General features: G+C 45.3%; 3 protein-coding genes and 1 pseudogene across 16 annotated transcripts in view; 1 reads left to right on the top strand and 3 right to left on the bottom strand.

Moving 5' to 3' along the window:
* Positions 1 to 10627, bottom strand: part of Tmbim6 (transmembrane BAX inhibitor motif containing 6) — an 18305-nt gene extending 7678 nt beyond the window's left edge. The window contains exons 1-3 of one of the 3 annotated variants that reach the window (XM_057791944.1): positions 10505 to 10627; positions 1152 to 1234; positions 671 to 779 (exon numbers count right to left, since the gene is read on the bottom strand). In XM_057791944.1, coding sequence (XP_057647927.1) covers positions 671 to 779; positions 1152 to 1207 — 165 coding nt within the window. In that variant the 5' untranslated portion in view covers positions 1208 to 1234; positions 10505 to 10627. Of the gene's footprint in view, positions 1 to 670; positions 780 to 1151; positions 1235 to 9832; positions 9854 to 10504 lie in introns of those variants that run through there. The other 2 variants (XM_057791945.1, XM_057791946.1) reach the window with 2 other exon arrangements.
* A 10316-nt stretch (positions 10628 to 20943) lies between these two features.
* Positions 20944 to 21044, bottom strand: LOC130889259 (U6 spliceosomal RNA; annotated as a pseudogene).
* A 34558-nt stretch (positions 21045 to 55602) lies between these two features.
* Positions 55603 to 114134, top strand: Fmnl3 (formin like 3). 4 transcript variants are annotated; one of them, XM_057791925.1, is made up of 27 exons: positions 55603 to 55870; positions 93141 to 93224; positions 95202 to 95282; positions 95921 to 95997; positions 98744 to 98827; positions 101660 to 101812; positions 102906 to 103014; positions 103179 to 103255; positions 103434 to 103527; positions 104909 to 104983; positions 105091 to 105201; positions 105461 to 105610; positions 106029 to 106130; positions 107021 to 107303; positions 107725 to 107793; positions 107877 to 108001; positions 108212 to 108414; positions 109187 to 109421; positions 109550 to 109618; positions 109746 to 109826; positions 109919 to 110048; positions 110578 to 110738; positions 111260 to 111361; positions 111673 to 111765; positions 112042 to 112165; positions 112276 to 112392; positions 112931 to 114132. In XM_057791925.1, exons 1-26 carry the CDS (start codon positions 55745 to 55747, stop codon positions 112365 to 112367), a joined length of 3090 nt encoding a protein of 1029 aa, XP_057647908.1. In that variant the 5' UTR covers positions 55603 to 55744; the 3' UTR covers positions 112368 to 112392; positions 112931 to 114132. The 4 variants fall into 4 exon arrangements, with proteins under 4 accessions (XP_057647908.1, XP_057647910.1, XP_057647911.1 ...); XM_057791927.1 differs by lacking the exon at positions 112276 to 112392 and having other exon boundaries at positions 112931 to 114134; XM_057791928.1 differs by lacking the exon at positions 101660 to 101812.
* A 190-nt stretch (positions 114135 to 114324) lies between these two features.
* On the bottom strand, positions 114325 to 137170 carry Prpf40b (pre-mRNA processing factor 40 homolog B). 9 transcript variants are annotated; one of them, XM_057791260.1, is made up of 26 exons: positions 136988 to 137170; positions 129678 to 129758; positions 128835 to 128978; positions 128480 to 128545; positions 127796 to 127823; positions 127540 to 127565; positions 127136 to 127246; positions 126711 to 126831; positions 126596 to 126620; positions 126172 to 126381; positions 125869 to 125995; positions 125724 to 125788; positions 125115 to 125279; positions 124905 to 125013; positions 124440 to 124590; positions 123064 to 123197; positions 122459 to 122573; positions 122224 to 122315; positions 116699 to 116815; positions 116386 to 116523; positions 116081 to 116176; positions 115858 to 115959; positions 115562 to 115736; positions 115194 to 115255; positions 114961 to 115104; positions 114325 to 114878 (listed from the first exon to the last, which is right to left on the bottom strand). In XM_057791260.1, exons 1-26 carry the CDS (start codon positions 136988 to 136990, stop codon positions 114786 to 114788), a joined length of 2700 nt encoding a protein of 899 aa, XP_057647243.1. In that variant the 5' UTR covers positions 136991 to 137170; the 3' UTR covers positions 114325 to 114785. The 9 variants fall into 9 exon arrangements, with proteins under 9 accessions (XP_057647243.1, XP_057647248.1, XP_057647246.1 ...); XM_057791265.1 differs by having other exon boundaries at positions 114325 to 114874; XM_057791263.1 differs by having other exon boundaries at positions 115870 to 115959.
* Positions 137171 to 142088: the final 4918 nt, after the last annotated feature.

Here is a 142088-nt window from a genome sequence, read left to right as displayed (position 1 = left end):
GCAATTTTTCATACAACTCTTGGGAAGAGAGGCCTGAACAAAAGGACAGTTCATCACAGTGGCAAATGTCGACACAAATACACCTGTGTCTATGCTAAAAACAGCCGCTCTGGAGTTTGGCGACTAGGGAAACTTCAAACTTTTTGGTTATTCTTTAAATAAAAATAAAAAATGAACCTTCTACTTCTGTCAGTCAAACCCAAACTTTCCTCCCTAGACCATTAAGTTGCTGAAGGCTTCTCCCAGGCATGAACATAATGAAATGGGTCAAATCTGTACACGTCCCAACCCTGCCTAATCTGACAATTAATTATATAACTGGTATTTTGCTCTAAGCATTCCACAGTCAATGAGGCAACAAAGAAGAAAAGGTGGGCACCATGCCATGAGTGCCAGCACCTGGCTCACGTCTGAGGACGGGGTCTTGTACGTCAGACAGCATCAGCTGAATACCTTTAGGGCCAAGTACCCAGCAAAAGAGATTCCTGTGTTCAGTTTCCAAGAGAGGAACAGCTGCCAGAAAACGCTAATGGTTTAATGATGTCTGGCTGAGTTCTGATATCAAACTACTGATAGAATATTAGAAAGCGCATAGAAATAGGCTACCCTGTTAAGCTGTTTTCTTCCTAATGGAGTCTGTGCCACTGACCCCAGAGAAACGTGTTCTTACCTGAATGAAATGTGTGACCACATGGACATAGGCCCCTGCCGCCGCCACAAACATACAGAGTGCAAAGCTGGCATAGACCTTCTTTAGGTGCTGCTGTGTCGAGGGAGTTCTAGAAAAGAGTGTTCACAGCATATCATGTCTGCACGTATCTCTAAGCTACAAATCATTTCTCTGTAAAAAGTTATGAACAGTCTGAGATACTTTGGGAAGAACATACTATAATAAAAAAGAATGTTTGGAAAATGGGTTAAGAGAACCTGCTAGAGAAGAACCCAAATCCCAAACATATGCGCAATCAGTGCCCAACTGGAACAGATGACTCGCGGTGACTACACAGTAGCCCTGATTTGGCTGCTTCTGCTAAGCTTCACAATCTAGCCAATCTGTTTACTGTCACCTATAAAAGTTATCCAACTAAGAAAAGAAACTAGGTGTGATAAGAAATGCAGCAAAGGACAATGGTCAAGGCTGGATCACTTACATATGGGAAAATTTTAAGAGGGCATCAAAGTTGATCTTCCGATCAAATATGTTCATGGTTCCGAAGTCTGCTCAGCACACCTGCTAAGAAGGAAGAAAAGATTATTTTATAGACACCAGGACACTTAAGAGCACAGGTATATTTTTTTAAAAAAAAAAGGGCAGTATACAAGCTTTGGAAAATTAAAAGTCCCTATCAACTCCTTTAAAAAAGACAAAAGACATAAAACCATCTCCTCTTCTCTCCAAAACTACTATCATTTGATTTCAATTATTTTAAAGAATACTTACAATTTTTTATTTTATTTATTTATTTTGGGTTTTTCGAGACAGGGTTTCTCTGTAGCTTTGGAGCCTGTCCTGGAACTATCTCTTGTAGACCAGGCTAGTCTTGAACTCACAGAAATCCACCTACCTCTGCCTGAGTGCTGGGATTAAAGGCGTGTGCTACCACTGCCTGGCAGTACTTACAATTTTTAAAGGGCAGATTTGTCTTTGAAAAGATAGTTTACACTGGGCAATGGCGGTGCACGCCTTTATAATTCCAGCACTTGGGAGGCAGAGGCAGGCCTATTAGTTTGAGGCCAGCCTGGTTTACAGAGCAAGTTCCAAAGCTACAGAGAAACCCTACTTTGAATACCCCTCCCCTACCAAAAGATAGTTTACAGAAGAATTCAAAGAACTCATTGAGTTTTGCTTGCCTGTATTGAACGTGTGGATAATACAACTGTTCTGTGGAGAAGTTAGTTCTCACCTTCCACAGATGGTACTCGGTACTGGGACTGAACTCAAGGTTTGCATAGCAAGGGCTTCATCTACCTTGGAGCAATTATGTCACTGCTTCAAGACACTAATCAATTGTCTCAGAAAAAGTACCTCAGCCGGGTGGTGGTGGCATGTCTTTATTCCCAGCGTTCAAGTGGCAGAGGCAGGCGGATCTCGGTGAGTTTGAGGCCAGCCTGATCTACAAGAGCTAGTTCCAGGACAGGCTCCAAAGCTAAGAGAAGCCCTGTCTCGAAAAATCAAAAGAAAGAAAAAACTACCTCAAAGATTTTTTTTCTTTTTTTAAAAAAGGTCATTTATTTACTCCTTTCCACAGCAATCTGCTGGGGCGAAAGTGTGGCACCACCCCGGAATGGAGTCAGTCCTTGTTCTAGGGCAATTTACAGTAACACAGTTGAAAAACTCAACGGAAAGTCACAATTATAAAAATTTATCTCCATTAACATAAAGTACACAAGAATTTTGTTGTTTTTTTATACTATTACAACTTAAAAAATGTTACTGTTTTACTTTATGGGTGTGTGTGTGCATGTACATCTGAGCATCACATGCATGTAGCCCAAGGAGGCCACAAGAGGAGATCTGATTACCTGGAACTGTAGTTGTAGGAAATTGTGAGTCACCTGATATGGGTGCTGGGAACCAAACAGGTCCTCTTTAAGATCTGCTCTTAAGTGCTTTTAATTGCTGAGTCACCTCTCCAGCTCCCTCCGAATCATTTTTCTAAGACTTGGACTTACTAGAGGCTCTGACTAGACTGGATCTCATTACATAAACCAGACTGGCTGGCCTTGAATTTAAGAGATCTGTCTGTCTCTGCCTCCCAAGTGCTGGGATTAAAGGCGTGTGCCACCATGCTTAGGCTGCCACGGAAGCCTTCCTATATAAAGATTGCAATGGTATAAATATTCCCTCTGTATTCTTTTTTTTTTTTGTCCCAAGACAGGGTTTCTCAGTAGCTTTGGAGTCTGTCCTGGAACTCATTCTGTAGACCAGGCTGGCCTCAAACTTTCAGAGATCCACCTGCCTCTGCCTCCCAAGTGCTGGGATTAAAGGTGTGCGCAACCACCACCTGGCCTTCTATATTCTTTTCAAAATCTGAATGTATACGTGTATGTGTGCTCTCTCAATTGTGAATATGTGCTCGCCACAGCATGCATGCTGAGGTCAGAGGATGTGCTTGGGTCTTGGTCCTCACCTTCCACTTGAAACAGTCAATAGTCACTACCATATGTGTCGGGCTAGCTGGCTTGTGAGCTGCTAGGGATTCTATTGTTTCTGCCTCCTATCTCCCTGTAGAGCACTGGGATCAAATATGGGAGCCACCGTGCCTGGCTTTTACGTGGTTCTGAGGTTCGGGGCCTTAACGTTTTCATGGGAAGCATATTACCCACTGAGCCGTCTCACCAACCCACTTGATAGTCTCCTCTTAGATTTCTTAAATATTAGTATCTGCCTTTTCCCTCCTCCACATATAACAATATTTAATATAAAGATTTAAAATCTTTTTCTTAAACTGTGTAGACAACGCTCTAATACTTAAGTGTGTATATCTGGAAAACACTCACCAAAAAGAGAAGATTATGACACAGACCTTATTCAGATTTTCCCAACAGTTCCAAAATGTCAGACAGCATTTTGGAACCAAAGGAGGACATGTACCACCCCCTTTCCACTGTGACCCTCACGAGCCTAATATGCGGGCAGTGCAACTCCTCCCGCCACAGAAATTTAAAGCAAAGACAAAACCCAAGGAAACCATATCCAGTTTCCTCTATCTCACGTGCAATCCCAAATAAACACATCTAGTCTAAGAACTAAGAACTGATCAAGAGCGGTCAGCTTTCCTAAATACACACACACACACACACACACCAGTCTTACTAAACACACAATGCCCACTCTATTCCCAATCTACTAAAGGGGGTGGGCAAACAACCATTAGCCTGCAATCAAAGTTACAATCCTAAAGTCACAAAGATGCAGTTTGGGTACAGGCTGGCCTTCTCAGGCCGCCTCCTTCCTCACCCCTACTTACCCTGACTCTTGTCAGTTCAGTTCGAGAACAGATCTGATGAGAAGTGCAGACCCTACCAGAGCTGCTGCTCTCCTCTCGAGTCACTGGTTTCTGTGCCTGCTTGGTCTAGATGGTGCAACTATTGCAGGCTGTTGCAAGGCCAAACAGTCTTCCACAACCATGATGATGCATTCTCCAGAGAGCACACTTACAGGATGGTACCATCCAGCAACTGGAAAGTGTCTTTAAGGCATCCATTAACACTCCTAATGATGTCCCCAGAGAGCACTTGCAACCTCCACAGCCAGGTTTCTCAGCACTCACAGTAGAAGTGCTATACTACCTCTTGCTTCCAATTTCAATCAGCAATAGGGGGAGGGGGCCTTAAATACCCAGGGGGTTGTTAGTCAGAAAGGGGCAATACTCATGTAACCAGACCCTCTGGGGAAAAACTGTGAGAGCACAATGACAGAACTCTTTCCCAGTTTGCTCCTTGACATGTTCCAGAAGGTACTAACTGCCTCCTTCTGGAGCTTTCAGTTGATACACAAAGATAGGGGGTGGAGAGGGCTCAGCAGCTAAGACCACTGGCTGCTCTTTCACAGGACCAGGTTCAATCCTAGCACCCACAGGGCAGCTTACAGCTGTAACTCCAGCTCCAGGGGATGTAGCGCCCTCCTTTGAACTGAGGGCACCAGGCACAAATGTGGTGCATAGACATATTTGCATGTAAAACACTTAGTCTAATGAAGAAAAGTTAAGACAGTTTGTGTAAGAATGAGGATATCAAATACTTAGTTTTTCCTTGACTTATAAGTAACTTGCAGTTTAAAATACTAAAATATACACTGTTGTGAAATACAGTCTCACTATGCAAGTGAAACCTTCAATCCTTGTGTCCCAAGTACTGGGATCGCATGTGTTACACCAGGTTAAAACTTCCATATATATGTTTGTTTATTTCACTACCTATTTCAATTAAAAAGGGGGGTGGGGGTGAGGGTTTCCCTGTGCAGCCCTGGAACTCACTCTGTAGATCAGGCTGGCCTTGAACTCAGAGATCTGCCTGCCTCTGTCTATGGAGTGCTGGGATTAAAAGCCTGTGCCACCACGCCCGGTCTATTTCAAACTTTAAGTGAAATATGCTAATTAAAGCAATTGTTGTACTGTAAGAGGGGTCCACGAGATGGCCGATATTAAAGCAGACCCATTCCCAGTGAAAACGGCGCTGACTCGCGTTCTCAGCGCTGCCCTCTGGCTCCACACAATGCTGTGTCATGCTGTGACACACCCATGGTCACACACAGACACACGTAATAAAAATGTCCAACTTTTCTTTTTAAAAAGTAGTAATGTATATACTTAAAGTATATGCCATATTTCATTTTGAAAAAGGTAAAATATAAGGGGAAGCAGATCTCAGATGGAAGGAAATGTAGCTCTGCTCTAGAGTTGTCCAAACTGGGGAGAATGGGGGTAGAAATAGAGATAAAATGCTCCCCCAAGGTTCTTTTTTCTCCCATGCAGCCCTGGCTGGCCTGAAATTCACCAAAGAAATCCACCTGCTTTTGACTCCCAAGTGCTAGCATTAAAGGTGTATGCCGCTGTGCCTGGCCCTGACATATACATTAAAAAAAAAAAAAATTAGGATGTTTTATACAGCAGCAGACCTCTGCATTGAGCAATGTGTTAGAATTTTTTTTAATTAAAACAAAAAATCTTTTCTCATTTTACATACCAATCCCAGTTCCCATTCCCTCCCCTCCTCCAGCTCCCATCACAACCCACCCACCATCCACTTCTGAGAGAGAGTGAGAGAGGGTAAGGGTTCCCATGGGAAGTCAACAAAGTCTAGCACATTGCTTTGAGGCAGGACCAACCCCCCCCCCCCCCCCCCCCCGCATATTCGGCTGAGCAAGGTATCCCTATAAAGAGAATGGGCTCCAAAAAGCCAGTACAAGCAGTAGGGATAAATCCTAGTCTCACTGCCAGTGGCCCACAGTCTGCCCCAGCCAAGCAACTGTCACCCACATTCAGAGGGCCTAGTCTGGTCCTATGCCAGTTCCCCCGTTGTCAAGCCGGAGTCGCTGAGCTCCCATTAGTTTAAGGTAAGCTGTTTCAGTGGGTATTCCCATCATGGTCTTGGATTTTTGTTTTTAAAGATGCAGTGCTTTATGTTTTTCTGCCATGGGGAAAAAAGAAATATTGGACTGGAGATACAGTTCAGTAGTAGAACACTTGCCTAGCACAAGTGAAGCCTAGGTTCAATCTCAGACACTACAAAAATAAGCATCATTCCAGTGTATATGGGGGGTCCAAATTGCTCCAAAATTCACTGTGATATATCTGACACATAACTAAGACTATTACAAAAGTCAACAAATCAGGCATGGTGGCACACCTCTGTAATCTCAAGACTTCTCAGGATAAATTTAACTTTGAGGTTAGCCTGGGCTGTATAATGAAGCATAATCTTAAAAAGAAAATCATTGGGGAATCTGCTCAGACTGCATGTATAAAAGAAAAAAATGCTCATATTTTAGTTACAACCAAAATCCTTTGACTCTGCACCTCACTTTATGGCCTACCTTTAAGGCAGCAGGAACTCCAAATATTAACAGAACCTATCAAAATTTGTTATGCACATATTGCTAGTTTGGTTGAGGTGACAGGGGTAGCTTCCTCTGCTAGAGCCACCCCAAGTTGATGGAGGAAGGTCATTGGTTAATTAAAAAAGAAATTGCTTGGCCCTCATAGGTTAGAACATAGGTGGGTGGAGTAAACAGAACAGAATGCTGGTAGGAAGAGGAAGTGAGCGCAGATGCAGGGCAGCTCCTCTCAGAGACAGACAAAATGCAGCTCATCGCCAGGGCAGACGCGATGAAGCTCGGACCCAGGATGGACGTAGGCTAGAATCTTCCTGGTAAGCGCACCTCAAGGTGCTACACACATGAATAGAAATGGGCCAGGTAGTGTTTAAAAGAATACAGTTTGTGTGTCGTTATTTTGGGGCATAAGCTAGCCAGGCGACCAGGAGCTGGGGCGGCAGGAACACAGCCTGCAGCTCCCACTACACCAAGTTACAAAACAAAAAGCAGGAGCTGAGAGAACACAACTCATCCAGCACAGAAGGAAGGTGAAACGGGGTAGGAGTTCGGCAGCACCCTGCCTTTCACAGTTCAGTGACAAAGCACTTGCTGAGTTGATCAAGGCCCTTTGTTCAATCCTCAGGACTCATACAAACACATACAAGCACACACATGCACAACAAAAACTCCCAAATTTACTGCATAGTTTCACCATGACCACCTTTAGCTTGGCAGGATAAAGTCTAGCCTGTCTTATTAAATCCCGTTTCCATTCCAGGGACCCTTCTTACTCTTGTCCTAAAACAAAAGGTTATTATCTAATAGTGGTCATGCCTTCAAAGCGTGCATGCACACACACAAAACCAACAAGCACTGGGAACAGCTCAGTGATAGAATGTTTTCATAACATGTAAAAGGTCCTACCCATCACTGAAAAAAAAAACTGTAATTTTTATTTCAATACATATAGTAAATACAGTACAAATGAAATATGCAGAAGCCTCTAAATCTACTCCAGACAGAAAGTATCACAGCTGAAAACTACAGGAGCTGCCTCAAGGTACACAACCTAACATGAATGACAAACGCTATTTAGATACACATTAGACACTAGATAGTGAACTACTCTGTTTTACCCTCCTATAAACTAGCTTATCCTGTAAACCTTCAACTATCTTGATTGCTCTCCCTGTACCTGTATAGAGGACCAAATCGGTAAGTAAAGGAAAAACAAGAACCCAGGGCTGATGACTGATTAAATGTGCTTACTGCCACACCAGACAAACTGAGTTTGGCCCCCTGGATCCACATGTAAGAGAGAATCAACGCTTGAATGCTGTACTCTGACCTCTATACACTCTCCCCACATCCCCACAGTAAATGTAATTTTTTAAAAATTTATTTATGTAAATTGGTGTGAGGGTATCAGATGCCCTAGAACTGGAGTTACAGACAGTTGTGAGGGGCCAAGTAGGTGCTGAGAATTGAACCCAGATCTTCTGAAGAACAGCCAGTGTTTTTAATGCATGAACCATCTCTCCAGCTCCCAGTAGATGGAATTTAAAGGGTGGGGCAAGACTGTCTCTTCTGATGAGTTTTCAGCCTCCGTATCTGCAGGTGTAGCTCTAAGCAAGCCGTAGCACCCCACAAAACCACAGCAAGCTTCTGGAACTAGACTTCGCTCTGCTTCAGTCTCACCATTTCCCAAACAGGAACTACAACACTCTTTACTTCACGGGGTTGACTGTAAGGAGATTAATACCCATGGGTAGTTTATGAAATAAAATGAAACTCTTCAAGTCAGTACATTATCTCCGATGATAATAAGTATCAATTTGATTCCTTCTAATGTGCAGGAACAGACTCCAAAATGGTTGAATTAACAAGGGGGGGGGCGGACTGACATGTAGTTACAATCTAATATTTAATTAAATATGTGAAAGTGTTTGACGTGTTACTTTAGTTGTTAAATTGTATACACTTAAGAACAACCCCTATTATCCTCACAATTAGTCCATGAAAAAAGGAAACAGCCCCACATTAAAGTTGTTTAGAGAGAACCAGATCTAGAGTTACAGATCCTACCCTTTCTACCACATAACCTCTAGAAGATAATCTTACTTAATTCAACCTCCTCTTCAACTGTAACACACATATGATTAACACCACTTCTACCGACTCTCAATTAGAAAAATATGTATGCTAGGTGGTGGTGGCTCACGCCTTTAATCCCAGCAGCACTCAGGAGGCAGAGGCAGGAAGGTCTCTGGGTTTGAGGCCAGTATGGTCCACACAGTAAGTTCTAGGACATCCTAGGCTACAACCCTGTCTCAAAAATAAACAAATAAATAGTAAGTGTGTATTTTTTTTTGTAAGGCACCAAACCGACATTAGTACTAACTTGACCAACATCAGAAAGCCTCAGGTCTCCTGACGCCCACAAGAGAAAAGTAAGCTTTCAAAAAGGCAATTCCATAACTCTCCAAAACATATGTTGATTCCTACCACACTCGTGTATTTTTTAGCACTTTTTACCCAGTACATGAAACTGTATCTGTAACGAGGAGGAAAACTGGAAATGCTAAATATTCAATTTTTCCTTTTCCTAGTCATTGGGAAAGCAAGGCTTCATTCAGATCAACGGAGAGAACAAGGTTGTGAAACCGTATTTCCACATTAATAATGAACTGCATTTCTCAAGGGCTCAAGCCTCTCTCTACTGAAGAAAAACCGAAGGGACTCTAAATGTCAACTTATTCTCCAGGTTAGAACAGAAACAATTCTAGACAAAGAAACACCGAAGAAAATAAATGCTATCATTACAGACTTTAAGTGTTTGCAGAAGACCTGAAAACGGGATTATGCAAGCCAGGGAAATCTTTCTTGAATCATATCTCTTAAACTACCCACACAGCCCCAAGATAAATTATTCGCAAATATCAATAAGTAACTAGAAATTCTGTCATTAACCTTTAACCTTGAGTTCCTTGTCTGTGTTTCTGGCAGTCAGCTCTTCTAAAGTGTTACACATTCACAAGTGTTTGTGTAACTCGAGTCTCAAGTTCAAAGTGGTTTTGTTGTGATTTGGTCAGGAAATGCGACCTGGTCTGGCAACGAGATAGCCTGTTCTTGTTGTTTAAAAAAGAAAGAAAAAGGAAAACAAGGAAGAAAAAGAAACGTCAAAGCCTACTTATCACAGGTTCAGCAGTGGGTCCAAGGGAAAACCCGCCCATGGACGCCCTTCCGGAGCAGACTTTGGTTCGGGACCTGTGGGAGCAATCAACGCCACCTCACCTGTCCAGAGGTAATCAAGCAGATCAGAGGGGGGCCGCTCCGTCGAGCCGGGAAGCCAGGCCAAGCCCGGGTCCTCTCACCTCCAGCCTCTACCGTTGGCTTCCAAGTAACTAAGGAATCTCGCGTGTCACAGAGAAGTGTGACATCACCCGGCCCGCCGTGACAGGGCGGTCTGCCCACCCAGGCCTAACCCGAGTCCCCGACCCCGGCGGCCTGGCTGAGCGAACCCGAGAAGGCGCTGCCCAGCAGCGATCGCCGAGTCGGGCGGGAGAGACACAAACAACACAGCTTTCCCTTTCGTTTTCCTCAAAGTCAGGAGTGGGGGGGCCTGTCTCGAATTCAAGCCCTGAACTCGGCTGAGGGGAAGATGGTGGGAACTGAAAGGGACGCAAGCGAGGTCCCTACGAGGCCTTCGCCACAAAACCAGGCCCCCAAACGCCCGGGAGACCCCGCAGACTCGCCCCCTCCCCACCGCCCCGCCCCCGCCGGCGCTGCTGCGCATGCGCGGCACTAGTTCCTCCGCGTCCCTCCCGGCCCGGCGGCGATCTCGACGCAGAGCCGGCCTTGCTTCCGAGGGACTGGGCGGTCGGAAAACGGAAGCTCCTACGCAGCCCGGTCTTGCTCCCTCGCACCCCTCACCCCGGGTCTGCCTACTCCTAGCTTCGCGCCTACCTTCTCGGCCCGCGTCTCAGGAGCTCCGCAGCTCGGCTAAAACCGGATGTGCTCTGAGTCTCCCGGCGGTGGCTCTGGAGCTCTACCCACGCCCGCCCCCCCGGGAAGCCCCGCCTCTATCCCGGCCAGGCAAGTTCTTATTGGTCCTTGGTTGCACTACCGCCTTTCCGTTGGCTGTACGTTCATAAACAGCAGCTGTTACGTCAGCGTCATCGGCTAATGCCCTGTCAATCAAGGCTGTGGCCACCCACCGTTTCGGTGGCCAGAGGCCTCCGCCCTCTTTCCCCTAGCAAGGAAGGCTGTCTGTCTGTCTGACGCCCGATCGGTGGAGGCTGTGAAGTGGGGTGTGTCAGTCCTGAGGCCGCTGCCTAGTGAGACCCCGTGACACTAACGACCACAGCGCTAAAACGTCCAGAGATGCTGCTTTTAGGCTTCTCGTGGGATAGTAGAGAGAGAAAACGGAGGCTGCCCAGAAAAACAGCCTCCCTGGGACCTTTAACAGTGAATACAGTGGAGCTCAAGCTTCAGAGCGCCGTTGAAGGTCCAGCCTACATAGGAACCCTAGGACCCCAGCTTGGAGGTCACTCTCTAAGGCCACTTGGTGGTCCTGGAGCCCCAAGCAAACAGTCTACGATGACAGCTTTCCTATTAACCTCCATGACAATGGGTGGTTCTTTATAATTACCAAGGGCTCTGCAAGTCAGGTGTGAACAGGGCAGCAAAGACTGGTCGTGCAGTCCTAACCAGCTCTTTGGAGACCTGGCCAAGGGAGGTCAAAGAGCAGGCCTGTTCTTTAAGGCGTGTCTCTAGCCGGGACACAACCAGTTCTTAGCCAGCATTGATTACACAGCAGAATGTTCTCTGTTGGATTAAACTGTTAGGGCTAAAGAAACTCCATTTTATGCTAGGCCTCCATCTTGGTAATCACCAGTAGTTTGTCTCCCAAAAATGTACAGCCGTGACTATCTACTTGTTACGAAAAGGCAACTGCTTTTTTTTTTTCTTCTGTAACTTGCTTAAGCAGACACTCAAAGATTGTTTTGAGTTGCCTTAATCACTTAGATTGGCAGAACGGAACAGTTTTTATTTAGTTGCATAGATAGTGAAGGTCTCCATATGGTTTTCCCCTTTGAAAGTCCTTCCCTGATGTGGGAAGTCCTCCTGTATATGTGTTGCTTTTATTGGTTAATGAATAAAGAAGCTACTTTTGCTTTAATCCCAGCACTTGGGAGGCAGAGGCAGGTGGATCTCTGTGAGTTCGAGACCATCCTGGTCTACAAGAGCTAGTTCCAGGACAGGCTCCAAAACCACAGAGAAACCCTGTCTCGAAAAACTTAAAAAAAAAAAAAAGAAGCTACTTTTGGCCAATGGCTTAACAGAATACAGACAGACTGGAAAAGATATATAGAGAGAGTAGGTGGAGTCAGTGAGGAGCCATGTAGCTGCTGCAGGAGACAGGCATGCCGGAACCTTGCCTGTAAGCCACAGCCATGTTGTGATACACAGATTAATAGAAATGGGTTAATTTAAGATATGAGTTAGGCAGAAGCTGGGTGGTGGTGGCTCATGCCTTTAATCTCAGCACTCGGGAGACAGAGGCAGGTGGATCTCTGTGAGTTCGAGGCCAGCCCTGTCTACAAGACCTAGTTCCAGGACAGGCTCCAAAGCTACAGAGAAACCCTGTCTTGAAAAACCCAAAAAAAAAAAAAAAAAAAAGGCAAAAATACACTTAAGCTATTGGCCAAACAATATTGCAATTAATACAGATTTCTGTGTGATTATTTCAAGTCAGGGCAGCTGGAAAATGAAGTAGCAGCCTCCTCCAGCACTTCCCCATGCCCCTCTCCTTCACAGCAATCTCAAGTTCAGATCAGTAGTTAATGATTTAACTATAATCGGATTGAGTCTACGGGCTTTTCCTAGGCATCACAAATTCCATAACAAAACAAGAAAGAAAAACTAACAAAATTTTGATTTTTTTCTTTCTAAGGATATGGAGTCTCACTATGTAGCTCATTCTAGTCACAAATTCAGTGAGTAGCTCAGGTTAGCCTTGAATCAGCCTTTCTCACCTTCCTAGTACTGGGATTACAGGCATGCACCACCAAACCCTACATCTGGGTGCTTTTGAGACCTGCTACAATCTGCATGTTGCAAACACTGAGCTAGAGCAAGTACATCTTTCAAAACTACGTATTTCAGACCAGGCATGTAGCACATGCCTTTAATCCCAGCACTCAGGAGGCAGAGCCAGGTGAATCTCTGTGAGTTCAAGGCGAGCCTGGTCTACAGAGTGAGTTCCAGGACAGCCAGGGATATACAGAGAAATTCTGTCTTAAAAAACAAATAAACAAACACCAGGTGAACATACAAACAAAATATGGTATAGTTCATACTATAAAATATTATATAGCCATAAAAAAGCTTGAAGGCCAAGTGTGGTAGTAAGCCCAAACCTTGGCTCCATAATGAGTTCAAGGTTAGTTTTAGTGTCCTAGATACTGTTTGATTGCTGTGAAGAGACACTATGTCCAAGGCAATTCTTAGAAAAGAAAGCATTTAATTGAGGGATTGTTTACAGTTTCAGAGGGTTAGTCATGATCATCATAGCAGGAAGCAGACAGGCATGATGCTGGAGCAGTAGTTAAGAGCTTCACATTCTGATCATAGGCTGTAGGCAGAATTTTCCTGGGCTGGCAGTGGCTCTCAAATAATCAGAGTCTTAATATTTATTATAAATGCTCAGGCAATAGCTTAGGCTTATTACTAGCTAACTCTTAAATTTTCAATTAACCCATATTTTTTATCTATGTTTTGCCATGTGGTGTGCTACCTTTTCTTAGTATAGCATACCCATCTTGCTTCTTTCTGCATCTGCTGGTGACTCCTCAGACTCCACCCTTCTTTCCATCATTCTTATTTTGGCTTTCCCACCTAAATTTTTCCTGTTCAGCTATGGCCAGTCAATTTGCTTATTAAACCAGACATAACGGCACATATTCATACAGTGTAAAGGAATATTCCACAACAGGCAGCAGGCGGAGAGGCAGGGGTAGGGGTTGGCTGGGCCCTCCTATGTCAATCATCAATCAAGAAAATGCATCACAGGCTTGCCTACAGGCCAATGTAGTAGAAGCATTTTCTCAGTTCCTGCTTCCCAATGACTCTAGCTTGTGTCAAGCTGACTTAAAAGTGGCCAACACTATACTAAAAAACCACTAATGTGTGTTTTGTTTGTTTGTTTGTTTGTTTTGCTGGAATTAAAGGTGGGTGCCACTATGCTCCAAATATACTCACCTGTTGATCAACCTTTGGGTACTTTCTATTCCCTGGCAATTTATTATGAACAATGCCACTACAATGCGCTATAGAAAACTATCACCAGATGTGAGCCCTTGAACAGTTCTGTACTAAATAAACATCTTTTCCTCATAAAGTTATCCAGATTTCATTATTTTGCTATAATATCACAGAAAGAACTAAACCAATTGAAAGTTCGATTGCTTGGTTATAACGTCATTATTTACATGTATTTGAGAGAGAGTCACTTTACTTCCTTACCAGAAGTACATGAAGGTTCCAATTTCTCTATATCATTGCCAACATTTATTGCCAAGCATTTTGATTTATAGCTGTTTTAACAGATATGTGGTAGTTTGAATGCAATTGGTCCCATAATCTTATAGGAAGTGGCATTAAGAGGTATGGCTTTGTTAGGACGGGTGTGGCCTTCTTTGAGGAAGTGTGTCACTGGAGGGTGGGTTTTGAGGTTTCCTATGAATGAGATACCATCCAGTGTCTCATTCGACTTCTTGTTGCCTGGGAGATATAGGACTCTCAGCTACTACTCCAGCACCATGCCTGTCTGCAAGCCACCATGCTCCCATCATGATAATTGGGCTGAATCTCTGAAACTGTAAGCCAGCCACCCCAATTAAATGTTTTCTTTATAAGAGTTGCCATGGTCATGGTGTCTCTTCATAGCAATATAAACCCTAACTAGACAGAAGTTGGTACCAAGGACTGAGGTATTTCTGTGCCAGGCTGCCCATGTTTATGTTAGAAGGAATTTGGACTTTGGTACTGTGGGTTGTAAAAGCAGCAGCATGCTTTACACACTGTGTAGTGGTCACACTAGTAGAGACTGGAAGACAATGGTGCTAAGTGTGACCTGATAAACTGTGAGGGCCCGGCTCAAGAGGTCTCAGAGGAGAAGAATTTCAGTATGTTGCCTAGAGATCATTCTTGTGATATTTTGGTGAAGAAAGTGGCTGCCTTTTATCCTTGTCCGAAGAGTCTACTTGAGGCTAAAAGTGGAGAATTTTGGATTAATTCCCTTGGCAGAAGAAATCTCAAAACAGTATAGATTCCGTCATGCAGTTACTAGTGTTCATACTTGTAGATGTTCGTTCCTGGCTGTTCAGACCTCAAATAATCACATAGAAACTATATTATTTGCAATTATTGGCCAATAGCTTAAGTATATTTTTAGCTAGCTCTTTTTTTGTTTTTGTTTTTCAAGACAGGATTTCTCTGTAGATTTTGGAGCCTGTCTTGGAACTTTAGGTAGCTCTTATATCTTAAATTAACCCATCTTTATTAATCTGTGCATCACCACAAGGTCATGGCCCTACTGGAAAAGTTTCAGTGAGCTTGGGGCATCTGTCTCCTGCAGTGGCTACATGGCTTCTCTTTTACTCTGCCTCCTCTCCTCTCTCTACATCTCTGTTTTTCACCTGGCTTTACTCTGTTAAACCATTGGCCAAAAGCAGCTTTATTCATTAACCAATAAAAGCAACACATATACAGAAGGACTTTCCACACCATTTCCCCTTTTCTGTTTAAATAAAAAGGAAGGTTTTAACTTTAACATAGTAAAATTACATATAACAAAACAGGTATCGAGCAAGAATTAGTTACAATATTTATATCTACTTCATCTTTTATCATAACTAAGGAAAACTATAACTATCTATTCTTTAACTCCATCAAAGACCCCAGAAAGATACAGTATTTTCTAAGTTAATAGGAAGTGCATTGTAAGCAACTTCTAAAACTCTAGAAATGACAGAGACATCTTGCTGCCTGGACAGTCACACATAGTTTTTCTGTAACATTGGAGCATCCTTCATTAGCCTACAGGCCCATAGTATCCAGCAGACTTTTCCACAAAGCAGGAAATTTGAAGATCTGTTTGCCTTGTAATGGCAAAGTGAGACAGTCCATCGGGGTTCCTGCTTTAGTGTTAAGAATATTGGGCTGGAGAGATGGCTCAGAGGTTAAGAACACTGACTGCTCTTCCAGAGGTTCTGAGTTCAATCCCAGCAACCACATGGTGGCTCACAACCATCTGTAATGAGATCTGGTGCCCTCTTCTGGCCTGCAGGGACACATGTAAGTAGAATGCTGTATACATAATTAATAAAGAAAACTTTAAAAAAGAATAGAAGAAAGGAATTATGGAATTTGCTCTGTGCCTAAAGAAAGCCAGTGACACCAGGCACGTGTCAGGGGTGTCCCTGAACGGAGGTCTAGCAGAGAGGCCATTGCATGAAGCTGTGAAGTTGAAGCCTGGATGCCTTGGAGAACCCAAGCAAGACATTAAAGGTGCCAGAGTTGTGGGATAGCTGCCAAGGAGAGCTGCTAACAGGGAGAGGAACCAGTTTGAGGAAGAAGTGTGTTGCAGTCAACAAAGCTGAATAGAGTTGAAGATCTGACGAGCACTTTGACATCAGACATTGAGATACAGAGTTTGGAGTTTGCCCAGCTGGTTTTCAGTCTTGATTTGGTCCAGTATTTCCACACAATGGCCCCTTCCCTATGTTTTGAAACAGTAATTGTCTTAGCTAGGGCGTCTATTGCTGTAAAGAGACATTATTCAGACTACCACAACAGTGCATATCCTGTGCCATTACATATTGGAAGTATGTGATCTGCTTTTTGCTTTGCTTTTCCAAGGGGATTAGAGATAAGAGACTGCCATGAGTCTCAGAAAAGACTTTGGACTTTGAAACAAGTTTGAGACTGTGATAGACTATGAGAACTTTTGAAATTGGATTAAATTAACTTTGCATTATGTTACTGTTACAAGCTTATAGGGTCCAGGGAGTAGAATGTGGTAGTTTGAATGTCATTGGCCCCCATAATCTCATTGGTCATGATACTTTTTTTTTTTTTTTTTTTTGGTTTTTCAAAACAGGGTTTCTCTGTAGCTTTGGAGCCTGTCCTGGAACTAGCTCTTGTAGCCCAGGCTGGCCTCGAACTCACAGAGATCCACCTGCCTCTGCCTCCCGAGTGCTGGGATTAAAGGTGTGTACCAACACCATCCGGCTGCAGTAGTGATACTATTAGGAGGTGCGGTTTTGTTGGAGTATGGTCTTATTGGAGTAAGTGTGTCACTGTGGGGCAGGTTTTGAGGTTTCCTAAGCTCAGGATACTCCCAGTGTGTCAGTTCACTTCCTGTTGCCTGCAAGATGTGGACTCTCAGCTACTACTCCAGCATCATGTCTGCCTGCATGCCACTATGTTCCCTGCCATGATAATAATTGCTTGAACCTCTGAAACTGTAAACCAGTCTCAATTAAATGTTTTCTTTATAAGAGTTACCACGGTCATTGTGTCTCTTTACAGTAATAGAAACCCTAAGGCATGATATGAACTGGTATTTTATTTTGGCTTTTCAAGACAGGATTCAGAGGTCTGCCTCTCCCTCCCAACTGATGGGTTTAAAGGTATGTGCCACCACCACCTGACTTGTGAATAATATCTTACTATGGCTTATTTGCTAATGACTAATTACGTTGAATATCTCTTTATATTCTTACTGCTCATTGAATATTTTATTGGGATAAATGCCTATTCAAATCCCTTTCTCATTTTAATAGTAACTCATTTACCCTTTTTATGATTGAGTTGAAAATGGTCTTTCTTTGTGGGAAACAGGATTTCATGTATTCCAGGCTGACTTTGAAATTACTATGTTCAAAGATGAACTGGAACTTTTGCTTCTTAAGTACTAGAATTTTGCCGAGCTGGAGATTACACCCAGGGCCTCAAACATGCTAGGCAAGCACTCTTCCCACTGCCCCATATCCCCAGTCATGCAAATGTTCTTTATATAGTCTGGCTACTTGTCAGATATATGGTTTACAGATATTATCTCCAATTTTATGGCTTTTTTCTTGCTGATGGTTCATCAATGTAAGAAGTTTAATTTTGATATAATCTGTTTTTCTTTGATAGCTTTATATGACATGTATAAGAATGAAATACATTTTAATTAAAAATATTTGGGGGCTGGAGAGATGGCTCAGTGGTTAAGAGCATTGCCTGTTCTTCCAAAAGTCCTGAGTTCAATTCCCAGCAACCACATGGTGGCTCACAACCATCTGTAATGGGGTCTGGTGCCCTCTTCTGGCCTGAAGGCATACGCACAGACAGAATATTGTATACATAATAAATAAATAAATTTTTTTTTAAAATTTATATAGATTGGGCCCACAAATCATTTTGAAGCCTCACATACTTTAAATAAAACCCTGTTTGGGAGACTGGAGAGATGACTCTGGTTAAAAGCTCTCTGCTAATCCAGAGGACCTTGACTTTATTCCCAACACCCACTTGGTTGCTACAAAGGGCTATAACTCCAGTTCCAAAGGACTCAATACCCTCTTCTAGTCCTGGTAGGTAGTGGATAAGTGTAATCTGCGAGAGGTCCCATAGAAGACCGCCATTCACATATGCAATGAGCAAGAGTGTTTTATTAAAATTCCAACATGGCGATGATGAGAGAAGCCCTCAGGCTCCTTTCAAGCAAGATTAGGGGAATTCTATGGAGGTGAAGTTAGTCTGGGGACTGATTGGCAGGTTTAAATAAAAAGCTTATGGGTTGCTATAGAATTGGTTGGTGACTTAATTCAGTTGCAGGGTGGGAGAAGCTGTCTTTAGTTATCTTAAGCTTGCACAAGCTGTGGGGCACCCTCTGATTGGCTGCCCCTGGGTTGCAGCTTTCCCAAGAACTGCTTGCTCACCTCCAGTCGGATCCAGTAAACTGAAACTGGTCTCTGGGAGGGCTACTAGCAGGACCTGTCATGGCCCTTGTCTGTCTCCCTGCTCTCTCATAAAATACACACACATAAGTGTAGGCAAAACACCTATACATGCCGGGCGGTGGTGGCGCACGCCTTTAATCCCAGCACTCGGGAGGCAGAGGCAGGCGGATCTCTGTGAGTTCGAGACCAGCCTGGTCTACAAGAGCTAGTTCCAGGACAGGCTCCAAAACCACAGAGAAACCCTGTCTCAAAAAACCAAAAAAAAACAAAACAAAAAAAAACCAAAAAAAAAAACCTATACATGTGCACACAAGTAAAAATAAATAAACCTTTTCAAAACAAAATGTAATCTTGTTTCCACAACCGAGGAGCGAGGAATTACATTGTATCTTCTACAGGCTGGTGTTATGGTTTTACTGGAAAATGTTCCTCAAAGGTTCATCTGTTTGAACACTTGGTTCCAAGCTGGTGATGCTGTTTGGGGAAGCTACAGAACTTTTAGGAGGTGAGGCCTAGATACAGGAAGTGGGTTGTCTTAGGTACTCTAACTAGACCCTACTTCTAGCCCTCTCTCCCTCTCTCCCCCGCTCCTCAGTCCTTATTCTCCTAGGTTGTGAGGAAGTCTTAGCCACATACTCCTGCCCCTGTGGAGCCACCATGCCACTGTGCTTTACCCATTGCCACAGGGACCCAGACCTTAGCACAGCTAACTCCATGATGAAAGTACCATTCAGGCCACAGTCAGCACGTAAACCTGCCAAAATGAAAACAAAGACCTAGTCCATCAAGTCCATAGTTCTGGGGAAGTCTCTAAATGTCTAACCTGCTTCATCTATCCCTACCTGAGTGGACAACAGGAGAAGACATCAAGAATACGCCAATCCACCAAGGGATCAGCTAGCAGTGAACCTAGAAAATGAACCAATTTCATAGTTATTATGACGCCTTTGTCCAGTTTCTTCTACAGCTCTGTAAAACTCCTAGACAGGGACGCTAAACAGCCTTTTCCTCCCTTGGAAACCTGTCCCAGGAGTGTCTCTCACTTTAACATCTCAATTTCCCTTAATTTGCCACTTTTCCTTAAATATCTCTTATATTTATTATTATCACTATTATTTTTTTTGTGTGTATGGGTGTTTTGCCTGCATGTATGTCTGTGAACCACTTGCATGCAGTGCCACCAGAGGCCAAAAAGTTTCAGATTCCCTGGAACTAGAGTTACAGATGGTAGTGAGGTGCCAGGTAGGTGCTGAGAATTGAACCTGGGTCCTCTGGAAGAGCAGTCAGTTATCTTAACCACTGAGTCATCTCTGCAGCCCCTCCTTAATGCTCTTAATAAAGCTTGCATCCCACATTGCTTCCAAAAGAGTCTGCATCTTTAACTTTGTTGGTGTGAGACAATGAATCTGAAGCCACTGTCCCAGATAGATCTTTGCCTGCTGTGAGTATTTGCCACCCTAGGTCCTTGGCTTAAAAAACTGGACCAGGGGGCTGGCAAGATGGCTCAGAGGTTAAGAGCATTGCCTGCCCTTCCAAAGGTCCTGAGTTCAATTCCCAGCAACCACATGGTGGCTCACAACCAGCTGTAATGAGATTCGGTGCCCTTTTCTGGCCTGAAGGCATACACACAGACAGAATATTGTATACATAATAAATAAATAAATATTTTTTAAAAAACACTGGACTGCCGGGCGGTGGTGGCGCACACCTTTAATCCTAGCACTTGGAAGGCAGAGGCAGACGGATCTCTGTGAGTTCGAGGCCACCCTGGTCTACAAGAGCTAGTTCCAGGACAGGCTCCAAAGCCACAAGGAAACCCTGTCTCGAAAAACAAAAAACAAAACAACAACAACAACAACAAAAAACTGGACCAAGAAAGGTCCAGGTGCACTCAAAACTCAGCTTGTTATAGGCCCTTGTCTTTTTGTTTGTTTGTTTGTTGTTTTGTTTTTCGAGGCAGGGTTTCTCTGTGTAGCTCTGACTGTCCTAGAACTCACTCTGTAGACAGGCTGGCCTCAGACTCCCAAGAGATCCACCTGCCTCTGCCTCCCCAGTGTTGGCACTAAAGGTGTTACTACCACCGCCCAGCCAGCATTGTGGCCTTCTTATCAGAGAAATGGGAGCTTTGTTGCAGGAAGCAGTTTATTGTGACCCAGCACCATCTTTTTATGGCAGTTCTCAACTTGTAGGTTGCAACCCCTTGGGGTAGAACGACCTTTTCACGGGGTTACATATCAGATATCCTGCATGTCAGATATTTCCATTATAATTCACAACAGTAGCAAAATTGCAGTAATGCAGTAGCAGCAAAACAATTTTATGGTTGGTGGTCCTTGCAGCATGAAACTGTGTTAGGACCCACAGCTCTGTGGGAATTTTCTACTTTTTTTTTTTATGCAACGCTTCATGAGTTTGTGTGTCATCCTGTGTAGGGGCCGTGCTAATCTCTGTATTGTTCTGATTTTAGTATATGTGCTGTCTGTTATCATTCTTCTTGCCTTCCGTCACCTGGGTACCCGTACCTCTAAGAGACAAACTCCACCCCCCCCAATTACTCCCCCTTCCAATCACCACAGCAAGCTGATTTTGTGCCTTCCCTCCATCTCAGCACTCTCTCTGTCCGTCCTTCTTCTGAAGAGACAACCATTGCCTCTCCCTTCCCCCTTTCCTTTCACTTCCCCTTTTGCCCCCTTCTCTTCTCCTCTCTCTCTCTCTCTCTCTCTCTCATCTCTTCCCTCCACAATACCCTTGCCTTTATACCCTTTCCAATACCCACTAAATAAACTTTACCCAAGCTCTCTCTGCATGGAGTATCTGTCTGTCTCCCACCTGCCAGGGGATCTGCCAGGACTGCGCTGCCAGAATCTTTCACTGTCAAAGTGAGCACAGGAATTTTCGTCAAAGGCAGAGATTAATTTTCCAGAACAATTTTTTCTGGGTTTTTGGTTTCTTTGTCTCCTATATAGGGTGATTTACATTCTGAATTGATGCTGTAAACTACTGGGTGATGTAGGCGGGTCTTCTGTCTTTCTGTTGCTTTCATTGGTTAATTAATAAAGAAAACTGCTCGGCCTGATAGGTCAGAACATAGGTAGGCGGGGAAGACAGAACAGGATGCTGGGTAGAAGGCAGTGAGGCAGACGGCATGCCTCTCCTCTCCAAGGCAGTCGCCAAAGCTCTCCTCTCCGAGATGGACTCAGGTTAGAATCTTCCCAGTAAGCCACCACCTCATGGTGCTACACACATTAATAGAAATGGGTTAATCAAGATGTGAGAATTAGCCAATAAGAGGCTGGAACTAATGGGCCAGGCAGTGTTTAAATGAATACAATTTGTGGGTTGTTATTTCGGGTGTAAAGCTAGCCGTGTGGGAGCCGGGCGGGACAAAAAGCAGGCCTGCCCGCAGCTCCTCACTACAACTGGGCAGTGAGGGTAAAGACCCGTAATGGGAGAGAGAGAAGGGGGCTTGCAGGAAAGAAATGGTAAAATTGCAGGTGTACTCAAGGACAGTGTAACTCTTTCCTGTGTGGCCTGTCTAGTTAGGGTTTTATTTCTGTTGAAAGACACCATGACCACAGCAACTCTTATAAAGGGAAGCATTTGACTGGGGCTTGCTTACAGTTCTATTATTTATATAGTTTAGTCTATTATTATCATGGTGGGAAACACGGCAGCATGCAGGCAGACACGGTGCTGGAGAGGTAGCTGGGAGTATTAAATTTGTATCGGCCAGCAGCAGGAAGAGAGAGCCACCCAGCCTGGCTTGGGCTTCTGAAACCTCAAAGCCCACCCCCAGTGGGCTTTGCCAGCAACGCCACACCTCCCAACGGTGCCACTTCCTGTGAGTCTATGGGTGCTGTTTTCATTCAAACCAACACAGTTCTTTCCTAATTTCTCCCCCTTGGCTCACAGGGGCAGTATCATAAATGTTTTTTCTTAAATGTTTTCCTAGGTTCAGGCAGCCAAGTACCCCCAAGCTGCTGCAGCGGTAGGCAAAGGGAACCAAGCTCTATCTCAGGGGGAGCAGCAAAACTTGGCATCCGCTATAGGGTTCGTTCTGCAGGCCTGCAAGATGGAAGAGTGTTGGGTAGCAGTTTCCTTCAAACAGTCGTCTGGCCAGGGAGGAAGGGGCTCAGGAAACATGGAAGTAAACCACCTCAAGTCTGGAAAAGCAGAAACAAGACTTACAAGGGCCTCCTCAAGGTCGTACAAACAGTAAACAAACACTGGGCAACAGAGACTTCCTCCAAGGTGAGCTGCTTGTGGGAGAATCTCCAAACTGTCAGCGGCTGCAAGTTGTGCCGGGAGCTCCGGGGATGATGGAGTTTTCTTGCGTTTTCACTCATGCTGGGTGGGCTCTTGGTGGCGTAGCTGTCTCCCCTCACCTGTATTCCTGTATGTATCCCCAATAAACTCACTGGTTTGCCAAGTTGGACTTGGACAGAATAATTTCTTTGGTCTTGCCTCCATGTCCTGTCGGGTATGTAGACATTCATTTATCATGTTTCCCTAGGAAAAGTCACACAACAGAGTGAGAAGGTAATGGAGGTTTACAGCAGGGCTCCAGAAAGCCAGAGAGACCAGCAGAAAACGAGGGCTTTGTTAATACATTCCAAATTGTGTGTGTTTGAAGGAGGGTTGTTGTAATTTGGTTTTTTATCTTTTAGGTCAGGTTTTATCTGTTAGTCATAGGAAGGTGGGTGCAAAAAATGTCTATTTAGAAGGGAAAACATAGTCAAAGATAAATTGTAATTAGGGCCTGAAACATTCCATGCTCCTCATGCCACTGAACTTCTGGTCGGTCATTCTTTGCAGGCCTAGCTTCTTTCTAGGGTGGGGGAGGGGAATGGTGCACCTGACTGTGTGTGCATGTGTGAATGGAGGCCTGAGGAGCTCCTCTGATGTCATCTTCTCAAAGGTTGCCTATCTGCATCAAGCCAGTGTCTCACATTAGCCTGGAGTTCACCAACAGACTAGACAGAGTGGCCAGCTAGCCTCCTGGATGGTCATATCTCCACCTCCTTACCCTGTGATTACAAGTGCAGGCCACTATGCTCCCCACTGCATATGGGCAATGGGAACCAAAGTCAAGTCTTTATGAGGCAAGCACTCTATCGACTGGGTTATCTCCTGCCCCTAGACCCCTTTGCTTAGAAAGTATTCAACTTTAGCTACTTCATTATAGTAACAAAAGTAAGTAAGCTAATAGACTGAGTCTGTGGCCTCACTCCCTGAATCTTGGCAACTTTGTAACGGATTCAATCCGCAGGTTATAGCCACTGCATGACTCCTAAGGCTCACAAAAAGCTACGCATCCTCTTCCTAGATCTCTCTGCTTTCAGTGTATGCTTCTGGGTTGTAAACTTGAGTCTTTGAGAGGACACATGGTGCTTTGGTCTGTAGACCACCTTGGCGGGTCAGCTAGTCTAGGGATTGTAACCCGCCTGGCTGGTCAGTTATTCCAGGGTCCCAGAGAGGCGCTACCTGAAAGACCTGGGCGGGAGACAGGAAGGAGGCCAAGCAGAGTTCTTGTCAAAGCCTCCGTTTATTAGCGTCATGGTTGTGGCTTATATAGCCCCTGGATGAGGAATTTGGGTTAGGATGGGGGCAGAGGCAGGAAGGGATCTTGCCGCGATGGTTCAAGCCAGTCACGAGGTTGGCCAGGAGGTTACAATCAGTCAGGTCATGATTCCTTGGTCAGGAGGTCACAAGTTGACATACCTAGTTCTCTAGATAGTTGGAATGTGGGGCGGGTTCCGCTAACAGGTAGCTCTCTGTTAACAGATAACTGGGTGTGGAATAGGCTCTGCCAATAAAACAGTTCTAAATACCGTTAGGGTGTGGGGCTTTCTGCAAACTCCCCAGGGCAATGGTCCCTGCAATAATTTTGGGGGAAAATGGCTCCTGACATTGGTCAACAGTCCCAAGTGAGCCCCAGAGGATCTTCTGTGCTTGGACCAAGTTTCCATCACACAGAATCCATAGGCCAAGTGAAATGGTGGCTGTTTCATGTGAGCAAATTTGGGGTGATTATAGGTGGTGACATACTGCACATTCTATAAATCAGTAAGAACAAAACCAACACAAAATAAGCAAATTAACAGCCATTGTAATCAGGAATGCCTACAGTGCACAGTCATACATGCAGCCAAAACACCCAGTTATTCAACCAACATTTGCTAATTGTGAGAAACAGGTACAAAATTATTGATTAACATTCTTTGCATTTTCTCTATTCCTCACTTTTCATATATGTATAAGTCAACATGGTAGCACTCTAGCTAAATGGGCAATTCACTTTTATTTTTTTTTATTTTATTTATTTATTTATTTATTTTGGTTTTTCGAGACAGGGTTTCTCTGTGGTTTTGGAGCCTGTCCTGGAACTAGCTCTTGTAGACCAGGCTGGTCTCGAACTCACAGAGATCCGCCTGCCTCTGCCTCCCAAGTGGGCAATTCACTTTTAAAGAGGATTTATTCTGGCTGACATTGGTAGATGTCCCAGTCTGAGAACTGGTGGCCTCATTTTTTCAGGCCTCTGGTGTGGGTAGCATACCATGTCGGGAATAAATATTGGGGCCAATCACTTTTATCATGAGCCAGGAAGAAAAAACATTTTAAGGAACAAACAGGTTCTTGTAATCCCCTTCATGGACATGCATCCAATGATGTAATGATCACATATGGCCTTACCTCCTAAAAGTCCAGCCAACATTTAAGATCCCAGGGATCAGGCCTTTAATGCATGAACTTTGGGGAAGACACCATAATTCGGAACCCAGCAACATGGGAATGATTTTTTTGAGACAGTATCTGTTATGATTGTGGAGCGAATAGGGACCTTGGCAGGTGAGGGCCAGAGGTGGGAGACAAATATCCCGTGTAGACAGAACTTGAGTGTGGAGTTTACTGAGGGAAGAGTAAGGGGGAGGGAGGAGAGAGAGAGACAGAGAGAGGAAGAGAGGGAAAGAAAAACACAAAGACCTGCTTGCCTCTTCAGAAGAACAGCAGGGAAGAGAAAGGGAGTGGGTGGAGTTTGTTTCTTTTTTTATACATTTTTTATTGATATTTATTGAGCTCTATATTTTTCTCTGCTCCCCCCCCCACCTCGTCCTTCCCCCAAGGTCCCCATACTCCCAATTTACTCAGGAGATCTTGTCTTTTTCTACTTTCTACTTCCCATGTAGATTAGATCTATGCAAGTCTCTCTTAGTGTCCACATTGTTGTCTAAGTTCTCTGGGATTGTAGTTTGTAGGCTGGCTTTCTTTGCTTTATGTTTAAAAACCACATGAGTACATGTGATAATTGTCTTTCTGTGTCTGGGTTACCTCACTCAAAATAATGTTTTCTAGCTCCATCCATTTTCCTGCAAAATTCAAGATGTCATTTTTTCTGCTGTGTAGTACTCCATCGTGTAAATGTACCACATTTTTCTTATCCATTCTTCGATCGAGGGACATTTAGGTTGTTTCCAGGTTCTGGCTATGACAAACAAAGCTGCTATGAACATAGTTGAGCACATGTCTTTGTGGCACAATTGAGCATCCTTTGGATATATACCCAAAAGTGGTATTATTGGGTCTTGAGGAAGGTTGTTTCCTAATTTTCTGAGAAATCGCCACACTGACATTCAAAGGGACTGTACCAGCTTGCATTCCCACCAGCAATGCAGAAGTGTTCGCTTTTCCCCACAACCTCTCCAGCATAAGTTGTCATCAGTGATTTTGATCTTGACCATTCTTACAGGTGTAAGATGGAATCTCAGAGTTGTTTTGATTTGCATTTCTCTGATGACTAAGGATGTTGAACATTTCCTTCAGTGTCTTTCAGCCATTTTAGATTCCTCCGTTGAGAGTTCTCTGTTTAGGTCTGAACTCCATTTTTTTTTATTGGATTATGTGATCTTTTGGTGTCCAATTTCTTGAGTTCTTTGTGTATTTTGGAGATCAGACCTCTGTTTGATGTGGGGTCAGTGAAGATCGTTTCCCCTTCTGTAGGCTGTCATTTTGACTTGTTGACTGTGTCCTTTGCTTTACAGAAGCTTTTCAGTTTTAGGAGGTCCCACTTATTAATTGTTTCTCTCAGTGTCTGTGCTACTGGGGTTATATTTAGGAAGTGTTTCCCTGTGCCAATGTGTTCAAGTGTACTTCCCATTTTCTCTTCTATAAGGTTCAGTGTGGCTGGCTTTATGTTGAGGTCTTTGATCCATTTGGACTTGAGTTTTCTGCATGGTGATAGATATGGGTCTATTTTCATTCTTCTACATGTTGATATCCAGTTATGCCAGCACCACTTGTTAAATATGCTTTCTTTTTTCCATTTGATATTTTTTTCTTCTTTATCGAAGATCAGGTGTTCGAAGATGTGTGGATTGATATCCGGGTCTTCTATTCAGTTCCATTGGTCCTCCTGTGTGTTCTTATGCCAATACCAGTGAGTTTATTTCTTATCCAAACCTGTAACGAGGTAAAATGTGTCTAGACTTAGTATTGGCTCTGCCTCTAAGAGGTGAGGTCTGTGACCTGAATTTTACACAGAGAACCGAGAAGGCAGCTGACAAAGCTACCAGTCATCAAACTGCATCAGAGATCTTGAAAAGGATTTTCTGAGTTAATGCTTAAAAAATGACAGAGATGCCAGGTGATGGTGCACACCTTTTATCCCAGCACCCGGGAGACAGAGGCAGATGGATCACTGTGAGTTCGAGGCCAGCCTGGTCTACAAGAGCTAGTTCCAGGACAGGCTCCAAAGCTACAGAGAAACCCTGTCTCAAAAAACAAAACAAAACAGAAAGAAAACAACTGCCTTACGTATCCAACTAATCTTGTCGGTTTCTGCGGGACCAGCGGTAGCAGTGGAAGGGTTAGAATAGAAGGAATGGGAGGCAGAGGAAAAGAGCATTTTTAGATAGGTGGGGAAGGGGCTGCCCAGTGAAAGGAAAAGCGAAAAGCGGAGCTTGTGGGACACCATCAGAGTGTTTCAAGGTCTGTAGAGGAATGTCTTCTCTCTATTGGTGGAATGATAATGTAGCCTGCCTGGCTCTGGTCTGGGCAAACTTGGAAGCCAGAGGCTAGAGGCTGCCCCAGGCGGTCTCACACAGTGGGGACCACTTCCGAGCAATCCAAAAGAAAGAAAAAAATCCAAGGGATCCCGGAACCCAAAGCACTCATTGAGCAGTGCATTCATTTTGGGGGCCCGGAGCCCCTCGGATACTGTTGTCTTTTTGGCCTAGTGCCTCTCGCATGCCTGCCCTTTCTCAAGTTCTCCCCTAGCACTGCACTCACTGAACGGTGCATTCAATTTTGGGGCCCGGGGCTCCTCCGATATTTTTCTGCCTCATTGCTTCCCATAGCTAAAAAACGTAAGCGGACCACTTGGAGTGGTCCTCGTGCTGTTTGGAATTGTGTGTGTGTGTGTGTATGTTGTTTTGTTTTTTTGTTTTCAGACCTCTCATAAGTGATCCTCACTGCTGTAAGGACTGCTCCGAGCAGTCCTAGCCCCTGGTTCCTGAGTCAACAGGCCAGGAATCAGCTTGACTTTATTACCAACCCCCATGCTGGCCTGGAGACTTCCAGCTCGTTGCCCTGGGGCTTGCGCCATTTTCACCGTTCTCACATTTTCAGCTATGGAAAACCAACCACATTTCTAACTTCTCCCAGCAGGCAGCTAAATTTAAATAGTCACACCATGTGGACAACCATGGCTGCCGCCATTTTCTTTGAGCTTAAAAGGGAGGAGCCAGAGGTTCTGCCCCTAACCAAAGAACTCCAGCAGTCGGCTCTCCACATGAGGTCCCTCCCCTAGTCAGTTCCTTTAGCTCACTTTTTTCACTTTTTATTTAACTATGTGTATAAAACTTAAATTCAACTGGGTGTAAAGGCACGTATATTTACTGTTAAATGTTATAACTGTCTGTTCATTGTATCTCGTTCCAGACTACAAAAACAATGTCCCATGTTTTAAATTGGTATGTACTTTTAAGTCTCTTACAAAAAATACAGTATACGGGGGCTGGAGAGATGGCTCAGAGGTTAAGAGCATTGCCTGCTCTTCCAAAGGTCCTGAGTTCAATTCCCAGCAACCACATGGTGGCTCACAACCATCTGTAATGAGGTCTGGTGCCCTCTTCTGGCCTGCAGGCATACACACAGACAGAATATTGTATAATAATAAATAAATAAATATTTTAAAAAAATACAGTATACTTCATCCAACCCTGCTTTAAAATATATTAAGCCGTTCTACCATTAGCTTCTATTACAAACAGTTTTTTCTTCTTTCTGTCTTTCACAAGTATAAATTTTACCTGTTAAGTTGAGAGCCAGTACAGTCAAGCTCGGACCCAGCTCTCCAGGCAGATTCTATACTGTAGTTATAACTCATCTATGCCTGGTAAACAGCCCTCAACTGCTCAGAGAGCTAGAAGTATGACATTTAAATGCTTAATTATTAAAAACTTTTCATAACAAAAGAGACAGGTTGGCTCCTAGCAGCAGCACTCTACTTCTTTCTAAGAAGACAGAAGACAGATGCGCACAAAACAAGTCCATCTGCAATTCGCTTCAAATGCCAAGCGCTGACCACTGGGAAAAAGTGCCTTTCATATAAACTGAAGATCTCCAGACATGGACAGAATCACCAGAATCGACAGCCTAGCTGCTCAGATCAAGGTAGGCTTGTCTCTGTACAGATTTCTTAGCCCACAGGATCTCAGAAGATCCTAAACAGCAAAAGGCAAATACAACCCTCAGTGACCATGGAGGACTCTGAGGAGTAGCTCTAGGTGCCAACCAAGTAAGTTCTCTGTCATTCTTAATCAATAACTCAAGTAAAATTTTATCCTTCTCAAAGATTTCTGATGCAGTTTGACAGCTGAGAGGTTTAAAAGGACAGCTTCAACAAACAAATTTCTATAAGATACAAATTAACAAAATTCTCTCTCATGCTGCCTTTCATGGTCTTAAAGATATTTTTCATTATGCAAAATATCTGTCAGACATTCTGGCAAAAATATGCTGCTGTTTAAAACTTATGTTTTCACAAACCCAAAACATTCTTGTGAGTTCCAGGGAGTCAAATTAAAGGATCCTCCTTAAACAGGTCAGGTACACCCCTCTCAATTCCCTGGTCCTAAAACAATTTTTTTTTCCTAAACTTAACTTTGTCCTCTGTTCTGCCAATACATTAATCAGGTCTAAGAGACTCCAGACATTTCCATACCACAAACCCTGGACAAGAATAAAGAGACCGGCTACCCCAGGATGTGACCGGCACCCAGCTTTCTCAGGTCCCCTCCCCCCAAGATGATGCCCACAAATAAGCAAGAAGCAGTCTTGAGAATCTGCTGTCCCAATTCCATTAACCTGTTGTGCCTAACTTCCTGCCTTTTTATTATAAGAAAGAGATTCGGGAATGGTATGTGACCTGTTACTGACTTGCACTATCCCTTTAAGAGACAAGCCCCACCCTCTCCCAACCCCTCCCCTTCCACTGAGGGAAGCGAATATTCCACCTTCTCTAGCCTGAGCTCTCTCTCTTTCCATCTCTCTCCTGAAGAGGTAACTTCTGCTCTCTCTCTCTCTCTCTCTCTCTGTCTTTCTTCCCCTTTCTCTCCCTCTCTCTGTGCCTCTCCCTTTTCTTCCCCCTTCTCCCCTTCCCCCTTTCCCCTCCATAACCTACTAAATAAACTCTATACCCAAACTCCCTCTCTGCACGATCTATCTGGCGATCTCTCACCCTCTGCAGTCTTCCACACAAGGCCTCGGGATTTGCCGAGGCCTCAGGTCACCAGCTGCCGCCCCTCGTGGGACCAGCCTCCCCCCCCCCATATCTTTAGAAAAGAATAATACTAAGGCACTAAGTAGGAAGGCAACTGATTGATAGGGAAAAGAGAAGAGACAGACAAGGGCAAACACCCTCTCTTAAATTTTCCATTTTGTTACTTTATGTGTTTGAGTGTTTTGCTTGCATGTACATCTGTGTGTTAGATGTATGTTTTGTGCCTGCAGAGTCCAGAAAAGGGTCTCAGATCTCTTGGAGCTGGAGTTAGGGACAGTCGTGAGCCACTGTGTGGGTGCTAAGAATGAAACCCAAGTGTCCTTTGAAAGAGTAGCAGTGCTCTTAACTGATGAGCCATCTTTCAGCCTAAGGCAAGTATTTTAAAATGCCATTTAAAGTATTGAGCTACTGCTAACTTAGGCACTCTATTCTAGATCTTTCTATAGTTTTATCTTATCAGCAAGATAGCTCAGCCACCAAGCAATCTGGTTTAGTCCTTGGAACCCAAGTAGTGGAAGGAGAGAATTGACTCCTGCAGGTTGTCCTCTGACCTCTATTCTCAAACCAAGGGATATAAGAACATGCAAACACACATGCACACACAAAATAAATACATATAATAAAAATAAACACCTCACAATATTCCTAAGTCTCCATTCTTTGTTTTTCCATTCCATTGCCTCCTTTTTGGGCTCCTATTCTAGCTACTAATATCAAGCTAAATTATATATGCCATTTCCCGCCAGAACCTGGAAGGTTGTTTTTTTTTTTTTTTTGTTTTTTGTTTTCAGAAATCATAAAAACATGCTTAGGAAATGGCTCAAGGGCACTGTGATTCTATAGGAGAAATGCCCAGGGAAAGGCTATCACCCTTGGTGAAACGCTTGTCCAGCATGTGTAAATAACACTACACCAAGCAGTGTGCAAACTGGGTGCAATGGTGTATGCCTGCAATCCTGGTGTTTGAGAGGTAAAGGCAGGAGTTTCCCTAAAACAGCTGTCTTGGATGTTTTGTTCTCACGAGCTCTTCCTGTGTCTTGGTGGAACTTCAGCTCAGCCCTCCAGCGTTTCCAAGATCTCTGGCACTTGTACTCTTCTATGTTGTTGTCTGTTTTACTCTTTGGGCTTTTGGGAGGCCCACCACCCAGCTCCCAGATAAATCACACATGGAGGCTTATTCTTAGTTATGAATGCCTGGCCTTAGCTTGGCTTGTTTCTTGCCAGCTTTCCTTATCTTAAATTATCCCGACTACCTTTTGCCTCTGGGCTTTTTCCTTTTCTTCTGTGTATTTTACTTTCACTCTTAACTTCATGGCTGACTGGGTAGGGTGGCTGACCCCTAGTATCTTCTTATCCTTGTTCCTTCATTGCTCCTCCCCTTCCTTGGTTCTCTTTCTATTTATCCTCTCTGCCTGCCAGCCCCACCTATCCTTGCTCCTGCCTTGCTATTGGTCATTCAGCTCCTTATTAGTCCATCAGGTGTTTTAGACAGGCAGAGTAACACAGCTTCACAGAGTTAAACAAATGCAACATAAACAAAAGCAACCCATCTTTACATCATTAAACAAATGTTGCACAGCATAAACAAAAGTCACACGCCTTAAAAGAATATTCCCCAATACATCTAGCACCATTTTTTAATATATGGAAGTTTTATGCACCATGTACATCAAGTCCTCAGAGGCCAGAAGAGGGTGCTTGATCCCCTAGAACATGATGTTTGTGAGCTGCCATGTGGGAGCTGGGAATCAAACCTGGGTCCTCTGGAGGAGCAGGCTGGGCTCTTAACTCTCAGCCATCTCCCAGGCTTTGTCACCATTTTCACATTCCAAACAAACTGCATGTTCGGCAGGTAGACCAGATGGTGCATGTGTGTAACCACTGCTCCCTGTGTTAACCTCTAGCATTAGTCATGATCTAGCTTCTAAATCTTTGCTGCATTCTTAAGGTTAAGGTGTCAATATACTGTTTACTCCTTTTCTCCATGTACTAGTTTTACAACAGTTTCAAAGTTGAAACTCCTCCTCTGAGAGGGAACACTAACTCTCATCATTAACTATTGACTAGATTTAGTGACTTGTTTCTTTCTTTTGATTTTCTTCCATTCCGTTTTTTTTTCTTTTCTTTTCTTTTTTTTTGTGTGTGTGGGGGACAGGTTCTTTCTATATAGCCCTGACTGTCTTGTATTCATTGTGTAGACCATAATGGCCTCAAACTCACAGAGATCCAACTGCCTCTGCCTCCTGAGTGCTGGGATTAAAGGTGTGCGCCGCCATGCCCAGCTAGAGACTTGCATTTAATGAACAGTGGAAGTGATGGAGTATGGCTTCTGAGACTGGACTGTGAAAGGCCTGCTGTATTTTCTCTCCTCCCCTCTCCCTTGGGTCATCCCTGGACATCTGCTGTGTCAGGGAGACTTTCCAGCAGCCTCGTGGAAAGGCCAGGGTGGTAAGCAACCACATTGGTCAACACCTTGCAAGGAACTGGAGCATCTTAATCCTATCGACAGCCGTGTGTGTGTGTGTGTGTGTGTGTGTGTGTGTGTGTGTATGGTGCAGGGGTGGGGTGGGGATTGATTCTACCACTGGTCTATATTGTCAGCCCAAGTGAGACATCTATGGGTGGTCAAGAAAGAGCTGAAGAGATGGCTTGGAAGTTAAGGACACTTGCTGTTTTTACAGAGGACCTGAGCTTGGTTTGTAGTACCATGACAGGCATCTTAAAATAGGCTGTTACCCCAGCTTCAGAGGATCTGATGTTCTATTATGACCTTCACAGACATCTGCCCTCAAGTGCACATACATGCACACATGCATACACATGAACAAATAATCTTTTTAAAAGACTTCAGCTTGCATCAGCCAATGCCTTTATTGCTGCCTTACAGGAAATCCTCAACCAGAAGCTGGTAGCCAAACCTTTTTGCAGATTCTTGACTCAGAAACTGCAACAGAAAGGTTTTGTTTGTGTTTGTTTCACGCCTCTGAGAAACAAAGAATTCATATTATTATTCAGCTTCCTTTGTAACGTAACTAAACTTGTTAGTGTAACAAAACTTGAACACATTACAGGTGCCACCCTTCTGAGGAAAGGGAACTAAGTGAGAGGGGCTAGCATAGAAGAAGTGAACAGGTTACTTTACATATCACTGTGGCAAAATATAGAACAGGAACAACTACAGAACAGGGGAGGGGCAGGGGAGTGTGCTTATTTAGGTTCATGTTTACAGAAAGATTTCAGTCTGTCCTGGCTGGGAATGCACAGCCAAGTTCATGGCAGCAGAAGCTACGCGGGCATGGTAGAGCCTCCTCCATCATGTCCCTCAGGAAGCAGAGAACACAGGCTGGAAGCAAAAGCAGGCATAACTTTCAAAAAGCCCACTCCTAGCGGCCTGCTTCTGCCAGCCAGGCTCCACCCACTAAGCGCTCTACAGCATTCAAAAGCAGTGAACCTTGAGCCAGTGAAGAACATTCCAGACTCTAACTCGAACACTAGGCCTGTGACCCGGAATGGCTTTGAAGCAGCGGTTCAAGTTAATCTGTGGCGGGGCTGGAGAGATGGCTCAGTGGTTAAGAGCATTGCCTGCTCTTCCAAAGGTCCTGAGTTCAATTCCCAGCAACCACATGGTGGCTCACAACCATCTGTAATGAGGTCTGGTGCCCTCTTCTGGCCTGCAGGCATACACGCAGACAGAATATTGTATACATAATAAATAAGTAAATTAAAAAAAAAAAGTTAATCTGTGGCGAATGGGAACAAGAGTGGTACTAGAGACAGGACCACTATGGGAACGAGAAAGAGCTTGGGTGAGACTGGCAAAAGGCAAAGGGAGCCAAGAAAATGGATGCTGTATGTGGGGGAATAAACAGCCTGGTTTCTGTTGGAATTTTATTTTTATTGCTTACAGTCACCAGTGCTTCTAACTGCTGAATACCAAAACAATGCCATTTCTAAGCTTTCTCTACCATGCAACTACTTGTTACTCTGGCTCCTCACATTGAGTCTCTTTCAGTTAACAGCAACACACTCTCCCCTCCCTCCACGGTCAAACTGGAGTTGTTCCCAGCTCTCTTCTCTTCAACAAATATTTGCCACCTCTCTCTTGTGCACCAGATGCCGAATTAAATATTAGATATGGCCTTGTGCAAATAAGCATGGTCAAAACCTTACGAAGTTTTCACTTTACTGGGGAAAACAAATGTATAACAATCACATAAGAAGTCAAAGCTTATGTGTGCCTTTTGTTGTTTTTGTTTTTAGAGACAGGGTTTCTTTGTGTAACAGCCCTGGCTGTTCTGGAGCATGCTTTGTAGATCAGGCTGGCCTCTGTCTGCCTTTTGAGTCCTGGGATTAAAGGTGTGTATTACCACTGCCTGGCTTCTGTATGTCTTCCTTTCAAAAATAGTTTTTTTGTTTGTTTTTTGTTTTAATACTTATTTATTATATATACGATATTCTGTCTGTGTGTATGCCTGCAGGCCAGAAGAGTGCACCAGATCTCATTACAGATGGTTGTGAGCCACCATGTGGTTGCTGGGAATTGAACTCAGGACCTCTGGAAGAACAGGCAGTGCTCTTAACCACTGAGCCATCTCTTTAGCCCTCAAAAATAGTTTTATCTACACATAATGGATATATAGCAAATTGTAAAAATATATGTAAACTTCAATTTTGTGAGTTTTGACAGGAAACCATGATCATAACCCCATTTCCTCAAGCCTCTTTGTAATTACTCTGATGTAGTGAGATTTTTGTTTGTGTTTTAACAAATAAAGCTGCCAGAAGATCAGAGTGCAGAGCTAAACCACTAGAATCCAGGCAGTGGTGGCCACACCTCTAGTCCCAGGATTCGGGAGGCAGAGGTAGAGGGATCTCCTTTAATTCAAGGCCACCTTGGGCTACACGAGATTGCATCTGTCTAAAAGAGAGCCAGAGCTCAGCTGGAGAGATGGCTCAGTGGTTAAGAGCACTGGCTGCTCTTCCAGAGGTCCTGAGTTCAATTCCCAGCAACTATATGGTGGCTCACAACCATCTGTAATGAGATCTGGTGCACTCTTCTGGCGTGCGGGCATACATGGATGCAAAATATTGTATACATAATAAATAAAAAAAAAAGAGAGAGAGAGAAAGGAAACAGAGCTCACACAAAGGTGATTCCAGCACTTGGGATCCCACACCTTTAATCCCAACACTAAGGAGGTGGAGACAGGAGTGAGAGGTGGAGAGAGGAGTATAAGAGCTCAGGAGGAGATAAGAGCTCAATGCAGTCTGAGGTTTATTGGAGATAGATGCAGTTTGAGGAGACAGTCAGAGGACAGGATCTCCCCTTCGGTCTGATCACTGGTAGAGGTAAAAGGTCTCTCTAGTGACTGGCCTTACTACTTCTCTGATCCTTCAACTTTCACCGCCTAATATCTGACTCCGGGTTTTATTATTAATATCAATTAGAATTCGAGTTACACTCCTCCCTTCATCCTCCTCTATCCCCACACAATCACTGGTCTGCTTTGATCATGATAGATTAACCTGGGCTTTTTCAAATTTTACATAAATGGAATGATGCAACATGTACTTTCTTTTTGGTTTGGCCTCTATCACTCGGCAGTACTATTTTAAGGTGTGGCCATATTATAGTATAACTATATATAGTATAGCCCACTACTTCTTCTTCCTGACAGGCATTCTGCTGTATAGATTACCATAAGATATCTATCTGTTTACCTATTGACAGGCTTATGGATAATTATTCCCAGGTGTTTTCTTTGTTTGTTTTGAGACAGAGTCTCATCTCACCATGGCGTTCTGGCTGGCCTGAAACTGATTCTGTAGAGCAGGCTGAGAGATCAGTCTGCTTCTGTGTCCAACTACTGGGATTCAAATTTTTTCCTATTACAAATCTTTGGGTATATGTAAGTTTTGTTTGGGTAAATATCAAACAAAACAAAAACGAATGACTGTTACCACATGAAAGATATATGCTTAGCTTGTAAAAATATTTTTTACTTTTGAGTGTGCGTGTTTCACCTGCATGCGTGTCACATGCGTGTCACATGCGTGTTGCATGCGCTTGAGGTCAGAAGAGGGTTTTGGATCCTTTGGAAATGGAGTTACAGTTGTTTTTGAGCCAATGTGGTGGTTTGAATGAGAATGTTCCCAGAGGCTCAGATTTGTGAATACCTAGTTTCCAGTGTGGGTGCTTTGGGGGGAGGTTTAGGGGGTGTGGCTTTGCAGGAGGAAGTATCACTGGAGGTGGGCTTTGAGATTTTAAATCCAGGTGCCAGTCCACATCACTCTCCGCATAGTGCTGTGGTTTGAGATGTACGTTCTTTGCTTCTTCTGTCTGTAGCCACCATGCCTCCACTATGCTATCATAAACTCTTAATCCCAAATAAACTTGTTCTGCAAGTTCCTTTGGTCATGGTGTTTTATCACAGTAATAGAAAAGTAACTAATACACTATATTGGGTGTTGGGAATATCCTGTGTCTTCTACAAGAGCAGAAAAAGCCCTTAACTGTTGGGCTATATTTTCAGCTCCTATTTTATTTTAAGATTTAAAAAATTATGTGTGTGAGTGTTTTGCTTGACTGTACATATGTGCATGCAGTACCTCTGGAGGCCAGAAGAGGGAACAGGACCCCTGGAACTGGAGTTACAGACTGTTGTGAGCCACTGTGTCCTGAAAACAAAAGCTGTGTATTCTGCAAGAGTGTCGGACAGCCCTAACCTCTGAGACATTTCTCCAGGCCCATAGGTTTAGTGTCTAAATAATTGCCAAATACTTTCCCCAGAGTGGGTGCATCATTATCTATCTATCTTTCATGACAGAGTTTCTCTGTCATGGAACTCACTTTGTAGACCAGGCTGGCCTCAAACTCACAGAGATCTGTCTGCGCCTGCCCCTGCCTCCCGAGTGCTAGGATTAAAGGCGTGTGCCACCACTGCCCGACAGACTTTTAATTTTTGGATATGTAGTGTTAGCTCATTGTAAATTGACTAAATAGGTCTTTGATTTTTATGGTTCTGGGATTCAAACCCAGCACCTTGTGTTTGTTTTAGGCAAGGGGCAAGTCACAGCCCTTGCCTTTCGCTGTAGCTTCAGTTTGTATTTTGGTAAAGCTAGACATCTCACTTACTTGTTTCCCTCCCTGCTTTTGATACTCGGATAAACTAGGGACTGAGGTGTGCTATCACTGAGCTACATTCCCAACCCCTGTCACTTGTTTTTGCAACAGTGTTTTTTCAAGGAGCATTAGTAAGTCACACGTGGTGGCTCCTGTTCTTCCTGAGGCTGAGGCTGGAAGATAACATAAATTCAAGGTCAGCTTCAGCTAGAGAGTTAGGTCCAGGTCAGCCTGGGCTAGAACTTTAAACAAAAAATATCTTTAGCAGGGCGGTGGTGGCGCACACCTTTAATCCCAGCACTCCGGAGGCAGAGGCAGGCGGATCTCTGTGAGTTCGAGACCAGCCTGGTCTACAAGAGCTAGTTCCAGGGCAGGCTCCAAAACCACAGAGAAACCCTGTCTCGAAAAACAAAACAAAACAAAAAATATCTTTAGTTTTGCTGGGTGTGGTGACTCGTGCTGCTTGGCTGCTTGGAAGGCTGAGGCAGGAGGACTGACATGGGTTCAAGGCTGGCCTGAGGGATAGAGTAATACCTTGTCTCAATAATAAAATAATTTTAAGGGGGCTGGAGAGATGGCTCAGAGGTTAAGAGCACTGGCTGCTCTTCCAGAGGTCCTGAGTTCAATTCCCAGCAACCACATGGTGGCTCACAACCATCTGTAATGAGATCTGGCGCCCTCTTCTGGCGTGCGGGCATACATCGAGGCAGAATGTTGTATACATAATAAATAAATCTTTAAAAATAAAATAAAATAAAATAATTTTAAAAAAGAACCATGACCCATAAAAGATTATAACTTAATATGTTTGAGGTCTCTGTGTTGAATTCCTTTTTTTTTAAAAAAAATATTTATTTATTTATTATGTATACAATGTTCTGTCTGTGTGTATGCCTGCAGGCCAGAAGAGGGCACCAGACCTCATTACAGATGGTTGTGAGCCACCATGTGGTTTCTGGGAATTGAACTCGGGACCTTTGGAAGAGCAGGCAATGCTCTTAACTGCTGAGCCATCTCTCCAGCCCTGTGTTGAATTCCTAAAGGAAAAGCTTTTTTTGTTTTGTTGGGTTTTTGTTGCTGTTTTGAGAGACAGAGTGTTGCTTTATGTAGTCATGGCTAAATTCTAGGATTATAGGCAGGAGCCACCACACTAGTGTACCAGAATTTTTTTTTTAGGCCACCAACCAACTAGCTTCCAAATCATGACATGGACACTTAATATTAGTTATGAACTCTCAGCTTATCTTAGGCTCATTTCAGGCAAACTCTTTCTTTTTTTTTTTTTTTTATTTTCGAGACAGGGTTTCTCTGTGGTTTTGGAGCCTGTCCTGGAACTAGCTCTTGTAGACCAGGCTGGTCTCGAACTCACAGAGATCCGCCTGCCTCTGCCTCCTGAGTGCTGGGATTAAAGGCGTGCGCCACCACCGCCCGGCCATTTGACTATTTCACAAGCAGTGCGAACTGGTTCCATCAGAATCAGCAGTGGCAGCGTCCTGATACAGCTGCAGGATCCCTGGAATGTAGCTGCAGTCTGTGTTCTTAAGCCAAGCCATCAATGGAGACCTCCAGGGGCCTTTGCACTCCTGATGGGCAGAAAGAACAATGTCTCTAGTACAGCACTTCTATCACAGTCTAGAAGTCATTTCTGGAGGTCCAGCCCACCTTCTTCCAGGAATTCTGCTACTCTGAACTTTCTAGAGGATTTTAAAAGACTGACAATGTGTATGTGTGTGTGTGTGTGTGTGTGTGTGTGTGTGTTCCCATCCTTAAAACACTTGCAAGGGTTCTGTTTCCTGCACCAATCCTGGAATGATACAAGCTGGGAGTTACATTGTATGTGGGAAGAATGACAAAGAACAAAGGCCGCCCATCATGTTACTCACTTGTTTATGAGCATGTAGCAGACAGTGAGTGACACGCCATCTAGACAAAGAAACACTTTCCTCCTCTGAGGAGCTTACACAACCTGATGATGTCACAGTATGATGAAAGAGGCACGTTAGGATACTGCGTGCTCCCAAGGATGTCCTTAACCATTTTTGGTAGAGAGCTCATGAAAGAGCTGATCTTTAAACTTGGCTTTATGCATGTGGAGGTAGGGGCAGTAGATCTCTGAGTTTGAGGCCAGCCTGGTCTACAGAGTGAGTTCCAGGAAAGCCAGAGCTACACAGAGAAACCCTGTCTCAAAAAAAAAAAAAATCCAAAACACACACACACACACAAAAAAAAAAAACCCAAAAAACTGAAAACAAAAAGATTTTTTTTCTTTCAACCCTTCTTGGTCCAATTATGTAGACCTGGCTAACTTCAAATCTGTGGCAATCTTCTTCCTCTTCTACTTTTTTTTAGACAGGGTTTCTCTGTGTGGTTTTGGTGCCTGTCCTGGAACTCACTCTGTAGATCAGGCTGGTCTCAAACTCACAGAGATCTGCCTGCCTCTGCTCCTGAGTGCTGAGATTAAAAACAGTGCTAACACTGTCCAGCTGTGGTAATCTTCTTGTTTCTGTTGGGATTATGGGTACATACCACCATATTTGGCCGAGAAGAAACTAAAATGTCTGTGTTCACATTTCCTTCCACACTTACCTAAGGAAAACACAAAAAGAGGGAGTGATTCTCCCTCCTCAAGGCAGGGTCTCACTATGTTCTTCTGACTGTCCTGGGACTCACTATGTAGACCAGGCTGGCCTCAAATTCACATAGATCCACCTAGCTCTCCCTCCTGGCTGCTGGGATTAAAGACATGTACCACCACTGACAGCAGAAGTTACAAAATAATCCCACACTAGTTCATAATTATGTATAATAAAGGGTTATTTATTTAGGGGAGACTCACAAATCACTGTCCTAGATCACAGTCCTCTGCATGAATGGCGAACAGAAACTGAATCTAACAGCTGGAAGCAAGACCTGGAAACAAGAGAGTGAGTGCACACTTTACAGCTGCATTTATAGTATGAGAGACCACTTCCAAGTGGGCTGGTATCTTTTTTTTTTTTTTTTTTTGGTTTTTCGAGACAGGGTTTCTCTGTAGCTTTGGTGCCTGTCCCGGAACTAGCTCTTGTAGACCAGGCTGGCCTCGAACTGCCAGAGATCCGCCTGCCTCTGCCTCCCGAGTGCTGGGATTAAAGGCGTGCGCCACCACCGCCCGGCTTGGGCTGGTATCTTAAAGGCTATTGGCCAAAGGAGCTCCCACAGCACCTCCCCCACCTTTTTTATTTTTTATTATTTTTTTTTCGAGACAGAGTTTCTCTGTGATTTTGGAGCCTGTCCTGGAACTAGCTCTTATAGACCAGGCTGGTCTCAAACTCACAGAGATCCGCCTGCCTCTGCCTCCCAAGTGCTGGGATTAAAGGCGTGCGCCACCACCGCCTGGCCCCCTTTTGTTTAAGAGAGTTCCAAACCCAATATAAAATTAGGTACACTAGGAATAGATATCAAGTATAAAGTTAGAATTACAACCAGCATAAACAATATTAAGCAAGGAATATATCCTAATGTTTTAATAAACATTTTATCCCAAGGAGTCTAAGTCTTCTATTGGAAATGGCTTGGCTAGATCAAAAGAGGACAGTAACTATCACTGTTATGGTAAAAATAAAATGACGCAGGTCCCCAAGTAGCTGCAGCAGGCACGAGACCATGGCAGGCCACGAAGGCTGCTGGTCCCAGGCAGGGAGCCATGTGGCAACTGAAAGCCGCTCGGCAGGTGATGGACAGAGACGCACCATGCACAGAAAGTGGATATTTATTTAGTGGGTTAAGGAGGGGAAAGGGAAAGGAGGGAAGGGGAGAAGGGAGAAGAGCAGAGAGAGAGGCAGAGAGAGAGAGAGAAAGAGAACCAGACCGGGGTTGGGGGGAGAAGTAGGGAGAATGGAGAGAGGCAGAATCTGCCTCTTCGGGAGAGAGACAGAAAGGAAAAAAAACTCAGGCTGGAAGTGGAAGGAAGATCTGCTTGCCTCAGCAAACAGGTGAGAGAGTAGGCGGGGCTTGTCTCTTAAAGGTACAGGACAGACCATTACAATGACTATCTAATCTTCAACCCCATCAAAGGTCTGAGAAGGGAGATAATAATACTTGAGAAGACAAAAAGTGCAATCAAGCAGCTTCCAGAATATGCAGTAGATGACAGAGACAACTGGCTGCCTGAGCAATCACCCAAAGCCTCATTTCCAATGTTGAAGCAACCAACTTTGGCTAAGGCCTAGAGTAACTGACAGATCATTTTCAGAGGCAGGAAAAGTTTCAAAACCATCTTACCCTGTCCTGGCAAGGTTTGGCAGTCTTTTTTCTTGTATCCTGCTTGTCCAGTCTGGACATCATGCACTTTGTCAGTGGCCGAGGCGTGGGCAGTTCCTTGCCCAAAGGCCAGTTGTGACAAGAAGAAAACAAACCCCAAGTGGAGTGTCTGTGGTGCGCATCACTGCTGCCAGGAGCAACCGTGTCTCACGTCGACAGAACCCTAGGTCATTTAAATGCCATGTTCTATAGATCTTTGAAGTGGTTGAAGGTTAACTATTTATGCAGAATACAATCTCTCTGTATCTAAAGAACCTGATTAGTCTGACTAAAAGTATAACAAATATGAATGACTATTGACCTATAATTCTTAATACCTATGTACCTTAAGGATTAAGACTTTATATCAGGGAGCTGGAGAGATGGCTTGGAGGTTAAGATCACTGGCTGCTCCTCCAGAGGTCCTGAGTTCAATTCCCAGCAGCCACATGGTGGTTCACAACCTCCTGTAATGAGATCTGGTGCCCTCTTCTGGCCTGTAGGCACACATGGAGGCAGAACACTGTATATATAATAAATAAATAAACCTTTAAAAAGACTTTATATCAGAATATTAAACAATCTTTAAACAACTGTGTAGTAAAGGAGGACAATGACCTCAAAATGTAAACAATGTATAAACATCTCGATCAGAGGTAGAAATACTAATGCACTATGATAAATATATCCTAAAATTTTATCAATATACAAAATGTTTTAAACAGAGGTAGAAACATACATGCATACAATCTGACAAAATGATTTAGTATAGGTGTACAAATATTGTAACAGAAATAGAAGCATATTCAATATAAAAATATATTTTTATATCAATATACAAAAATCTATACCAATGTAAATTTTTCATAAATAATAGCTCACAAGTACTCATTCTATTATTCACTGTTATTATTATTATTATTATTATTAGTGTAAATAAGTTCACACTAAATTACCTATTATCCCATCTTTTTTTTTTTTTTTTTTTTAGATCTCTGGGCCTCCATAATTTCTTTCTTTTTTTTTTTTTTTGGTTTTTCGAGACAGGGTTTCTCTGTGGTTTTGGAGCCTGTCCTGAAACTAGCTCTTGTAAACCAGGCTGGTCTCGAACTCACAGAGATCCACCTGCCTCTGCCTCCCGAGTGCTGGGATTAAAGGCGTGCGCCACCACCGCCCGGCTGGGCCTCCATAATTTCCACCCCAAACTCACAACCCTATGCGAGTAATAATCAACCCTGAAATGGTGTCTCTAACCCTGAGGACAAACTTTGTTGGGACAGGGATGTCATCTTCTAGAATTGCTTCCAGCTTTTGTGGGGGCAATGTTCTTTCTATGGGATCCTGTAAAAGTAAAATGATGGTTAAGTTTCAAGATTGCTGTTTTGTATAATTGCAAATAGTCTCTGAATAGTCACTAGGGTTTTAAATTGTTTTGTTTTTTAAGTTCTTATTTCATTGTTGAATATAGATATATATTCAACAAAAGATACAATATAGACAAAATGGGCATGGAGAAAAGTAAAATATTTCCTTAAAATCTATCTCCTTTCTGTCCCATACCAGATGGCTCCTGATATGAGACAGAATTCTGAATTTTTCTTCTAACAACATGCTTGGATTTGGAGAAGGATAACCATTGTCCAACTTCAAAGCCAGCTCTTATTTTTTTTTTTTTTTTTTTTTTTTGGTTTTTCGAGACAGGGTTTCTCTGTAGCTTTGGTGCCTGTCCTGGAACTAGCTCTTGTAGACCAGGCTGGCCTCGAACTCCCAGAGATCCGCCTGCCTCTGCCTCCCGAGTGCTGGGATTAAAGGCGTGCGCCACCACCGCCCGGCTAAAGCCAGCTCTTATTTTTAATTAGAGATGTCTACATGTGCAGATAATCAAATTTTACTGTGCAGATGATTCAGCATCAAAAGTCAGTTTTCTCTTTGCTTGTTGATTCTTTCTGGATAGCTATCTTTTCATCTTTAGGTATCTAAAGATGTCCAAGGTCTCTCAACTTTTTGAAGATGTGTATTTTCCTGCAAAGACAAGAACATAACCCTGCCCAACCCTTATGAGGTTTTCTCACCACCTGTGTGATTGTCACTTCTATGGATGAGCTGTCATTTCTTTTTCGCAAGAGGTTTTTCTTTTTCAAACTGAATCTTTATTAATTTTGATGGTATCCATAGTTTTTCTTCTCCTGTAGAAACAAGAGCAAAACCCCTTCCCTAATGTAGCACATCTTCTGGTTTCCATTGTGAGGTCAGTACATCCTTGAAATATAACAGCTAATTTAATTCAGAAGTTTTTTCTATTATCCAATGTCTCTCTGTTGCCATTGTTCCTTTCTCACTAGCGTTAAGAAAATTCAAGGTTAATAAGGCATTATGCAATCTATTTCTGGGCATATTTTCCATTCTTTTCTGTTTGTTTAGCATATCCTTTATAGCTCGATTTGATCTTTTTTTTTTAAATATTTATTTATTTATTATGTATACAATATTCTGTCTGCGTGTATGCCTGAAGGCCAGAAGAGGGCACCAGACCTCATTACAGATGGTTGTGAGCCACCATGTGGTTGCTGGGAATTGAACTCAGGACCTTTGGAAGAGCAGGCAATGCTCTTAACCTCTGAGCCATCCCTCCAGCCCCCTCGATTTGATCTTTTTATAACTGCCTGACCTGTAGGATTGTTTGGTATACCTGTAATATGCTTTATATTATAATAAGCAAAACTGTTTCATTTTCTTAGACACATATGCTGAATCATCGTCTTCCTTTATTTATGCAGATATACCCACAATGGCCACAACTTCTAATAAATGTGTGATTACTGAATTGGCCTTTTCTGAGCTCAAGGAAGTTGCCCATTGAAAATCTAAATAAGTGTCAATAGTGTGGTGTACATATTTTAATTTTCCAAATTCTGTAAAGTAGAACACTTCCATCTGCCAGATCTCATTCCTTTGAGTACCCTTTGGGTTACTCCCTGCAGGTAGCAGTGTTTGGTTATAGAAAGAACAAGCAGGACATCTCTTTATAATCTCCTTAGCTTGTTGTCATGTAATAGAAAACTCTTTCTTTAAACCTTTGCTGTTGACATGATGTTTCTTACAAAATTTTGAGACCTTCAGCACACTTCCAAACAATAATTGATCAATTTCTGCATTACTTTGTGCTAGAGAACCTGGCAGATCCATATGGGATTGGGTGTGTGTTGTGTATATGGGACAAAGCCTATTCCTGATTATATCTTGAACCTGAATGAATAATGAAGTCAATTCTGTATCATCTGGTATAAATTCAGCAGTTTCAATATGTAAGACAACTCTTTCTGCATATAGCAAATCAGTAACTATATTGAGAGGTTTTTTTATAATCCCTGAGTACCATGAGAATAGCATATTATTCTGCCTTTTGGAAAGAATTAAAAGAGCTTTGTTCCACCTTACTTAATTCTTCTGATTTGTAACTTGCCTTTCCTGATTTATTTGCATCAGTATAAATGTAATGGCTCCAGTTATTGGTGGATTATGTACAATTCTGGGAAGAATCCAAGTAGTTCTCTTTATAAGGTTAATTCTATCACTTTTGGGATAATTGCTATTAATTTCTCCCAAAAAATTAGCACAAGCTCTTTGCCATGTTTCATTGTCTTCCCATAATTTTTTAATCTCATCAACAGTAAAAAAAACTATAATCTCTGCTGGGTCTATACCTGCTAGTTGATGAAGTCTCAGTTTTCCTTTTTTAATTAATTCAGAGACTTTTTCCACATAAGTTTTTAATTTTTTACTTGCTTTATGTGGTAAAAAGATCCGTTCTAAGATACTATCTTCTCTCTGCATTAAAATTCCTGTAGGGGAAATTTTGGAAGGCAAAATGACTAGAATACAATTAAGATTTGGATTCACTCAATCTACATGTGCCTCCTGTAATTTCTCCTCAATTATCGTCAATTCTTTTTCTGCTTTAACTGAAATTCCCTGGAACTATTTAAGTCTTTCTCACCATCTAAGGTTTTATGATGGAGGTGGGTCATCTTTCTATCTGTTGTTTCATTGGTTAAGTAATAAAGAAACTGCCTTGGCCCCTTTAATAGGACAAAAATTAGGTAGGCGGAGTAAACAGAACAGAATTCTGGGAGAAAGAAGCCGAGTCAGGAGTCGCCATGATTCTCCCTCTCCAGACAGACGCAGGTTAAGATCTCCCCTGGTAAGCCAACTCATGGTGCTACATAGAATATTAGAAATGGGTTAGATCAATATGTAAGAGCTAGCCAATAAGAGGCTGGAACTAATGGGCCAGGCGGTGTTTAAAAGAATACAGTTTCCGTGTAATTATTTTGGGGCATAAGCCATGCGGGCAGCCGGATGCCGGAGACGCAGCCCTGCCGCTCATATTTCAACAGAGTGGCACCCAACGTGCTAATGAACTCCACGTAAAACCTGAGAGGGCTTAAAAAGGACACAGAGAGAATTTAAGACAGCTTTTTGCTGTTTGTGGGTTGTGTGCGGCAAAGAAATTGTCCTGACTCAGCAACAGGAAAAAACTGGCTGTTTTAAAATGCCGGCTTTCTGGGCTGTGCCACCATCACGATCTCTGTCTGGCTCCTGCGGGAGACAGAGTCTTTGAATGGATCTTTTGGAGTAAAGTGCTATGGCTTGCTTGATGGCAATGTGGACTGCTGTGTGCCTGGAACTGTGTGTGACTCAGGGGCACCAAATGGCTCTGAGGCAGGAGCGGCTCAGCTCCGCTATGCTGAACTGTGCTGGTCTCAGGCAGGAACTACCGTAATTACCATAATAACAGTGCAGTTAAGGTTTGGACTGAGCAGGACACAGGCGGTACCGTATTATCTGTACATGGTGCAACTTAAGTTTTTAAGAACTGCTTAACATTTTAAGAAATGCTCCTGGATAGTAAAAAAATTACAGATTCACAATAGAACTGATTCAGACACTGTTGGATAAATGTACGTAGGCTTGAGAGAGAAAAATATATATATATAAAAAATAAAGTTAATGTCTTAAAAAAAGGGTAAAGTCTTTAAAGAGACAGAGTACAGATAATTATAGATTAAAAGAAATAAAGAAAAATAAGCCACGTAAAAATGGAAAATTCACAGAGAGTCTGGATTCTTTGTATTATTGTGTTTTCTTTAAAATTTTTGACTGTGAAGGAGCTAAGTACAGAGAGACATTTCATTATATGGGCTGCCAAGCTAAACCAGAATGGATATAAGGGTATTATAATTTCAGAATATGGGTCTAAGGATATGATGCTTTGGAGAGGGTCTTCTTTTGTTTTCACAGAGGATGCGACCCTGTGGATTTCTTCTATCCCAATATGGTATGATAGACCACGCCCTCCTGAAAGGTTGCTGTGAACACCTTCAGAAAATTACTTCACTCAACTGCCGACTGAGATGACCCTGACACACAGGTTACACCATAAAAGATCTGAATAACAGCGCCCCCATTCAGCAGGAAGCAGTTTGGAGAGAAAAACTGCGCCCATGTTCCCAAATATTGTTTATAAATGTTCTTTTACATTTAAAGGGGGAAATGATATAGGTATGAATAATTTGCATTGGTATGGATTTTAAGGTCAATTCTGTTATGTGTATATGTATTTCTGATCTTGATTAAGGTATTGTGATTGTGTAGTTCATTTAAAAATGTAATGTATAATTAGGAAATATAGGTTGCTAATGGATAATCATCAATAATAGTCAAAGTTGTAGTCATGTTAGTTAGATTTTCTAGATATATAGAGATATATTTCAGTTAGGCATTCTTCATATCTTTCAAAGACTGCAGAATATGGCATTTAAATGTTTTAATAACTTAGGGTTTTTCATGACAATGAGACACTCTGCTCCTGGCAGCACCAATCTACTTCAAGAAGAAGATGGGCATCGAAGAGGAACCTTATGGAGTTTGATAGCCATTTGGGCAAGAAACTGTTCTTGCCTGGACTGTTGCATAAACTGGACACAAAGAACCTACAGAGAGAGGACTACTGAACTTGCCTAAAGGTGAGATGGTCTTTCGGGGTTCCTGACTCATGAAAGAGTCTGCGAGACATTCTGCAGGACACAGCAAAATATGACTGAACTGTCTTTAGAATTTCCTGCTTGATGAAAATGTCTGCTGGATACTATGAGCCTGTAGGCCGAAGATGGATGCCCCAACGGTACAGAGGAACTTTGGGTGACTGTCCAGGCAGCGAGATGTCTCTGTCATTTCTAGAGTTTGACGTTTCTTATTTCTTGTTTACTTAGGTAATATTATATCCTTCTGGAGTCTTTGATGGAGTTGAAGAATGGATAGATAATTATAGTTTTCCTTAGTTATGATAAAAGATAAAATAGATATAAATATTGTAACTGTAATTCTTGCTTGATAACTGTTATATGTAATTTTACTATGTCAAAGTGAACGCCTTTCTTTTTTGTTTAAACAGAAAAAGGGGAAATGATGGAGGTGGGTCATCTTTCTATCTGTTGTTTCATTGGTTAAGTAATAAAGAAACTGCCTTGGCCCCTTTAATAGGACAAAAATTAGGTAGGCGGAGTAAACAGAACAGAATGCTGGGAGAAAGAAGCCGAGTCAGGAGTCGCCATGATTCTCCCTCTCCAGACAGACGCAGGTTAAGATCTTCCCTGGTAAGCCAGCTCATGGTGCTACATAGAATATTAGAAATGGGTTAGATCAATATGTAAGAGCTAGCCAATAAGAGGCTGGAACTAATGGGCCAGGCGGTGTTTAAAAGAATACAGTTTCCGTGTAATTATTTTGGGGCATAAGCCATGCGGGCAGCCGGATGCCGGAGACGCAGCCCTGCCGCTCATATTTAAATGAACTATTAGAGGCCGGGTGGTAGTGGTGCACGCCTTTAATCCCAGCACTTGGGAGGCAGAGGCAGGCGGATCTCTGTGAGTTCGAGACCAGCCTGGTCTACAAGAGCTAGTTCCAGGACAGGCTCCAAAACCACAGAGAAACCTTGTCTCGATAAACCAAAAAAAAAAAAAAAAAAAATGAACTATTAGATTAGGTGTTATCCCAACCGCTGTTCGTAGACTGGAAATACCTCCTAACAATCTTTGAAAGTCATTAAGAGTCTGCAATTGCTCTCTCCTAATTTGTGCTTTTTGTGTTCTAATTTTCTGTAAACCTATTTTGTAACCTAGGTAATTGACAGAATCTCCTCTTTGCCGTTTTTTCAGGAGCAATTTGTAATCTCCATTAAGGTAAAATTTCTTTACTTCTTCAAACATTCTTTCTAAAGTATCTGCATTTGAGTCAGATATATTATCTTCCTGGAGAGATATCTTATCCATTAATCTATCATAACTTTTCAACAGATTTCGATTGTTAAATTCAATAGCACAAATTCTTTCAGATAATTTTGTCAAATTGATGCTATTCCTCTCCATAGTATTGATCTTCTCAACTAGCAGTCCATTATTAGTCTGTAAAGACTGTATTATTTTTAAAAGTGCCTCATTCTTGACCCTATTATTGGACCATTTTTTAGTGATATAATATTAAAAGCAAAACTAATTTCTGGAATCAAATAAAGGGATGTAGAAGGAAATCAGATAAGCTTTGCAGAATACCTTCCCTTCTATAGTATAAACAAAATAATTATTGAACTCCTAGGTAGTTACGTTATCAATGATTTCTGTAGTTTTTCGTATCTTACCTGTCGTAAGGCAATTACAATGAATTGGAGTAGGTACAATAATCGTTATTGGCCAGTAGGTACGTGGCTGAGAGACGCTAGCAGCAGCAAACAGCATGTGTTGCTTACTTAGTTAATGGACAATATGCTTTGTTTAACAAATTAAGAACAGTTATTAAGGTGATCAAATGATTCCAAGAGTTGGGGCCCAAGATAAGGAGAAAATCCAAAGTTTTTCATCAGTGAGAATTGTGGACTGTGTGTGCCGCAGGAATCGCAGGCAGAAGTGTGTGGGCTGGCGCATAATGCTCTAAGTGACAGTATGTGGGTCGTGAGCTAGGAAGTGCTGAGAAGCAGCCTGCTACATCTGAGTGCAGGCTAGAGCTGTAGGCAGGAGAGTCAGTGCCCAATGCGCCATGTGGCTGGCAAACCGATCCCAAAACATGTAGACTGGAACCCATGTTCGGTGGCCCGATGATGGTGGAAGTTACAAAATAATCCCACACTAGTTCATAATTATGTATAATAAAGGGTTATTTATTTAGGGGAGACTCACAGATCACTGTCCTAGATCACAGTCCTCTGCACGAACAGGGAACAGGAACTGAATCTAGCAGCCAGAAGCGAGAACTGGAAGCAGGAGAGCAAGCACATGCTTTACAGCTGCATTTATAGTGTAAGAGACCATGCCCAAGTGGGCTGGTATCTTAAAGGCTATTGGCCAACCACAGCAACCCTCACTTCTTATAAGAGAATTAGAATTATATAAAAATTTGAAACTAAAACATAGGGTTGGTGCCCGACTAACCCATGACTCACCAAATGGCCTTTTAGTCTGTTTACTCACTGACAGAAATTTGGATAACATCTCCCGCTCATGATGTTGTAATGATCACATCAGATGATAGACAACAAAGGCATGCAACAGAGATGACTCAGTGATAAAAGCGCTTGCTACCAAGGCTGATGACTTTAACTCAATCCCCAGACCTCACATTCTAGAAGGAAAGACGTGAGCTGCCCTCTGACTTCCTCGAATATCACATGGCATATGCACACACACTTAAAGGCTCATTTATTTTACAAACTGCCCAGCATCATAGAGGATCATGATAAAGTAGTTCCACACTAGTTCAGAATTGAGTATAAAGGGTTCTTTATTTAGGGGTAGACTCACCGATCAACAGTCCTCTGCACAAGCAGGAAATGGGAACTGAATCCAGCAGCCAAGAGAGAAAGTGCGTACGTTTCTTCTACATCTGTTTTTATAGTACCCAAGACCACGCCCAAAGTGGTCCAGCATCTCAAAGGCCATTGGCTGAAGGAGTTTTCCTAGCACCTCCCCCTTTTGTCTAAATAAGAGAATTCCAAACCCAGTATAAAAACTCTACACAATAAAAACAGATATAAGTGTAAAAATTAGGATTATAACCAGCAATAAACAATATTAAGCAAAGAATATGTGCTGAATGTTTTAATAATTACCCTATCCTAATGAGTCTAAGTCTTGTATTAGTAATGGCTTGGCTAAGTCATGAGAGGAAAGAAACTATGACTATCTAGTCTTCAACCTCATTGAAGACCTGAGAAGGGAAATAATATTACTTGAGTAAACAGGAAGTGCAAAGAAGCAACCTACAAAATGTGCAATAAATGACAGAGACAACTGGCTACCTGGGCAATCACACAAAGTCTCATTTGCAACATTGGAGCAACCAACTTTTGACTATGGCCTATAGTAACTGACAGACTATTTTCAGAGGCTATTCCATCATGGTCAGCATTTACTTAATTTCTTAGTAGTATTGCAGTTATCAGAGCATGTTTTCTATTGGGCATAATTTGTTCACCTAGTTTTCCAGCTGACTATGAACTTGCTGAGGAAAGAGGGCTCAGAACTTCATGGAGTAAAACTCCACATGCTTCCCTAAACTTATGATACCAGAGGCTGGCATTCAAAGATGGGTAAGGTTTTTTTTTTGTTTTTTTTTTTTTCCTCTTTTCAACCTAAGGCAGAATATGAATGATGGAATTCATGCTCCCATGATGGATAAGACTGGAATGTGGTAAGGGACCCTTAAGACAGACACAGTAATCTGAAGGACTCAAAGGAGTCTTAAAAAATAAAAAAGGGGGAATATGTGGGATCTCGCATGACTCAGTTTCCATCTGGAGTCAGTTCTGACTTAAAAGTCATTTGAATTCAAGCTTGCCTGTTCTGCCTGCATCCTTGAGGGCTCTGAGAAAGTTCTGACTAATCCCATGGGAAAGAGCACATCATCTACTAAGACACAGGCTGGTGAATGCCACTGAGGGCAAATCCAGAGAGGAAAGGAAACTGCTTGCTCAAGGACAGGAATAATCTTGTGGTTAGATACTGACTGACTGTCTAGATTGTGCTTTGTTCTGCTTTTGAATATAAGCAGGTTCTGAAATAAACTCTGGACTGGTTGGTATTTTACCAACAGACTTTCAAATCTATCCTGTGTTTTCTCAGTTTCTTTCGTCTGACATTTTCTTAGCCTTTGTGCCCTCCTCATCCACTCCAGGTACCTGACAGGGCTGGGGGGCAGGCAGACCAGAGCCAAGACAGGTTCTCCTAGTAGCCTGGCAAAGACAAGGCTTTAGTTTCAGTTCACAAAGATGGGACAGAGCTAAATAGATATAGTCCTCAGGAAAACCACAACTTTGGAGCAACCAATCAGCAAGTGCCTCACAGCCTTCTGTTGGCTCAGCAGGCACTCCATGGCACCTAGCTCAGCAGATGCCCCTTGGTCTCCTGATAACTAAGATAGTTTTCCCTGTGCTGCTGCTGGAAGGCCCCTCACCATTATGACCTCCCACCAATCAGCCCCAGACTAATCTTTCCTCCACCAATCAGCCCCAGATTAATCCTTCCTCCCTGTAATTCCCCTAACTCTGCTTAAAAGGAGCTTGCGACCATTTTATGGGGGGTCACCATGTGCCACCACAATGTTGGAATTAATAAAGCACTTTTGTTATTACTTATGTGGTTGTTGGCTTTCCTTAGGGGTTTCTCTCGGACTAGCAGTCTAGCTGACTGCTGGAGCAGGCTCCAACATTTATACACTCTACGATTTAGCTTGAGTGATGCTCAGCCTCCCACATTCTTTGTTTCTTTCCTCTACTCCCACAAGGCCTTTCTGGCTCCTGGTCAACATCCCTTCTTTCTCCTGGGCTTTGTTGTCAGTTTTCTCAGTGGTACTTTGTATGCATTCCTACTGCAACATTTATCACACTGTTTTGTAAACATTAGTTTGGGAGTCTGCTAGATTTCTTCCAGACTGAGCACCCGGAAGAAAGACACCCACTTATCACTGGTGTCTTTATTATGATTTGGAATAAGTGGACATTTCTGGCTGATGAAAAGCATTCATTTGAAGGATTGGAGGTAGGTGAGATAGGAAAAGCGGGATAAAGAGGCATTAATGTTTGAAGATTTTTCTATAGATCTTTCAGTGACAGAAGGGAAATAAGACATTTGGCTATGAGAGTGAGCAGGGGTTTACGGTGAAAGTTGTCCTCTAGTGAGTACTGGAATATCCCAGGAGTATTAGCAACCAAAAGCAAAATGCTGGTGACTAAGAGACCACACAGGGATAAAGCAATGCTGTGGGGCATCCTATCAAGTTTGTTTTTTCCCTTTCTGTTGTTTGTTACGTGAGTATCTATGACCATGATGAATTATTAGTGATTTATTTCCCCCCTTTGGAGTCTTGATTTTTGTTTAGTATGAGGCTACAGTTTTATCACGATGTCTCTGCTCTGGAAGTATCTCTTAAAGAAATCAGAAGGGGGGCTGGAGAGATGGTTCAGCAGTTAAGAGCCTTTGCTGCTTTTCCAGAGCACCTGACTCCAGTTCGCAGGACCCACATCAGGTGGCTCACAACCACCTGTAACTCCAGCTCCAGGGAGTCTAACACCTTCCTCAGGTACCCTTGTGCATGTAAATAAAATTTTATATAAAGCTGGGTAAGTGTATGTTTAGGGTAGTGGAGAAGGAAAAGAGAAAAATATGAGTTTGGTTGATTTGTCCAACATTAGATGAAGAACCATACAGGGATGAAGGTATGATGTTGGGCATGCTGCCAAATTTCTGTTCCATGTTACTTGAGTTTTCCTGATAAATGAGTTTGCCTTTTCTGTTCACAGATGCATCTCCAGTGTTCAGAACAGTACGGGATATAAAATAATCTTTCCAATAAATACTTGCTGAACGAATGACCAAAACAGTTGGGTGGTAACTCAGGGGAGGTGAGATCCAGCTTCTCAGTATGCCATTTGAATTCTGCCTTGGCCATTCTCCATACATTGGCTTCATTCTTGGGCAGGTTTGGGGGTGCTGAGTGATGGCAAGGTAGGCGAGAATAGCTGCTGGTTTACATTCTAATAATTCAGAACCCCAGTGACCCCGACTCTTCCTGAAAAGCCTTGACTTGCCCTACAGTCAGCTGGACATAGGTCAATTAACAGTCTCTAAAATTGGGCAGTCCTGGGACAAGTCCTGCTCCTTGAATAGGGCCAAAGGCAGGTTTCACTGCAGCTGAAAACAGGAACTAGTGGTTCCCTCAAGGAAAATGGGGTTCTGTCACCAGGAGAAGGGGGACAAGGGCTGACAAAAATGACTGATGTCCATCACTTGTCAGTGGCGACAAGCCAGAGCACAGCTGTTTTCCTTTCTCTCTATTTTCGCGTCACCCCAGGGAACCTGTGCTTGTTGATAAGGTCTTACTTTAGATGCCCCTCTCCTGTCTCTGCGAGTCTGCAGAGGCCTTCCTCATCCCTGGATGCCTGGTTCAAAGACATCTCCCTCATGAGTCTCCTTTCTGAATGAAATTTCTTTCTTCCTAATGCCAAGTCCAGGTCCAGGGAAGGACATACAGACTCTGCTGCAGGACCGACCCTGAATCTCCTGACCTCTCCAGAAAGCAGGCATTGCCACATTTACAGCATCAATGAGAGCACTGGGGTCCCCGGGAGCCACCTGGCTTCAGTTGAAGCAGCGCTGGGAGACTGTGGGCAGTGGAAGGACCAAACAAATCCATTTCCATAATCTAACCTTCTGTCTTCAGCTACGCTATCTGTGCGTCCTATTGGTGCATTGTATAGGAACTCACGACCAGGGAAAGAAATAGTTTGCTTAAAGTGCATTAAGGAAGGTTTGCATAAAACGGATACCATCGTTGCATGATAGAACCCTTCTGTGAAGCCAGGCCTGAAACAGACATTAAGGCACAGTACTCATGTTTTAAAATGTGCATTGTTGTTTTGCCTACATGTAGGTCTGTGTAGCGGTGTCAGATCCCCTTAAAATAGAGTTATAGACGGTTGTGAGGAGCCATGTGGTTGCTGGGAATTGAACCCGGGTCCTCTGGAAGAGTAGCCAGTCAGTGCACTTAACAGCTGAGCCATCTATCTTTCCAGCCCTCACAGTAATCATTTTAACCATACTTTCAAAGGGATATTTTCCCTCCTTGCGACCAAGGCTTGGAAAGCGGTGTCCTAAGTTCTCTAGGGTTACGCACACTGCACTCAGTATTACTTACAGAGGCCGGGCGGTGGTGGCACACGCGAGGTGGAGGCAGGTGGATCTCTGTGAGTTCGAGGCCAGCCTGGTCTACAAGAGCTCGTTCCAGGACAGGCTCCAAATTTCTTTTCTTTCTTTTTTTTTTTTTTTTTTTTTGGTTTTTCGAGACAGGGTTTCTCTGTGGCCTGTCCTGTCCTGGAACTAGCTCTTGTAGACCAGGCTGGTCTCGAACTCACAGAGATCCACCTGCCTCTGCCTCCCAAGTGCTGGGATTAAAGGCGTGCGCCACCACCGCCCGGCTCAGAGAATGTTTCAAAAAACCAAAAAAAAAAAAAAACCAACCAAAAACAAAACCCAAAAAACCGATTACTTACAGAGCCTTGCTATGTGGTCACAGATGGTGGTCTAGTGTTTACAGTATCTCGCAGTTCACTTTGCAGTCCGCGCCCTATGCAAGCACGGTGATTGGGTGCCCACCAAGGGCCGCCAGGGCGCGCTCGTAGCTAGGCGCGAGGCCGCTGAGGGCGGGAGGCTCTGTGATTGGGCGATGCCGCTGTCAGTTAGCCGCGGGCGGGGCCGGGGGCGGGAGGCGTGGCGTGCATGAATAAGGCGCGCTTCAGCGCGTCCAGCGCTTCGCCGCCGCCCGCCGGACTACGAGGCGCCCCCTGAGGGGCGGAGGAATCGGGCCTGGGGAGCGGGCGCTGAGGGAGGAGCTAGGTCGGAGCGGCAGAGGGCCCTGGCTGGCGAGGAGGTGGAGGGCTGAGGCCCGGAGGAGGCCCCGCCGCGATGGGCAACCTGGAGAGCACCGAGGGCGGCCCCGGCGAGCCGCCCTCCGTCCCGCTGCTGCTACCGCCCGGCAAGACGCCGATGCCCGAGCCGTGCGAGCTGGAAGAGAGATTCGCCCTAGTGCTGGTGAGCCCCGCGCTGCTGCCTTCCCGCCGCCCCCCACCCCCCGCCGGGTCCCGCCCGGGTCCCGCCCACCCCCGCAGCCCGGTCAGCCCCTGACCCCGCCAGCCACGCCGGCCCGGGAGTTCGGAGCAGCCCGTCGGGGGTCGGGGAGGAGGGGTCCCCCAGCCCCTGACCTGCCCGCGGTCCAGACTCCTCCCCACTTCCCTCAGACTTCCCGGTCGCCTGCCGGAATTCCATTCCCGGGACCTCGCTGGTGGGGCGATTTCGGAAGCTGTTGGGTCCCCAGACCAAATCGGGCTTTTCTTCCCGTGTGAGAGTGGGTCACGAGGCCATTCCAGATGTTTCGGGGGTGGGGGGAAGAAGAAGGAACGGAGAAGGGGCTGGCTGCTCTTGGGAGGGGGGTGGAATAAGGAGTGATACCATTCTTAATTTCAGAACCGCATCCTGCTAAGTCGGAGTGCGTTTGCCAGGTCTGAACATGTGGATAAGCCATTTGACTAGGCTTTTTCGTCCCAATTGAAACAATACACAAACCATTCCGCCTGATTCTTTTTTCCCCCCTCGTTTCATATTAAGCCTTGGTGACTGGTTTGGGTTCCTTTGCCTGTGGTTCTTTGTAGTCCTATGGTTTCAAAAGGGATGGTCTATAAAGATGCCCTTTCAGAGCCGACGTTGGGATGCGGGTGGCTTTGTGACTAGAGAGGTAGCAGGTACCACTGAGATGAAGCTGGACCATATGTTGAAGCTAAGAAACTTTAGAGAAACCTGAACATCTGCTAACAGAGAAATCTGAAAACTTGGGGAATAGCTCTCAGTTCCCCCGAGGAACTCTCAGTAAGAATTCTGGTGTATCGTTGGCATGGCCGGAGGGCTGACTCTGCCGGTGAGGAGGGATAAGTTGTAGACTTAGCAGCCTTATTGGATTTCATCTGCCTTGGAAGAGGGTGATTAGATCAGTTGGCAGCAGTGGAACTGTCTAGAGATCCTGGCCTTTGCAGTGTGGAGAGCCTGACATCAGCTCACTGGCACCAACTTGGACTCAGAGAGTCCAGGATGTTCCAAAGAGTTGTTCCAAGGGAAGCAGGCAAGGATCCCAGCTTTGGTACTTGTTTCATATCAGGGCTCACATGGAGGAGACCAGTCAGGAAATGAGTATGCTTGCACACCTATGATGTGTACCGCATAGAGAGGCCGTGGTTTAAGACACTGACTTGGGTTAGGATTCCTGGCATCAGTGTCCTGAGCAAATCACCTCAGGCCTCAAGCTCTCCAAGCTCTGCTGACCGCCTGTGTGGATCAGATCATGTGTCTCCACCAGAAAGCCAGGAGTCTGTGGTCTTGACTCAGCACTGATACAGCTTCCCCAGCCAGAGTGTTTCTCAGGGGTTTCCATAAATACAGAGGGGGTTAGGATGCTCTCATCTGACAGGAGCTGGCGTATCCTGTGACTAGGTACCTAGCATAGCCTAGCTACCTTCCTCAGATAACTCCTTTTGTGGAATACAAGTGATCTCAGATCTGAGTCACTATTGAGATAAACTTCAGAGTGAACATTTACTGAGTACATAGTGCACCGCAGACTTCCACTTTCATTACATCTACTCAACAGCCCCATGGGGCAAGTGCTGTTACTACCCACATTGTAGAGAGAGTGGGACTCCAAGGGATTAGGTAGTAACTTAATGTTGACCACCTGACCAGAGATGGAAGAAAACAATTCTGGCTTGAACGTCGTCCGTATCTTACACCAGGATTCTAGTATGTCACACTACATCCGCCAAATAGCCTTTCCATAAACCCAGTCAGTTGTGTTGAAGCTGGTGAACTGGGAAAGAAGGTAACAAAGGAGCAGTTTGTCTGTTTTATATCATCCAGAAAAAGAAAGTAGCCCACACTGAGCCACTACCCAGTGCTGATACATCACACGCCTGTTTCTCACCGGCCTAGCAGCACTGAAGCATCGGCTACAGCTCCTGTTTGCCATCATGAACAGTGCTGTGTTGAATACCCTTTCAATGTATAGTTTTCCTTAGGATAGAAGCTTTAAATTGAGCTTGCTGAATTATAGGTTATAAATCGTTTTTTATTTTTTTTAAAAAATGCATTTATTACTATCATGTGTGACCACTGGCATACAGGTGTTATGGCTTGAGTGTAGAGGTCAGAGGACAACTTTTGGGAGTCTGTTCTCTCCAACATGACTTCTGGGCCTAGAACTCAGGAGTTTTTACCTGCTGAGCCATCTTGCCACCCCTATAATGCTTTTAAGGTCCTTAGTGTGTATTTCCAGATTATCTTTCAAAAGCCATAATGTGATTTGGTATGGTAGTACATACCTGAAATCCCTTGTGAGGTTAGGGCAGTACAAGAACTTGTCATAGTTTCACAGTGAGATACTGTGTTGAAACCAAATCTTCATCCTCCAGAAAAATTAGTGTCTTCCAAGTGGGATGGCTTTTCCTTTTGATTATAAAGTAATATATTTTAATTCAGCAGATTTGGAAATACTGAAAGAAGAAAATCACCTGTACTATGGACTAGTAATTGTTTTCTAGTAACATTTTGACATACTTAAACATTTTAACAATTAAGATAATACTCGGGATTGTGTTGTAAACTGAGTCTTTACAATTTTAAGCATTTTGTATCTTTTTGTTTTGTTTTTCAAGACAGGGTTTCTCTGTCTGTGTAGCTCTGGCTATCCTGGAACTCACTCTGTAGACCAGGCTGGCTTCAAACTCACAGAGATCCACCTGCCTCTGCCTCCTGAGTGCTGGGATTAAAGGTGTGTGCCACCACCGTCCGGCTCTGCTTTTCTTTGTAAACCACTTCTGGATGATTTAGATTTTTAGGAACTTTTGTTTCTTTGATTAATACAAAATGTTATCTTGTTTTACGATGATTTTTCTGAATATTTTGTCGTCTTTTGTTTACCGTTTGTCTTTTGTTCTTTGTTGGGATTTATTCTATATCCATATGTCTATGTAATAAATGTATATTTTCTACAGTCTCACATCGTATGTCTTTTTCACACATGAAAGAGTATAAATAAATGTTCTGTAAGGTTACTGTGGAGTTCTTGGAATTGCTCCCTGCCCCTTATGCTCTGCGTCGTCTCTGGAATGAGAAGTCTCTAGTGCTGGGCTTGTTGGGTCTGTGTGTCCCACAGCTGGGGGTAGTACAGGTGGCTGTCACACACTCTGCCTCTAAGAGAACTACTGCCACATTCGGCAAGAACAGGAACAGGTCTTGGTGGAAATAACTAATCTTCAGTGAAGTGAAAAAAGAAGCCAAGGTGGAGAGGAAATGAAACCCGCAGATCTTCCCCTGAGGCTTCTTCGGAAGGCTAGTCAAGGTCTACCCTGTGGTCAAGACCAAGGTATTTGCCCCAGGCTGACTGTGTGAACCCAGAAAACAGCAGAGCAGTCTGCCTTCAGTCAGCGTGTTGCCTGGTCTGCTCGGCATCTGGCCTCCATTTTAGGGAGACATTTCTCCTGCGTTTGAGCTGAGCTGCAGCAGTGGCAGGGAAGGCTGGGAGTTCATTTGGTTTAGGAATACTTTTGAAAAATAGACTGTTTCCTTTGAAGATGGAGAAGGTGCTGTCTGTGGTCACTTAACCTCCCTTCCCTTGTCCCCTCTGGGCAAGAAACTTCAGGACTCACTCTGAACAGTTGTAGATGAGCAGGGTTTAAAGGTTCACGATGAGGAAGTGGAGTGGGCAGGAGATGCTAGAATGGAGCTGAAGTGGGTAGCTCGAATCCCTGAGTTTTCTCTGCTTTCCTTCCCTCTGGAAGAGTGAATCCCCTAAGGTGTGGAGGCACCCGGTCCGCTGAATAGCCTCCTTGTGCCTTTGTTTCCCACCCTCCTGACTGCTCTGTCTCCAGTTTGCCGCCTCCTGCCCTCTCTCCTCCTTTCCCTGTTCTCTTATCTCTTCTGTCACCTTACAGCACAGGTGTGGTCTGGGAATGTGTGTTGGTAGGAAAGGACCTGGAGAAGTTTGGCATATGTGGGAGCAGAGTCTTTTCCGTCCTGAAGTTTACTGATCTGCGTAGACTCAGTTTGTCACACTTTGTGACATTGAAAAGTATTGTAAATGACTTTAAGAATCCTAAGAGACTGACTGAGTTCTTTCCATGGCAGGGTTTAGGCTGTCCTATACCTGAGGAGTTTAATTCTTGTCTCCATCTCATTACCTCTGATTTCCTCCAGGGCTGGAGTCACAGCCTGTCGGGTTTGCCACTGGGACCCTAGTACAGAGTAACAAGAGAGATGTGTACTTTTGTTCTTCTCATCTCTGTTTCGGTTCAAGGGAGATTGTCACATCATTCAGTTACCCAACCCTTTTCCAAGTGAGGGCTGGGCTCGTGCCTGGGATTTGGTTATTTTAGGAGATGGTTATTCTGTTTTAAGAACTACTTAGACTTTAGAGTTTAGCTCTTTTTGCCAGTTTCCTTGCAGGGAATTGAAGAACCAGTCACTCTGTGTAGTCCGTATTTCCCCTGAAACCATTTTAAAAAGTCCCCCACCCCCACCCCCACCCCACCCCCCGCCGAGGAAATAGCTGGTTAGAGGTTTACTGGCTCAGATTGGATTTTAAAGAAAGGCTGTGGTGTTATAATCAGGAGACTTAGGCTCTGATCCGGTTTTGTAGTCTTCTTTTTTATCTAAAAGGCTGTGGACAAATCTTATAACTTAAACTTTTTAAATTTAATTATTTCTTTTTTTTTTTTTAATTTTATGAGCATTGGTGTCTTGCCTGCATGTATGTCCTTGTGGGGTGTCAGGTCCCCTGAAACCGAGGTTACAGACAGCTGTGAGCTGTCATGTGGGTTCTGGGAATTGAATCCAGGTCCTCTGGAAGAGTAGCCAGTGCTTTTAACCACTGAACCATCTCTCCAGTCCCTAATTTAATTAATTTCTAGTCATTTATTTTGTTTTGTGTATGTATGTGGACATATGTGTGCCACAGTGTGGGTCTGGAGGACCAAGGACATCTGGTGAGGGTCTGTTCTCTCCTTCTATCAGGTGGGTTCCAGGGAGTGAACTCCGGTTGTCAGCCTTGGTGGTTAGTGTCCTTACTTGCTCACCATTGCACCATCCCAAATCTTGTAACTTTTCTGAGCCACTTCTGTTTTTTATGACATGAGTGAGGAAAACTTCTTAGTCTACAGCGTTTTAAGGGTACTCCTGAATCCTAATGTGATTTTCAGCCGAGGGAAGGGTTGGCCTTTTTTGGAATTTTGGGGAGCAAGCGAGGATATTTAGGTTATCACACTAACTGATGCTGTGTTCGATACACAAGTCCAGGGTTGTTAAACATCCAAAGTGAGTTTGACTCCTGCACTTGCTTGTAGTCCCAACACTTGGGAGGCCAGCCTGAGCTACAAAGGGAGATTTTGTGTATTTTTAAAACTTTTTTTAAAGGAATAAAAGTAAAGATAGAGCCATAGCTTATGAAGTTATACCTTAGAAGTAGATGTATTTATTACCCCTGCCTATGAGGTAGTACAGTACAGTAGGCTCTGCCCTAAACTCCGCCAACGACTGTGGCGTGTGCATGCTGTCTCTTCCCTTGTCAGTCCCTTAGACCAGTGTGTAATGATAAGCTTTTTTAGGTGGGAATATTTTATCGAGAAATATTTTTTACAGCTAGGGTAGAGTTAAGATAGAACTCCTGATCCTCTGGCTTCTACCTCCTCCCTCAGTGCCAGGATTACAAACATGTGGTACCATGCCTAGCTGAATTTGAAGTGAATTGATAGTGCTTCTTTATTTCTGAATACTAGATCCCTTTGAAAATCTGTTCAAATCCATGGTCTCCCTCATTGCATATACAAGGTCTTGTGAGGGGCTTTGGGCCTGTTCTTGGATCTACCAGCAAAGTGGATTTGATTGTCAAAGGATAGAGGGTGAGGAGACTCTTAATGCCAACAGTGATCTGAGTGTGTGGTAGGAGGAAACCCTAGCTAATCAGATAAAATGATGCTTCTGCTAGTGGTAGCAACAAAGGCATCTTGTTGAAATTTGGTTGGCTCCTATTCAGAGTGAGGCGTTCGGACTCCTTGACACTGATCAGACATTTTTGGTTTTTCAAGACAGGGTTTCCCTCTGTGTAGCTTTGGAGCTGCCTTGGAACTTACTTCATAGACCAGGCTGGCCTTGAACTCACAAGAGATCCACCTGCCTCTGTCTCTGTGCTAAGCGCCCAGTGATTAAGGATCTTTTGTCGCGGGGGTCTGGCCTACTCTTTTGGGGTAGAGGTCCAGTTCTCAAATTCTGGGAACATCTAGGTGGGAGTAATTACATGAGTTTTGATAAGTCATGGGGAACAAACAAGAGTTGATGAGTCTTGACCTGTGATTGGAGGCACTACCTGAGGAGCAGCAGCACCTTTCCTCTGGGCAGTGTTCTCCCAGAGTGTCCAGGTAGAAGGTAGAGTTGGCTCCCAGCACGTGTAAGAGGACTGGGAAGGTCTGTCTTCAGCAGTTGCTTTACCTCTCCTTTTTCTTTGTTTCTCTCTCTTTCTTTCCTGAGACAGGGTTTTTCTGTATAACCTAACCCTGGCTGTCCTGGAACTCACTTTGTAGACCAGGCTAGCCTCAAACTCAGAGATCTACCTACCTCTCTCTGCCTCTGGAGTGCTGGGATCAAAGGTGTGCACCACCAACGCCCAGCCAGAAAGGCCTTTTTTTTTTTTTTTTTTTTTAAACTGGGCCATCTCTATTCTTGGAAGTGTTTCTCCAGAACTGACTACATGTATGCATAAAGGTCCCTGCTGGGGACACTCAGTGATGCTGCTTAAGGGTTAAGAAGGGGGCAGGGGGCTGGAGAGATGACCCGGAGCTTTAAGAGCACTGGCTACTCACCCAGAAGACCTGGGTTCAATTTCCAGCACCCACATGGCAGCTCTCAACTGTCAGTGACTCCAGGGGACCTGAGTTTAAAAAACAAACAAACAAAAGGAGGCTATAAAGACATTTAAAAAAAAAAAAACTTGATTTTTTTTTTCATTTAACTTACTGCTCATCCTATGAGTTATTTTAAATTTTTTCTCTTCTTTTTCAATATACAGTCTATGTGTAATTCCCCCTGGTTTCATCTCCAAAAATATACATTATTCTCATCATTTTTCTTTTTCTCTACTGCCACTGTTTCTATCCAAGTCAGTATCAGTTTAGTTGGTGTTACAGCCAGGCAACCATTTTCTTCTTACCTCTCTCCATTCTTCATTTGTTCTCCACAAAGGAGGCAAATTTAAAATCTTAGTCTTTCATTCAGAACATCCTTTCTACATTAGGGTCTTTGCTCAAGCAATATCTGCCATGGGTGCTTTTAGCCTGGATCTTTAAATGACTTGTTTTAGTTTATAACTTAGGGCTTTTGCATCACCACCTCTCAAAAGTCAGCCTTGCTTATAATTTTCTGTCTTAGAATCCTTTGTGTTTTCATTTTGAAATTTTTATTTAATTGCGTACTTATCTTTCTTCCTACATTACTGATTCCCCGAGGGTGGGGACATTACATCTGCTTATCATTGTACAGCCAAATAGCTGGGAGTCATCATTTAATTTTGTGGCAGATGATAGGAGTGTGTGTATGTACAAAAATAATAACCTAACAAGGTAGTTCAGACTATAATACTTTATAATAGTATTTACATGCTTGTGTGTAAATATGTAGAAAAAAGGCCTAGAAGAATCACTACCAAATTATGTTGCCCTCTGAAGGGAAATGAGGAGGTTGGGTTGAAAAAGACTACAAACATTAGGGTAGACTGAATTTCTCAAAAAAAAAAAAAAAAACATACATTTTTATATTATGTATCATTCTTTAAAGATAAAAATGGAACTGGCTGGTGGCGCCTCAACTTTAAATGATAGTATTAAAAGTTTCTCTTATTTACAGCGAGCCAAAAGATGAACAGGAGAAAGCAAGGACACCGTGAGACTGGTAGTCACGTCCTCCCTGTCGCATGCCTGTGGGACCTGAGCACCAGTTCTCACAGCAGAGAGACTAGAGAGATGCCCTTCTGCCCTGAGTCTGCATTTTAGATTGTTGAGTGCAGGCATAGTTTCTCAGACATAGGAAGGTTGTATATTTTTAGTCTCTTTCATTTCAAGTCCAGTTAAACTTGCACCTCTTTCCTTGGCAGAGCTGCAGTGACATCAACCAAGGAAATAAGCTCTGAACTTCACTGAACCCGAACTTCCCAGGGTTGGCTCAGCAGCTCTGACCCCTACAGAAATAGTTTTCACTAGATTTTTGTCTCTTAGGAAAAGGATAGCTAACAGTGTTTTTAAGTAACGAAAAACAGAAAAAGAAGATATAATGAATGTGGCCACATTGGGAAGAGGAACATGTGACATCTAGTGACTTTCCAAATAATTCTTGATAACATTTACTGGATGGTAATGGGATGCCAGCACCAAGCAGTCATTTTGGCACAACCCATCTTTTTTCTTCACCATGGCTATATAAAGCAGGAGTTGTGTTTCTGTTTTGTTTGTTTGTTTGCTTCCTTGCTTTTAGATTTTTTTTTTTGTACACATTAAAGCTGGATGAAGGATCTCAAACATGCTCTCCCACTAAGCTACATCCCCAGCCTGAAGCAGTTATTTCTGTTTTATAGATTGGAAATTGAGGTCTAGGAAGGTTAAGTGCTTCAGGTTTGAATCCAAGCATTCTGACTTCAAAGCCCTTGTTGTATTTCTGTTTGTTTTGAAACATGATCTCACACTGCAGTGCCTGACTAGCCTGGAGCTCACTAGTCCACACAGGTGTCTAACTTACACTTCGGCCTCCTTGTCACGGGATTGCAGCTGCATACCACCACACTGCCTCCAAAGTCCACATTCTTTTTGTTTGTTTGTTTATTTTTTAGTGTTTTTTTTTTGTTTTTTTTTTTTTTTTTTTTTTTTTTTTTTTGAGACAGGGTTTCTCTGTGTAGTTTTTCTGGAACTTGCTTTGTAGGCCAGGCTGGCCTTGAACTCACAGAGATCCACCTGCCTCTGCCTCCGGAGTGCTGGGATTAAAGGAGTGCGCCACCGCTGCCCGGCTCTGTCTTGCCTTTTTTTAAAGGTGGAAGGGCGGCATCTTGTAGTAAGCAATTTATAAAACAGTGCTTAGGGTTGGGGAGATGGCTCAGTTGCTAAAGTGCTTAGGGCCTGAGTTTGATCGATAGCAACCATATATAAAACCATATATAAAAAGTTGGGCAAGGTGTTTATATGCCAGTAATCCCAGTGTTGGGGATACAAGAGGATCCCTGAGTCTTGCTGGTAAGTCGGTTTTGGTGACCTCCAGCCAGATTTACTGAGAGACACTGTCTCAAAAAGTTTGATGGCAAGCTATTGAGAAACACACCCAGTATCAAGCTCTGGCCTCCACAGTCATGTTCACACGTGCATAGGTACACATGGGTACATATAGATACACAAAATGCTTCGATTGTGGTGGATTCTCAACAGATGTGCTTCACCGTATCATGATAATGACCAGTGTTACTCTCTGGCTGCCGATAGTGGTGTGCATGCTATATTTTGGGAGGTGGGGGTGAGACAGTACCCTTTCCTAGTTAATTGCCCAGGCTAGGTACCTGGAGTCCCTCTGGACGGCTGCTCGGTTTGCTTTCCCTCTACAACAGCCACTCTGTAGTTGGCCTGCTTTAATGAACTTGATGGTTTCCTTGCTTGAGTCTTGCGGGACCTCACTGTTCTCCATCTACCATCACAGCCATATGCTAACTTCTGAAGTTGTTGTGGGAAACTTTCTTGGAATAATGAAATTTCAGGAGACAGAAAACAACTGCACACTCAGGGAACTGAGAGGCCAGGTTGGTTGATGAGAATCCCAAAGAGGTCTGAGAAGCCATCGATGGTGATCAGGACCCAGACCATGTGGGATTTTGCCAGCCTAAGTAAGAAGTTTGAGAGCAGTTATGGGGATAGTTTTCAGGCATGGTAAAGCCCTACCCTGCTTCTTTCATAGTGCTGGGTGCCCTGTGGCTGCTGGAGAGAGTCCTGGAGTCTATCCTGCTTAGCCAGCAGCCTGCCTGAGGGCCAGGATCCTCTCTAGGCTGTGGAAGAGGGTTGACTCTCTTTATCATTTCAGGTTTGACTGGTGCTCAGCCCTCAACTGCCGTACGAACCCTCAGGCCAAAAAGGGCAGTGTCTCTGCTAGGCTGGCCCCAGTGTTTGGCGTGCCCATCCATGGCCTGGACCTATAATTTGGTGGGTTGGCTGGTTACAAAAATAAAAAGTGCGACCTATAACTAAAGCTGAGTGGATTCAGTGAAGAGTGAGCTTTTAATTTGCCTGGGCTGTACTTACTGGAGAAGCAAGTCTCCTCCCCAGGCATAGCTCCAGGTTCTGCATTAGTACCTGCTATAGGGCCCTTTAAGGGCTTGTGCCTGGTGCTGAGATGTGGGGACTCTAGGGGAAGGATTTGGAGGGCATCTTGGGGTTCAGTGATAGGCTTGATATAGTTCCCTAGGGAGCAAACATTATTCAGTCTTGTCTCTCACATTCGTTTCTCCTGTTTGATTGCATTAGCATCCATCCGTCCATTCATTCATACGTGTTCAGTAACACTAAATGATTTTTGTATTTTAGGCATTAATGATATCACAGTGAATAAGAGAGACAAAGACGCTGGCCTCAGAATTCATATTGTTGATGAGAATAATAAATAAATGTACAGTGTATAAAATAATATTCAGTGCCACATAGGAAAAAGAAAGATAGACAGTAATGGGAATGATAGTTTAGATAAGTTGATCATGTATTTTCTGTGGCTATTGAAGTATAGGAAAAAAATGGAAAAATGACAGGCTACTTCTATAGATTCTAGATCCCGGCAGCTGTTTCTCAGGAAGAGGCTCCCTGTGTCAGTATAGTCAGCCTGGGTGGAGATGAGAGGCAGTGCCCTTCTGGGGGCCCAGCTGGTTCCTAGTCCCCGGTGGGCCCCATTCAGAGCTGGGGTTGTTTCTTCCAGGCTCCAAATGTCAACTGTCTTCAGGGTGGGCAGGGTGCTGATTAACTGTAAATAGACACCTGTCTTCTCGGGATTTCTCAAGTCTGGTTCTCGGGGTTTCTGAAGGGACTGTGCTGAACAGAGGAGGACTGTGAAGCTGGGCCTGGGAAACAACTGCAGAGGTGACAGGGTGCTTCCTTCCTGTATCTGGGTGCACCCTTGTAAGAGCTGAGCTGAGGGGATTTGGATTTGAATCTGTTTGTTTGTTTTTTCAAGACAGGGTTTCCCTGTGTTATATCTCTGGCTGTCCTGCTGCTTTGTAGACTAGGTTGGCCTTGAACTTGCAAGAGGTCTGCCTGCTTCTGCTTCTTGCCTGCTAGGATTAAAGAAGTGCGCCACCACCAACCTGGCCTTGGATTTGAATCTTAGTGCACTGTTTTTTAGCTCTGGTTTTGGACTAGTTCTCATCTTTCTTGAACCTTAGCTTTAGCTTTTTTACCTGTATAATAAGGATAGCAGTACTTGCTTTCTAGGGGTTTCTATAAGAGTTAAATGAAGCCGGGCGGTGGTGGCGCACGCCTTTAATCCCAGCACTTGGGAGGCAGAGGCAGGCGGATCTCTGTGAGTTCGAGACCAGCCTGGTCTACAAGAGCTAGTTCCAGGACAGGCTCCAAAACCACAGAGAAACCCTGTCTCGAAAAACAAAAAAACAAAAAAACAAAAAAACAAAAACAAAAAAAAGAGTTAAATGATGTATAGAGGATCCAAGGCGGTGTTTGGCATAGTGGGGTGCTCAATAGAAGTTAAGAGTTCATATGTCCCAGACTGATCTCGAACTCCCTATAGGCAAGAATGAACTTGAGTTTCTGATCTTTTTGCTTCCACCTTCTGAATACTGAGACTACAGGCATGCTCCACCAAGCCCAGTTTATGCAGTACTGAGGGTCAAACCCAGGACCTCATGTGTGCTAGGCAGGCACTCTACCAACCAAATTGCATCCTTAATCTAAGAAGGAATATTCTAAAGGCATTAACCTAGTGAATCAGGGGTCTTGTATTAGGAAACCAAATGAAAATGTTCAATAAATGAATTATTGGAGCTTGAACTTAGTAGTTAAGAACATTTGTTGCTCTTCAGGGGACCTGGGTTCAATTCCCAACACTCACATAGTGACTCATGATCATCTGTAATTCCAGTTCCAGGGGATCTGAATCCCTCTTGTGACTCCTGTGGACACTGGGCATGCATATAGTACATATCCATACATACAGACAAAGCGTTCGTGCACATAAAAACAATATGAAACAGAAAAGAAGTGTGAATTACTGTTCGTGGGCAGAGACTGTGTTTTCTGCACCTCTGAGTTGCAGATTCACTGCACTGCCCTCCACATGCGTCACATTGCTTTGCCATCTGATGTTCGACTAATCACAACTTGTCCATAGCTTTAGAGACTCCAGGGACAAGGGTAACCCTAGATTCCTGTCAGCCTGCCTTTCAGTGCATTTTGTTTGTGGTGCAGCCATGGCAGGTTCTGATTTTTAGAGCATTCTCAACTTTGGCGCTTTTATTAAGGCCAGGACAGCCATCACAGGCCTGCTGAGGTTGGGGACCTCTGGGTTGCTGTTCTGTGGATTCATTTGTAGGCTGGAGATTCCACAGCCCTTTCTCCTCAGTGCAATCCTTGGGGATGATACTCTCGAATGGATGGGCCAGAAGATATACAATTAGGCAAGAGTCCCTTTACTTTGGACAGACTTCTTGTTTGTGGCTGTGGTTATTTTTGGGAGTATGAGCTTCACATAGCACTCATTTGTGCAGGCCCTTGGTAGGTAAGACTTGGTGAGTCCTGATGTCTGAGAAGAGCTCGCATCTATCTGCTGGTTTTATTTGGGTGCATCGGTATGAATTCTAGATTAGTAGTCCAATAGCAGCTCTTAATTGCTTCCTTTGGGCATTTTAATTACTGTTAGCATGGTAGGTGACTAAGGGATTAAGAATCTCTTGTAACCACAGAGAAACCCTGTCTCGAAAAACCAAAAAAACAAACAAACAAACAAAAAACAAAAACAAAAAAAGAATCTCTTGTACATTTATAGAGCAACAGGTCCTGGTATGTTCCCAAAGCATTTATTTGTCATTTCCCCAAAATATTCATGTTAAAAGTTGTGAACATAATCTTTGGACTTGAGGGGTGGCCAGCTGAAGAGTATGAGGAGGCATTTGGCCTCTCAGTTGACTCCTTCCAAGAATTGTAAAGAAACCATCTAGTACTTATTACTCCAGATACTCGGGGAGATGTCAACGCAAAGCCATAAAAACCTTAGTGTTGCCAGCTGCTCCTCCCACCTTTTTCCTGAAGCAAAGCTGGTGAAGATTCTTTTCAGTTTTGCAGGGACTGAGGCAGTGAGTTGAAGATGGCCAGAGTGTCATCTGCCCTGCCTAGAGAGTCATCTGCCCTGCCTAGAGACAGGGACAGGAATGGTGTTTCAGCCATCAGAGGCTCAGCAGGTATAGGGTAGCATTCATTCACCCAGCAGGCATTTATTGAGGGCTTAGGACTGTGTTAATTGCCAGAGAACTAAAGATGACTAAGACAGTGTCTACCCCAGGAGTTCAGGCTGGAGGGGGAGCCAAATTCACTGAACATATAATTACACTATGTAGTTAGGCGAGGTTCTGGTGTAGATCAGCTGGAAGCTTGGCTATAGACTTGGGGAGTGCTGCTTACAGGAGAAAATCACTGTTGGCCAATGGGATAATAGGACTTGGACAGAGTAGGAGAGAGAAATCACTCCAGATAGAGAGAACAGCTTGGCCATAGACATGTAAGGGAGTCAGAGTGTGATGTGCTCCGAGAATCTTTCCAGAGCAGCTCACTGCTGTTGAGAGGTGCAAGCTGAGAGCAGTGGGAAATGAAGCAAAATGGGGCCAGGAGGCCTTGGATGCCACATAGAAGGAACTGTAGTTAATACTTCTTCCAAGAGAGTGTCATGGTCAGATTTTGAGTTGTGTGTAGGGTCAGTCCCATGGGTCCCATAGGAAGAAGTCAGCAATGAGGAGTAATTGAGTAGTCTGTGATGATCGTGGGAGGCACAGTGGAGACCGAATGATGAGGCTTGGCTCTGGGAGCGTGAAGATGAGAGAATGAACACTCAGGATGGCAGCTTGAGATTTCTAGCTTGCTGGGTTAGTTAAATGGATGTTCCATCAGCTGAGGGAACACAGGGACCTGAGAATGGAAAAGATGAGACTGGTCTTGAGACATGTGAAGTCGCAGAACCAATGGGAATCTGGGACTAACATCTACTGGGAAGCTGGAGATTTATTGATGGAGCTCAAAAGAGATGTTGGAGACAGAACTATATATTCTAACTGGTCAAGTAAAACCTGAGGCTTTTATATTCTCACAGCCTAGCCCTCTAGAAACAGGGAGGGACATTAAGAGGACTTACGTAATGCCCCGGAAACAAAGCAGAATTGTTGAGATAGTGAGGTGGCTGGAGAGTGACTTATGGTCAAATTAGTCCTCAGGTTTGCAGACCACGGTTAGGCCGGAGGAAGTCAGAGGCAGCTGGGAAAGTGAGGGATTAGAGGTAAGCCAAGAATGCTAGAAATCGTCTGGTAACATCTTCCCCTAATCACTACAGACAACCAGACCGTGACCCCACAAGTTTTGTGAATTGTCCAGATTCCTCCGGCTGTTGTGATAGCCTGACGGCAGCTTCTGAACTATCTCCCGAGCTCTGGTCCTGCCTGTGGGAAAAGCCTGTGTGTAGCTGCTCTAGCCTTCAGAGTGGTTGGCTTGTGTCCCGTGGGAGCTGTTCTGCTACATATGCTTGTGCTTTAAAGCATGACAAAGAGGTAATCATCTTCCTATTTTACAGTTGGGAAAACTGAGGCTTAGAAAACTTCGATAACTTCTCTAGACGTTATGACAAATATTTTAAAGCAATATGACCCAGATTCATGATCTTAGTCAAGGTCTCCTGACCGACACTCAAATCTGAGTCACCTTTTGCTTCCAAAACCAAAACCTTTTTGTTGTCCTTTTTTTTTTTTTTTTTTTTTCCCAGACAAGATCTCACAGTCAGTTCTTGGCTGGCCTGGAACTCACTAAAAATTCTGCTTGCTTCTGCCTCTTAAGGGCTAGGACTAAAGGTATATGCCACCACTACATTTAGCACAGCCTGGGCTGATGCTGTCTGCAGTATTTTGTAGAGTTCAGGGTGTTACTCAGCTGTAAGACCATGTTGTGTCCAAGAGGACAGTTTCTTTTCTCTGTGGCTGTGCACAGTACTCTTACTGAGACACTTTAAACTCCAGGTGTGTGTACACACCTCGGTCAGCTGATTTCACTTGATCCTGCTAGTCACGGGAGCACCATTTAATGATCAAAGCTATCAAACAAATCCAGTTGGATCTTCTTCAATTAGAAATGGAGTTCTCCCACCTTCCTCCATAAAAGCTGATGGCAGGACATGTTAGAAAAGCATGTATGTTGCAACTACATGTCTGGTCTTAAACTGGATTCTAGTACTTTTTGTTTGTTTTTCTCACAGTTTTTAAAGACAAGATTTCTCTGTGTAACAGCCCTGGCTATTCTGGAGCTCTCTTTGTAGATCAGGCTGGCCTCGAACTCAGAGATCTACCTGCTTCTGCCTCTGCCTCTACCTCCACCTTTGGAGTGCTGGAATTAAAGGCAGGCACCACCTTGCCCACCCAGCTGGTTCTAGTACTTTCTATATGACCTTGAGCCAATTGATCTCTCTCTAGTTCTTCCCTTACTGGGTTAACAAGTGAAGGCGCATTTACCTCCAGGGGTTGCTGAGGGCAGTAAATGAGATAATTTGAGACAAGTGCCTACTGTACGAAATGCCTGGTAATGTTTCTCTTCTAATCTTTGATCCTGGGTAGAAGGTCTCACTGTGTAGCCCTGGTTGGCCGGGAATTTGCTATGTATACTAGGTTTCAAACTTATAACAGATACGCCTGCCTCTGCCCACCTAGTACTAGGATTAAAGGTGTATGTCATCACAAATGGCCAAAAGCTATTAGGATCTCTTTATTTTTTAAAATGTCACATGAACATTTTTTAAAAATTGTATGTGTATGTGTTTATGTGTCTTGTTCCTGGTGCCTGCAGAGGCCAGATAAAGGCATCTGATTGTCTGAAACTGGAGTTACAGATGATTGTAAGCCTCCATGTGGGTGCTGGAAGTTGAACCTGTGTCCTCTGGCAGAGCAGTCAGTGCTCTTAACCACTGAGCCATCTCACCAGGCCCTCGGGGTCTCTTTAGGTCACAGGAAAGGAACTCTCAGTGGGCCAGTTACAGGAAGGTATTCTCATCTCATTGGCTAGTTCAGTGGAATATAAAAGACTGGAACAACTAAAAACAGTATTGAGATGTGGGTAGCTGTGCATTGAGATGTGGGTAGCTGTGCATTGAGATGTGGGTAGCTGAGACCTCTGTCAAGCTGTGGCCTTGAGGGGTAACAGCTTTGGAAAACTTGGAGATTGAGAGTAGACTGAGTTCATTATAGTTCTTCCTACAGAGGACATGCCCCATTTAAGAGTCCAAAAAGCAAGGAGAGACAGAGGATTTGGAATGCCTCTTCCTGGCCATGTGATGTGTGACAGATATGTGATATGTACCTGGGGCTGGGCCTCATTTTACCCTTCTATAAAGCAGGAGTCATGCCCCACCCACATGTGTTTAGAAGTAGGAAGGGATTCATTGAGTTTTATGGTTGGATAATAAGCTCCTGGATTTATTATGAGACTCCTGGAAAGTCAGAGTAGGGCCAAGGCAAGTGCACTGGGTGCTGGAGTGCTACCTTCCGTCAGCTTCTCCTGTCTCCTTGGATAGCCAGTTTCTACTAAATTTCTTCTGCATATGCCACATAGTCTTGCCTAGGAACATGTGTGTTTCATGCTAAGTTCATCCCTCATACATACAGTTCATACAGTCTAGTTCAGGATATCATGCAAAAGATGAACAGTGAACAACCGAGGAAAAAAATTTTTTTCTATGACAATTTATAATTAAAGGGCTTAGCAGAGTGCTTGGCCAAGAGTAGATGTTTATGAACTACAGCTTCCCCTCTCAGTAAATATGCGAGAGTTTTTGCAAAGCAAAAAAAGATTCTCTGGGCTGGTGAGATGGCTCCATGGGTAAAGGACGTGTATTTGATCCCTGAAACACGCATGGTAGAAAGAGAAAACTGACTCTGATTTTTACACACACAGAGAGAGAGAGAGAGAGAGAGAGACAGAGACAGAGAGAGAGAGAGAGAGAGAGAGAGAGAGAGAGAGAGAGAGACCAGGTCCTCCCCTGGCACAATGTGGGTGTAGAAGACATTTACGGCGTCACCTGACTTTTTGCTGTCATCTGTGTTCAGTTCTGTAGTATTCTTTGACATTCCTGTAGATGGCAAGTCCTTGGGCAGCGTCTACTTTGAGCTGTTTGCCAACAAAGTTCCAAGGACAGGAGAAAACTTTTATGTTCCGAGCAATGAGTACAAAGGATAAGGGTTTCTCTTTTCACAGAATTATTCCAGAATTCATGTGCCAGGGTGGTGACCTCATACTCTATAGTGGCACTGGCTTCAAGTCGTCCACAGGGAGAAATTTGAAATTGAGTACTTTATTCTGAAGCATCCAGGCCCTGGCATGTTGTTCATGGAAAACGATGGATTGGTGCTAATAGTTAGAGTTTTCATACCCCCTGCTAAGACCGAGTAGTTGAGTGGAAAAGTCTGTGGTGTTTTGGAAGGCGAAGGAAACTATGAGCCTCCATGGAAGCCATTTATCACTTTGTTTGGGTCCATGTACAGCAAGCCCAGCATGAAGATAACTATTACCGACACTGGGTCACTCTATACTGTTGATTTGTGTGTATCTTTGTTTTTTGTGTTTTTGGTTTTTTTTTTTTTTTGTTGTTGTTTTGTTTTGTTTTAAGACAGGGTTTCTCTGTAGCTTTGGAGCCTGTACTGGAACTAGCTCTTCTAGACCAAGCTGGCCTTGAACCCACAGAGATCCGTCTGCCTCTGCCTCTCAAGTGCTGGGATTAAAAACTTGCATCTCTTTGCCCCCAGCCTCTCACTGCAATTCTTTAGGCTTCACATTTTCCTTAGTCCTAAGTAGCTGGATTGTAAAGTTCATCATTATAAATGAAAACTAAGCAAGGAAAAATGCTTGACTATAATTGTTAACAGGGAAATGAACCATGCAGAAGCTCCGGGGAAATAGTATACAGAGGTCTGGGTGGTTGGTTGGGAAGGGTTCATGAGACAAATTTTAATTATCCAGGAGAGTCCTGAAGGGTATACAGGTTAGAAAGGCAGCCCAGAGGGCTAAGGTACTTCCTGGTCTCAGAATAGGTGCTATGTAGGGGTAAACTTCAGGATTTGGGGTTAGATCTGACTCCAATTCCAGCCCTTTCAAGTATTCACTGTGTGACCCTAGGCAAGTTCCATAACTTTTCTTAGCCCCTTACCTATAATACATAGACAATAGTCCTTTTTTAATATTTATTTATTATGTATACAATATTCTGTGTTCATGTATGCCTGCAGGCCAGAAGAGGGCACCAGACCTCATTACAGATGGCTGTGAGCCACCATGTGGTTGCTGGGAATCGAACTCAGGACCTCTGAAAGAGCAGGCAATGCTCTTAACCACTGAGCCATCTCTCCAGCCCTCACAATAGTCCTTCTTTTACAGGATTAGTTGAGGTAAAAATCCATAGTGCTTATGACAGTTTTCTCAATAAATGTTAGATTTGGTCATCATTATCATTGTAATTTCATTAGTAGTATCACCCTACTCATTCCTGCTTGCTTATCTAGTAGTATATAGACGCCTTTGTTATTGGACTGTCTTCTGCCACTAATAATTTCCTAGTGCACACTATTACAGCAGATCACTGTAGATTCCTGGCTTGATGTTTTTGTGCTTGTACATATCTGCTGATACTGTGTCCTGATCTAGAGCATGACCATTTTCTCTGTTGCTCTGCCCTCTCCTGACTGATGTTTAATACAGAATCCTGAAACTTTCTTCCAGTAATTCCCACTTGCTTCCTCATCTAATCAGACGCTGTCTCCCTGGGACCCCTTGGGCAACCTCTGCCTCTTCCTTAGCAGAGTCAGTCACAGCTCGCCCTAGTCACTGCTCACCCTAGCCTTTCTGGTCAGCCTTGCCTCAGGATATAAACTTTCCAAAGATAGTAATCACTCCTTGTTATTTCCTATTCCCAGATTCTAGTTTAGTGCTTAATATGTAGTTTCATAACTAAGTGTTGGAATAAAAATCCTGAGCAAAGTTTGCATTATGTGTAACATTTTCTATGCAGGTTCTGATGTAGATGCTTACATATGCTAACTTAATTTCCCCAGTCACCATATTATATTGCCAGGTAGATACTATTCCTATGTCCATTTCACACATGCGGAGACTGGGGGATAACAAGTGGGCCTTTGCCATGTCGTTTTTACATGTAGTTATTTGGGAGTGTGATTTGTGACAGCTATTGGGTTTTGATTTAGGTAGTAATAGGTAGGAGGGATTTAGGACCATAGAAGTGTTGGTCACAGGCAAATTCTGGGGCCAAGAAATGGCAAGAGGGCCAGTTCCGTGAGAGCCCAAAGGGTGAGCTGTTCAGAGATGCCCAGGCCAGCCTGCAGAGCAGCTAGCTCCTGGGTGCCTTCTGGTAAAATGTGAGGAGCAACCAGCAACCAGGACTTCTGTAAGTGATAAGGAACGAGAGTATTTCTGAATCAAGAAAAAACACGATTCACCTTATGTGCCTGGGTGTTTGAAGTTTCATTCCTGTTCCTGGGGAAAGGGAAGGAAGTGCTAGAAGTAGTGATGTCCGTAGAAGGTCCGGTGCCCCAAGGGCTGAAGTGAATAGTAAGAGCGTCAGTGGAGTGTCGGTGGGAGAGCAGGGGACGGTGTAGGTCAAAGGCCGTGTAAGGGAGACTCACTGAGTCCCAGTGAGAAAGTCCCAGTGAAAATCTCTGTGGTATGAGAGAGAGGGATGTGACCCCAGGAGTTATGAGTTGCCTGAGTAGTGGTGCTTGCCTCTTGGGTCCCAGAGAAAGAAAGAGGACCCAGACTGGCTAAGAGAGTGGCAAGCTGTGCCCAAAACTCCTTGGCTTTGGAAAACCTGTCACCCCCCACCACCACCATCGGAATAGTTTCCATTCTGCGTAACTGGGGAGTGTGTGGGTCTGGCTAACCACGAGGAGGGGCTGAGGAGCCAGCAAGTGGATCAAGTTGCTGTGGTGGTGGTTTTCATTGGGCCAATGGCTCAGTTGGAAAATGACATCAGCAGTTTTGTCTGAAATTGGGTACCTTCAACTGGTAGGCAGAAGGGTGTCCTCAACTAGAAGCTGGGCCCAAGCCCTCTGTGGAAGTTACCTGATATTAGGTGTGAGAAAGTAGTACAGAAGAGGGTAGAGCCTAGGCTTCCTGGTCCTGGGGACACTCTCATTTTCCTTTTGTCACTCTCCACATCCAATAGAGGAATCCTCCAAGGTGACGAAGAGGTCTCAGGGGTGTAATTGTTAGAAAAAGTCCTCTCTGTTTGAGTTGTGCTGGGACCTAGGACCCATCTTCATCTGATTTGCCATGTGTGAATTGCTGAGATCAGCTGGAGACATCTGGCTAATCCATTTCTTTTTCCTGCAGGCTGCTCAGGGACTTGGCCCATAACTGCTCAGCAAGTCATTTCTGGTTATAGAGTCATCAGCGACCACAGGAGCACGTTCTCCAGACATAGTTCTCTGCTGGCAGCTTGTTCCCAAAATGATGGCTTCAATTAAAACAAATCCAGAAAGGCAGACTTAAGCCACTGCAGACACTTAAGTCAGAGAAAAGCACACCCACTTTTCTGATGCCATAAGGAGCCCCAGCAACTTCCCTTTTTATTTAATAGCAACCTTGGAGAAAACTGTTTCGGGGAGTGAGGTGGGGGCTGGGTTGCTGCTGTACTGTGAACTTATGAAGTTTGGCAGAAAAGTGCTGGAGTCCCAGGGTCCAAAGGAGGTGGCTGCTGCCCTCCCTGCTTCCTGTTTTAGAATACTGCTGGGCAGGGGGCTGGTGGATTGTTTGCCCCGCTCACTCCATCCATCTGTGCTTTGAGTACCTACAAAAATTTGGCCCCTCCTATGATTCTCTTTCTGGAGTAGAACAGCTCTTATCCAGAATCAGTTTGTCTCCAAACTCAGACTTATTCTCTGAAGCCCTGCTCTGGAAAGGATAGAGGAAGTGGGTGAGAGGAGCAGTCTTAAGCTTTGTTTCCCAGGCTTGGCAGTGAAGACTGGATTCTGGGTTGGTGAGGGCTGCAGGAAAGTCTGCCTGTCCATGGGTTTCCATCTCCACCCCTGCACTACCCCAGCCAGTCATGGGCCTGGGGAAAAGTGTGGGCGTTTGGAGGGGCTGCTGTGTTTCCTATGTCTGGATTTTCTAATGTTAGCTTGTGGACCTTTGATTAAGCTCTGATTTGTTTGTTTCCTTTTGACAGGATTGCAGTTTTGGGGGTGTTGGGAGGGGCTGTGCTGAAACAGTGAGATAAACAGTGATGCAGAGGCGGCAGCAGCGTGAGTCGGGTGGGGCTGGCCGGGCAGCCCGCTGTCTGGGCGGGCTGGGTGGAGGAGGACTCCTGCCCAGCATACTGGCCAGCTGGCTTGTGTTAAAGCACTGGCTGAAAATAGCTCTCATTGTCTGGGAGCTGCTACTGCAGCGGAGCTGGCTGTGGCCGCCAAGGGGCCAAGGTAGGAGGGGCTGATGCCTCCTACCTCTTGAGCGCTCATCCTTTGGTAGCAGTGCCCAGCTGGCCACAGCTGTGCCCATTGCCTACCAGTGGAGATATGTGGAAGGCTGGCTGGGCTGTTCCAAACAGTGCCCTACTGATGTGTGGTCATGGGCCTTGTGCCTTATGTTGCCAGCTTTGTCACTGGCTTTGGGGCAGACTTGTTGATTGGTGAAGGGGATCCCATTAGGCTGGGAACAATGCTAACTCTCCTCCTACAGCAGACTACACAGTGTCCAAGCTTTTGCTTCTCCACTATTTCCTACCTCTGCTCCTCTGTCCACTAGGTCAGCAGCGTGCTGAGAAAGCACTTCATGTCCCCCGTGTGGAGGCTTGAGATTCATTTCTCCAGGAGTCTCCATCCTAAACAGAGCTTGGAGCATCTGTGCTCCAAGACAGGTCCAGCTTTGGAAACTTTGTTGGGAGGTGGTTTTGCAAAAGAAAACATTAAAAACAATCACCAACTCTTTCTGTTTTTGCTGAAAGTAAACACCATTTGTGGCTGTCCCTGAAGTTTTCACAGTCCTTTTCCCAGGGATGTTCCAGTGTTTCATAGTCTCTAGGAGCTATGCCATTTTTGTGTCTGTTCACAGATTTGTCATGATGAGCGGGGACTAGAAGTAATGTAGCAGGGAGTTTTGGGTACTTCCTATTTCTGTATGCTGGGTTTTCCCCAGGCTTGGCCCAAGAAGACTGGTAGAGCAGGGGTGAGTCCCAGATTAGGCACACAGCTTTTAAGGAAATTCCAAATATCCGGTATTTCCCTGTCCTTGCAGTGGGAAAGAAATGAGGAGGGGCTAAGCGGACAAGGCCTGCAGGAGAAAGGAACCTCTGAGAACAGAACCCCTTCCTCTTCCCTAGCTTTTTTTGGGGCAGACAGGGATCAGGTTGGGCGGGAGGAAGTAGGGAGACCTTGATGGAGGAATGGGACCCTCTTTGTTTATACAGGCCCCTAAGTAAGAAGCAAGCCAGAGCAGCCTTGCATCAGGTTCATACCTTTCAACTTCCTCCATTATGGGTCTCTATTTAGGCATCTTCTTGTTACCCTTTGATTTAGAGATCAGGACCCAGAATTGCTTTCAACTTGATTTCAACTTCCCCTTCTCCTGTCTCCTATTGTAACTGTTTTGGCTGTGATTCACCTCTTCTTCCTCCATTCCTGGGTGGGGTGTGTCCCTCCTCCAAGATGGAATGTTTAGATTGACTCTAATCTGGGAGGAAATCAAAGAGGGATTAAAAAGGGTTCAAAGACTCACGCGTTGTTGAGAAGGGTTGCTGATGGATAAATGAGAACAGACAACCCAGAAGCAAGAGGGCAGGTGTGTGGATGCCAAATACCACACAGACTTTCCAGGAGGAGAGGGGACTGCCAGTACCCACCGTATTCCAGATGTGTGCAAGTGTAAATTGTTTATCATCTGATACTCAAAACCCCATGGGATAGTGAGATGAGTTTGATGGAATTCAGTGAGGCTTGATAGCTTTGAAATGCCCCAAGTGGATCTTGGGCACTCTGTCTCCGTATCCAATGCCTCTGCCTTCTTTCTGTCCAGCAAGACTTGAATTGGGCACTTAGCAAGAACTTAACTTTTGCCTCTGAGAGCCAAGAAACCATGGAAGGAGAATGCTGGGAAAACAAGCTTCTGACTTAGTCTGGAGCCGTGCTAAGTTAACCCCTGACTGTTGGCTTCCTCTGGACATTGGACCCTGCCAGATTTATACACGTTATCAGGTAGTGGCAAGAGCCTTCATGCTCTTGTCTGGCAGGAAGAGAACTGCCTGTCTTCTGCCTCAGCTCGTGGCCCCTGCCATAGTCAGTACTTTGCCTTGTGAGAATGCTAGAGGTTGCAGGTTACTCCTGATCCATCACCTTCCCGTTACTCTTTCAGCCCTGACAAAACAGAAGGCTGGAGCCACTGTCCACGGAAGCTCTAGACAGGAGGGCGTGGGCCCATTCTGAGGCCTGTTTCATGCTTCTCACCTATTTCCACACTGAAGGGGTCCGTCTTCTTTGAGGGTTTAAATTTTGACCAGATCCCTGATGTGTCACCCATGATTTTTTTTTTTTTTCCAGTTTTTTGAGACAGGGTTTCCCTGTGTAGTTTTAGAGCCTGTCCTGGAAATTCTATAGACCAGGCTGGCCTTGAATTCACAGAGATCCACCTGCCTCTGCTTCCTGAGTACTGGCATTAAAAGCATGTGTCACCACCACCTGGCTTTACCTGGTTTATGATAGGAGTCCTGGAGGGGTTGATTTTGCTCAGTCTTGAAGCCTGGAGAGAGTCAAGCATGTCCTCACCAGCACACCTGGCAGGGAGATGTGAAGCCACAGCAGCCCACAGTGGTTGGCCAAAGGAGGAAGGAAGGTGGTGTCGACAGGATGTGATGTCTGCCACAGTAGCAGCAGACTATTCCTGCTCTCTGTGTGGGTATGTTTCTATTGCTTATGAAAACACCATGACCAAAACACAGCTTGAGAAGCCGGGCGATGGTGGCGCATGCCTTTAATCCCAGCACTTGGGAGGCAGAGGCAGGCGGATCTCTGTGAGTTCGAGACCAGCCTGGTCTACAGAACTAGTTCCAGGACAGGCTCCAAAGCCACAGAGAAACCCTGTTTCGAAAAACAAAAAACAAAAAACAAACAAACAAAAAAAAAACAGTAACCCAAAACACAGCTTGAGGAGGAAAAGAGTATTTCACTTCCAACCACAGTACTGATGTCCTCAGAGGAAGTCAGGGCAGGAACATGGAGGTAGGAATTGGTACAGAGGCCATGGAGAAATGCTGTTTAAGGATTTGCTCCTTGTCCCTTGCTGAGCCTACTCTTTTACTGTGCCCAGGACCATCTGTCCAAGTGAGGACCTCAGTGAGGGGATAGACCCACCTGCTTCAGTCCTTAAGAAAAATGCCCCACAGGCTTGCCCACAGGGAGGGTTCTCTTCTCAAATGACTCTAGCTAATGTTATTTTGATAAAAACAAATAAGTAACAAAAAAAAGCACAACTAGCATTTTTTTCTTTTGTAGGAAAAAATAGGAAATTATTTTCCTGGCTCAGACCTTGGAAGCAGTATCATTAGATAATGGTACTATGCCCAGGGTGTGTAGAGCCAGGACTCTTTCTGCCTAGTTTTCTTTATGTTCAGCTGGTAGCAATCTGTTCCTCAACTGGGTGAACTGAGGCTCTCGGGATCTGCCTTTGACCTTTGTGTCTCTGTTAAAGCTCCCTGCTCCTGTTCTGTGTAGCAGAAAACCCAGAGACAGATATTGGGGTTCAACCTGAAAATCAGAAAAGCAAAGCAGCCAAGCCACTAGAGAGTTCTTACCTCTATGAAATCTTCAGATTGAAAAAGAGTGAGTTCCTGTCTCATCCTGCTTTAGCTTCCTCTCTAGTCCTTGGATTAAAGGCATGCACCACTACCACCTGGCCCCTGTGGATAATTAGTGTGGCTTCTGCGATTAAAGGTGTGTGTAACCACTGCCTGGCCTGTATGGCTGACTAGTGTGGCTATTTTGTTTTCTGGTCTTCAAGAAAGCTTTATTTATTAAAATATAAATGAAATATCACTACATTTCCATCCTTTTTATCTAAAATAAAAAAGGCTATAAGTAATATAAGTACAATAACTATATGCAATATATACAGGCAATAAATACATCAATGATATCTAGTCCAGTTGCATTTGACAAATTCAGAAAAAACTATTCAATATCTGTCCTATCTTAGTGAGTTCAAAGTCTTGTACCTAATTTACTCTCTATCATAATTTGCTTTCTGCACCTGGTAAACAAGGAAAACTTTAACTATCTAGTCTCCAACTCCCTCAGAGACACAAGAAGGAGTCTGAGTAAGCAGGAAGTGTGAGCAAGCAACTTCCAAAAAATGTAAGGAATGACAGAAACTGCTGGCTACCTGGATAGTCACCCAAAGTTGCTCTGTGATGTTGGGGCATCCATCTTTTGGCCTACAGGCCTAGCATATCTGACAGACTTTTCTGTGAAGCAGGATATTCTGAAGGGCTGTCCCACCTTGTCTTGACAATGTTTGGGAGTCACTTTCTTTTGTGAACTGATTGTCTAATTAGGGCAGCATAATGTCAGCAGTTGAGGCAAGGGCATTTTCTTGCCCAGTGACTTACTTTTGCCACAAAGAAAGTAAAATTCACGTGAAGTTTCTTTGATGGCCATTATCTTCTCTGAAGTAGATTGGTGCTGCCAGGGGCAGACATGTCTCATTGTCATAAAAAAAGAGTCTATGTTATTAAAACATCTTAAATGCCATACTCTCTAGATCTCTGAAGTGTTTGAAGATGACCTGTCTATCTGAAATATATCTTTGTTTGACCTTGAACACATATCTAATGTAACTACAAGTTCAGTTATAATAGGTGATTAACTACTAACCTACAATTCCTTATCCTAAACAGTTGGTAAAAATAATTTTCAAGGAGCAGAAATGATGGGAACCTCCTTCAACCAATGGCCTTTAAGAGGCTGGACCAGGTTGGGGCATGACTTTGGGTACCAAAAAGCCGTGGTCCCACCCTGCTTGTTCTCTTCTTCCTGTGAGCCCCACCTGGATGTTGGACCCAATTCCTATTTCTTCGCTGTGATCCATGAGTTCCCTTTTAATAAAGAAAAACCTTAGAATACTCTATTCAGAGTTAGCTTGGGATTATTTGACTCATGTTCCCTTCCATTTGACGTATTCTGCATTGTCTTATGCCCAGCGTGGGGCAGACTAGATTCACATAAAACCTGAGAAAGCTTGAAAAGGAATTTTAGACACGAAAAAGCAAGAGTTTAAATGCAGCTTCTTGCTCTGTTTGCTGGCTCACCTTGGCTCCTTTAAGACAGGCTTATAAAAGAAGCCACACAGCTTTGGAGTTCCTGCTTCCTGAAAGAGTCTGCCAGACATTCTGCAGGACACAGAAGAAAGTAACTGACAAACTGCCAATATAGGTGGAACTGTCCTTGAAATTTTCTGCTTCATAGAACAGTCTTCCGGATACTATGGGCCATTAGGCTGAAGATGGGTGCCTGAAACATAACAAAAGACCTTTAGGTGAATCTCCAGGCAGCAAGATGTCTCAGTCAATTTTACTGCACATTTTGGAAGCTGATTGATTGCACTTCCTGCCTACTCAAGTAATATTATCTCCCTTCTCAGGCCTTCGATGGGGTTGAAGATTAGATAGTCGTAGTTACTTTCCTCTTATGATCTAGCCAAGCCACTTCTAATACAAGACTTAGACTCCTTAGGATAAAACGATTATTAAAACATTTTAGCATAGACTCCTTGCTTAATGTTGTTATGCTGGTTGTAATTCTAATTTTTATACTTGATATCTGTTCTTAGTGTATTGTATATAGTTTTGTATTGGGTTCAGAACTCTTATTTAGACAAAAGGAGGAGGTGATGGTGGGGAACTTCCTTCAATCAGTGGCCTTTAAGAGGCTGGATCAGGTTGGGGCATGACTTTGGGTACCAAAAAGCCACAGTCCCACCCCACTTGCTCTCTTCTTCCTGCGAGCCACACTTGGATGTCGGACGCAATTCCTATTTCCTCGCTCTGATCTATGAGTTCCCTTTTAATAAAGAAAAACCTTAGAATACTCTATTCAGAGTTAGCTTGGGATTATTTGACTCGCGTACCCCCCATTTGACGCATTCTGTATCACCAGATATTTACATTACATTGTTAAATGAGCTCTATAGGTACAATACCTTAAACAAGAGTAGAAATGTATGTACAGTATGTTCTAACAAAATCTCAAATTTGTATCAATATACAAAATATATACACAATGTACAAAAATCCAATCCAATATAAAACATTTAAAACTAGTAGCTGCTTTTTATTTTTTAAATCTACCTTTTTATCTTATCATTTATATCCTCCATTTTTCTTTTTTTTTCTTTTTTTTTTTCTTTTGGTTTTTCGAGACAGGGTTTCTCTGTAGCTTTGGTGCCTCTCCCGGAACTATCCCTTTTTTCTTTTTAGAGTAAATTCAATAATAATCTACCCTTTTATCCTGTCATATCTGTATCCCCCTTTTTTCTTTTCAGAATAAGAACTCTGAATCTAATCTCCTTTGTTCAGTTTTCCTCCTGAGAGTAACCAATAACAACTTGTAACCAACCCCCCTAAACAATGACAAATATCTATAACCCATTGAATGACCAAAAACCACCCACCCCACCTCTTGGAAATGTGGGTATCGTATTCTTAAATTTACTTCCTGCAGTCTGGGGGTGATGGCATCTTTAGGGGATCCTGAAAAGAAAAATTTGGGTTGTTAAGTCCTGGGAGAGGTAGCTGTATCATTTGTTGTCCAGTCTCTTGAGTAATGGGAAAGTTCAGGGCTTGTCTCAAGTTCTGATTAGAGTAGTCTGTCAGACTGGATCATAGCTAGCCCTCTCGAAATTGTTCTGAGCAGTTTGTAGTTGAAAGCTGATCTTCAAATGGTGTTTTTCAGCTTAGTGGCGTTATCATAGTCCTGGAGGAATTATCGTTGTGGGGCCCCAACCTCCTTTTGGAGACTTCAAAGGTCAGGCATGTTCATGGTTCACTGATAGAGGCTCAAACCTGAAATTATGTACAGGAAGGTAGATGAAACTTTTTTTCCTAGGATTAGTTAATACTCTATGTGACCATTAATATAATGACAAAAAGTTTAAGATATATATCTTAATATATTAATATACTAATATATCTATATATATTAATCTTATATATTAAGAAAAGCTGTTAAAGAGTAAATATAAAACCAAAGGATTATAAGGTTACTGGAAATAAAATAGTCCTTAAATACTTGGTTTTCTTATGTTCCATATCAGGTGGCTCTTCTGACATGAGACAAAGATTTTAGATTTCACTTTAATAAGCATGCTTGGGTTTAGAGAAGGAGAGAGCCACACTCCAACTCCAGAGCCAGCTTTAATCTTTAATTAATTGGACTGGGACTACAAAAAGTCCATTTGCATTAAATATCTGTAGAGAACAGCAGAAAAAAATAAACATTTGGGAAGATTTATGAAATATTATCCTGTTGGAAATGTGATATATCAATAGGTCAATTTACTCCTTTTCTTGAGACATTCTTTCTGGATGATTTGTCCTTTTTCTTCAGAGGTCTAATTTGTCTGTCCAGTAGTCTTCAGACTCCTTAGCTGGATACCTTGATTCTCCTAACAAGACAGAAACAAAACCCTTTCCCAACCCTAATTTTGGAGAGATTCTTTTTTGTCAAGTTATATCTGTTCAAATAAGAAGAATTTGTTAGTGTTATAGGTTGGTTTAGATTAAAAATGACCATGCTGTTTGATGAACTATCATCTCTTCTAATTAAGAAGTGTCTCTTGTTCAATTGAATCTTTATCAATTTTGATGGTATCCATAGCTTTTCTTCTCCTCTGGAAACAAAAGCAAAACTCATTCCCCAACATAACACATGTCCTGGTTTCCATTCTGAGGTCAGTACATCTTTAAAGTATATTGGCTGACTTAATTCTGTAATTTTTTTTCTTCTAGCTAATGTCTTTCCGCAGCTGTTTCTTTCTCATTAGCATTTAGAGAATTCAAAGTTAATAAAGCATTATGCAATCTATTTCTGGGGGTATATATCATCCCTTTCTGTTTATTTAACATATCCTTTAGAGTTCTATTTGATTTTTCCATAACTGCCTGACCTGTAGGATTGTGTGGTATACCTGTAATATGCTTTATATTATAATAAACAAAAAGGTTCCCATTTTCTTAGAGACATATGCTGGAGCACTGTCTGTATTTATTTGTACAGGTACCCATGATGGCCATAACTTCTAGCCAATATGTGATTACCAAATCAGCCTTTTCCAAATTGAATATGTATCAATAGTATGGTTGTATCAATAATAGTTTTCCAAATTCTACAAAATGGAACATATCCATCTGCCAGATTTCATTCCTTTGAGTATCTTTTGGGTTACTTCCTGCAGTTCTTGTGATTGATTGTATAAAGAAAAAGTAGGACATTTCCTTAGAATTTCTTTGGCTTGTTGTCACGTGATGGAAAAGTCTTTTTGTAAACCTTTGGTATTGACATGATTTTTTTGTGTGTGAAATTGTGAGGTCTTCAGCATATTTCCAATCAATAATTTATTGATTTATGCATTACCTTGTGCTAGAGGACCTGACAGACGTGTATGGGATCAGATGTGTGTTATGTATATGGGGTGATTCCTATTCCTGGCTATATCTTGTAACTGAATAAATAATAAAGTCTATTCTATATCATCTGGTATAAATTCAGCAGTTTCAATATGTAAAACAACTCTTTCAGCATATTGCGAATCTGTAACTCTGTTGAGAGGTTCTTTAAAATCCTTTAGTGCCATGAGAATAGTACATAATTCTGACTTTTGGACAGAATCATAAGGGCTTTGATCCACTTTACTTAAATTTTCTGGTGTAACCTGCCTTTCATGATTTATTTACATCAGTATAGAATGTATGGGCTCCAGTTATTGCTGTGTCCTCTACAGTGCGAGGAAGGGTCCAGTTAGTTCTTTGTATAAGTTGAATTCTTGCTTTGGGGATACTTGTTGTTAATCTCTCCCAAAAAATTACTATAACCTCTTTGCCAGGGTTCCCTTTCTTCCCGTAATTTGTCAATTTTGTCATTACAAAAAGGTTCTATAATTTCTGCTGGATCTATTCCTGCTAACTGATGCTATCTCAATTTTCCTTTTAGAATTAACTCAGAGACATTTTCCACATATTTTTTTTTAAATTTTTGCACTTGGTTTATGTGGTAAAAAGATCCATTCTACGATAATATCTTTCCTCTGTATTAAAATACCTGTAGTGGAAGGTTTAAAGGGTAATATGACCAGAGTACACTTAAGATTCGGATCTACACGATCCACATGAGCCTTCTATAATTTCTCTTTAATCAAAGCCAGTTCTTTCTTCGCTTCAGCTGATAATTTCCTGGGACTATTTAAGTCCTTGTCTCCATTTAAAGTTTTGTTTAAATTATTCAAGTCATCAGGACCTATCCCAACACTGTGCCATACATGAGAAATGTCTCCTAGCAATCTTTGGAAATCATTAAGAGTCTGCAATTGCGCTCTCCTAATTTGCACCTTTTGAAATTCAATTCTTTGTAAACCTATTTATAACCTAAATAATTAATTGAGTCTCCTATTTGTATTTTTTTCAGGAGCAATTTGTAATCCCCAACAAGGCAAATTTTTCTTCTCCAAACATTTTTTCTAAATTATCTGCATTCTAATCAGATAGTAAAATGTCATCCATATAATGGTAAACTATAGATTGAGGAAATTGCTTACGTATCATTTCCAGTGTCTGACTTACAAAATATTGGCACAGGGTAGGGCTATTTAACATTCCTTGTGGAAGACTCTTCCACTGATATTCCTTAGTAGGCTGATAATTATTGTAAGTAGGCACTGTGAAGGCAAATTTTTCTCTTGTGTTTTTCTTGGAATAGTGAAGAAATAGTCTTTTAAATCAGTAACTGTAAGAGGCCATCCTTTAGTCAATAGAGAAGGCTAAGGAACACCAAACTGTAGAGAGCCCAATGGCTGAGTCACCTTATTAACAGCTCTTAGATCTGTCACCATTGTCCATTTTACAGATTTCTTTTTAACAACAAATACAGGAGCATCCCAAGGGCTGGTTGGTTCTTCAGTATGTTGAGCTTCTAGTTGCTTCTGTACCAGCTGTTCTAAAGCCTGCTCAGATTAACATTTCCCCAATCCCTCAATCCTAGAAACAAATCATAAATTAACATGTTAATTTCTCTGTTGGTAAAGACCATTGCATAACCCATACAGGTTTGTCTGTCAACCATTTTAAAGGTAGAGCTGTTGGTGCCTTTAGATCAGCAGCTGTTGTACCCTGTTCTTGTACAACCTGAATGGTTGGTGACTGTTCTTTTTTTAAAATTCTTTTTCTTTAGAAAAACTATATTTTCTCATTGTACATGTGGTGATTGTTCTTTATAATATCTTGTGATTTTCTTTACCAGAAACATACATATATTGCTATAGCAAATCACATCCCCACAAATTCATTACTATGATAGCCCCATATGGTTTTAATATTTCTCTCTGTCCTTCTGTCCCTATACATACACTCATCTTGCACTCTGCTTTACCTGAGATAAAATTCCAATCCCTAAAAACCGAACATTTACATCCTGAAAGGCCAATTTGGATGCCAAGATTCTGATGAAATTATTGTTACATTCACACCTGTGTATACCAGACTTTCAATGGCAATGTCATTTGTTTGTATATAGAAGTTTGTTCATTTATAGAAGTTTGCCAAAATACTTTCTTTATGGTTTCTCTTGAACTTTTCATTCTCTCTTCTATATCTGTTCAGTCATCCAGAGCAGGATGGTTTCTTAGAATAGTCATTAGTTTCTTTAATTGCTCTGGGAGGAGTTTCCTCTACAATGGCAGGAAACAACTGGACCGGATTTAGCACAGGGGCCTCTTGCAGGAGTTTCCCTGTGGCACAGGATTACCATGAATAGTCCTCATTCACTAGTTCAGTGCCTACCTTTGCCACATCTTCTGCATAATCCAGAAGGGAGGAGCATTCTGAATGGATCATTCTTAGAAAAAGCACTGTTTACAACCCTTTAAGGTGACCTTGTTTGCTACAATCGAAACACTTGACATTTCGAGTTTTCTTCAAACCTCTGGAAATCACCTGTCCTATCCACGTATCATCATGGTCATGAGAGTCAATATCAATTGTGTCTCGAATCCATTCCTCCAAGGTGCTGACCTTGTCTTTAACGGCCTAATTACCCTGTTCCATAGAGAATTAGGCAGTCTCAAAAGCTGGAGATTTGATTATTATTTGTCTAGCTTCTGAATTTGGTATCATTTTATTTACTGCTGAAGTCAGTCTCTGTAAGAAATCCATAAAGGCTTCCTTTGAGCCCTGTATACCTTTAGTAAATGACTCAGTTTTCTTTCCTATTTCTCCAATTCTGACCCAAGCATTCAAAGCTGATGTGTGGCATAAATCCAAGGCATGGTCATCATATACAGTTTGCCTTTCTATAGTTTCATAATCTCCTTCTCCAAGAATTTAATCTTGGGAGATTTCCCTACCTCTAGCTTTATTCCAATAATCTTAGCCTCTTCTCTGAACCAGGTATTCCATTGTAATACCTGGTGGACCAGGCTCTAAAACACCTTTAACCAATTCTTTCTATTAATTAGGGATAATTCTATAAGAAACTGACCATGAGTATAACATTTGCTTCACACAAAAGGTCAATGCATACCATATAAGACCATTGCTTCCTTGAATCTCCTTAAATCTAACATTTGCACAGGAGTCCAGCTAGCTGTAACAGAGCCTTTGCCATTTGGCAGTTCCTGTAAGGTTACTGGATATATTAAGGTTGGTTGTTTGAAAACCTTAGACTGTTCCTCTCTATTCTTATAATGCAATGCTGAAATTGGTTCTCCATTAAATTCCTCTGTCTGGATTTGAATAACTCTGTGGTCTGTTTTATTAGGTTTTTCTAAGACCTATATCTTAGCCCTCAGATTAACCATTTTAGTGATAAGACAAAAATGATAAAGCTGATAATGTTTACAATTGACATTATTACGTGAATCCCATCTAAATTAAATATCTTCTTATTTAATCATTCCATTTTTAAACTGTCTAGCATATTATCATACAGAGACCCAAATCCCTCCATTGTAATGTTTTTTTTCCCATTTTTTTAATGTGGGGAAAAAAAACCTCTCTTTTTAAATTCCTCCCTTTAAGAATTCCACATTGTCTTACTAAATCTACTGATGAAGTTGATGAAGATGTGAGGCTTATTCCTGCTGCATAGAACAGTAAAGGCCCTACTGGATTTCAAGGAAGCTTCCTAGTTTGGCAGCAGCCTGAGAAGGGGGTTCAAGGAGACCCTACCTCACGGGAGGAGGGGGGGAGAAAGAGAGAGAGAGGTCTGAAAAATGCACAGGAGAACCAGCCTGAATCCTGTGGCATTTGGAGTCCTGTGCTTCTGGAGTTTGGGTAGCAGCTGGAGACTGTTTCAGAACAGCTACAATAGGAAAATCCCAAACTTGCTTAGATGCTTGGGGAAAAAAGAAAAGTAAGCCTAGCCAGGTGGGGCTGGAGCTCCATGTGCAGCTCCATCAGGAGCCTCAAGTGCAGCTCCAGCCTGTGCAGGTGGCTAAAATCCACAGACAAATGGCTTATTCGTACCCTAAACATTGGGCTCCAATTATAGCATGAATAATAAAAACCTGAAGACAGAAGATACTGGAGTTCATCCTGAAGATCTCTATGAAATCTTCAGATTGAAAGAGAGCGAGTTCCTCTCTCATCACGCTTTATCTCCCTCTCTAGTGCTGGGATTACAGACATGCACCACCACTGCCCAGCCTCTATGGCTAACTAGTGTAGCTGTTTTGTATTCTGGTTTTCAGGCAAGCTTTATTTATTAAAATACAAATGAAATATCACCACCGTTCTGCCATCCACACAGACAGTTGAGATGGGCTGTCGGGGAGGTGTGGGCCAGCCCCTCTTTCATGTGGTTCAGCAGACTCATGGGCAGCAGGCAGAAACCATGGGAGAGTTGTGATGAGGTTGTCTCTGTTCTTTCCTTGGGCCAGTTTTGTCTTTCTATCCCAGATTCTCCCATGTGTAACTAACTGGAGTCCTCAACCTGCTTCTGTTTTGAACCCTAATGGTTGCTTTCAGCTAGGACATGAGCCCACTGCTCCTGGGGCCTGATAGCCATGGATTTACCATCAACTATGTCTCCATTAAATGTGTTAGCAGGAGGACACTGAATATAGATTGAGTCTTCAGGGTGAGTGGAGTGCACAGATGCATAATAGTTACGTGTAAGATAAGAGCATGATGAATAGATTATGTGACAGAAGTAAATAATATTTAAGGGTTCCCTTGTTAAACCCTTAAGTAGATCAGCCTGCCCCCAGGACTCTTCTCTTTCTTCCGTGGAGATCCTGAGTATACCGTTCATGTAAAGAAGAAGATGCTAGGGGTGGACAGGAGTGAAGCCAGTGCTTAGACTTGGGTCACCAGGGAGTAAGCGCTGGGCTTAGCGTAACAGATAAAGGTGAAAGGGAGGTCTTCTGGGGGGCTAGGTGAGTCAGACAGCTGTGGTACCTCAAATGGGGCATCTTGTTTGAATCAGAAGTGGGGTGTTGTCTGTCATCTGATCAAAGTGTCAGGCTGCTATTAGAGGCAAAGGTTGTGACCTAGAACAAAGCCAGTCATGATTTAGGGGACATCTAACTGAAGAGAGGGGGGCAGTCATGGCTGCAGGGGACATGGGGGGAGGTCTGTACCATGTACAGGCAGACTTTAGGTCTTCCTTGCACTGTACTAATTATTCACTTAGTACATAGTAATGAGCAAAATAAAATTATTCATGGTGTATCCTTCAGTATTTTATATTAGGGTGTCTCGACAGGAGGTCTGGACAGTGCTGTGTATTGGTTAATTGGGAAGGGAGTAATTTGTAATTAGTAGCAAGGAAATTGCTACTGCTATTTTTGTTTTGTTCAAGTCAGGGTTTCTCTATCTAGTCCTGGGTGTCCTGGAACTAAATCTATAGACCAGACTGGCCTCAAACTCACAGAGATCTGCCTCTTGAGTGTGGGGATTGAAGGTGTGCTCCACTCATACCCGGCTTGTAAATATTTTTCTAAAAATGTGTGAATAGTTCTTTTTATGTGAATGACCTTATCCTCTTGCATCTGATTCATGATACTTGACTCTCAGGTTATGGCAGAAAAACAAATTGGAAGTGACTTTCAATGTTTTGATCTTTTGTATGCTAAGAAGTATCTTTTGGTGCTAGAGAAATGGATGGTTCAGGGGTTAAAAGTAGGTTGTCTGCTCTTACAGACAACCAGTCTCCACATCAGAGAGCACATAGCTTCCTACAGCTCCAGTTCCAGAGGATCTGATGCCCTCTTTTGGACTCCTAGAACACACACACACACACAATTTAAAAATATTAAAAAATCAAAGCCTGGAGAGATGGCTCAGGGATTAAGAGCACTGACTGCTCTTCCAGAGGACCCGTGCCTACGTGGCAGCTCAAAACTGTCTGTAATTCCAATTCCAAGGGACCTGACATCCATGGCAAAAAAAAATTAATTAATTTAGCTGGGCGATGGTGGTGCACGCCTTTAATCCCAGCACTTGTGAGGCAGAGATAGGCAGATCTCAATGAGTTTGAGGCCAGCCTGGTCTACAAGAGCTAGTTCCAGAACAGGTCCAAAGCTACAGAAAAACCTGTCTCGAAAAACCAAAAAAATAAAATAGCAACAACAACAACAACAACGTTTTACAGTATGGTCTTTCCCAGTTTGACTTGTCTCATTATATGCAGCACCTTTTACAGCATGACTTATGTGCATATAGGTAGAATGCCAAAGAAGGCTTCATAAAACATTTATAGCAATGAATATTGATATCTTCTATTTAATCTTATTTGCATTTATAAGTACTTTGTATTGATTTGTGGAAGCAAGTGTGCCATGATGTACTCAAGGGGGTCGGAGTTGGTTCTTGACTTCTACCATGTGGCTCTGCTCAAGACAGACTTGGTGGCAAGCACCTTTACTCATGAGCCATCTCGCTGACTGTTATTGTGCATTTTGTCTCGCTAGATTTATTCTCTAACCTTTAGTTTGAAAATATTGTTCAACAAAAATTTGTTGGTGCTGGAGAGGTGGGCCAGCAGTTAAGAGCACATAACTTACTGTTCTTGCCGAGGATCTGAATTTGGTTACCAGAACACACATCAGGTGGTTCCCACCCACCTGGCAATCTGGCAGCAGGAGGCTGTGATGTCCCTGGCATTGTTGGGCAATTGAACTCTTGTGCATATAACCCATCACACACACACATAATAATAAATAAATTCTACAGAGCTAGTTCCAGGACAGGCTCCAAAGCCACAGAGAAACCCTGTCTCGAAAAACCAAAAAAAAAAAAAAATAATAATAATAATAATAAATAAATTCATATTGTTAATCATCTTAAAATTGCAACTGCTGTAATAGAATTTAATATAATAGCACCTTTGTAGAAAACTCTATAAAATAGGTTCTTATTTTTTATGATATATTCCTTTCTATTACATTCAAACTTTCTATACTTTATGTGTTTGCCTTTTGTAGACAAATCCTTTATCTTCCCTTTTTTATATCTAATGTGAGGTATTGGATTTTAATTAATTGTTTAACAAATATATTTATATACTAATGCACAAAAAAGAAAATATCGTTCAGCCAAACTTGACTGTTATGGTGGGGAGGCAGGGAGTACCCCCCTTTCTGTGCCACCTTAGCAGTAGTAAAAGGAGGGAGGAGAGTTCATTCCTTCCTGCCTTCCAGGTGAGTGCGTGGTGGGAACTTCAGCTTGCTGACTCGGGTTCTCTCCTCAGAGCTCCATGAACCTGCCTCCTGACAAGGCCCGGCTCCTGCGACAGTACGACAACGAGAAGAAGTGGGATCTCATCTGTGATCAGGTATGAGGTGGCCGTCTGTGTGATCAGGTGTGAGGCTGGCAAGGTCGGGTCAGGAGGTGGCAGTCTGTGACACCTGGACGGAACAGTAAGGCCAAAGGTATAACTGCCATGTTGACAGGAGCCAGCCTTGGCACGGGGTAAGCTAACTCTGTTCAGGGGGCTTCCTGGCTGAGATGACTGGTGGGCCTAAGCGCCCACTAGGGCTCCCAGTGGACAGTGATGCCGGTGGCCTGTGCAGGTCAGCTGTGGATGAGGGGAGCAGTTTTCCCAGGAGACTGTTCATCCCAGGACTGTGGCTATGAGTACAGGCTGTGCAGAAGGACTCTTACTCTGACCTAGACGTGACAGACAGTAGGGTGTTTGTCCTGTCAACCACAGATTTATAGGAGGAAGATGCCCCTGCCCCCAAGTAGCCGAGGACTGCAGCTTCCCTCGCATGGACAGTGTCTAGAGCTGGGTAGCAAGGGAAGGCGCTGCTTTGCTGCGAAGCAAGGTGTCATCAACACTCAACTGCCTTTCTTTCCGTGCACACATGTGAAGGTCACAGGTCATGAGTCTTTGAATGCAAGGCTCAGCCTGTCTCTTGCTGGGTCTGGAAGGACCTGGCACAGAGGGTGGGCATTGTGTTTAAATAGCACTCAGGTGCTGAGCTTTGTCATCAACAACTCTGTGATTTTTTTTTTCAGGGTCTGAAAAAAAGCATAATAGCTAATGTTTGAGAGCTGACTACCTGTTAGGAATGACACACACAATAAAATATTTATCCTCACAAAATCCCCTGATACACTTGCTCTTTCAGTTAGAGAATCCACAGTCAGATTGGGTAAGACAAACAGGTGCTAGGTCTTTCCTAGCTATTTTCTTCTACTGTGCCCTGTGTTTACCCTGAGCTAGCATTATGATTCTGAGGTCTAAGTCCAAGCCTGGGCAGTGGTGGTGCAAGTCTTTACTCGGGAGGCAGAGGCAGGCAGATCTCTGAGTTTGAGGCCAGCCTGGACTACAGAGCTAGTTCAAGGACAGTCAGGACTACACAGAGAAACACTGTCTCAAAAAAACAGAAAGAAAAAAAAATTAAGAGTACTGAGGTCTAAGTCTGAGCTCTCACCAGGAAAGGATTTGGAGAACAGCAGTGCTGAAGTTCTTTACTTGATGAGTTCTGTCCTCTCCCCCCCACACCCCACTGAGACAGGGTTTCTCTGTGTAGCCCTGGCTGTCCTGGAACTTGCTCTGTAGACCAGGCTGGCCTCTGCCTCCTGAGTGCTAGGATTAAAGGTGTGCGCCACCACTACCTGGCAAGTTCTGTTTGGATCCCTGTATGCATCTCTTCCCCTGAGTTCTTCAGATAGCTTCTTTGTGGAGAACTTTAGAGGATCGTTGCTGAGGGGTTTGTTGAGTCTCCTCTTGGGTGGGCCCGAGTAGAGAAGACATAGTCAGTCCTGTGCTCTGTGGAAGGGTATTGGGGGGTAACCCAGCCGCGAATCAGCATTTGGTTGCTGGGGTCCAATTCCTGGTCAAAGCATAGACTATATATCTCCCTGAGCATAAGAACACAGCAATGCTAGCTGAGCCATAGCTGCAGAGTTGAGAACTACAAAAACTAGATTCTTTGGGACAAAGCTCCCCTCCCTATGGCTTTCCTGTCTGCCAGTTAGCCATTTACATATACCTTTTAAGTACTAGTCCCAGCTCTGGTCTCTGCATCTTAGCAAGCAGTAGACTCAAGATAGTTTCTAACATAGAAAAACACTTTAGGTGCTAGGAGCATTGACTGGAGGAGACCACAGCAACAGGTAGGATGTGCCTAGGGATCGGTCAGGGAAGGGAGCCTAAGGGTTGGGTGATGCTAAGCAACAGGAGACAACTGGAGGCTGAGTTCCCTCAAACTGAGCACTGTAGGCACTCTCCTTCCTTGCACCCTCCGTGGATTTGTGTTTCTGCGTGTGTATATATATATATGTGTGTGTCTTTTTCTCACAGGAACGATTCCAGGTGAAGAATCCTCCCCATACCTATATCCAGAAACTCCAGAGCTTTTTGGACCCCAACGTAACACGGAAGGTGAAGTATGAGACAGAAAGGCCTATCTTACTGCCCTTCTGTGGAGTTTGGGCACAAACCTTTTGACGTGGGACTAAGTATTTTTGAATAATGGGAGTTAGATATCTGAGCTGTGAGACCTAAGTGACTATCCAGTACTGTAGGAAACGTCTGTGACTGCACATTGTACTTTCTATGTTTTCTTTTCTGCCTCTTTTATTTGTAATATAAAATTGGATAGCTGGTATGCTAGAGTATACCTGGGAGACTGAAGCAAGAGGGTTGTGAGTTCCAGGACTTAGGCTACATAGCAAGATGCTGTGCACCCTTTCCCCAAACAAACAACAGACAGACAGACAGACAGATAAGGTTGGTGGAGGAAGGAAGGTTAGAGAGATGACTCAGCAGTTAAGAGAACTTGCTGTTTTTCCAGAGGCCACAGGTTCAGATCCCAGCACCACATGGTAGCTTACAACTTCTGTAACTCCATCTCCAGGGAATCCAATATCCTCTTCTAGCCTCTGTAGGCCTTGCATGCGTATGGTACATAGACATACATGCAGGCAAACACTCACACAAAAATATAAACAAATAAAATCTTAAAGAAAAATGTTTGACAGGGAATGTCTATCAAGTGACAAAAGATTCCATGTTTACAGAAGTTCAGGAGGAGAGTGCAGGAGTCAACCAAGGTCCTACGGGAGCTGGAGATCTCACTTCGCACCAATCACATTGGGTAAGTCAGGCCTGACCATCCCAGCCTCTCTCCCTGGTACCACAGGGAGATTTTGGTGCCCTTTGTTGGTTTATCCTTCCTGCCATGCAGTAGGTTTTCCCTTGAATAACTCTCAGCTCTACAGAGCTCTAGATGTGCCCTTTCTGGGGTTTCTACCCTTCAGCTCTGCCTACTGCTGACCAGTCACTTCTGGCAAGCCTGGGGCCTCTCTTGGGGTCCTGTGGCTTTGAGTAGAAGACATTCCCATAGCAGCTGAGACTAGAGTCTGCCTGTGGTCTGGTCCTGGGCCAAGAGAGGCCGAGCAAAGCTTGGAACATGAGAATATGTTATATTGAATAGATGAAGCCTAGTTCCTAACTGGTGACTAGTTAGACTTTTTGGTGCACAGATTATTTACCTGTTAGAAAAACAACAACAACAACAACAACCGTAGTACACAAGCAGAAGAGGCTTCCTGAAATACCGAAGAAAGATGTGAGATAGTGGAGATCAGGCACTGGCTGTCTCCTGTATGCACAGATCCGTGTGCTGCCAACACATTGAGATCTGTGTGAGTCCTTCAGACCCAGTGGGGAGCCAAGTGGTGCCAAGGGAGCGAAGGGTTGATGCAGTGAGGTTCAGGAGAGGACAGTGCCTCAGTCCTGTGAAGCTGTTCCGCAAGAGCGAGAAAGGTGAACAGAGCGAGGCAGAAAGGAGAGTGTCATGGGGCCTCAGTGAGTGGTCAGCAAAGGGGGAAGTGGGCTTCTGGGCAGATGCCAGCCTAAGTCCCTGAGCTTCCTGAGAGTAAGGTGGAAAGAGCCAAATGACATCATTAGCTTTTCCTCTCTGTCGAGGCAGCAGCCTACTTGTCTACCTCCAAGCCAGACCTGCCTGGAGCTCTTAAGGGGGAGAGGATGTCTGTATGTGACCAGCTGCAACAGCAGTCAGAAGGGAAGCGGCACAGGCGAGGGCAGGAAAGGGACAGTTCCTGGCGTTGGGAGCTGTGCTGTGGTAACCAGAGCTTGGCTTCCACATCAGTCATCTGTGATCCAGACATGAAAAGCACTGAGAAGATGTAGCCAAGCCCTCCCAAAAATCGTACAGAAGGAAAACTAGATAAGTTCCTCAGTTAGGCTATGTGCGCATGGTTAAAAGTGACACTGGCAGTCCTGAGCACCATCTGGTACCTGCACCACTCCTCCACCCCACTCCACAGGGCCTCTCTCTCAGGCGGTGATGTCGTCTGTGAGGGTGGGAGTCTGTGCTCCTTAGGAAAGGACCACAAAGTAAACGTCCCCCATGATTAGCATAGTTCCCAGGCCTGGGGCTTCTTAGCAGTTGGTTCTCACATTGGAAGTCCAGAACCAGCCTCTGGCTCCCAGGAAAGACCTTAGTTGTGACATTGTAGAAGCCCCCCGCCATCCAGTCTGAGGCTTCTTGGGTAGTTCTATGAGGAAGACAGAATCCTTTCTTCAGGGAGTTTGTCAGGCTAGTGAGGGGTCCTGAGGGGTTCTGCAGGAGTGAGTCCACAGGCAGTGGTTGGGGGTTCATGCTGTCGAATAACACTGCCCCAAAGTAGGATTCCAGAGCCCTCTAGCTCTTCTGGTTCGTGTTGGTTTTCCTGCCTTGTCAAAGCGCCCTTTAACCTCTTCTTCAAAGTGTCAGTATCCCTAAAATAGCAGCGTAGACTCAGACAGGAAATGAGAAGGGGGTGGGGAGCTGGAGAGCAGACAGACAGGAAATGGGAGGCCTGTCGGCCCCCAGAGAGGAAACTAACTTCAGGCAGCTCCGGTGTCAGCTTCAGCTGGTGCTTGCTGCCAAATCAACCAAGCCTGGTGCTCCAGCTCCAGCCTCTCTCAGCTCCGGGTGTGGCTACCCAGCATGGAACTGATGTCCAACTGTGGGGTAAAAGCCCTGCAGGGCAGATGGACACAGCTGCTTTGTGTGGTCCCATGGACATTCCAAAGTGAATAGAGCACTCAGAAGAAGAGGGGGTTTGTCCTGAGGGGCTTACGTCTGAGTGCAGTGGACAGTAGCCCTCACCAACTCTGCGGGCATTGACTCTTCACTTACAGTCCAGAGATAGCACAGTCTTTCTGCCCGCCCACCTGCCTGCCTTCCCACATTCTCATGTGACTGTGGGAGTCATGACATGCTGGAGTTTGAGTTCCTAACTGTTCCTAGCCTTTGTCGGTTCTGCCAGACTCACTCCAATTGAACACAGAAATCACACAACCATCTTTGCTCATTGCTTCTCAAGACTGAACTCAGTAAAGAGCCCTTTGGCCCAGTAGGGAGCTCTGACTGAGATTTATGGCATTAGGGACTTGCTAGCTTTCTCAGACACAGCTCTGTGAGTGGTAAATGCTCTGGATGCCTCCCCGATTCTTTCGGCACACAGTGGAAAAGGACTTCATGTCTAGCATTGTGTCAGATCAAGGGGATACAGGAAATAATTGGGCTATAGCCTTGGTCCACTAGGAGAGGCTGGCTGGAATCTTGTTGGCTGAAGCTCATCTGTGATAAAGCAAGTGGTATTGGAAATGCTTTCCCCGTCCCTGGTTCCCTGGCTGTGGGAGGCCCAGACTCGTGACAAAGTCACAAATGGGTGTCATAGAGTTTGGTTTTCAGGATTTTCTCAGCCTGACACTAGGTTCCAGTAGGATACAAGAGTGGACACATATTTGTCGCTAGATTGCTGGGTCAGAGCCCTCCACCAAACCAAACCAGTTTACAGACTCCATCCACTTGTCTCCTGTATCTGCAGGTGGGTGAGGGAATTTCTCAATGAGGAAAACAAAGGCCTGGATGTGCTGGTGGATTACCTGTCATTTGCCCAATGTTCTGTCATGTGAGTACCACAAGGGCTAAGGTTGGGGACCCACTGGGAAGCACACAGTTCCAGTCTATTTAGAAGAAGCACCTGAGGGGTGGGGATATAGAGCATCAGAGTGTTGCCTGCCATGTGCTGAGGCTGAGGGTTCAGTCTCCAGCATGGGAGGAGATGGGGGTGGAGGAGAAGAAAGGATGAGATTCCAGCAAAGAAGATGGGAATGGGCAACCCAAGACAGGAGGAAGTAGTTCAAGTGTTATGTCGAGGTGAGCAGGCAAGACAAGGGACTATCAAGAACCAGCAAGGATTGGTCGGTTAGCTGGAATAGAAGGCATGTTTGGCGGAGCATGAAGAGAAAGTATGGAAAGGGAGCTTGGAATCAGAACCCAAATGATCTAAGTTCCAAATTACAGGCTATCTAAGGAAATATCCTGGCTCTTCAGGGAAACGCCTTGGTAGGACTAATCCATTCAAAATTGAATATTCCATGAGGCAGCTTAAGCCCTGAGATGTGAAAGGTCTGTTGGTGAAGTACAGTGAGCATGACCTTTGACCTGAGCAGACAGATGAAGCATTTGGGAGCATTATCCAAACATCTTTTCACGGGGAGGCAGGAACAATGGCATGGCAAGGCACTGTGACTGAGGGCTTTGATTCAGACAGAGTTGGGTTGTGCACTGTCTGTGGAACCTTAAGCAGCTTTGTGGTCCTCGCTGGAAGGAGTAGATGAGATGTGTGTTTCCCACTTAGCATTTGGAACATGCTAGGCCTCCTCTTCTGTGGCAGCTGCTTGTTGTTGATTTATTACCTGGATGATGGGCCTGCCTGTAATTTCCAGACATATAGAAAGAAGGCTGACCGTGATGGCAAATAAAGTTACCAACATGTGTAGCCTTACGTCCTAGACAGTCAGCCTGGGGAAAGCAGGTCCCAGCTTTGCTCTCAACTTCCCATGGTACCCTAGCATTGAATGTTCCTAGTCTGGAGAAGCCCCAGGCTTGAGCCTTGAACCTTGCCTAGACCTTTGCCTTTGTGCTGTCCCTGCCCTTATGGCTCTTCTCTGTCCAGTGCATTTCCTTAAGAGCACAAACTAAAGCCTCTCCCAGGTGCAGCTTCTGTCACCATTCCCAAGTCATCCTCTTTAAATCTAGAGTAGGTTACTCCCCATGCAAATCTCTACAGAACTCATACCTCATGATCCTCCTGTCCCTTTAAATAATCTTTTTTATAGAAAGAAATGGAAAAAAATTGCTTAAGTGAATTTTTAGTTCAGAACATTTATAGTAAAAAGATGTAGATTGTTTTCCCAAATATGCCTGTCTGTCTTGAAAAAGAAAACAAATTCCAGTTGCTCTAAACCAAGAATACACCAGATGTTTAATGTTTTGGTGTTGAGGGCAGTGCCTCTGAAAGGAAAGAGTCCAGAGAAGGAGAGAGAATGTTTTAGGAAGCCATGCGAGGGAAGGGTATGGCTGAATAGTTGGAGAGAAGGTGTGCATTTCTAAATGGCGCATCCTGTGCCTGGGAGGACCATGGTTGGTGGGTGCGTGTCACCCCGGTCAGGACTTCTCCTGTTGTCAGGCCATTGCAGCCTCCTTTAGAACTTCCAGCACCTGTGATCCTTCCTTGTTTTAGAAATCCACAGCCTTTGACACCAGGCATTCATGTGGGGCAAGATGTCCTGTGGGAAAAAGCCTTTGGGAGATACGCCCCAGTTTTAGGGCTGCAGGGGCACAGGGGAAGAAGGACAGGCGGAACTGCTCTCAGGGTGTGTACTCTGGTGAAAAAATGTAAGGGAAGGCCCTGGGTGGTGTGTAATGTGAGCTATCCTCTTTGCCCTGAGCACACTACTTATGGTAAGAGACATGCTACAGGAAGTGCCCAGACAACAGTGATGTCTCCAGCAGCTAGCACGCCCTGTCAGTCTCAGCCTATGGTTTTCTTTCTTCTAGGGAAGCTGAAAGAAGTAGTCAGTCATAGAGAAACAGCCCATTAAGAGGGCTACTAGGCCTAGAGTGTAGCTACTGGGACCTCCTGTTAGCACACCAGCCTAGCAGGAGGCCTTTGACTACTCCTCAGCATTGAAAAGCCAAATGAAGCCAGTCCAGTGCTAGGATGGGACAGGTGTACTCCCTAAGCTTAAAGAGCCAACTTTGACTTTTCAGGAACCTCATTACTTTCTTTTCAGGCCTATTTAGTTCTTGATGACCTAGGCTAACTTTAGAGTGCTCTGAATCTTTAAGCCACTGCCATTGGTCAGTGAGTAAGATCTGCAGCTGGCCCATTCCCCTATACTCTTCTTTGATATAGATTTTTTTTAAAATTTTTGAATTGATTTTTATTTAATGTGCATTGGTGTTTTGCCTGTATGTATGTCTGTGTGAGAGTGTCAAGTCTGGAACTAGAGTTCTAGACAGCAGTGAGCTGCCATGTGGGTACTGAGAATTGAACTTGGGTCCTCTGGAAGAGCAACCAGTGCTCTTAACCACTGATCCGTCTCTCCAGCCCTTGATATAGTTTTTTTTTTTTTAAGTAGTGCCATGGTGATTTGAGATGTCCCATTTGAGTCTAGGGGCACAGGAAACCAGCCAGCCCCCACCATCCTAGGCCATGGAGAAACCTGATCTCCCGCTCCCAGAACTGTCTGAACCTTCTCTGCCCTGTCTTACATTGGTAGCTCCAACCAGGATCAGGTCTCCGATGCCTAATTCTGTTTTCTCTTCTTGCTGCCCTTGCTTTGTGTTGCCATAGAGGCCTGAAGAGTCGAGAGTGAACTTGCTGGGGGCTTGGCACAGAATTTCTCTTGTGTATGTGCCTGTGTGTGCGCATGTGTGTCCTTTCATGCTCCAGGTTTGACTTTGAGGGTCTGGAGAGTGGCGATGACGGTGCATTTGACAAGCTGCGGTCCTGGAGCAGGTCAATCGAGGACCTGCAGCCGCCCAGCGCCCTGTCGGCCCCCTTCACCAACAGCCTCGCTCGCTCTGCGCGCCAGTCCGTGCTCCGGTATGTGTGCGCTTACTCTGCCCACCTGCATCCCACCCCAGCCCTGATCCAGGTCTTGGTAACCCGGTGAGTGCTCACGCTCCTCCTTCACTCTTGCTTCCAGGCTCAGCTCTCTTGCCCTCTGCCTGCTCGCCTGTCTCTGATCTGTCCTCTCTGTCTCCCTGACTCTGCCCAGCAGTCTGTCCTGGGTAAGTACATGGTTCTCAGCTGTGCCACCCCATCTGACGTTCCAGCTTTCCCCTGTCTCCAGTCCTCACTCTCTTTTAGCCATTCCTTCCTGACTTTGGGCAGGGCTTGGGCTTTGCTGGCTGATTCGGCTCCTGCCCTCGTGAACTCTTCCCATCAGTGGCTTGGAAACCAGCCCCAGCTGCTCCATCCTTTCCCTTCAGGTTTTTCTGAGTTGTGCTTTCACTTGTCTGTGTGCTCGAGAGCAGTCCTGTTGGTGAACCGGATCCCTTCTCAGAGCCTTTTAGTTTAGAGGCTGTCCTTGCACCTCATGGCTTTCCCTTTAGCCTTTCTCTCTTCCACTGCTCTGCTTCTCTCCTTGGGTTTTGTGTCTTGCACACTGCTCATCATTCTGGTCTTGCAGGAACAGATTCCGTTCATGTTTCCTCTTCTCACAAAACGTTAAGGCAGGGGAGGGATGATACAAAGCAGGCATAACCCCCAGCCTTGGTAAGGCCTATGTAGGTCTGCTCTGCCTTTGCGGGGCTTACGAATGAGACGAGAGCAACGATGCACCTGCCCCACAACGTGCTAAAGTAATGCTAACTAAAAGTGAGAGGAGAGAAATCTCAGGTGCGTTCTTTGATCCATCCCAAGGACTACAAAGTTCTCAAAACATGTTTGTATTTCATAGGGTGTCTGGGGTTAGCATGATTTTGACAGAGTATAAAGCTAGGGTCCCGGGCTAACAAAGGTCTTTACTAAGGAGGTGAATAGAAGCCGACTCCCCTGCCTCCTGCTGTCCTGGCAGTTGGTACAAGGTGCCCCCCCCCCATTTCTTCTGCTTCGAAGGGGCAGCTTGGTGTCCTAGAACCTTCACCAGCAAGCAGTCTTGTCCCTTACCTGATTACTTGGCACTATCCCCCAGGTACAGTACTCTCCCTGGCCGCAGGGCCCTGAAGAACTCCCGCCTGGTGAGTCAGAAGGATGATGTCCACGTCTGTATCCTTTGTCTCAGAGCCATCATGAACTATCAGGTAAGAGGTGATGCTCCTCATGGATGTACTCTTTCTTTCTTCTGCTTCATATGTTAAACCAAGAGAGCAAAGCACCAACTTGTGAAAGAGAGGTTTGCTAGTGGGAGACCTGCTGGCTTTCCCTTTCCCACCATTGAGGTCCCCTCCTATCCTTTCCTTTGCAGTATGGCTTCAACTTGGTCATGTCCCACCCCCACGCTGTCAATGAGATTGCACTTAGCCTCAACAACAAGAATCCAAGGTGTGTTCCTTCCTTCCTCCTTATGCCCAGGTATCTGATGATCCTGACTTGTCTTTGACAAGCCCTGCCTGCTTTGGGGTCTGTTAGTCAGGGTCTCTTCTGCTGGAGAAGTGTCTAAGGATATGAATTGTGGTGACTTGGATGAGGCCTAGGATGTTAATCTTCTTTCATCTCTTAGGACCAAAGCTCTGGTCTTGGAGCTGCTGGCAGCTGTGTGTTTGGTGCGAGGAGGTCATGAAATCATTCTTGCTGCCTTTGACAATTTCAAAGAGGTTAGTCTCCTGCATGCTTCACACACAACACCCGTGTGTGTGTGTGTGCATGTGTGTGTGTATTAGAGAAAAATATGAGGGTTCCAATTACTGGGATCTCTAGTGGTTTTAAAATAACTGCTTGACTGAGCAGCCTGCTTCAAGCTAAAACAAAACCAGAGTTTTTTAGATCTTTTTCCACGACACCGCACAGTTGGCCAGTTAATGACACTCTGGGACAGACTGAAGTGTCCTAACCTGATACTGTCAGAATTACCAAAGGAGTGCATTGAAAATGCAGACTTGGGCTGGAGAAATTGCTCGATAGTTCAGAGCCTTGGCTGACTTAGTTTCCAGTGATTCACAGCTGTCTTTAGTTCCAGTTCCAGAGGATCTGGTGCCCCCTTCTGGCCTGCACAGACACCATATACACATATGCATATACATTTATGTAGGCAAAACACACAATTTCTTTTTCTTATTTTAGGCACAGGTTCTACTCCTGACCCACTGGAGCAGAGCCTGGGCAATGTCTTTACTTTATAAGACTCCCCAAGTGGTTCTGCTGCAGTGAGCCCCCAGGTGGAATCCAAAGCAAGTATATTCTCAGGGAAGAAGGCTAGTGAAGGAAGAGAGAACTTGTGTGTGGAATTTTCCCTTCCTGAGGTCTACCTCTGAAACCCCAATTTGCTTGAACATGGGATTCCTCAACATCCAGCCACAGCTGTGGTCCCACCCCTTCCTCCTCTCTGGGCCTCTTCCCTCACATCCATTGTTTAGTTCAGGAAACAGCTCTTCCTCCTTAAAGTTCAGAAACTCAAAGAGCCCCTGGACCCTTTTCAGCAGAAGGCTTTGCTGCATACCGACTCCTCCTCGTCCCCCTAGGACCCAACCTCCTGCCGCAGCCATGGCTAGACTCCTTTCTTTCTCCTTTTCTTCCTTCTGTAATTTCCCAGCGTCAGAGCTAAATCCTAGGCTATACTGGATTCCCTCAGTGTGGTGGAGGGTCAGAGACCCAGGGCCAGATTCCAGGTCCTGGGTTTTCTTCTGGTATCCAAATGGCACAGTCCCTAGATAGAGTTATGGTTAATTTACTATTATTTTATGATATTTACTTATATATTTATTTGGGTATCTTTTGGTTGGTTGGTTGGTTATATTTTGTTTTTTGAAGACAGATTTTTACTTTACAGCCCGAACTGACTTCCAACATATGGCAGTCCTCCTGCTTCAGCCTCCTGAAGGCTAGCTAGGAATTAAGTGCAGACTGCCATGCCCCACTGAGTTGTGGCTAAACTTGGTCTGAACTGTGCCTTTGCCATCATGTTCCTGGGAACCAGGGGTTGGGGGTTTAGGTTCTGCATGGTGCAGATCCTTCCCCTGAGAATGTTTGCACATTCAGGTGTGTAAAGAACTGCATCGGTTTGAGAAGCTAATGGAGTATTTCCGGAATGAAGACAGCAACATTGACTTCATGGTGAGGACCTGGGCCTGGGACAAGTGCATGCCATGCCATTGAGGCTTTCTGCTACTTAAATCAAGCCACACTAACAGCGTGTTTTGAGAGTTGGCTTCTCCCCCCAGGTGGCCTGCATGCAGTTCATCAACATTGTGGTGCACTCAGTAGAGGACATGAATTTCCGGGTCCACCTGCAATACGAGTTTACCAAGTTGGGGCTGGAGGAGTTCCTGCAGGTAAACTGGCTAGGGTCTCGGAAAGGGTCTCTTAAGGGTAGAGAATCAGCTTAGGCACAGCACAAAAGGCCAGTCTCCTTTGACCTGGAACAGAAGCTGTTTTGCCAGTGTTTGTCTTCCCAATGAAGCAGCACTATCAGGGCCAGCCAAGCCTCAGGAACAGCTGGAAGACCCTGGTTACATGCTCTCAGAGGTAGTTATGAAGCAACGATGCTTTCTCGGGCCTACACTGACTCCCTGCTACTCTGTATTTCCCTAGAAGTCAAGGCACACGGAGAGCGAGAAGCTGCAGGTGCAGATTCAGGCGTACCTGGACAATGTGTTTGACGTAGGGGGGTTGTTAGAGGATGCTGAAACCAAGAATGTAGCCCTGGAAAAGGTGGAAGAACTGGAAGAGCACGTGTCCCACGTAGGTATCCTCAGCTGACCAGGCAGTCACTGTGGAAGGCCGGGAGGATGGGCACAACCTGGTTCCAGGGATCCTGAGCTGACCTACCTACCTTCAGATTGACCTACAGGAAGGCTTTAGAACCACTGAGTCTCTAGACCCAGCTCTGGCCCAGGGCATTGGACAGTACTCACTAGAATGTGCTAACATCCATGGCTGGGTATAAGATGGTCTTCAGCTAGGGACACACTGCTACCATTTGCCTTCTACCTGTTGCTTTTCATAGTATCAGGACTCCCGGTCCCTGAGAGTGATGTAGGGAAGCCACCTGAATAAATTGCCTTTTGGGCATTGCTTTTCAGGTCCTGGTATGGCTCCAAATTTATACTGAGTGTTCAGGCTTGAACACATCTTTGAACATTGCTTCTCCATTTTGTAGCTCACAGAGAAGCTGCTGGACCTGGAGAATGAGAATATGATGCGAGTGGCAGAGCTGGAGAAGCAGCTACTACAGCGGGAAAAGGAGCTGGAGAGCATCAAGGTGCCAGTAGGGGAGGGAGAAGTGGGGAGACTGCAGCTGACCTGGGTTCCCCTTCTCACCAGATCGTGTCCAGGATAGAAACTGATTTATCCTCAAGGCACTCAGGCAGGGGGTAACTGGTGATTTCCCCTTTTCTATCTGGAGAGAGAAGTTGAGGCTAGGGTTGGCCAGACACAGAAGAGAATGGGAGCAGCCATCCTGCCCACTTGCTGGCTTTTTCTCCACATCTCCTTAGTTCCAATTACTGAGCATCGTCAAAGTAGCCCAGGTCTACTTATTAGACAGGTGTCCTCTGCAGGGCAGGGTTTCTCTTAGTTCAGTCTCGTGTTCTTGCGCCTAACTTAATAACTTAGTTATAAAGCCATGCCACAAAGTCCTTTTTCTTGCAGAAGAATGATTATGTTGTACTGAGCTCAGCTCAGTGTGTATCTGCTCCTCTCTGCTAAGTACTATATAAGGAGCCAGGAGGGATACAGAGCTCACCAAGACAAGGCTTATCTATGAGCTTTCCATCTGAGCAATTATCCACAGCCAGAGAAATAAAACCAATAATGAAGCGTTAAGATCTGTGGAGAGAGCCGCTGTGCCCATCTGGCAGGGGACCAATGAGACTTTCAAATGTGGGGCCTCCTTTTCCTTGAGCCTTGAGGGTCCTATGCAGTAAGAACAGACTTGAGCAGAGAGAATCTATCAGAATACCCGTGGAAGCTAGCTGACTCTTCCTGCTTCTGCTTTGTGTTCTCTGACCAGATCTCTTCTGTTGTGAGCCCCCTCCCTGAGATGATGACCCTAGCTCCTAGAGTGTCTATTGGGTAGGAATTCTGACTCTGTGGAAGTGACTGTTGTACCCTCAGCCCATTCTTCCTTCAATGTTGCTGTCTGCCTGCTAGGAGACATATGAGAACACGAACCACCAGGTGCATACTCTCCGGAGGCTCATTAAAGAAAAGGAGGAGGCTTTCCAACGCCGGTGCCACCTGGAGCCAAGTGCCCGGGGCCTGGAGTCCGTGGGTGGTAGCGAGGCCCTAGCCAGGATAGGCCCTACAGAGTTGAGTGAGGGCATGCCACCCTCTGACCTGGACCTGCTGGCTTCAGCCCCACCTGCTGAGGAGGCCCTTCCTCTGCCCCCTCCACCAGCTCCGCCTTTGCCCCCACCTCCTCCTCCACTACCAGGTAACTGGGACTTCCAAGCCGAGAGGGGCAGGTTTTTGTGAGACCAAGACTCTAGTCTCAGGGAGCAGCTGGGAAAAAGTATCATTTAAGGCCTAGGAGGATAAGTCAGGATGAGAAGGCTAAGGGAGGACCAGAATTTGGGGAAGCAGATGAAGGAATGTTGGGAGCAGGTTTTGCTTTGAGGATCTCTGAGTGCTACTCTTAATTACTCTGAAGGTAGCAGAGGACTAAACTGTGGCAGAAGACACTCCATCAGTGATGCTAGTCACTGTCCCCCTTCAGGAGACTTCTGGGATTAGCCTGACCAGACTTTCCATACCATTCCTCTCTGGGTCTCTAAGGACAGGTCAGGCAGGCAGAGTTTGAGCAGCCTGGAAAGAATTTAGGACCTTTGGGTCACTGGCATTTTTTTCTTCCCCAGACAAGTGTCCCCCTGCCCCACCTCTCCCTGGTGCTGCTCCTTCTGTTGTGTTAACAGTGGGCCTGTCAGGTGAGTATCCTCAGGGCTCTGGGCAACGCTGATGGAGTTTTTCCTTGGCCCTTGCCTTATACCTGTTCCCCTTCCAAAACTAGCCATTCGCATCAAGAAACCTATCAAGACTAAGTTCCGGCTGCCAGTCTTCAACTGGACAGCACTGAAACCCAATCAGATCAATGGCACTGTCTTCAGTGAACTTGATGATGAGAAGATCTTGGAGGTGACAGGGTTCTGGGGTCTAAAAGGGTGGGGTTAGGGTCTGAGGACCAAGATGCCCTTACAGCCAGATCTTCTGGTCTTGGAAAAGCTTTTAGGCAGAGCAGAACTGATACTATATCAGCTTTAGGGACCGTGACTGGGTCCTTGCAGGGCACGTGGCAGTGGGTACTGTCATAGTTCGAGCCTTCAACATCGTCTCTACTTCTGCCAGGACTTAGACCTGGACAAGTTTGAAGAGTTATTTAAGACAAAAGCCCAGGGTCCTGCCCTTGACCTCATCTGCTCCAAGAATAAGACTGCACAAAAGGCTGCCAGCAAGGTGACCCTTTTGGAAGCCAATCGTGCCAAGAACCTGGCTATCACCCTTCGCAAGGCTGGGCGCTCAGCTGAGGAGATCTGCAGGGCCATCCACACGTGAGGCTCCCACTAACTTGGCCCTGGTTCCCAGACAGCGGTTACCCGTTATCCCCACAACAGTGGGTTCTCCTAGATTCCAGGGTTCCTGACAGGACTTGTCACACGTCTCAGCCATCCACTGACCTGAACAGAGCATACTGACTCCATGCTTGGTGTCAGACAGTGAGAGAACTACCCATTCAGCCCAGAACAAAGAAGTGTGGTAGGAATGGTGTAGACAGGGATACGTTAGCAGAGCAGACAGGAGAGCCACTGACACCGAGGGAAGGCCTTCAAGGAGGGTTCTTAACTAAGACTAAAGGAATTGCACAAGTTGGTCCAGGTCAGGACCTGGTGGAAGCAATAATGATACTGAGTACTGAAAATGAAATCTGCCTTTAGTGTGGAGGCCAGGCAGGGTAGTAAGTGGGCAGAGGTCTTGCAGGCCATATTCAGGTTGGTTAAACTTTACCATAGATGCAGAGGGGAAGACACTAAAGGACTTTAACAACAGGAGCATGAGGGTCAGGCATGGTCTATGTATCTGTAATCTTTGCTTTTTTGTAGCAGAGGGAGGAGGCTCACAAGTTTGAGACACCCTAGACTACATAACAAGATCCTGTCTGAAAATGAACAACAGACACAGATTATCCCCTAGGAGTATTGTTAACATTATGATAGATGAAGCAATGTCTTTACGCCTGGCTATGTCCTGTGTATTGTTCCCCAGTCCTAAGGCCGAGGGAACATGTGGACAGATGTCAGACCTGAAGTGGTTTTCTTCCTACAGGTTTGACTTACAGACATTACCTGTAGACTTCGTGGAATGCCTAATGCGCTTCCTGCCCACAGAGGCTGAGGTGAAGCTGTTGCGGCAATATGAGCGTGAACGGCAGCCCCTGGAGGAGCTGGCCGCTGAGGACCGCTTCATGTTACTCTTTAGCAAGGTGGAACGGCTGACCCAGCGAATGGCTGGCATGGCCTTTCTGGGCAACTTTCAGGACAACCTGCAGATGCTCACACCGGTACAGCCTCTTCCCTAATCAGTTTCCACTGCTATCACTAGTCATGTCTGCTGTCCGTCCTTCTGGCCCTACCCTCTGACTTTATTCTTCTCCCGACCTGGTGACTCAGTGTTCATCTTGTTTTCCAGCAATTGAATGCCATCATTGCAGCCTCTGCCTCTGTCAAGTCCTCACAGAAACTGAAGCAGATGCTGGAGGTTGGGAAAGGGAGTGACTGGGGTGCTGGTGGTTCCCAGGGGTCCTGGGTGGGTTCTAGTGCTACTATACAAAGGAGGAAGTCCTTGGAGCTTCTCATGACCCGCCTTCTGTGCATCTTATGAACAGATCATACTTGCATTGGGGAACTACATGAACAGCAGCAAGCGAGGTGCTGTGTACGGCTTTAAGCTCCAGAGCCTGGATCTGGTAAGATGGCGGGAGCAGCATGTGCAGGAAGCCTGGAACAACAGTGTTAGAGCTAGGGTGCTTAGCTCTCTGTTGCCACCACTGCCTTCCAGCTGCTGGACACAAAGTCCACTGACCGGAAGATGACACTGCTGCACTTCATCGCCTTGACAGTGAAGGAGAAATACCCAGACCTGGCTACCTTCTGGCATGAGCTGCACTTCGTGGAGAAGGCTGCAGCAGGTGAGGGCTCCTTGCCTCCAGCCTGGGACAGTATCAGGAAGCTGAGTAAGAGGAACACCTGGGCTCATTTCTGGCTTTTGTTATCTACTACTTCAAAGCTTTCCGCTAAAGCCGTGAGCAGGAGCCACTCCAGAGGGAGCCTTCCTCTGAGCTCAAGTGGGATCAGGCTTCTTTAGGCTGACCCAGAGATTGCATTTCTCTACCATTTATGTGATATGGTTAGAAAACTATAATTATAAAGCCCCCTAAATACATACAGTACTGCTGTTTCTGTTCCACCCATGAAAAACTACAGCAGGCCCAAGGCAGCTCCAGCTTGGAGATGAGCAGTCTCAGTGGTTTGCCTTCCTTTGCTACCTTGTCCTTTGGGCTTATGAACTCTGGCCCTCCGTTCTTTCCCACTGCTGAGAGAGCTTAGTCTGCTTGACATGGACTTCTCTACATGTGTGTCACTGGAAGTGTGTGCCATGGGGGAGGATAAATTTGCTGTAGTCCTGAGGAAGCCTCAGGCAGACATCTTGGTAAATAGTGTCCCTGGAGAACGTGCTGCTAGATGTGAAAGAGCTGGGCCGGGGCATGGAGCTGATTCGGCGGGAATGCAGCATTCATGACAACAGCGTCCTTCGAAACTTCCTCAGCACCAACGAAGGCAGGCTGGACAAGCTCCAGCGTGATGCCAAGACTGCTGAGGTGAGCAAGGAATTGGAGTAGGCAACAAACATCTAGGATAACAGTTTCAACCTGTGGGTCGTGACCCCTTTGGGGGGGGGTCGAACAACTGTTTCACAGGGGTCGCATGTCAGATATTTACATTATGTTTCCTAAGAGTAGCAAAATTACAGTTATGAAGTAGTCATCACAACATGAGCAATTGTATTAAAGAGTGTTAGGAAGGTTGAGAACCACTGGACTAGAGCCGAGATACTAAGGCCACTTCATGTCAGCATCCAACTGCAGTTCCACCAGGCAGCTAGCCAGCTGTTAGAGAACATGAGGTGGGAGTCACAAAGGACTTTAAGGATAGCAGCAGACATCCATGTCTGGAGTTATGACTCTTGGGAACACCCATATTCTCTCTGGTTCACAGGGGCTTGGGTAGTTGGTTTTCTCCCTTTGGCCTTAGGTTTTGTTTTTTTGTGGGCCTTCTGCCCATGTGTGAGCTGAGCTCTACCCACCAGAATGGCCCTTCTGTCTGCCCCTTCCTTACCCAGGAGGCCTACAATGCAGTTGTGCGCTACTTTGGAGAGAGTCCCAAGACCACACCTCCTTCTGTGTTTTTCCCAGTATTTGTCCGATTCATTCGTTCTTACAAGGTAAGCTGAAGAAAAGTTTCTAGAGGAGTTTGGCTGAGATTAGTTGAGAGAGAACCTGGGCTTCAAGTCTGAGTCTTTCCAATTCCTGAGGCCTAGGAAAGGAACCATGGAAGCTGGTGACAGGCTTCAGCTGTGAACTGGTGGGCAGGGTGGGGGCCCAGCCCCTTCCTTTCATTGTTTGGAACAGGAAGTACCCCTCCGGAGGGTGGCCACCTGGGGTTAGCTGGTCTTACTGCCACCCACTTTTCATGTCAGCCCCTCCTTTCCCAGCCTGTGAGAGCCTCATTCCCCCTCTCTTGGTTCTCTCTAAGGAAGCAGAACAAGAGAATGAAGCTCGCAAGAAACAAGAGGAAGTAATGCGGGAGAAGCAGCTGGCTCAGGAAGCCAAGAAGTTGGATGCCAAGGTGGGTGGGACCAAGAGCTTTGGTCTGGAGGGTAGGACAAAAACCTGAGGATTCAGGGAGCCAGAAAGGACATGGAAAACCAAGACACACACACACACACACCCTCCCTCCCTCCCTTGGAGTGCCTGAAGGCCAGAGTCCAGAGGGGGGCAGACACAGATGGACAGGACACAGGGTTCCTCTCAGTAGGCCATCTTCAGACTGCATCTTGGGACAGGAACCAGTTACTTATTGGGTTAGTGATGACTTCCTTCCCCTTCTACTCTTTGACCCTAGACTCCATCCCAGCGAAACAAATGGCAACAGCAGGAGCTAATTGCAGAGTTGAGACGGCGCCAAGCTAAGGAACACCGGCCTGTTTACGAGGGGAAGGATGGTACCATTGAGGATATCATCACAGGTAGGATGGGTCCATTGGGCCCAATTCCCAGAGCCTAAGGACCCCCTTTGGTCCTTCTTTCTAGTCTGTTTTCCCCATAAAACCTGACCACGATCTCTCCTGGGCCATAGTGTTGAAGAGTGTCCCTTTCACGGCCCGTACTGCCAAGCGGGGCTCACGCTTCTTCTGTGATGCAGCCCACCACGATGAGTCAAACTGTTAGCCCTCAAGGCTGGGGCCCCTGACAGGTACTGGGCACCATGGCTGCACTCTCTGCATGCCTTAGAATCATCTGGTAGCAGCCTGCCTGGGATGGAGAGAGACTTCTTGCATGCTGCATGCCCTGAGAAACACAGTTTATCCCTTGCATGTTTCCTCCCACTAATTCTGTCCTAGCTACTAAATAAATAAGACCCAGGGGCTAAGGGGTCTGGCCAGGGTTGGAACTATGCCAGAGCAGGCAAGTCCAAGCCTATGGCTCTGATTCTTGAGGCTTCACTCCTAGACCCAAGGTATCCAGGGTCCTGATCTCCCCTAAGAGCTCTGGCAGTAGCTGCTACCCAGGGACAGATGTCCCATGACCTCTGCTTCCTGACATCTAGTTGGCTTGTGGTCTTTTCCTGAGTAGCCTTAGAGCCCCGTGTTACCTCTGAAAACAGCTCCGGCAGTTTCTCTAGCTGGTCCTCTCAGATCTTCTTTATACCTACTTATTCCCTGTCCTCCTGAAGGTGCTGCCCTGCTCAATCTCCCTGCCTGTTCACATGCATCTGTCTGTCTTCCCCACAGGCTTCAAACATGGGCCCATGAGCATTCGCAACCAAGGCAGGAGTGCTGCACCACCCAGTGGTCCTCCTCGGGCTCCAGGTCCTCACTGAGACCCTCTTGGAGGTAGAAGTACTTTAGCTCTTCCTGCAAGTCTGGACAGTGGACCCAGGGCCCAGCAGAGGGCTGTGCTGTTCCAGCTGCGGCCACTCCGCTCCGGGGCTGGATCTTCCCTGTACCACTGTGGGTACTAGGTCTATAGGGGCCTGGCACTTCCCTAGTGCCTCCCATAATGCACCTTGCCCCCAGCCTTCAACTTCATTCAGGGCTGGGAAAAACCACTTCCACCTTTGGCTCATGAGGGCAGATGGCCCCTCTCCCACTAGAGTCTAACAGGATGAAAAAGGAGAATGCTGTCCTTCCATTTTTTTTTTTCCTTTTTGTAGTCCTAGTCAGCTCTAGTCTAAAAATATCCAGGCTTATGGATCCCTGGACTGGCAATATCAGATCATCTCACCGAGTAAAACCCTTCCTTACCTGGGCCCACTCTGCTGAGCCCAAGTGAAAAAGGGTAGAGGAGCAATGTCAGGCCCACTGCCTTCTTGCACATTCTACCTGAGACTTCAGTTTTTTGTCCTGCCTTCCAGGCCCTTGGTCCCACCCACCTTGGCATCCAGCTTCTTGGCTTCCTGAGCCAGCTGATTCTCCTACATTACCTCCTGCTTCTTGCAGGAGCTTCTTGCTCCACTTCCTCAAAACCAAAGGTTTGTGGGGGAAGACTTGAGGCTTTCAAAGATGGAAAGGGAGGGGCTAACACTGAGTGAGCATGGAGAGTGTGACTGTGGGACCAGCTAACCCCAGGTGGCCACCCTCCGGAGGGGTACTTCCTGCTCCAAACAATGAAAGGAAGGGCCTGAACCACACCCTGCCCACTGTCTTCCCACTGAGTGAAGAAGAGCAGAGACACTGCACCAGCTCCAAGACTGCTAGAGGAACGATGTGCCAGGATCTCACCTTTCCTTGGCTAGGTGGATTCTGGCCAGGAACAGGCAACATAGAGGATCTTCACAGACTATTTGCTCAGTTCTCTACTAGGTTCTCTGACCCTGGAAGGGATGCGGGGGCACTTTGTTTTGTATATGTACCATTTCCTGTCTCTCTTGTACATAAACCCCACACCTCTCAACAAAATCTTGTGCACCTGGCTGTCTTCTCTTTCTTGGTTTGGGTGGCTAGGGTGGCCATGAGGATATATGAGTGGGTGGGAGTGGTATTTGCTCCCATCTCAGGAGTGATGAGCCTAGAGGGCTGGGGAAGCCTGGCTGGGTGGGCTTAACTACACAGGAAAGAAGAGGCTAGAACAGCAGTGCCCTCTGCTGGTCCCCAGTGGTTAGCACATGAAGAAGACAAAATAGTTGTGGATCATGTTATAAATATTATTTAAAAAACAAAAACAGAACACATACAGGTCCCAGGGGTAGAGGAAGCAATGGTGGAGCCCCAGGGCCAGGTCAGGCAAGAGCAGGCACTGATGCTAGAGGGTGAGGACCCTGCCCTCTGCCACCCAGGCTGTGTCCACCAGCCTGTCTCTTTCCTGGAAACCCCTTCTCACACTTTATCTACTGGCATCACCCACCCCGTGTGGTATAGACTGCCCATCTCTGGTCTGGGGCTAAGGGCAAGGGCTGCACTAGTTTCTGAGAACTAGGGGACCCTTGAACACCAAGAGCAACCTTGAGAGGTGCTAACAGTAGTGTGTTGGGGTGGGTTATTTAGGGAAAGTGGACACAGACCAGACAGACGGAGTCTGAGGCAGATGGTGAGGACGGCCCTGGAGCCACTGCCTCATGAAGTCCCAAGGCAGAAAGAGCTCGCGGGGTCATTGGTGGTCATCCAGCTGCTGTAGGAGCGTCCGCCTTCGCCTCTCCAGCTCCCCCTCACTCAGCTCGCTTTCTGATGTATCCCAGCCTGTCTGTTGAGCAAAGATGTGGCTTACCTGAGGCCCCTATACAGTGTGTCCCAGGCTGGGGCCAAAGCCAGGTCCTTCCATTCACCTTCTCCTTCTTGATTCCAAAGCCTGGGGAGCGGTTGGGGAACTCTGCCTGCCGGAGTTCCCTGTCCTTGTCCTGTTCTTGTTCTCTGTCTTCACTCTCCTTGCCAGCTTTCTCTTCAGGGTCTGTCTCACTCTCAGGACTGTTCTGTAAGAGTTCAGAGTCCATCTGAGCAACTGAGCAGCATGCTGAAAGGCAGATAAAACAGACTCCAGGATCTCAGGAGAACTACTCACCGACTTGTGTCTTCTCTTCTTAGTTTTCTTTTTTGGTTTCTTGGCTTTCCGAAGACCATGATCTATAGATTTATTATAAAAATATAAATAAAAATAATATATATCATTACTTATAATAATACTAAATCCCACTGGAGGAGAGAGAAGATCATGATCATCCCTGTACATTGCTTGTAGATGCTGGCTCCTGTCTGAGGAAGACTGACTCTGGCTTCCTTTCCTCCACCCAGCTCCTTGCCTGGGCAGGGATGAGGAGTGTGGCTCCACGGCCAGGCTCTCCCATCCTCGTCTACAAAGGGTCTGGGACCTGCTCTGCCTCTAGTCAGGACAACAGTCCTCTAGCTCCCAGGCTACTAGAAACTGCTTACCTGACCCAAGAAGGTGGGACGATGGGGACCCTGGTCCTCCAAGGGCAGCACCCCCACTTTCTACTGAGTCAAGTGAGGATGAGGGCTCAGAGCCAGACTCTGAGGGGTTCCGCCGCCTCCGCTTAGAAGGCCGGAGGGATGGTGGGGGCAGCTCCTCTTCATCTGACTCAGAACCCTGAGCAGATAAAAGACATAGTCATCCTAGAGTTCTGTCCTCCAGAAGCCCTCACCTGGGAGCTGGGAACATAGTCCAGAGCCAAGTAAGGAAACGGTCTAGTCTCCCCTACGCCCTCTACCTGCCAACTCACTGAGGGTGAGTGAGAACGCTTGCGGTGGTGTTTCTTGCCCTTTCTGCCATGCTTTCGGCCTTTGGTGTGGAGGTGCTGGCATTCAGTCTGCTAGAGGCAGAGGGAGAGGTGAGAACCTGCCTTCCTGTCTCAGTGAGCCCTTTTCTAGGATACCCTCAGTCTCCTTCCTTGGCTGGCCAGGTACACAGATCAGGGTGGCCAAGTGCCTTACCTCCAGCACCTGCAGGAACTCTCGGAAGAGCCGGATCCGCTCCGACTCCAGGGTGATCTGCTCAAAGGCTGAGTCGCACACAAAGCGCTCACGGACCTTGAACGGGGAGAGCACTGCTGATCAGACCAGGCCCTGCCTGGCCCAGCTTGGACACGCCACGAGCACTGGGCAGGGCTAGGGCAGAGGAAGGAAGGGAACTGGAGCTGGCCCAGGGCTTGTGCTGTGACTGGGGTGGGCCCTCAGTGATGGAGAAGCTCCGCTGCCCTCAGGCTTGAGGGTGAGTGGGGCCAGGCTGTGCTCCTGACCTCTTCCCAGGCAGTGCCCAGCTCCAGAGCAGGCACGGCCTGCCTCAGCATGCTTCGAAAGGCAGCTTCTCTGCGCCGCATCCTTCGTGCCTCCTCCTTCTCCCGTTCCCTCTCCCGTGCCTCTGCTTTCTCCAGCAGCTGAGGGAAAGGAAAAGGGAAAGAGAACAGGGTCAGGCATACTTTAAAGAGGTAGGAAGGTGGGGTCTGGACTCCTGCCATCATTCCCCAAACCCAAGATAAACAGCAGGGTAGTGAGAAGGAACAAGACACTGGGATAACTGAGAGAACCACCCAGCCCTGCCCATCCCCTCACACTATTGAAGGTCAGCTTGATGTTGCCTGCGTCCAGCGCAGCAGCCCTCTTGTCAAAGCTTATGACGTGGGCGAAGTCCTCAAAGGCTGTGTTCACCTCCACACAGAAGCCCCGGTCCTGTGGGCACAGCAGTGCGTGAAGGCCAGAGGCACCACGGGCCCAGACCCAAGGCCAATAGGACAAAGGATCAGGCTGCAAGGCGTTCAAGCCTCTGCCCTTACAGAGTACCCTCAAGATTTGTGACACACCTTGGAAACCACGCTAAGTCTTCACCTCACAGGAACTCCACCCCCCCCCCCTTCCAACCTGTGTGGGTTCATATGGAGCCAAGAAAGTCAGGAAGTTTCTTCACAGTCTTGATTGATGACTGAGTTTTTCACAATTACGTCTTTGTTCCTCTGACCACAGCTGGGCCTTCCTGCTGCTCATGGAAGCTGCCATGCATTCTTAACATCTGTACCCCCTCTGCCTTTTGTATTGAGTGCTTTGTAATAGGTTTTCTGCAGAGTGCTTGACACTTTTCTCCTTTAACCTTCCTGCTCTCTTTGTTAAGTAGGTCTCTAATTTTACGCAGACAAGAATGAAAGCACTTGATCTGATGTATCTCAGGTCTAATTCCCAAATCTGTGCTTCGAGCACTATACCCACCCTGATTGCAGAGTTCCTGGAAGAGATGTTGGCTATAGAGTGTGTAACTCTCCAGCAATATTAAAAACATGTCCATTGCCTTAGGCACATGGTCAGGCTCTATATTTCTCGTCCAAAAGCCTCCATGTCTCAGTGAAGTTGAGGTGAAGGAGAGTAATCTCACATGGCCAAGCTGACATGAGAGGTAAATGGAATACTGTCATAGGCCAACTTTCCTGTCCTTCCATACAGCTGGCTTCCTCCAGTCTTCCTGCTTGCTGATATCAGGAATATACTCTTGTTTTCCCCAGAAGTCCTTTCTCAGTCAAGGCTCTAGCCCTTCCAAAGACATCCTTTCTGTGCGAGTGAGGACACAACCAGAGAACTTTGGGTGTACAACTCAGTCTACCTCCCTTGAGACTGTGGTCTCCATTTTGGCTAAACTATCAGGCTAGGATCATGTCTGCCCTGCTTCAGTGATGGGGCTGCAAACATACACAGACTTTATGTGGGTGGTGAGAGTTCAAACTCAAGTCCCTATGCTTGTGTAGCAAGCATCACCTCTAGCACCTTCTTCCTTAGGGAAGGCTTGACTACACCCTCTTCTCTGTCCTCCCAAGGCACAGCTCCCTTTACTTAGAATAGTCCTCCATCCTGCATTTAGCTTCTCAAACTAGCTGTTCCTTTTCCTGACATTCAATTCCTTGGACACAGCATAGGAAAAAAGGAATAAGCATTTATCAAGAGCCTGTTACAAGCAAGACACCTGATGTTTTTTAAAAATTTACAATGTGGTATATAGATTATCCCCACTTTAAAGAGGATGAAACTGAGGCTCAGAAGCACTAGATAAATTTGTGGAGGTTTCAGCCAATAAACAGCCGGAAGTTACTTTTCTATGAAATTATGCAGCGCCCTCTCCAGGATTCCTGTATCCTGACCTTTCTTGTCACTTCCCTCCTGAGGATTGCCCTTATTTTCATTATTATTCATTTCTGTTTTTGTTTTTTCAGACAGGGTTTCTCTGTGTAGCCTGGCTGTCCTGTAACTCACACTGTATACCAGGATGGCCTTGAACTCACAGAAAGATCCACCGTCTCCCAAGAGCTAGGATTAAAGGCATGTGCCACTACCGCCTGGCTATTTTTTTTTTTTTTTTAACTAACCTGATCTACATTCTCCCTGGCAGTTTCACCCCTCATCTGCTGACTTTCAGACCTATACCAGACTGCTATTCTAATGCACAATTCCCATACTCATCGTTCATCTTCTAGCCCAGATCTCCAGTCTTCTATCTGCTCCAAGTTCAGGGCCCTACATTGTCCTAGGCGATGAGAGGTGCTCCTGCAGTCCATGTGACTGTGGGTGGCCACAGGAACTCCTAAGGTCACCTGGCCTCCTAAACTGGGAGCCCAAAAGAAGGAATAGAAATTGGAACTGTCCAAAATTACCACACCACTTTCTCAGATGGTGTAGACAGGAGCCCAGCAGGCCATTATACCAGTTACTTTGGCCCAATGTTAACTATTTAATAAAGATAGGTATTTATAATTTACAAGATTACCCTGTATAAGATATTTATATGCTTTGTTTCTTACTGCTCCCAGGTTGCTTTTAAAAGTTACTTCAGGAATGCTTGTCTTCTGAAGCCCTTTTGTTTTGTTTTGTTTGCTTTCCATATAGGGTTTCTCTGTGTAGTCCTGGCTGTCCTGAAACTCGCTCTGTAGACTAGGCTGGCCTTGAACTCACAGAGATTCACCCTACAGACAGTTCTTTCTGCTTAACTATCACTGCTTAAAATCCTTAATATTTAAAACAGTGCTGCCATTCACTGCCTGCCCTGCACCTTTCCCTTAACTTCACAAAATAATTTGGCACTTCTACTATAGTGGTTCTATCCCACTGAGTTTAAATATTCCCATCTTCCTATCTACCTACTTATCTACTTACCTATCTATTTATTTATGAATGTCAGAGTTCTCATCAGACTTGAAAACACTTTTAAGCCTGTTCTTGGTGACCTTGATAACCCTTTGATCAATAATGAGGTCAGAGGGACACATAAAAAAGTCACCTTTAACATTTTAAAAATATTTTCCATGTGTATATGCGGACACTCATGTGCCATGGCATATGTGAAATTGGTTCTCCTCTTCTCCCATTGTGGATGTCTCAAGTACAGCTAAGGCCATGAGGCTTGGTGGCAATGCTCTTTACCCACTAAAGCATCTCACCAACCCAACTCTCACTTATTTTTTCCAAGACTGGTTTCTCTATGTGTGTAGCCCTGACTGTCCTAGAACTCACTCTAGAACAAGCTGGCCTAGAACTCAGAGATTACCTATTTGCCTTCCAAGTGCTGGATTTAAAATTATCTGCCACCATGCCCAGCCCAACTTTTATTAACAATTTTTTTTTTTTTTTTTTTGGTTTTTCAAGACAGGGTTTCTCTGTGGTTTTGGAGTCTGTCCTGGAACTAGCTCTTGTAGACTAGGCTGGTCTCGAACTCACAGAGATCCACCTGCCTCTGCCTCCCAAGTGCTGGGATTAAAGGTGTGTGCCACCACCGCCCAGCTATTAACAAATTTTTTAATAAAAACCTTCAACAGCACCTCAATGCACAAGAGATATAAGCTTTTCTATTAGAAAATAAGGGAAGATCCACCTTCAGGCTGGGCCTCAGCACGTGTTTACAAGGAATCTGTGGCATCTTGTCTCATCTGCCACCTAGACTCTGCAAGAGCTGCCTGACTAGTAATCCTCCCCACCCTCTTCCTTCCCGCTAACACAGTCTCTGGCATCATACAGTTCTCCAACCTTTGTATCAAAAAGCACTGATAACAGGACAGTACTGGGATCAAGTCCAGGGACAAGAGTGAGCTAAAATATGTTGCTCAAGTACCTGTCATCACTTTTAAGATCTTAAGGCTTGAGGAGCTAAACTCCTACCTTTTCACTACCACTTCCCCTAAGGATACAGACAAACTGTGAAGTATTTCTCCACAACCATATGAGCTATCATTTACAATATAAAAATCTAAGCATCTTATTTTAGCACCCAAAGCCCTTTGCAAAGCTCTAGTGGGCATGTGGTTCCAGAGAAATAGAGACAATCTCAGGACAACAAGATGCATCTCACTTGAAAGTAATTTTGAAACATAACTCGGGGTTTTTTCAGGTCTTCAGGGACAGGACCATTGTGTAGCCCAGGCTGACTCACCATCGTCCTTTCTCAACCTCCACTGGGGTTAAACACATGAACACTTGGTTTATTAAGTTCATATTAAACAGGTGACTGCATTACAATCAACACGCATGGCTTTATAAGGTGATCTACCTAACAGTACCTCATGTCCCTCTCAACTTGGACATCAAGTCACTGTTTTCAGTAACTGGGTGTCCCTTGGTGGAACACTTGCCATTTTTGAGACAAGGAAACTGATGCTTAGAAAAGCTCACACACCATGGAAGGGCTTCATCTGGACTCTGACCCCAAGCCCTGCTGATAGTCATTGTATTGGAGGATATCTTCAAATACATACAGTATTTACTAGAAAATTAGAATAGTGGTTTTTTTTTTTTTTAAGAAAGGTTGATTTATTTATTATGTATACATCATTCCTTCCATGGACACCTACACACCAGAAGAGGGCGCCAGATCTCATTATAGATGGCTGTGAGCCACCATGGGAATTGAACTCAGGACCTCTGGAAGAGCAGTCAGTGCTCTTAACCACTGAGCCATCTCTCCAGCCCCAGATAGTGTTTTCTTTTAGAATACCAACAGAATTACATATTAGAATACCACCTACTTCCATAAAGAAACACACTTCTCCTTTTGGAGCACAAAGCTCCCTTCATTCACTAACTCACATCTGTAACTTGTACAGACAGGGACAACTATTTCTCCAGTAAAGAAAATGACAGGGCACATGGGCTAGTGGACCGGAGCTGACCTTGCCAGTGCGAGGAAGGCAGTAAAGAGTAGTGAGGGAAAGAACGCCGCACCCTCTCCTCTTTCTAAGAGGGCAGTGGCATCTCAGCCAGTGTCCATGGCATGCCTTGCACAACGAGACCAGTGCTGACAGATCATCCAAACTGGCAAGAGACACTGAAGATCCAGATTTTTATGTGAAGCCAGGCTTAGTGGTGCACACCTATAATCCCAGCACTGGGAAGTGAAAGGAGAAGGACCGGGAGTTCAAGGCCAGCCTGGGATATGTAAGACCTTGTCTCAAAAACCAAAACAAAACATATTTTTGTGAAATCTGATTTTAAAATATTAGCAATAAATTCCAAATTCTTCAAAACACCCTACAGGCTGGGAGGGGCATAGCTGTGGGGGTAATAGTTTACAATTAGCTGTGCTTGCTTCTCAGGCCTACTACGCCCTTCCCACCCACTTGCCTTTGCTCCTGCAGCACCCTATGCTTACATCATTCTGCCTTTGCTCCTGCAGCACCCTATGCTTACATCATTCTGCCTCTTCCATCTACTCATTCCTGAAGGTGAGGTCACTGGATCACTCAACTCTTCTGATATCTGTCTCTGTAGTAACACTTAATATTTCTTAAGTTTGTTTTAGGTCATGAGCTTCTAGGAACAGAAAATGATTTGTTGCTTTGATTTTTATTTTTCTGGCACAGGGTATCAACATGGCTGGCACTCCCTTTATTGCTCAGTCTGGTTTTGAACTTGTGGCAGTCCTCCTGCCTTAGCTTCCCAAGTGCTGAGAATACTGATATGCATCACTACATCTGGCTAGAAAAAATGTGTCTATTTGTATCCCTAGGGAAAGATGCCCTGTTTCTGAAAAATCTGAAGTAGGGATCCTGGTCTAGAGTGTGGCTCACGCACACACTCTGCCTCTGTCCATCCATTACACCAGGCTCTCTTACCTTAAGAATGTCCTTTATGATCTTCTTTTCATCATGGAATCGAGCCTTCAACTCCTCCACATAGAACTTGAATAAGTCCAGAGGAGTGGAGCCTGCAGAAAGGGAGAGATGGGGGCCTGGCGGGCGGCAGCTTCCCAAGGCCCAGGGTTGGGTCAAGGACAAGCCAGGAAGTGGGGTGCAGAGAGGTTGGCAGGTAGGAAGCCAGACCAGACAAGGGAAAGCCTGGCTGCCTTACCCGGCTGGCCCAGCATGTTGGCAAAGCGGACATCAGTGCTGACTGCTGGGTACAGCTCCATCCAGGTGGACATGGAATGCAGCTGCCCTGTTTCATGCAACTCGTCCAGGAAGGTCTGAACAGGGAAAGGCCAATGATAGGAGAATGAGATAGGGAGGGAATCATGGCCAGGGACTAGGGAGGAGGGAAGGGAATGGCAGACACGCGGAGACACAGGCAAAGGCACTACAAAAGGAGGAAACATGAATATACAAACAGAATAAATAAGCCAGTCTAGAGGCAGTAAAGCAGAAACCTGCAGGCAGCACAATTTTCTAACTTGGCTTCAATTTCCTACTATGACCAGCTTAGTCAACCCACTACTACTGCTTCCAAGCTGAGAACAAACTGTCTGACTCCACCCAAAGGGAAAAACACTTGGTCTAGCTGGCACCCACGTCTGAGGGTGGTACCAGCAGTGCCCCTGGAGGGGCACTCCTGCAGAGTGGTCTTATGGAACGTGAAAGGGGCCAGTCAACAGACAACCTCACTGAGAGACAACTACAGAGAGGCTGTGGTCTAGAGCAGAACTGAGCCAAGCTCTGACGCCAAGAACAGGAAGATACCTGAAAAGCCTCTCGGTTCTTCCGTTGCTGGCGCCGCTCCCGAAGCCGGGCACGTTCCCGCTCTTCCTCCTCTTCTCTCTCCAAAGCTCGGATGTGCTCCTCAAAGCAGATCAGTGCATCTTCTTTGTCCATGTCTACACGCAGGGAAGAAGCTCAGCAGGCACCATATCAGTGGGAGAGCCCTTCAGACCCCATTTCTCAAGTCTTCCCCTGTGGGTGCTAGGTGCTCTCAAGGGGGTGGAGAAAAGTGAAGTACAGCTATATGGGAGCAGTCACTAATGGTGGTTCTTGGGCAGGAGTATTTATTAACTGCACTGGAGAAAATCAGCAAAGTACTCAACTGATGAATTCAACTTGTACAAACTACCATCTAAACCTAGTTTATCTTAGAATCTGAGGCATCACATCTTAAGGGAACTGGAAGTCAGTCAGGCTTTGATGCAGCTTTTTTTTTTTTTTTTTGGTTTTTCAAGACAGGGTTTCTCTGTGGTTTTGGAACCTGTCCTGGAACTAGCTCTTGTAGACCAGGCTGGTTTCGAACTCACAGAGATCCACCTGCCTCTGCCTCCCGAGTGCTGGGATTAAAGGCGTGCGCCACCACCGCCCGGCTTTAATGCAGCTTTAATATTGGGGCTGGAGAGATGGCTCAGAGGTTAAGAGCATTGCCTGCTCTTCCAAAGGTCCTGAGTTCAATTCCCAGCAACCACATGGTGGCTCACAATCATCTAAAATGGAATCTGGTGCCTTCTTCTGGCCTGCAGGCATACAGACAGACAGAATATTTGTGTGTGTCTGTGTGTGTGTATAGATAGATAGATGGATGGATGGATGGATGGATGGATGGATGGATGGGGGAATGTATTGGGAAATACAGTCAAACAGTTTTTTTTTAAAAAAAGGTGAATTATTCTGTCAATAACCACAAGCCAGCAATTCCTTACTACAGTTAAGGCCCACAATCCTAAGACAGTTTAGAACCATCTTCATTTGAGCTATAGATACCATCATCTCCAAGTATTTCATATTTTTTTCCAAGACACACGTGTTTAGGTAAACAATGAACCCTATGGCTGGGGGTAGAACTCAGCAGTACAGCATTTGCCTAACTGACGACCTAGGTTCAATTCTCAGTGCCACTAAATAAAAACATGTTTCTTTTTTTAAAAAAAAAAAAGGCTGATGTAAAATATATATAAGGGCCAGGGTGCCATCCCTAGCACCACACAGACAGATACAGCAGCAAACCAGAGGGGCAATCTGAAACATCTGGACCCCAGAGTCCAGGAGAAGCAATGACAGAAGGGAGGGTTTCCAGGACAGGCAGGGCAGGCTCTAAGGTCTCAAATCAGTGGAGAAAGGGCAGAGAGACAGCTTACTCTGCAGCTGCTGGTCCTGAGCAAAGCTGGGGTTGTCCATGAGGTACTGCTGGGCCTGGGACCATGTGGTTTGGAAGTTGACACTACTCATCCCATCCAGGATGCTCTTCAAGGCCTGGATATTTCGACGTCGAAGCTGCTTGGCTTGTTCCTGGAAAGCCATGGGATGAAAGTGAGGCAGGGCTGGCAAAGGAAGATCTAAGAAAAGGAGGTAGCTAGAAAAGCTTAGGAGGCCAGACTCAGGACTTTAGTGTCCCAGGAAAGGGGAGGAATTCCACGTCATAGATCAGTATCCTTCTTGCCCTCCCTATCTGGAGCTATTGGCCCAGTGCAGAAATAAGGAAGGGAAAAGTTCCACACCAGCTTCCAATTCAGAAGGGACACTGGCTGCCTGGAGAAGTGAACACCCATGATCTACAGGAAATTGAGGGCTAGGAGAATCCAGCCAGTGATTATAACCATTACCTTCTCCTTCTTAGCCAGGAAGAAGAGGACATCATCATAAACCTCTTTTCGATCCCTCTCAGGGACCACAGCCCAGACCTCCAAGTCCCCAAAGGTCTGTTCTGCCCGCCTGTGGAGCACATGGGTTATGAGTAGACAGGAAACAGAAGCCTGGACCTGTGTGTTCTTAGTGTTCCAGAGCCCCAGCCCAGCCTAATACAGTTGTCTAACCGGTAGCGGGTGGTGGAGGTCATGCGTTCATGCTGCTCCAGGAAATGCTGCAAGGTCTGTTTGGCCTCCTTGGCCCTCAGCCGGGCCTCCTCTTTCTCCTCCTTCTCCCGCTGTGCCTTGTAAGCATTAAATGCCTGCTTCTTCTCACTCAATTTGGGCAAGGCACTAGAGTGGACAAGGTGAGGACAGGGAAGGACACAGCTTGAATTAGCCTGCACAACCCATGAAGTAGGGTCTCAAGACACGGGGAAAGGCCTCCACAACACCAAGTTGGAACCCATGTGTGGACTTAGTATACAGGCGTCCAGAATATGGGTAAGGGTGAGTAGGTAGGGAGGGGAAGAAACAAATACTAAGCCCTTTCGCTTAGGTGTTCTCAAGTCACCATCAGACACCGGTCTAGTTAGAGCCCCTATTCCCTATAGTTCATCATTCACTAAGTATCGCATGGCTGTACCTCTCCTCTTCTCATTCTGGAGCTACTCTAGCTCTCCTTCTCTTGCACCCCACCCTAGCCACTTGGACCTGAGTGTCGAGTTGAACATCTCAGGGAGTTCCCGGCCCAGTTGCTTTCACGAACAAGGACTATCCCCTCCTGCTCAAGCCTACCTGTAACGGGGATCAGTGACTACCATCTTCATGGCCTGTTCCCATGAAGCATTAGAAGGGACAGCCTGGAAGAGAGATGCATAGGTCTTGGAGCCTGCCCACCTCCACACCCCCTAGGCCTTCCCTGGAAGCCCACACCAAGCACCTTGTCCCTTAGCAGCTCTTTGAAGGCCTGCTTTGCTTTTTCCCGATTGCTCCAACTGAGGCCAGGTCTCTCTGGTTCTGGCCTAGCTTCTTCTTCTTCCTGTAGTAGCTGATGTTGTCCAGTAGAACTGGAGAGAAGAAGGGACTCAGGCACAAGACCCACAATCCTTATAGTTTCTAGTGCCCTTCACTTTCAGCAATGATTACTCCCCAGGGAGCCCTTCAGGGGCCGTGCTCAGCTCTTCACATGTCCCCCCAAGTCTCTGAAGAGAAAGAGGCTGCAATGCATAGGAGCAGTTCTCACCTGCTGGGGCCCTCCTCCCGTTGCAGGAACCCCTGCTCCAGGGGCTGGGCAGCCTCCAACACATCACAATCTTCACTTCGACCTGGCTCAGGTTCCAGAAGGGCCATAGGCACCGGGATGGGACCAGGAGGTATAGGTGGAGGGTCAGGCTGTGGCTGAGGTGGCTGTGGCTGTGGCTGTAGGGTCTGCAGTTGCTGGGCCTGCTGCTTTCTGTAGGCAAGCGATAAGCCAAAAGGGTGATGGTGTATCAAAGTGAGGACAGGAAGGCCGTGTGGGCCAACTGCTCTAGCTTGGGGAAGACTGAGTCTAAAGCAGCTGACCCCATAAAGAAATAAGATTTCTCCTCCCATTGAGGAAGGATAACTGAATTCACTCCCTCCCACAAGTGCTCCAAGAAGGAAGGATACATGTTCAAGTCACTTACCCGGCAGACTCTTGTTTGACTAAGGCTGCAAGGGGAAAAGATAAGAGTCACAGAATAGCAAAGGACTCCAAATAGCCTTGCCCAGTCTTCCCCTTCTACCTCTAGGACCCCTCACCCTCCAGGTCATCCAGATCCTTGGGCCGGGTCCAACGGGACTCCTGACTCTGGTTGTTGTAGTAGTACGGCTTCCCTGTATCTGACTTATACTCTTTCCAGGGACACTGGGACAGCAGCAGCTGTAAGAGGATAGGTCAGAAGACATCAGCTGCTGGGCAGCTCTCCAGCCCGTCAAGGGAGCTAAGGGGACCCAGGGAATAGAGGATACAGTAGTCGTCTTTAGTTGTCACCTGGCCTTGCCTGGATGGGGGAAAATGGACTTCCTAAGACCCTAGGGAGGGAATTCCAAGGTGTGTGGAGGTAGTCAGGGATCTTAGGGTCAGAGGAACCACAATGAGTATGGTTACAGAGACTCAAGGAAGGCCAAGGACTGGAAAGGGTCAGAGACACTAAAAGAAAGAGCCAGAAAGCCCCGCTTAGGACCTCCGCCTTGGACTTGAGCACGCTGGGCTTCTCCCACACGGACTGCTTGTCATCAGCGTTGTAGTAGTAGATGCGCCCATCAGGGGCCACATGTTCACTCCATAAGGCCCTCTGGGGGGAGGGGCACAGAATCGTGGTCAAGCTCCTTTCCCTAAAACTCCTCACCCGAAGACAACCATCAGCCTCCCACTTGTTTTTCCTTTTTTTGTTTTGTTTTGTTTGTTTTTTGAGACAGGGTTTCTCTGTGTAACAGTCCCGGCTGTCCTGGAACTTGTTTTGTCGTCTAGGCTGGTCTCAAACTCACTAAGATCCACCTGCCCAAATACTGGGATTAAAGGTGTGCCCCACCACCACCCAGTCAGCCTCCCACTTTCTACCCAGAGACCTAAGCTAAAAGCACTCACCGGAGGGCCAGTCCCAGTCACAGCAGCTAGAAAAGAAGTCAAAGGAAACCTACTAAGCGCCTACTCCAAGCCCCTGTCTTCTCCCCACTTACTCCTCCCTTCTTCCGTCCCATAAATAACCCCTGATCCCATCAACATCCCAAAATCCCTGGCATCCCAACAGGCATGATCCAGCGTGGGCTCCAGTCCATGGTCCCCTCTCCCCTGTGCCCCCCAACCTCCGAGCCTGGGGGGAGCAGGCCCCCAGAAGACTCACAGCTGGCGGTGTCCGCACCCGGAGCCGTCTGCCGAAGAAAGAGGAGGGGGAAGGGTTGGGGCCAAGCCCAGTGGCCCCCAGGACCCAGGCCATGGGGGATGGAGAAGCAGGCCAGGCCAGGATCTGTGTGTCCTGTTCCCAGGGATCTCTGCCTTCTAACAGTCCTGTTCCCTCCACCCCACCAGGGTTGTGACTCTCAGGCCCCACAGGAGGAGTCGCACGGTAGTCCTTTCTTCGTTTTCCACCAGTAAGAGTACTCTGTTGAGTCAGCTCCTGAGATCCATCTCTTCACAGCAGATGCCAACATTCTACACCCCATTTCAGACTCCTCTACACTGAGCAACAGCACAAGAAGGTGCCACTGCCTCTTTCAGAGGCAAAGAGGAAGTGATATGAAGAAACCTTCTTAGCATGTCTAGAATGCAGGAGTACCTGAATGAGTGATTCTTTAAGGGTGCTGGGTGTGGCCCGAGAGGTAACGAGAGAACATGTTGCCTTTGGCGACGAGTGGGAAACTAGAACTGCTGAGTATGTGGCTGGCGAGGATTTAAATGTGAGGAATATTGCGAGGGACCAGAGCAGACATAGTAGGAGGGAGAGAACAGAAGTCCACATCCATGCACTCCAAGTCAGACCCACAGAGTGCAAGACAGAGCCTGCTTCCTACTTGCCCCTAGAGCTTACCGCTGCAGTGACAGGCACCGCTGGCATCAGCATCCCTGGCATCATTGGAGGTACCATTCCTGGTATCTATAGATAAAAAGACCAGCAGCCAATGTTAGTAAGTAAAGGCTAGGCAGACCAATCTCTGAGTAAGGTTCCCTGAGAGATCTCTTTGTGGCTCCAACCCTGATCTAGGGCACAATCTCAAGCAATCTCCAGATTTTGGATACTCACCGTGCCTGAGAACTGTTTTAATCACTCAGCAGACAAACTGATGAATCTGGCCCAAAGCTCCCTTCCCTCTCCAATTTCTAAAGCCCAGATGCTTACTCCCATCTCTTTCCCAGCTAAAGATCCCCATGGAAAGAACAATTACCTGTGTAAGTGGTGGTGGTGCCCCCATTGGTGGAAGCATTGGGGGCAGTATGCCAGGTGGCATTGGGGGAATGGCTGGTGGTCTCTGACTCATAGGGGGCAGCCCCATTGGAGGAAAAGGAGGTGGGATCCCTGGAGGGGGCATCTGGAAATGAGGAAAGAAAAAGTCACTGAACAGAGGACACTGTCTTATTATGGCAGAGACCACCTATGTCAGGCACTCCCCAACCCTCATCCTGACCAAGAGGTGACTCCAAGGCTTCCATCTGAGAAGTAAAGGGCATCACTGTCTCCCCCTTCACTACTGAGGAAGACAAGTAACTGAGGATTTCCCGGCACAATGGTAAGCACGCAGCTTCCTAAGTTGGGGAGGGCAAGGAAAAGGACAAGGGAACAGTACCAGACTGGGGAGTCTGTACTCCCCCCAAGAGACCTTCAGGTAAAAGGAGAAGGCAGGAATCCCAGGCTTCTGCCTCCCATCCCTTTCTAACTCATGACCACCAATGCTATTGCAGCCCAAAACTGAGAGGCTTTTGTAAAGAGCACAGGTAAGGAACAGTGAAAGAGAAAGAAGCCTCCCCAGCCCTCACTCCACTAGGGATCTTTCCCTTCCATTTCTCCAATTTCCAGCCCCTCTTATCCCCAGGACAAAGCAAAAGGGAGACCTGTACTTCATGGACTAGAGCTTAAGCAGCAGCTCTCCCCACCCCAGTGCTCAACACCACCCATCTTCCAAATACCAAAGGGTGTGGTACAGGTTCTTGCTGGCAACACAGCAGTGGTAGGGTGGGGGCTGAGGGTGCAGGCTGGAAAAGCCAAGCCCAGGGAAACACATAAAACTTACGAAGGGTGGTGGCATCATGGGGGGCCCCGGTGGGAAGGGGGCAGGCGCTGCTGGGGGCCGGGGACCAGAATCGGGAACCGACTGTTGAGGGAGAGAAAAGTCATAGGACCCAGGATGGGCACAGAGATGGACTTTTGCAGAAGGAAAGCAGAGGGATGAGGATGAAAGAGAAACACAAGTTCAGGAAGGAGTTTCCAAGCCCCACATCCCGCCCATTCTGAGCCTGAGCCCTGAAGAACTCTGCTCTCCTGTGCTAGCCCAGAAAGCCAGCTGACAGAGGCCTTCATGTCATCTTTATTTGGGGAGTTCCGGTTTTGCCAAAGCAGAGTCACAGAAGGCTCTATTACAGTCATCTGGCTCTTCCCATGACATCAATCCATTCTCCTGCACCTCTCTCAAGCCAGTTAGGGGTTGATGTCTTCCCTTGTTCAAATTACTGGGTTGAAGATTCAATCCAAGGCTGTTGTTGGTCCTTTACAGTCCTGGGTCTTTACAACCAGCTTCCTTCTACCCAGACTCATATTCACTCATCCACCTGCATCCACTTCTGCTCCCAAAGTGGACCATCCTCCTCACCTCTGATGGCTACCCTTCCTTCACAAACCCTGAACATGAACATAGGTTCTGTTCTAAGCGGTCCTGTCTTCCCTGCAGCTGAACACATGACACTATTTAAAGTGGTTTTCTCCAATTTCTTCTCTATTTGATCCCCGTCCTTAATTTCCTCATGTACACAATTTTATTAAAATGTCTGCCTGGGCATGGTTTGCCCTCCTAGAGGGTGATGCCATCCCACAGAAGCAGGGATCACATGACTTGCTGAAGACTGGATTCCGGGTACCTGCCGCAGGGTCTGACACATAATAGGTACTCAATAAATACTGGATGAATTTAAAACAAATGAAGCAAATTTTTATGAAATTTCCTATTCTAAAATGTCATTCTCTATATATATTGTAGATATGCATAAAATGATAGATGAACAAAGTCTTCATTTTTATAAACACAGATGAGAATAAGCTTAAATATCCATCAGTAAAGATTCATCATACGCAAACATAAAATGGAACACTAGTCATAAATAAGAATGGATCAATGTCAACACCTTATGATATAGTGACAAGGTGCAGTGAAGCTTTACCATGTTTAAATGTTGGTGATAAGAGAAACAAAAGACAGAAGGGAAAATACTTTTAACAGTATGCAATTTTGTGTCTTGTAAATATTTAACTATATGGCTTTATTACTTGCTCAAAAATATTTGGAGGTGGGGGCAGCTAGAGACACTGTTCAGCAGTTAAGGCCCTTGCCTGCTCTTCCAGAGGACCTGGGTTCAGTTCCCAGCACCCACATGGTAGCTCACAACTGTGTATAACTTCAGTTCCTGGGCATCTGATACCTTCTCATGGTCTCCAATAGCACCAGGCACAGACATGCATCCAAGCAAACCCTTAAATACACAAAATAAACCTTATTTTTAAAATACTTTGGGGGCTAGAGAGATGGCTCAGTAGGTAAGAACACTTGCTGCATGAGTACTTGAGTTTGGATGCCAGAATACATGCACACAATTTGTGAATGGCTGTAACCCCGTGTTGTGAAGGGCTGAGACAGAACGATCATTAGCACTTGGTGGCTGCTAGCCTAACTCAGTGAGAGGCCATCTCTAGCAAATAAGTCAGAGGGGGATGGATAAAATGTCGTCTTCCTTTGGCCTCAGTGCATTGACAAACACATTTTTTGGTTTTGTTTTGCTTGTTTGTTTTTGAGACAAGGTCTCACTATGTAGCCCTTACTGCCCTGGGACTCACTCTCTAGACCAGACTAGCTTAAGAACTCAAGAGACCCTCCTACCTCTGCCTCTGCATGCTGGGATTAGAGGTGTGCCCACACTCAGCTCATACACTTCTCAAAAAGACGGAGCTAAAAGCTGCTCTTCTTCCTAGTTGGAAGCCGAGAAGCAGCATGGGTTCTAGGGAGCTTGGAGGAGCAGGAGCCGCCTCACAACTGCTTCTCAGTTACCCCTATTCTGAGGAGGCCCGGACAGTTAAAAATGCTTTCTAACCTTCATCTCTAGAAATATCTCTTTGACCTTGTCCTAAGTAGTTATGTGCCAAGCTACTGCAATTGACCCCATTCTCTGTCTTCAACTAAGGGCACTGTTCCTGTTCTCTGGAAATTTTATCTGTATGGAATGTCAGAAACGAGTTGCCATGGGAGGAAATCAAATGTTGTGCTCTACTCTTCCTCCCTGAGCTGCTTTAACCTACCAGGTAATCATCTTTGAGTCTCATCAGGCCCCTGTGTTATCCAGCCCTGCCCAAGATAGACCTGGGAGTTACTTCCTATAGCATCCCCGATAATACAGCCCAAGTTCTCTTAGTTTCACCTCCAAAAGATTTCTTCAATCTAGGCATTCCTTTCCATTTTCCCCCAACCCACATTTTTCATCTGATCTATGTGGCCTCCCAAACTGTTCTCCGCATATCCACTTTTCTAACTGTACCCACAATACACTCTTCAAAATGTACCTCAGGCCCATAAGCACCAGCTTCAAATTCTCCAGTTGTTCCTTACTGAGAGTGAACTGCAAAGCCCTATCCAGTCAGCTCTATAAGGCTGCCAATGACCTTGCCAGCCCCCGCCTCTTCCATACCCGTCTTCTGTGCTCCAGACATACTCAGGCCTCCTCCTATCTCAGGTTTTCACTTGTGCACAGATCACCTCTCCTAGGTTCTATACACACTTCACAGCCAACACACATTTCCCACAAAAGCCCACTGCACTAGCCCAAGCCCTCCTTTATATGCTCAACAGCACACCCCTTCCTGTCAAGAGTCACCCACTGGAAGTTTACAGGCATTAGTGTAATTCCAGATGTGCTGTCTCATGTGGCACCACTCTAAATATGGATACTCACATGCTAGATTTAATGAACTAAAATATTTAGTACAACTCCACTACAGTGAAAACTCTTAAAGGCAGAGGTAAACTCAGCATGGTGGCTTGACATTGTCATCCTAGCACGTGGACATAGAGAGGATCCAGAGTTTGATGCCGGTATGGGCTATATAGTGCATACCAGGCCCTGGGCTGTTGGGACTGCCTCAAAAAAAAAAAAAAAAATCAATAAATGAGTTGATGAGACAGCTGAGTGGATTAAAGTACTTGCCTTCAGGCCTGAGGACCCACATGGTGGAAACAGAGAACTGACGTCCACGACTTTTCCTCTGTCCTCCACACATGTACTGTCGCACATGTGCATTCATCCAAAATAAGTAATAGAAATTTTAGAAAAAAAATTTAGGTGGGAGCAGTCATAGACTGGAATATATACTTGTTTCTTGACTTGACTGGTCTTGTTAAGTCCCACCAAACCTGAGAGCTACTGGTAAGGCCTACTATCAAGAAAATACAATTTAGAGCCTGAAGAGACCCAAAAATCGCCCCCAAGTCACCCCCTCAACCTTGAGACAGGGTAGCATTCTATAATAAGGCTGTCCAGGAACCCACTATATATTCCACTCTTCGTGCTAGGATTATAGACATGTGCCAATGTTTAGTTTTGGTCTTGTAGCATAGACTAGTCTGAAGCTCCTGACCCTCTTGCCTCCACCTCCAGCACAGGAGTGCCACTACGCATACCAATACTCTGCTCTTGTCATGTGAGAAAGGTAAATCATGGCTAAAGTCCCACAGCTGGTTTCAGATGAGCCCCAACTGAATCTAATTTGCCTCTCTTAGAAGTGCAATGTTTGTCAGAGAAAGCTGATATTCTTCATACCTACCTTTCCTGCAATGATTAAATCGGCAAGACTCCAACCTCATCTTAAGAATGCACTGTGGTGCCTATTGCGTACCCCATAAAATTCCTCAACTTACTGTCAGATACTGGTGGCACACGCTTTTAATTTGGGAGACAAAGGCAGGCAAATCTCTTGTGAATTCAAGGCTAGCTGGGTCTACATAGTGAGTTCCAGGACAACCAGAGACACATAGAGAGACCCTATCTCACAATAAAAAATTAGTAAATTGGGCATGATGGCACATGCCTTTAATCGCAGCACTTGAGAGGCAAAGGTAGGTAGATCTCTGAATCTGAGGCCAATCTAATCTCCAGAGGAAGTCCCAGGATAGCCAGAGCTAGGCAGAGAAACAATCTCGAAAAACAAAATATTTTTTTCTCCAACTACCATCCAAAGCCTTTCCATATAACCAATCCCACACTCTGGCCATCCCCGGGGGCTCTCCTAGTGCTGTCTGTATAGGAACTGTTAGATTACCGTCTTGTTTTGTTCAAGATGACTGGGTGACTTTTACATTACTACACGCCCCCCCCCCCCCCCCCCCCCCCCCCCCGCCAACACAGTCTTCGTCCATTCAGGATACAGTGTACTACTCTGCAGAGCGGCGTGCACCTCTGAATGTTTGCTGGGTTCTGAAATTACCCCCCTCTCCACTCCAGCGTGGCGTTCCCTACATTTTGGAAGTAACCTTTCTTTCTTTTTCCATTTCATAATGTTTGAAGACGTGGGGGGCGCATGAGCACGCAGAGACCCAAAGGTTATGTTGGGAATTATTCTTTTACTTTTTTTTTTTTTTTTTTTTTTTTTGGTTTTTCAAGACAGGGTTTCTCTGTAGCTTTGGAGCCTGTCCTGGAACTAGCTCTTGTAGACCAGGCTGGCCTCGAACTCACAGTGATCCACCTGCCTCTGTCTCCCGAGTGCTGGGATTAAAGGCGTGCACCACCACCGCCCAGCGGGAATCATTCTTGATCAATCTTCCACTTCATTCACTTAGGAAAGCAGAGTCTCTTAATCAAACTCAGAGCTCATGGTACAGTCAGCCTCAATAGCTGCCTTGCTCTGGTAATCCAATCTCTGCCCTCCAAGGCTAGAATTGCAGGAAGTAGGCATTTTTGTAGGTTCTGGGTATCTGGACTGTAGTCCTTATGCCAGCATAACAAGCACTTACTAAGCCACCTCCCCAGGCTGTTTTCTCTTTTTTATACTTCCACCTGAAATGCTTTGATGAAACAGTTTCATCCCTAACTTTGGTGGGGTTTTGCATACAACCTAAAACACTGTTTGCCTGTACGTGTTTGTACAAATTCTGAGCAGTCTGTGACAGAAGCATGTAGAATAGTGGAGATGCTTTGGCTTAGGGAAAGGGAGCTGGTATGAAATACTCACGGGAAAAGTTACATGACAGAAAGCTAACCGTGCATGATCACCTTCACACTAGGATGGAGACTTCTGGCCAGAATTCAAACACTGGCCTATTCAATCAGTTACCCAGGGAAGACAGAGCAATGGGAGGAAAGTAAAGGCCTGTGGAACTGTCAGAGCCTTCCCTTCCATAAGTTTCTTCCCTGAAAAACCTGCTCCTCTCACCGGTGGGCTGCAATACCAGTACAATTTTGGGTTGCTTATCTTCTGAGTGAACTCTGAAGTAGACAGTGCAAGAAGACAAAAGGAAAGAAACTAAAGGGAAGCAGACTTGTTGGGCTTCCCTGGAACATAACACACGTTCAGTGAGTGGGGAGTCATAATGAAAATGAGACACCTCATCATCTGGTCATCATATATTATTCATGGAGACCAATGGAAGCATCCTGAGACAACATCCCAGCCCTCACCTAAGGGGTATCTTAGAACAAAGAGAACAAGAATAGAGAATCAGAGGGAAGAGACTAGAAATAACAGCTAACAGGTATGGTTACTGGTTGCTTATCATGAGCCAGAATCACACCAAACATTCATTAATTCTCACAACCACTTTAGAAGCTATCCCCTGAGTTCTGACAGATTACTTGACTATGGTTCTAAGAGGTTAAATGGTAGAGGAAGGCTTGGAATCCAAGCAGTCTGACCCCATAAAGCCGCCTCCCAGAAGGAAGGATAGGGCCGCAGGTGACATTTCTTAGCCTTGTCTCCAATGTTTTCTTTTCGTCCCAATCCTCGTACAATCCTGAGATTCTCAGACAGCCAGGTGATCCTAGGTTGGCCTGGTCTGACTCAACTCTCACTCACCCAAGGAACTGTTATAAAATGAAGGCTAGGAGGTACACTTCTCAGAAACTGGGTTGGGAATGTAGCTCAGCACCGAGGCACTAGCCCAGCATCCACAAGGCCCAGTTTCAATGCACAGTGATGCAAACAACAGCTGAAGCACTGGTTAATCACCCACTGACTTGCTGAGCCCAGACAGGACCAGCCCTTCCCCCCAGCCCCTTCCTAGCCTCTACTCTGGTGTGTACGCCCTAGCATTTCTTCCGCTCCCCCAAAGAGCCTGGAGAGCTTTCTAGAATACAACTTCGTGTTGCTTCTGATCCCCATCACCTCTTCACTCGCCGGAAGAAAAGAATGTTCTGAGTCAGGGTTCAACTTCCTCTACGTACAAAGCTCTCCCATTCCTCCAACAGGATTTCCAAGACCCAGGCCCAGCAGGACGAGGCCATGCAAGCTTTAAACTTCCTCCTACCCGCAAATCCCGGGCAATTTTTTCCAGTCCAACCGAGGGTTTCCTCTCCTACTTCATGCTTCCCGCATCCTAGAATCCATTCACCTTAAATCTCCTCCTCTAAACCCGCCCCCTTTGGAACTGGTGGAGAGCCAATGTATCATTTTCGCCCATTTTCCTTCTTAAAAGTCAATGGGAAATTCGAGGCCCAAAGAAAAGGTAGTGACTTGCCCAAGGTCACACAGAGTTACTAGTTTGTAGAAGGTTGAACCAGGGCTGGGACCAAGGGGCCTCTGCGTGTCCATTTCTTAGCTACTCCAGCTCTGAGGTGAAAACCAGGAGTCTCTCTTTCCTCAGAAGCTCCCTCCTCACCTCAGGAGACAAGGTTTTGTGAATGGGTAGTGAAAGAAGGGAGTCCCCTGTGGTCCTAAGGGGCACCCAGGGCTTCCAGCAACAAGCCTGGGTCTGGGGGAGGGGCACAGGGCACGCCAAACAGCCCAGGAGAGGTAACTGGTTTCCATCTCCCGCCCTCTCTTCTCCCCCGACCTTTCTCCACAGACCCACCCTTCACTTCATCCCTCCCTCCTCACAGAGCCTCCGCTCTCCGTCCCCTCAGCCCCCGGCCGCACACCCCCGCCAGGCTCCATAATGGCCTCCCCGCCCCTTCTACCCCAAATCCCCGCCCCCACCCCCCTCTTGAGCTCCTTTTCCTCACCCCTCGGTCCCCTCCCCCTCCCTCTGGGTCCCGGGTACCCCGGCGGCCCCCCGGCCTCCCCGGCCCGAGCCCGGGCCGCAGGAGGCGCTGTGGGACAGCCCCGGGCCTCTCCACCCCCGCGCGGGGACGTTACCATGCCAGAGCCTCAGAGCAGCTGGGCCGGCTCGGCCCACTCGCCAGTAAGAACAGCTCTGATTGGCCGGGCCTCAGCCGGGAGGGCGGGGCCCGTGGGGGGTCGCACCCCTTCGTGGCCGGGGCTCCGGTTGCTTTCGCCGAGGAGCGGAGCCCCCAACCGGCCCGGTGTGCCCGACCCGGCTCCGCCCCCGGCACGGAGAGCCAGGCCCCGCCCCCGCGTGCCTGGTCCTGGGCCCGCCCCCGGGGGCGGGGCGCGTCTGCTCCGGCTTCTGGGTGCCCGCGCGCTCTGCGCTGAGCAGCGCCGAGATTAGCGGCGCCGCCCGCGCCTCCGAGGCCTCCCCAAGATTCGGGACCGGACCGAGACGGTCATTCCGCCCGCCTGTAGGGCACCGTTGTGCTCCACACAGAGCGTTTTTTTTTTTCATGTCTATTTTCTGTACTTTTTATGTCATTCATTCAGGAACTATTAACTGAACACCTGTTCCAGGAACCACGTGTATTGGGCGCGGCCGACAAATCCCCTGGACTGGCCGGTCCTGGAGTGCACACGTGCTTTCTCGCTCAACCCTGAGGTTACTTTTGGAATCGGGCTCCATAATATTTATAATGTGACATGAACGTTCGGTTATTCAGATAAGGAAACGCAAAGGTGAAGTTCGTGGGCTAGAAACTGACGACTGCTAGCCAGGGCTGGATGCATTGCATCTTTGCCCCCCAAAGTCCGGGTGAGGAACTTTCCCGTTTCCTCTAGTAACACTTACGCCTATCCTCGATCCTCAGCACTGAGGCAGTTTCCTGAGCCTGAGTCAGGCGAACACCTCTTTATGTCTATAGACAACTTCGGCTTTATCAGTAGCTGTGTTAAAGTTTTTTTAATTCTTCAGGCAAGATATCAGAGGAAAAGGCGGACTGAGGAGGGGGGAAGAAGCCCTTCCCCTGGGTTCTGATATGCCTTTCCTGAAGCCATCTCAAATAATAAAAGTTCTATGTACTTTAAATCTGAAGTGCCTCTCCCTTATCTTTTTTCTTGTTTTTATTTCATTTGCTTATTGGGAGGCACATGCCCACCGCACCACGTGGAGGTCAGAGAATAGTTTTCTGGAGTGGGTTCTCGCCGTCCTCTGTTTGGACCCTGGGAATTGTCTTTACCCACTGAGTCATCTCTCCAGCCTCTCCCTTATTATTATTATTATTATTATTATTATTTTTTTTTTGGTTTTTCGAGACAGGGTTTCTCTGTAGCTTTGATGCCTCTCCCGGAACTAGCTCTTGTAGACCAGGCTGGCCTCGAACTCACAGAGATCCGCCTGCCTCTGCCTCCCGAGTGCTGGGATTAAAGGCGTGCGCCACCACCGCCCGGCTTCCCTTATTTTTTTTTTTTAAAAGAACTTGTGTGTGTGTGTGTGTGTTTGTACTGGGGCAAGTATGTGGAGTGTAACCTGTAGGAATCAGTTCTCTCCTTTGTCAGACCTGGATGCAATCGCCCTTGGGAGCCCTCTCCCTTGTCTTGGTAAACTCAACTTTTACTGCACTTTCATTTATTCTGATATTTTTCTGCAGCACAGTCAAGCATCTGGCTTTACGTGAGGGGGAAGAGAACTCGCTATTGGCAGCAGTGTTGGGCATCACCCCGTGCCCAACTAACAGTTTAGCAATATCTAGATGCAACATGAGGGCGTGGTCCACAGTTTACAAGCTTCTTGAGCACTTGAGGCACAACAGAAGTGGTTCAGAGGGTCCATGAAATTTGGTTACTTTTTTTTTTTAAATATTTATTTATTTATTTATTTATTTATTATGTATACAATATTCTTTCTGTGTGCATGTCTGCAGGCCAGAAGAGGGCACCAGACCTCTTTACAGATGGTTGTGAGCCACCATGTGGTTGCTGGGAATTGAACTCAGGACCTTTGGAAGAGCAGGCAATGCTCTTAACCACTGAGCCATCTCTCCAGCCCCTGGTTACATTTTTTGAGACCTGACCTTGTTATGTGGATGAGGCTAGCTTCAAGCTCTTGAGCTCAGGTCAGTGCTCTTAGCCTCCTCATCACATCAGACCTCCATAAACTTTGCAAGTCACATTTAATAATTTCCTTTTCAGTACCAGAGATTGAACCAGGACTTCATGCGTGCACGTTTGTGTGAGTGCATGCGAACAACTTAGTGTATGGTGGTCCCTATACACTGTCTACCACTGGTCTAGAACTCACAAAGTAGGCTAGGCTGACCAGCCAGTGAGCCCCAGGGATCTACCTGTCTCTGCGACCCAGTGCTGGGTTTACAAGCTTACCCTGCCACGCTTAGCTTTTTCACAAGGCTTCTGGGCAACTCAGGTCCTTGTGTTTGCAAACAGAACACAACTGAACTGTTAGGTTTTATTTTGTTTTCATTTTAGTGAGGCATTTAAACACAAAAATACATGATTTTGTTGTTTTCACGTGGTTTGGGGATTTTTCTTTTTAGACAGGGTCTCACTATATAGCCCAGGTTTACCTAGAATTTACTACAGCCTAGATTGGCCTTGAACTCACAGTCCTGCCTCTGCCTCCCAAGTACTGGAATTACAATATGAGCCATCACTCTGGGCAGACAATTTGGGGCCGGGGAGGGCTTTGGCTGGTTCAAGACAAGCCTTGACTGTCCCGGCTCTTGCTCTGTAGACTGGCCTTGCACTCAGAGATCTGTCTTGCTTCTGCCTCCTGAGTGCTGGAAGTACAGGCCTGTGCCACCACCTCCTGGCAAGACAACTGTTTTTAAAGGTCAAATATATAAAAAAAAAAAAATTTCAAGACAAACAGCAGGCCGTTGCCTTGTTTATCTTCTCCCTGGAAACAACCATTTTTACATCTTTTAGTGGTTTTTCTGTTGTGCTGTTTGTTGTGTTTTGTCTGGAATATCTACGACCCTCTTCCAGCTTCATCCTTGGTAGTCCAAGAAGATATCCTGACCAAAGCTACTTACTCCTTACAGGTGATATTTCGAATACAGGACCAGTACAAGCCCTACCCAGTTTCCTGGGCCATCTCCTGTTTCCTGTTGGATTCCCACATGCCTTCGCAGGAAGATCATGCAGATGATATGGGCATCCCTGGGCCCGGGGAATGACCAAGGGCAGCTGTTTGCAGAAATAAGCTCAAGCCAGGGACCACTGGTCCCTGGTGAGGTGTTCTCAAGGCAGGACAGAGCTAAGAGGGAGGACCAGGGGCTAGGCACTGCCATTTTCTCCTGCAGAATTCTGCAGAGTCCAGAACTCCAATTTAGAACCTGGCCTTTCCAGATCAATTTTTTTGTGAAACTAAATTTTAGAATGTGTTTTCCTTAACAGTTTGTTGGCTTATAGTATTGAAATATTTAGTATATGAATGTTAATTTATAGTCTTGCCTCAGCCCCAGAAACAATAGGGGCAGATATAAGGATTTAGCTCATTCCCCTTCCCTTCTCATAACTTATACATCATTTATAATTTCTGTCTGCCAAATTCAATTCTGTAATATTTTTCTTGAGTGTTAATAGTCAATTCTTTCTTTCTTTTTTTAATTGATTTTAATTGTCAATTCTTACAACACTGCAATTGCTGCTCAGAGTAGAGCCAAGCAAGAAAGTCAATGCGACTCTTCTATACAAATTCTCATTATTTGCTGGAATTAATCATTAGCTACTCTTTTGTTGTTGTTGTTCATTTACTTTGTGTTGTTTGTATTCTTTTGTTAATTTATTTGTATTTGTATATTAGTGTATGGTATGGGAGGTCCTTCGGTCTATGTGTTGCTTTTATTGGTTAATGAATAAAGAACCGCCTTGAGCTATGGCAGGGAAGAACAGAACTAGGCAGGAAAGGCTAGGCAGTATGCTGGGAGAAAGAAGGGTGGAGTCAGAGAGACGCCATGGAGCCCTGCTGAGATAGATGTGCTGAAACTTTGCTGGTAAGCCTCATGGCGATGCATAGATTAATGGAGATGGGTTAAATTAAGATGTAAATTAAGATGTAAGAGTTAGCCAATAAGAAGCTAGAGCTAATGGACCAAGCAGTGATTTAAATAATACAGTTTCTGTGTGATTATTTAGGAGCTAAGTGGCAGGGAACCAACAAGCGGCCCTCTCCTTCTACAAGTGTGTGTGCTCACAGACAAGCTGTGGGATCAGTTTTCTCCTTCTCCTGTGTGTGGAGTCCCAGGATTGAACTCAGGTCATCAGGCTTGGTGGCATGTTCCTGTACTCACCAAGAAATCACATGGTCCCTCATTTTCTTCTTTTTTTTTGTTTTTGTTTTTGTTTTTTAAGACAGGGTTTCTCTGTGTAGTCCTGGCTGTCCTGGAGCTCACTCTGTAGACCAGACTGCCTCAAACTCAGAGATCTGCCTGCCTCTGCCTCCCAAGTGCTGGATTGAAGATGCGCCACCATCACCCTGCAGTTGTTGGTTTTTGACATGTTTATTGTTCTCACATATGCTCTGAACATCCTTTTATAGCATCTTATGTGTTTCTGGTTGCAATAATTCAACTTGAAAATTACTAGTTATTGAGTGATTGTGTTTTATTTAATTCTTTTCTCTCCACAATCTGCTCTGAATTTATTTTATTACATTTATTTTGTGTGTGTGTGTGTGGTGTAGTATTCAAGATGCAAACCCAGGGCCTTGCAAATGCTCTACTGCTGAGTCACGCTCCCAGCTAGAAGATTTTAAAATAATGCATTTGTTTTCCTGCTCTTGTGCGTGTATGCTGTGGGGGGAAGTCCTTGAGGCTAGGAAATGGCTCAGTCTGTAAAGTTCTGCCTCACAAGTCTGAGGACCCAACCAATCCCCAGAACCTGTGTAAACAGTCAGGCTTGGTGGTTCACACTAACAACCCCAATGCTTGGAGACAGGTGGGCCCCTAGTTTGCTGACTCGCTGGCCTGCTGCCTACCCTACTCAGAGAGTAGCAGGCCTATGACATAACTCGTCTCAGAAAACACGGTAGATAGCCGTCTTGAGGAGTGACATCTGAGGAGGCCTTCTGGCCTCCACAGGCACACGTGCACATCTACACTTGACCTTGCGATAGCTTTTGTTATTGTTCAACAGGACACACTTATATGCATAGATTCTAGCCACACTT

The sequence above is a fragment of the Chionomys nivalis genome, chromosome 17, assembly GCF_950005125.1.
Source record: "Chionomys nivalis chromosome 17, mChiNiv1.1, whole genome shotgun sequence".
In the NCBI taxonomy this organism is placed as follows: domain Eukaryota; kingdom Metazoa; phylum Chordata; class Mammalia; order Rodentia; family Cricetidae; genus Chionomys; species Chionomys nivalis.
Note: the sequence above shows the minus strand (reverse complement) of the source record. Positions and strands in the feature narration are given on the sequence as shown.

Excerpts from the sequence above, each read along its gene's own strand:
- Fmnl3 (XM_057791925.1), top strand. The coding sequence starts at position 55,745 with ATGGGCAACCTGGAGAGCACCGAGGGCGGCCCCGGCGAGCCGCCCTCC. Across the intron at positions 109,619-109,745 it reads AACTGAAGCAGATGCTGGAG|ATCATACTTGCATTGGGGAA; the intron begins GTTGGGAAAGGG and ends TCTTATGAACAG. Across the intron at positions 111,362-111,672 it reads GATTCATTCGTTCTTACAAG|GAAGCAGAACAAGAGAATGA; the intron begins GTAAGCTGAAGA and ends GTTCTCTCTAAG.
- Prpf40b (XM_057791260.1), bottom strand. Across the intron at positions 128,979-129,677 it reads CCATGATGCCACCACCCTTC|ATGCCCCCTCCAGGGATCCC; the intron begins GTAAGTTTTATG and ends CCTCATTTCCAG. Across the intron at positions 114,879-114,960 it reads TTGGAATCAAGAAGGAGAAG|ACAGGCTGGGATACATCAGA; the intron begins GTGAATGGAAGG and ends TTTGCTCAACAG.